The following is a 134,461-nucleotide window of genomic DNA, read 5'->3' on the forward strand; positions in this document are numbered from 1 at the left end:
GCAGAGCTGTGTATGGAGGGAGCCCCGGGCTGGGATAGCAGGGGGGCTGCGGGCCAGGACGGAGGGGGCCGGCAGAGCTGTGTATGGAGGGAGCCCCGGGCTGGGATAGCAGGGGGGCTGCGGGCCAGGACGGAGGGGGCCGGCAGAGCTGTGTATGGAGGGAGCCCCGGGCTGGGATAGCAGGGGGGCTGCGGGCCAGGACGGAGGGGGCCGGCAGAGCTGTGTATGGAGGGAGCCCCGGGCTGGGATAGCAGGGGGGCTGCGGGCCAGGACGGAGGGGCACCGACAGAGCTGTGTATGGAGGGAGCCCCGGGCTGGGATAGCAGGGGGGCTGCGGGCCAGGACGGAGGGGGCCGACAGAGCACATTTGTCTTCACTAAGCAGCAGTTAGCACCCCACCCCCACTTTGGTAACTTCCCTGGGAGGTCCTGGTGGCGCTGTGAGGCCTCCTGGCACCCTGGGCAGGTGTCGCAGTGGTGCCCCATCTCGCTCCTTTCCACGGGGTGGTGGGGGGACTGGCTCTTCCCCAGGCTGATGGGGCGTGGGCAGGTGGTGTTTGGAAGGACTGGGCACGTTAGCCATGCCGTACCCGCAGCCCCGCGAGTCCCACAGCCCGTCCTGGGCTAGTACACGTTCCGTGTCCGCTCCCTGGAGCCAATGGATTTCACAACCCAGCCCAGACGGGATTAAAGGGAAATATACAAGTAAACAAACAGTGGGCCTCGTAAACGCTGCTGTGCGGTCGGTGGAGGGAGCGGAGCCTCTCCCACCGGCCCCAGCTGCCAGGGGCGACACGGGGAGCCGCTGGGGGCTGGCAAAGGCTCGGTGCCCCCAAGGAGCGATGCCCGGCTGGTGGTGCACACACCTAGCAGAGCTGGGCCCGGCAGGCGGGCGGTCCTGACGGGCGTCCCGTGGGGAGGTCTGGTTTAAGGCAGCACTGAGTAATCTCATTTTTCACACGTCTTCTGTAGTCACTACCAGCCCTGTCAGAGGAAAGGAGTTTGCTTCCTGTTATTTCCGTTGAAATAGTCGTCCTGGCCGTTAGCAGGCAGGCTTTGCAGGATGGCACTTTGCAGAGAGGCCGGCTCTGGCAGACTCTGCCCTGGGCTCCTGCTGCTGCTGCTGCTCTGGGGTAAGTGCTGGAGGCAGGCTGGGTTCGCTCCAGCTCCAGGAGTCTGGGGGTGGAGCTGGGGAGTTTGAAGCTTTGGGCCACTTGGCAAAGCAAGACCTGGCTCCAGCTTCCGCAAGCCAGACCCCTCTGGAGCTCCAGGGTACTCTGTGTGTGAGGGGGGCTCCAGAGGGGCTCATAGCTAGCAGTAACCCAGCCCCAAGGTCTAGCTCCGTAATGCACAAGAGGTCCCGGGAAAGGAACTGGCTATTGGGCTCAGAGTTACCCCTCTGCCCTGGACTGTGTGAAAGGGGGGCTTGAAGGGAGCTGTCCGCAGCCCTCACCTCAGGGATCTGAGTGGCATGGGTAATCCCTGTGTGGAGGATAAGGCTTTTGGGACCCTCCCTCCCCTGCTGGGAGCCTGGGCTCCTGGGCTCCATTCCCAGGTCTGGGCCCGGACCTTGCATCCTCGGGCAGGTCCCTGCCCTTTCTGTGGTTCAATATCGCTGTGCATGGGACGGAGGTTGGGGTCGCGGAGGGGCAGGGGGATTGGTAGCTGGGTTTTGTGCAACACTAGTATAATGCATGTGACTGTGCCCAGGACCCTGCTCCTGCCTGGAGGGGCAGGGACATGTCTCAAGGAGACGCGGCTCCCTGGGACCTGCTGGGGCGCCCCTCGCTATTCCGCGCCCATGGGTCTTGTCAGCACTGCCATTGGCACCTGGCGAGCGTTGCGTCGCCGCCAGACGGATCTCTTGGCTCAAGACCTTTGGTTCTTCCCTGCTAATTAGCGGCACAAACCTTCACGGACCTTAACGAAGCTCAGACTGGCAGAGAATTCCCAGTCAAAGCTGGAAAGGCCCCAGGACGGACGAGCCAAAGGGGCTGCGTGAAATGGCTGCCCGTGGCCTGGCCTGAGAGGTGCTGGACACGTCCGTTTGGGCCCCTGCCTCTCACGGGCTGGCTGCCTCGCCCCAGGAGCCCAGAGTTGTCGCTGGGTTGGATTTGCTCCTACACGGACATGCAGACGGGAGCAAGAAGAGCCGATTGCTGTGAGATCCTGCAAATGCAGGAACAGATGGAAAGACAGAAAGGGGACAGCCCCACGGACCAGCCCCCCACCCCACTGAGCCCTGGACTAGCCCCCAGCCCCACTGAGCCACAGAGCAGCCCCTAGCCCCGCTGAACCATGGACCAGCCCCCCAACCCCCCTGAACCCCAGACCAGCCCCACAGCCCAGCCTCCAGCCCTGCTGTGCCATGGCCAGCCTCATTGTGCCACAGAACAGCCCCCACAACCCCAGCAAATCCCAGACCAACCTCCAGCCCCACTGAGCCATCACCCAGCTCCACTGAGCCCCGGGCCAGTCCCCAGTCCTGCCATGCCACAGACCAGAGCCCCTCCTTTTGCTGTCTGTAAACCCCTGGCCAGACTCTCATCTTGCCCTGGGGACGAGCTGGGGTGACTCCAGGTTCTCTGTGGGGGTCACCACGTTCCCAGTCTGGCCCCAAGGGGTGTGGGTGTCATCAGCACCTGGTTTCACAGGCTCCCAGAGCCCCTCTGAGTCACGGTATTTATTGCCCTGCCCAAGGACATGGACCCAGCCCCACAGTCCCTGTCCCAGTCGAGAATGGGTGAGGGAGGGGGAGCAGTTGGGAAATTGAGGGGGGCCCAAGGAGGAGCCGAGCAGGTCGGCCTACAGAGTGAAGTCTCCTGTTCGGGGTCCCAGACCCTTAGCACCCTCAGTGAAGCCCCCTCCCGCAACGCCACAGGGACTCAGAGACCCCCAGCCACAGCCAGCCCTATGGAAGCCGGCTACCAAACTGGTCACTGGGGCCGTCTATAAATCGTCCAAGCTGGGGTGGGGGTGGAACTTCTGGGGCAGTGAGACGGGCTGCACCAGGCCCCGCCCCACTTCCCAACCCCGGACCAAGGGGGAGGCTCATCTGCCTAACGCCACGGCAGCTGGCCCCAGAGGAGGCACTGATGGGGCAATGCGTGGGGAGCTGGCAGCCCGGGCAGAGAGCAGAGGGGCAGGGCGGTCCCCGCCTGGGGAGCTGGGCTAACCCATGTGCAAAGAGGAGAGGCGCTGGCGGGAGGTGCCGTGTGGGGCTGGAGCTTCTCCGCCCTGCCGGTGGCTCCAGCCTGCACCCCCTTTGCTTCCCCTTTCTGCTCCCACGCCCACCCATGCTGCAGCTGCCTGCTTGGGCTGCGGGCGCGTGGCGGGTGCTCAGGGCAGCGCTCTGACAGGGCCTGGGGAGACCTCACGCTGTTCCTTCTGGCCCCGCCTGGCCACGAGTGAGACGCAGGCCCCGGGTGTGCTGGGCTGAGCGATGGAGACGCCGTGGGTGGGAGGGCTTGGAGCCAGGGGGTGACGGGCTCAGGCCTGCCTCTAGCCCACACGAACCATCCCAGCGCTGCCCCTTCTCGGGCGTCTCCTCTAGAATCAAAATCCCCCCCCTCGCGCCCCAGGGACCGGCCAAGGGATGTTACTGCCCCCCATGAGCCCCAGTTCGGGGCAGGGCACCGGGCCGGGCAGCAGCATACCCGCGGGCCGTGTCTCACTGACGTGTCCCCCTCCTCCAGCTGCTCTCGGGAGCGAGCTCCATCCCGCAGGCACCGCCATGTCGGGAGACAACGAGTCTCTGGCTGAGCTCCAGAACCAGACGGCGACCGAGCCTGAGCAGCCGGACAAGAGCCTGCTCCTCAACATGACTGCGGGTGAGTGCCCGGAGCGCCCGGCCGCGGGCAGGGCAGTGAGGACACAGCTTGCCGTGCCAGGACCAAGCCGGGACTCCAGGGATCCCGCCCCTGCCGCTGGCTAGCAAGTCTCCACCCGGCACCCGTCTCCCTTTGTCAACGAATGGGCAGCGCAGCCGGCCCATCGCCCTGGGCGTCTCCCGGCTCCGTCAGGGCTGGCAGGGGCTGGGGAGACCCGGGCACCACTGACCCGTGTCGTCTCCAGCGCTTGTGTGTCCTGCCCCACCCTGCAGGCCTGAGAGCTCCCAGGGAGGAGACTCTAGAAGGGCAGGGCCCTTCCTGAGGAAATTGGTGCCTTGTACGTGGCACCTGGAGACAGCAAGGATGGGCACAGTAACATGCCCTGAGAATGCCAGGTCCCCGGGGCTCACAGGCGCTGCTGATCCCCTCCAGCCCTTGTAGGCCCCCTCCCCAGCCTCAAGGCCTTTGGTTCTTCCCTGCTAATTAGCGGCACAAACCTTTACGGACCTTAACGAAGCTCAGACTGGCAGAGAATTCCCAGTGAAAGCTGGAAAGGCCCCAGGACGGACGAGCCAAAGGGGCTGCGTGAAACGGCTGCCCGTGGCCTGGCCTGAGAGGTGCTGGAGACATGTCCGTTAGGGCCTGTGAGGATGTGACTCAGCAGGGAGGGGGGAGTGTTGACCTGGGAATGTGCCCTGGGGATGGGAGACCTGAGAGCCTGTCACCTGAGCAGTTGTCACGGAGTGTGGGGGAGTCCAGGCCCTGCCCCCCTCTTCCAGGGATCCACTGAGACTCTCAGCCAGCCAGTAAAACAGAAGGTTTATTGCACCACAGGAACACAGTCCACAACAGAGCTTGTGGGTACAAGCAGGACCCCTCAGTCAAGTCCTTCTGGGGGAGCAGGGAGCTTAGACCCCAGCCCTGGGGTTCCCTGTGTTTCTCCACCCAGCCCCAAACTGAAACTAAACCCTCCCAGCAGGTTCCCTGCTGCAGTCTCTGTCCACATTCCCCGGCAGAGGTGTCACCTCCCCGTCCCCCTCCTGGCTCAGGTGACAGGCTCTCAGGTCTCCCCTCCCCAGGGCACATTCCCAGGTCAACACTCCCCCTTCCCTGCTGAGTCACATCCTCACAGGGCCCCTGCCTCTCACGGGCTGGCTGCCTCGCCCCAGGAGCCCAGAGCTGTCCCTGGGTTGGATTTGCTCCTACAGGGACATGCTGACGGGAGCAAGAAGAGCCGATTGCTGTGAGATCCTGCAAATCCAGGAACAGATGGAAAGACAGCAAGGGGCCAGCTCCCAGCCCCACTGAGCCCTGACTAGCCCCCAGCCCCACTGAGCCACAGAGCAGCCCCCAACCCCGCTGAACCATGGATCAGCCCCCAGCCCTGTTGAGCCCCAGACCAGCCCCACAGCCCAGCCCCCAGCCCTGCTGTGCCATGGACCAGCCCCACTGAGCCCTGGACCAGCCCCATTGTGCCACAGAACAGCCCGCCCCGCCCCAGCAAATCCCAGACCAACCTTCAGCCCCACTGAGCCATCGCCCATCCCCACTGAGCCCTGGACCAGTCCCCAGCCCTGCCATGCCACAAACCAGAGGCCCTCCTTTTGCTGTCTGTGAACCCCTGGTCAGACTCTCACCTTGCCCTGGGGACGAGCTGGGGTGACTCCAGGTTCTCTGTGGGGGTCACCACGTTCCCAGTCTGGCCCCAAGGGGTGTGGGTGTCATCAGCACCGGGTGCCACAGGCTCGCAGAGCCCCTCTGAGTCACGGTATTTATTGCCCTGCCCAAGGACATGGACCCAGCCCCACAGTCCCTGTCCCAGTCGAGAACGGCTGAGGGAGGGGGAGCAGTTGGGAAATTGAGGGGGGCCCAAGGAGGAGCCGAGCAGGTCGGCCTACAGAGTGAAGTCTCCTGTTCGGGGTCCCAGACCCTTAGCACCCTCAGTGAAGCCCCCTCCCGCAACGCCACAGGGACTCAGAGACCCCCAGCCACAGCCAGCCCTATGGAAGCCGGCTACCAAACTGGTCACTGGGGCCGTCTATAAATCGTCCAAGCTGGGGTGGGGGTGGAACTTCTGGGGCAGTGAGACGGGCTGCACCAGGCCCCGCCCCACTCCCCAACCCTGGACCAAGGGGGAGGCTCATCTGCCTAACGCCACGGCAGCTGGCCCCAGAGGAGGCACTGATGGGGCAATGCGTGGGGAGCTGGCAGCCCGGGCAGAGAGCAGAGGGGCAGGGCCACTGAGCCCTCTGCAGTGGGGCAGGGGGGTCCCCGCCTGGGGAGCTGGGCTAACCCATGTGCAAAGAGGAGAGGCACTGGCGGGAGGCGCCGTGTGGGGCTGGAGCTTCTCCGCCCTGCCGGTGGCTCCAGCCTGCACCCCCTTTGCTTCCCCTTTCTGCTCCCACACCCACCCCTGCTGCAGCTGCCTGCTTGGGCTGCGGGCGCGTGGCGGGTGCTCAGGGCAGCGCTCTGACAGGGCCTGGGGAGACCTCACGCTGTTCCTTCTGGCCCCGCCGCCCGGCCTGGCCACGAGTGAGACGCAGGCCCCAGGTGTGCTGGGCTGAGCGATGGAGACGCCGTGGGTGGGAGGGCTTGGAGCCAGGGGGTGACGGGCTCAGGCCTGCCTCTAGCCCACACGAACCACCCCAGCGCTGCCCCTTCTCGGGCGTCTCCTCTAGAATCAAAATCCCCCCCTCGCGCCCCAGGGACCGGCCAAGGGATGTCACTGCCCCACATGAGCCCCAGTTCGGGGCAGGGCACCGGGCCGGGCAGCAGCATACCCGCGGGCCGTGTCTCACTGACGTGTCCCCCTCCTCCAGCGGCTCTCGGGAGCGAGCTCCGTCCCGCAGGCACCGCCATGTCGGGAGACAACGAGTCTCTGGCTGAGCTCCAGAACCAGACGGCGACCGAGCCTGAGCAGCCGGACAAGAGCCTGCTCCTCAACATGACTGCGGGTGAGTGCCCGGAGCGCCCGGCCGCGGGCAGGGCAGTGAGGTCACAGCTTGCCGTGCCAGGACCAAGCCGGGACTCCAGGGATCCCGCCCCTGCCGCTGGCTAGCAAGTCTCCACCCGGCACCCGTCTCCCTTTGTCAACGAATGGGCAGCGCAGCCGGGCCATCGCCCCGGGCGTCTCCCAGGTCCGTCAGGGCTGGCAGGGGCTGGGGAGACCCGGGCACCACTGACCCGTGTCGTCTCCATGGCTTGTGTGTCCTGCCCCACCCTGCAGGCCTGAGAGCTCCCAGGGAGGAGACTCTAGAAGGGCAGGGCCCTTCCTGAGGAAATTGGTGCCTTGTACGTGGCACCTGGAGACAGCAAGGATGGGCACAGTAACATGCCCTGAGAATGCCAGGTCCCCGGGGCTCACAGGCGCTGCTGATCCCCTCCAGCCCTTGTAGGCCCCCTCCCCAGCCTCAAGGCCTTTGGTTCTTCCCTGCTAATTAGCGGCACAAACCTTTACGGACCTTAACGAAGCTCAGACTGGCAGAGAATTCCCAGTGAAAGCTGGAAAGGCCCCAGGACTGCATGAAACGGCTGCCCGTGGCCTGGCCTGAGAGGTGCTGGAGACATGTCCGTTAGGGCCTGTGAGGATGTGACGCAGCAGGGAGGGGGGAGTGTTGACCTGGGAATGTGCCCTGGGGAGGGGAGACCTGAGAGCCTGTCACCTGAGCAGTTGTCACGGAGTGTGGGGGAGTCCAGGCCCTGCCCCCCTCTTCCAGGGATCCACTGAGACTCTCAGCCAGCCAGTAAAACAGAAGGTTTATTGCACCACAGGAACACAGTCCAAAACAGAGCTTGTGGGTACCCCCAGGACCCCTCAGTCAAGTCCTTCTGGGGGAGCAGGGAGCTTAGACCCCAGCCCTGGGGTTCCCTGTGTTCCTCCACCCAGCCCCAAACTGAAACTAAACCCTCCCAGCAGGTTCCCTGCTGCAGCCTCTGTTCACATTCCTGGGCAGAGGTGTCACCTCCCCGTCCCCCTCCTGGCTCAGGTGACAGGCTCTCAGGTCTCCCCTCCCCAGGGCACATTCCCAGGTCAACGCTCCCCCCTCCCTGCTGAGTCACATCCTCACAGGGCCCCTGCCTCTCACGGGCTGGCTGCCTCGCCCCAGGAGCCCAGAGCTGTCCCTGGGTTGGATTTGCTCCTACAGGGACATGCTGACGGGAGCAAGAAGAGCCGATTGCTGTGAGATCCTGCAAATCCAGGAACAGATGGAAAGACAGCAAGGGGCCAGCTCCCAGCCCCACTGAGCCCTGACTAGCCCCCAGCCCCACTGAGCCACAGAGCAGCCCCCAACCCCGCTGAACCATGGATCAGCCCCCAGCCCTGTTGAGCCCCAGACCAGCCCCACAGCCCAGCCCCCAGCCCTGCTGTGCCATGGACCAGCCCCACTGAGCCCTGGACCAGCCCCATTGTGCCACAGAACAGCCCGCCCCGCCCCAGCAAATCCCAGACCAACCTTCAGCCCCACTGAGCCATCGCCCAGCCCCACTGAGCCCTGGACCAGTCCCCAGTCCTGCCATGCCACAGACCAGAGCCCCTCCTTTTGCTGTCTGTGAACCCCTGGTCAGACTCTCACCTTGCCCTGGGGACGAGCTGGGGTGACTCCAGGTTCTCTGTGGGGGTCACCACGTTCCCAGTCTGGCCCCAAGGGGTGTGGGTGTCATCAGCACCTGGTTTCACAGGCTCGCAGAGCCCCTCTGAGTCACGGTATTTATTGCCCTGCCCAAGGACATGGACCCAGCCCCACAGTCCCTGTCCCAGTCGAGAACGGCTGAGGGAGGGGGAGCAGTTGGGAGATTGAGGGGGGCCCAAGGAGGAGCCGAGCAGGTCGGCCTACAGAGTGAAGTCTCCTGTTCGGGGTCCCAGACCCTTAGCACCCTCAGTGAAGCCCCCTCCCGCAACGCCACAGGGACTCAGAGACCCCCAGCCACAGCCAGCCCTATGGAAGCCGGCTACCAAACTGGTCACTGGGGCCGTCTATAAATCGTCCAAGCTGGGGTGGGGGTGGAACTTCTGGGGCAGTGAGACGGGCTGCACCAGGCCCCGCCCCACTCCCCAACCCCGGACCAAGGGGGAGGCTCATCTGCCTAACGCCACGGCAGCTGGCCCCAGAGGAGGCACTGATGGGGCAATGCGTGGGGAGCTGGCAGCCCAGGCAGAGAGCAGAGGGGCAGGGCCACTGAGCCCTCTGCAGTGGGGCAGGGGGGTCCCCGCCTGGGGAGCTGGGCTAACCCATGTGCAAAGAGGAGAGGCGCTGGCGGGAGGCGCCGTGTGGGGCTGGAGCTTCTCCGCCCTGCCGGTGGCTCCAGCCTGCACCCCCTTTGCTTCCCCTTTCTGCTCCCACACCCACCCCTGCTGCAGCTGCCTGCTTGGGCTGCGGGCGCGTGGCGGGTGCTCAGGGCAGCGCTCTGACAGGGCCTGGGGAGACCTCACGCTGTTCCTTCTGGCCCCGCCGCCCGGCCTGGCCACGAGTGAGACGCAGGCCCCAGGTGTGCTGGGCTGAGCGATGGAGACGCCGTGGGTGGGAGGGCTTGGAGCCAGGGGGTGACGGGCTCAGGCCTGCCTCTAGCCCACACGAACCACCCCAGCGCTGCCCCTTCTCGGGCGTCTCCTCTAGAATCAAAATCCCCCCCTCACGCCCCAGGGACCGGCCAAGGGATGTCACTGCCCCCCATGAGCCCCAGTTCGGGGCAGGGCACCGGGCCGGGCAGCAGCATACCCGCGGGCCATGTCTCACTGACGTGTCCCCCTCCTCCAGCTGCTCTCGGGAGCGAGCTCCATCCCGCAGGCACCGCCATGTCGGGAGACAACGAGTCTCTGGCTGAGCTCCAGAACCAGATGGCGACCGAGCCTGAGCAGCCGGACAAGAGCCTGCTCCTCAACATGACTGCGGGTGAGTGCCCGGAGCGCCCGGCCGCGGGCAGGGCAGTGAGGACAGAGCTTGCCGTGCCAGGACCAAGCCGGGACTCCAGGGATCCCACCCCTGCCGCTGGCTAGCAAGTCTCCACCCGGCACCCGTCTCCCTTTGTCAACGAATGGGCAGCGCAGCCGGCCCATCGCCCTGGGCGTCTCCCGGCTCCGTCAGGGCTGGCAGGGGCTGGGGAGACCCGGGCACCACTGACCCGTGTCGTCTCCAGCGCTTGTGTGTCCTGCCCCACCCTGCAGGCCTGAGAGCTCCCAGGGAGGAGACTCTAGAAGGGCAGGGCCCTTCCTGAGGAAATTGGTGCCTTGTACGTGGCACCTGGAGACAGCAAGGATGGGCACAGTAACATGCCCTGAGAATGCCAGGTCCCCGGGGCTCACAGGTGCTGCTGAACCCCTCCAGCCCTTGCAGGCCCCCTCCCCAGCCCACCGCCTGGTGCCATCCTGCCAGTCTCTCAGGCTGGGGCTTTGCCACTGGGCAAGGGCCATACTGCAGTCGCCCTGCACCGTGGCCCACCCTCAGCCCTGACTGCATAGAGAGCCTCAAGCTGCCTGCAGTGACTCAGGACTGCGAGCACTAGCCTTGGGGCAGCCTGTTCGGAAGTGGGGCACCAGCCCCGGAGTGGTTGAGCTCCATGCTTCGATCTCCCCAGCCTGCTATCCGGTGTGCATTTCTCCAGCACCATCGCAGCCTTAACGGGGAGTCACAGTCCCTGGGATACCCTTTGTCTGGCCACCCAGGGGAGCCTGGCTGTATGAGAGATGATCCCTTGCACCAAGAATCACAGGAATATTCAGGTTTCAGAGTAGCAGCCGTGTTAGTCTGTATCTGCAAAAATAAAAGGAGAACCTGTGGCACCTTAGAGACTAACCAATTTATTTGAGTATGAGCTTTCGTGAGCTACAGCTCACTTCATCGGATGCATGCCGTGGAAAATGTTCTCTGTGAATATAAAATCTCCCCACTGTATTTTCCACGGCATGCATCCGAGGAAGTGAGCTGTAGCTCACAAAAGCTTATGCTCAAATAAACTTGTTAGTCTCTAAGGTGCCACAAGCAACATTCAGGTCACTTACCACCTCAGATCTCACACCAAGGACGACGCTTGTAGCCAATCCGATAAGAAACTACATAAAGTAGTTCTTATAACTAGGAGAAAGGAAACGAGAGTTATTCACGAGGCTAAAGCAGGTAAACACACATGCACAAGCTTATGTTTCAAAAAGTAATAGAAGCTTCTATAATAAGCAAACTCTGTATGTCCTTTAGGACTAATCCAGGCTAAACAGCTGGGGAAGCCTGTGGTTCTGCCTAGAAAACTTGCCCCCAGAGTCCAAGCAGCATGGAAATCCAGTTCCTTCTTGTAAGGGTCTTTTATTCCCCTCTTCCCCGGTGCTCTGAGCTGCAAACTCAGCTGATGGGAGGAATCCACTTGTACAATTCATCTCCATGGCGGGGCAAGAGCAGAGTCACAAAGTCATCTGTCCTCCTCAACATCCCACAATAGTGTGTCTGGTGTCACTGGGCAGAATGTAACACCCATGCTACACATCAGCACTCTGCACTAGTGAAAGTCTCTCTCCTGACTGGGCATTTACACAGTCAGAGTGGCTCTCCATACAGCCACTCAGCTATTCCCTTACAGACGTATGTGAGATCAGTGCCAGCAGCTGCTCACGAGCATCCAATAAACACAAAACCCATTCTTATAGCTCTGCTACCTACTTTAACACCACGAACACACAGGGGAGCCAGCCTGAGCCCTGCTGTGTATTTGTCAGTGGACAGTTGAGACATGGGAACTTGGCATGAGCTGGCACCTGGCCTGCCAGCGTCACAGAGGGGCCCCTAGAGCCACCCCTGCTGGGAGTTGGTGTGCAAGCAATGGGGAGGGATAGCTGGGAAGGGGACTCCAGGCTTGGGCTGGGGGGAAGCTGCTTGAATCAGTCAGAGACCAGCCTTGCCAGCTTTGTCCTTGTTGCTGCCTGTCCCAAGGGGTGGACCTGTACCCAGCGGGTAGCACTTGGCTCCCAGGCCTGAGCAAGCTGCCAAGAGCTCTGGTTTTCTTCTTTCCAGATGAAAAGTACAATCTGATAGCCTACATGTGCTGGGACAATTTCAGTCACTGGATGATGAACATAACCAGGGCGCAGCTGTGCGAATGGAGAGTCATCAGCAGGTACTGCAGGGGCTGGGGGATTGATCAGCCCCAGGCATGAAGCCACACTGTGGAGTTTGTTCATTGGCTCCCGGCAGAGCCCTTTCCACCATGCACCAGCCTGTGAGCTGCAGAGAGCGACGACCAGCCCAGCAGAGGCGCGGGGGGCAAAGCACACAGGGCTCTCAGACCCAGGAGGCTGGGAACCCAGCAGAGGGCAGTTGCCTCTGGGTGATGCGATGGGGGGTGGCAGGTGTCACGGAGTCCCCGGGCCATGCTCTGGAACTGCTCCCCATGAAGCCACAGGACACACAGCTCACACAGCTTCCACCTTCCTGCGTCTGACCTCGGAGCATTCAGCATCCTCTGCCCCTCCGTGCGCTTCCCACAGTGAGTCCGCTCAAGCGGGGTCCTGGGGCAGCCAGAGGGTCCTGCCCCCCAACTCCGCAGTCAGATGTGGCTCTCAGCCAGCCAGTAAAACAGAAGGTTTATTAGACGATGGGAACATGGTCTAAAACAGACCTTGCAGGTGCGGAGAAGGGGACCCCTCAGCTGGGTCCACTTTGGGGGACAGTGAGCTAGACAACCATGTCTGCCCTTCACTCCATGTCCCAGCCAGCCCCAAATTGAAACTCCCTCCAGCCCCACCTCCTCTGGGCTTTGTTGCTTTCCCGGGCCAGGAGGTCACCTGATTCCTTTGTTCTCCAACCCTTTAGCTCTCACCCTGCAGGGGGGAAGGGCCCAGGCCATCAGGTGCCAGGAAACAGGGTGTTGGCCATTCTCTGTGTCCAGACCACTGCACACACCTGCCCTCTAGGGATCTGCAATGATCATACACCCTTACCCCATCACCTAGAGACTTAAGAACTGCATAGGGGAAACTGAGGCACCCCCACACTATTCAGAAGAAACATTAAGAACAGTCCCACATCGTCACAGCAGGGGTGTGCATCCTACTGGCTGTACCGGGGCCCCACTGAGCCTGACACCCATCTGGGGCTGGGCGGAGCACGGGGATTGTTTTCTGCAGGGAACACTGAATGAAAGGAAAAGGCTTGTTTTGTTCCCAATTTCCGATGCACCGACTCTAACCGAGCGGAACTGTTAGTCTCCAGCCGTATAGCCACCGGGACGTGCCAAAGGGGCATGAGGTGTTTGGGGAACAGGCCCGGCTGGTTTGAATAGCCCAAAATCCCCAGCAGCTCCAGCCGAGCAGCCTGAGGGTCCAAGGTGCTGGAGCCTCTTTCCCCAGGCTGGGGCCAGCTGCCCTGCCTCCTGCCTGGCACCTGTGACCCGCTGGCCGCTTGTACCTGTGAGTTCGCCTAGCCGGGTGTGTTCATGGACACTGATTTCCAGAGCCGTGTGGAGCACCTTGCTCCACAGAGTAGGGGTGAGGAAGGCGGGTGGGATGGGGACCAGGAGGGTTGGGATGGGGATGGAGAGGGTCAGGATGGGAGCGGGGTGGGGAGGGGAGGTTGGGATGGCAAGAAGGGGGACTCCACCTGGCAGGCAAAGCTGAAACACGGGGTGGGTATCCTTGTAGCGAGTTCCCAAGGCGGGCAGAGCTTCTGCTGAGCCTGCCTCCCAACAGGGCCAGCCACAGTGGAGCCCCGAGCAGTCAGTTCTGAGCTGCTCCCCAGGGGCCTGCTGGCCCCCGGCCCGGCCTGCTGAGGAACCCAGCCAACCTGCTACTTCGCTCCGGCCTGGCCTGGTGTCTGCGGGGCCTGTGGGGAGCTGGGCATGGCTGAAGAATGCAGCACTTGCATGTTGCCTGCCTCCTGCTGCCCCCCAGCTCCTCTCCAGCCCCCCGGCACGCTGCCATGGCACAGCCTGAAGGTGCGTGCCTGGCTTTGTGCATCCCCTGTGGCTTGTGAGCAGGGCTGGGGTGGGGTTCTAGTGGGCAAGGAACCACACCGGGACTCAGGGGTCCTGGGTTAACTCCCAGCTCCGCTGCATGACCTTGGGCAAGGCACAGCCCTTCACGTGCCTCCGTTTCCCCATCTGTAAAAGGGGGCTAATGAGGCTGCCTCCTTTAGGCAGCTCAGTGGGCGAGAGGAGACAGGCTCTAGTATTATTAGGCACCCACCCTGCCCAGCCAGCCCCCCGCAGTACGACCCAACAGGCCAGTCAGGGAGCCTCACACATGAGAATGGATGGGCCCAGGTCCCTGCTGCCTGGACCTGGGTTCCCCATTTCCACCCACGCAGAGCACCGGCAAAGAGCCGCCAGAGCACGCAGCAGCGTCCCGCCCATGTTGCCGGGTGCCCACGGCTGTGTGAGGTGAAGGGTAGCGGGCAGTTGGGAATGAGGCAGTTGTAAGCTGGGGGCAGGACTCCTCCAGGGGGAGGTCCCTTTATCCCGCTCCGGAAGGGCAAAGCAGCCAGCATGGCGGAAAGGGACCGTCCTGGCACGGTGAGCCGACCCGGCTCCTCAGCTGCGGTTCTTGCTGGTCCACAGCCAGTTTGCGGCACCAGATAACGCCTCGGTCCCGAAGGAAACTCCCCAGCTTGTCCCCTCTCCCCCCGCAGGCCATACAGCGACCTCCGCCACTGCCTGGAGACCTTCGCAGAAAAACAGAATTACGGCTACCCCAACAGCATCGCGGAGGAATGCATCGTCCAGAGCCACCGCACCTACTTCCTGAACTGCACCCAGGAGCACCCCGTGTTCCTCGACCCCCCGGAGGATGTGCTGCTGGCCCTCATCCTCGCCCCCATCTGCCTCATCCCTTTCCTGGTCACGCTGGTGGTGTGGAGGAGCAAGGACGGCAAGATGCAGTCCTGAGCACCACAGGGCTCGGAGGGTGCTGGAGGCATCCCCAGTGTGTTAGAGAACCAGACCGGGCTCGAACTTCTGACCCAACCTGACCTTGTCCCCCGGGAGCCCGCGCCAGGCCTTTGCCTGCTGGCTGAGCTCCAGCGCCGGAGAGTTGGGAGACCCGAGTGCTCCACCCCTACCCCTGCAGCACTCGCTTCCGGCTGCCACCGGAACCACTGCCCTGCTCCCGCCGCTTCCAACCTGGCCACAAGCAGGAGCTGGCAGAGGCCCCGTCTTACAGGCCCGACTGCCAGGCCAGGCCCAACAGTTCGGAGACATTCGGAGAGCCAGCCCAGAGCGGCCCCCTCCGAGCGCCTGGAGCATCCTCTATCTCTGGCTGAACACCCAGGGTTTGTACCACGCTGGGCCTGCTCAAATGCGGTTACAGCTCTGGGCTTCCAATCCCAGGCCTGCTAGACATCGCCGACGCCGGCGGGGCAGGAGGGGAGAGCCCCGTGGGCGACTCTGCTCTGGATCTCACGCCTGCGTAGCCCCCTGCTGGGGTCCCACTCGCAGCTCCCCACAGCTTAACAAGTGCAAACCCCTTCCAGGACAAGGGCTCTGCTGAGTCCCAGCTGCCCCAGTGCCCTGGGGAGGACGCCCTCCTGTTGGTCCCTGATCTGCACTGAGCAGCTGGCGAGGGAAGCCCCGGGTGGACTGATTTACAGAGTGGCTGCAGTTCCATGCGAAGAGGGGTCAGATGTACCCGGACGCGCCCACATTCTCTGGAGAAACCCCCTCTCCTCACACGGCCGCTTTGCCTTCTAGGCCCCGCCAGCAAGAAAAGGTTGCTGTGCTCGGGCTGGCGTCATGGGTGCATGAAGGGGGCCCCTCGCCTTGCATTGCTGAGAAAGCCTTGTGTTTCGGGACAGGATGTCGTGCCAGAGCAGCGGGTTTCCCCACCCTGTTTATGGGGCTCTGATGCCTGGGGCAGGCTCCCTCGCCATGTGACACCGGAGGCTGCGTGCCTCTTTTACGGGCTTTTTCTGATCCCCTTTGCAAACAGGCTCCCTGGTTAACCAGCTGGAGATTAAAGATCTTCCCTTCCTGAGCCCTGGGCGCGTCCTTTGGCCGTTCGGTTTCTTGCCTTGGCTCCTGCAGACATGTGGGAATTAGAGATAAACCCCAGCCCTTCCCCCCCATACCAGCTGGGCAGTGCCCCCCTTGGCGCACTGCGCCACAGTCCCATTGGGAGTTGGGTGGAACTTGATTCTGTCTCCCCTTCAATTTGTGGTACTGAGCAGGGACTTGGGGCCTGTCATAGGATCCTCCAGGACCAGTTGGTGGCTTACAGGCCTCTTGGCCCATGGCACGTTGCTGGGTGACATGTAGACCCCGCGGTTCCCTCTTTTGGATAATGACACTGAGTCCAGCGACCTGCCCGGTGAGCTGCCAATGACCTCGTCATGCAGGGGGACTGCCTGATTGCCTTGGCCTGGGTCCCTCAAACCAAGCAGCACTGGGAAGCGCTAGGGAACAGGGTCCCCTTCCATCAGGGCTGGAGCGAGGCAGACTCCGGGGTCAGGGTGGGACCAGGTTCCCTTGGAGCAGTGCAGGGAGCAGGGCACTGGGGCGAGGAGAGAATCGGTGCTGGCTGAGGGCTGCACAGGTTACTTGTGGGCAGATCTGTGTTTGGCAAATCTGTGGCAATCACTGTGTGTGTGCTTGTGTGCGCCTGGCGACTGCGAGCCTGCGTGTGTATCTGGGGAGGCCCAGCCTGCCGGTGGCTGCTCTGTAGCTGGCTCTCCCGTCTGGGGATCCGTGCCTGGTAGCCCAGACCCGGCCTCTTCTCTCCTGCCAGCCCTGCTGCTCTTCCTGGTCTAGTCACTGGATGGCCTACGCCCTGAAAAGGCCCCTGGTTTAAATGTCAATACCTCCTCCACGCAGAGCATGGGACGTGTGGCTTAGCAGGCCCCTCCTGTCCGCCCGGGTTGCTGCCAGTCTGGGTGGCACCCGAAGCCGGGGGGGGGGGAGGGCGAGGAGGGAGCCCCTCTGCAGCAGCCCTTCATGCTCAGATCCAGACCGAGAGTCAGTCCCATTCCAGTGCGCAGCCTGGCCCCAGTTTGCCATGGGCCCTCGAACGTGGGGGTGGTGGCTCCAGGCAGGCATGTCACGGAGCCTGGGAAGCACCCACGGGGGTCCTGCCCCAGCTGGGCCCCTTATCTGCCTGCATCCACCCGGTGAGGTGGGGTGTGCCCACAGTCAGCTCCCTCCTGGGTTGGGCCCCACGTCACTCCCTTTGTGGAGCCAGGAGGTAGCTCGTTCTGGCTAGGGTCGGTGTGTAGGGTGGCCTTGACTCCCTGGCTTTGTTCCCTAATGCTCCCAGCCTCACCAGGCTCCCAGCCCTCTCCCCTAGTGTCTGGGCTCGGGCAACCCTTGACCAGGAGTCACTCTCGAGGGCTCTGGGTGGGCACCAGGCCTCCCTCCTGCCCAGCAAGGCAGCAGTGCGTGTGCAGGAGGGAGGTGAGGCTGCCTCTGCCGTTCCCTTTGCTGCCTGGAGAGTCGCGGAACAAAGCCCCTGAGGCCCACTCCGCTGGCTCCTTCCTTCCTCCTCTCGTCCACCGGCCACTCCCTCGCAGTGAACGGAAAACACGACACTGGGAGCTGGCCAGGTCTCTGCAGCTCCCAGGAACGCCCTATGCTGTGACCTTTGGGAGAGCCCCTGCTTAGCTGACAGCTGGGGCCCAACGTGGCCTCAGAATGAGCCCTTGGGCAGGGGAAGGACCCCAGTGGGCATTTCCAGAGGGCCCTCAACAGCTCTGCCGCCCAGCAGTCAGGGCAGAGTCTGCCACAGGGGATGGAGGGTCTTCAGGCTGGGCCCAGCCTGTGGCACCCCATGTCCCACCCAGTTCTGAGAGCAGGGTTCCCTGCTGGCACCTGGCTCCTCCCAGAGCCTCGGGCCAAGGTGATGAGGGGAGTAAATGCTGCTGCTATCAACCCTTGTGCAGGTAGCTTGCTCTGGGGTGTGCAGGCCTGCAGCAATGGCAGGGTGCAGGGGCCCAGAGAGGGCAGAACGGGCCAGGTACTGGTGCTCTGCCCTCCTCATCGGGCACATGGATTCCCCCACCCCGAGGGAACCCGGGGTCCATGCCCGCGTGGCCACTGCACTGAGGACAGGAACAGGCTCCAGCTCCCAGGCAGCTGGTGGCAGCTGCAGCCCAGATGGAACATTTGGGGAGTCGCCGCTCGCCGCAGTGCCTCAGCCCAGCCCAGCCCCGGCCCTCAGACAGTGCCACGCACAGGTCAGTCACCTCACCCCCACCCCGTCTGCCAATGCGCCAGGCTCTGGCTGGGAGGGCAACGCTGCCCCCTAGTGACCAGTGCACCCCAGTGCTACCAGCTGTCCCTGATGGGAGAGAGCAGCTCCCTGGATTCCTGTCCCTGCTGTACTCCCCATCCCAGGGGTGATCTGGAGGCCTGGTGGTGGCAGAAAAGGAGCCAGGTGGCAGGGAGAGGGCTGAGAGGCACCAGAGGCATGGAGCTGTGAGCACCAGAGGCTGTGGGGAAGAAGCAGGGTGACTCTGGAACCACCCAGGGGAATCCTAGGCCTTTGGGGCACCCGGTCGGGGATGAGGCCTCGCTGGGATGGACATGCCCGGTGCAGGGAGCGTGGGGACTCGGCCCATTCCAAGCACCCGGAGGGGCCATCCCTCCCAATGCCAGTCACTGAGAGCAGCAGGTTCCCCTCCCGCAGGGCACCAGGGGACTCTGTGAGAGGGAATGAAGCAGGTGTGGCTTCATGAGAGGAAGGCTAGGAAGGAATGGTGAACAAGCGAGGGGCCCAAAGGCACCTGGATGGGTGTGGGCAGAGCTGGCGGGATCAGTTTGAAAAGTGCCCACCCGTGACCCTGCCATTCCTCCTCCCCATGATGGCAGCTGTCCCGTCACGTGGGATAGGGCAGTTAGACAGAGAGACAGTAAACACCCAATAGAGAACAGTCTGCCAGTGGCCCAAGAATGGAACTGCTGTGCGGCTGGGCACGTAGGCCCCAGCCCTGTTCCTGCAGCCAGGCCTCTGGGATGGGGCTGGGAACTGCTGCAGCTGCATTTCCAGCCTGGCCAGGACGAGAGAAAAAACTGAAATCTGATGAGAAACCCTCTTCCCAGGATATTCACAAGCTGGTTTCTAACCCCAAGATGCTTGTCAGCTCACTGATGTGCCAGGCTCCAGCTGCCTCTCCCAAGTTATGAGACTGATGCTTGGCACAGTCACCCCACATGCCCACAGCCAGGGCCCCACTCCTCGCCTGCAGCTCTGGAGTACCCGGTCTGCGCTGAAGCCTGAGGCACATGTCCAAGCGCCCCACAAGGCTGAGCCGCCTCATGGCCCTTCCAGGGCAGCTTTAGGTGCAGATCTCAATGCTCTGCACAAATACGCATGTATCCTCACGCTGCCCCCGAGCAGTCGATCCCGTCCCCGCTGTGGCCCAGGGAAACTGAGGTAGCAAGAGGGGATGGGACGTGCCCAAGATCGCAGAGCAGGGCACAGACCCCTGACGTCCCGGCTGCCAGGCTGGGGCCCTGCACAGCTCTGTACAGACCGTCCCACCCACCTCCCGCAGCCATAGCTCCCGCTCCCCTCCGCCCCACCAGGCCCAGCGTCCACCCCCCGCAGGGGCCACCCCCCAGTGCCGGGAGCTTTCAGGGAACGCAACTGGGCCCTGAGGCGTTGCCCGCTGGGCTAGGGCCACCCAGCCGGCCCGAGTGACCAGGAGGCCTTGAGTTCCCCCCACCCCCAACCTGGGGCGGAACGGACCCTGCCCGGAACCTTCCTTCGAGGCTGAGGGAGGACCGGGAGCCCATGCGGCGGACCGGAAGTCAATGAAGAGAACCGGAAGTCGGTGGTGCCGCGGTTCCGGGTTCGCGGGGCGGCGGCGATGAGCTTTGAGTGGCCCTGGCAGTACCGGTTCCCCCCGTTCTTCACGTGAGTCCCCGGGACCGGCCGCTGGCCCGGCCCCCCCGGAGCCCCCCGGCCCCTCGGAACCGCCCCCGGGCCCCGCACGAGCCCCCCGGCCCCTCGGAACCGCCCCAGGAGCCCCCCGGAACCGCCCCCCGGAACCTCCTCGGAACGGGCCCCGCAGGAGCCCCCCGGAACCGCCCCCGGGCCCCCAGGAGCCCCCCGGAACCGCCCCCCCGAACCGCCCTCAGGAGCCCCCCCGAACCGCCCCCCGGAACCCCCTCGGACCCCCCCGGCCCCTCGGAAGCACCCCCGTTCCCCTGGGACCGTCCCCCCGGGACCGCCCCCAGGAGCCCCCTCGGAACCGCCCCCGGCCCCCCAGGAGCCCCCCGTGCCCTCAGAACTGCCTATGGGCCCCCCAGGAACCCCCCCGGGCTGACGGGGTCCCCCTGAATGTCCTCTGCCAGCCCTGCACCGGGCAGGCCCCTCCCACCCTTTGAGCCCCCCCCCCCCCCCCGCCCGTGCCAGAATCGGGCGCTGCGCCCGTGGATCTGGCCCCTGCCCGGTGCTGGGGCCCGCGTTACACGTCCCTGTGGCGTGTGCATGGACCCAGGGCTGAATGGCACCCTGGGCGAACTTGCATTTTGGTGGCCATGGTCCCCCATGGGTTCCCCACCGCCCCCTGCCCTGTGCCCCCCGTCACTCCTACCCCTGCACCTCTCTCCTGAGCCGCTCGATCTGTGCGACGGGGGACTGAGTTCCGGCCAGTGGAGCAGATTGTGAACTGGCCACAGCCTGATTCGTGTCCTGCGGAGTGTCCCTGGCCCTCTCCGGCAGTGAGAGCGTAGCACGGGCTGATACAACTCCGCGTACCAGCCAGGTGGTATCTGGAGTGGGGGTAGGTGTCAGGAGCGCTGCTGGAGGCTTGCCTCGGGATTCATCTGTTGATGTAGTTGCTGTTTGTTAACGCTTCAGGTCCCACCAACATTATGGCAAGGGTTGCATGTAGGAGTGGCCTGTCTGGCTGCATTTGTCACCCACTTACACCTCTTTAAGCCCAGATCTTGCTGTGCCTGGAACCAGATGTTGACCTGGAGCACCTCTGGGTTTGTTTCTAGATTGCAGCCCAATGTGGACACCCGGCAGAAGCAGATGACAGCCTGGTGCTCCTTGGTTCTGTTGTACTGTCGCCTCAACAAGCAGTACACAATGACGGTCATGGAGGCCCAAGAAAGCCCACTTTTCAACAACAGGAAGCTGCAACGTATCCTTCACTCCCATGCTGTTTCCTTGCCCAGGTTGCTGTGGTGGCTTTAATGCAAACTAGGGCTGTCAATTAATTGCAGTTAACTCATGCGATTAACTCAAAACAATTAATTGCAATTAAAAAAATTAATCACAATTAATCACAGATTTAACCACACTGTTAAACAATAGAATACCAATTGAAATTTATTAAATATTTTTGCTGTTTTTCTACTTTTTCATATATATTGTATTCTGTGTTGTAATTGAAATCAAAGTGTATATAATTTTTTATTACAAATATTTGCACTTTAAAAATGATAAACAGAAGAAATAGTATTTTTCAATTCACCTCATACAAGTACTGCAGTGCAATCTTTGTCCTGAAAGTGCAGCTTACACATATTTGTTTTTGTTACATAACTGCTCTCAAATATCTTGCAGTGCCGGCTACAACAGTGCCACAAGAATGCCTCTTCTCACTTTCAGGTGACATTGTAAACAATAAGTGGGCAGCATTATCTCCCGCAAATGTAAACAAAGTTGTTTGTCTGAGCAATTGGCTGAACAAGAAGTAGGACTGAGTGGACTTGCAGGCTCTAAAATTTTACATTGTTTTATTTTTGAATGCAGTTTTTTTGTACATAATACTACATTTGTAAGTTCAACTTTCATGATAAAGATATTGCACTACAGTACTTATATTAGGTGAATTGAAAAATACTATTTCTTTTGGTTTTTTTACAGTGCAAATACTTGTAATCAAAATAAAATAAAATAAGGTGAGCACTGCACACTTTGTATTCTGTGTTGTAACTGAAATCAATATATTTGAAAACGTAGAGAACATCCAAAAATATTTAAATAAATGGTATTCTGTTACTGTTTAACAGTGTAATTAATCGTGATTAATTTTTTTAATCGCTTGACAGCCCTAATCTAAAGCAATAGTTTGAGGTGGATTTTACTATCTCTGTAAAGCATGTTAGGTTAAAAAGCAATCGGTAACTGCTGGAGGGGAATCCTGGAGAACAGTTTGGGTTGGGACCAGGGTGTGCTGAGTGGCGCAGTTCCCTGCAGTAGTAGATGGCTGCTCTGTCCAGGACTCCATGAATACAGCGAGGGACTCTCAGTTACTTCTGGTACTTACAGAGCAGAACTGTTTGCAAGATGCACATTCTTCCAGGTCAACAGCTCTGCCCCTTGGCCCCGGACCAGCAGGCTCATTCCTGTTGTTAGCACTGCAGCATTAGGCAGTAAATAACCCTGGCCTGCCAGGGGCTTTCCCTGAACAAGCGGCAGCCCTAGTTTGAGAACCACTGCTCTATGCAGCAGACAGGAGGCAGGCCCTTGATCCAGAGCAGCTTGGCCAGGGGCGGCTACATTTGGGGTGGGATGGAGGGTGCAGGAGCAGCAGAGGCTGCAGATGGCAATGGAGCAGGAGGTGGGAGGAGGGGCTCCCCTGTTGCAGAGGAATCACTTGGCTGGTCCAGCCGCCCCCTTACAGCTCAGGTTGTCAGTCCACCCTCTCTAAATGCTGCCGCTCACCTGCCTGGCTGCCTCCATAAGCCCAGCTGGGTCTCAGCAGGTCAGGTGAGAGATACCACGCAGTGCACCTCTGAGTTGTGCAGGGTGCCCCCGTGAGCATGGCGCTCTGGGTGAGGTTCTCCTTTGCCTACCCCTAAGGCTGACCCTGCCCCCTTCCCTCACTTTCATCCAGCCTGCCCTGTATTTGTCATGTGCTGCCATCCACCCCAGAGATGGCTGCATTTTGATGGGAATGTGGTTTTTGGCTTGTACGCGGTTTGTGAGGCACAGTGGAATCTTCAGTGATGAAAGCTGCCATGGAAATGTTACGTGGACTTATTATTTTAGAGCTTTGCTTATTTCAGTTATTTAGAACTGTGTCAGGGCATGCTTTGCTTTCGGTTCCTTCCCCCAACCAGTTTCTGCTGTGAACAGTGTTAGAGATGGTCACACAGCTGACATCATCCTCTGAGCTTTGTCTGTACTGCTAAATTGCACTAAATGTTTCCTTAACTCAGAACCAGGGAAACTCCCCATGGAATCCATACAAGTTGTACTAGAAGAACTCAGGAAAAAAGGTGGGTGAAAATCTCTGCTGAATTGTCTGTGACTGTTCATGTTGCCTGTGCGGGGTGCGTCAGCAAGACCTGTGTCTAATTTCCCTCCAAGTGCTGAGAGTCTGGCTGTGTGACTGTCCCAAAACACTCTGGGCATGGACTGTACCACTCCTATTGGAATCTCCCTGAGTTCTGGTTGTTTTTCACTGTTGTCTCTGTTTTCAGAGCTCCTTGTCCATTTCCTTATGCAGCATTGCAAGCTGCTGCACAGGGAGAGGGAGAGTCAGGCCCAGAGGCAGGAAAGATTTTTTATTTGAATGTGGGGGTAGGTAGGAAGCCGGTGTGAGTGACAGGATGGGGTAGAGATGGAGCTACATACATACATAGCATCCACCTGTAATGAGGTGTCATTCTTGATTTGGGGCCCTGTGGTAAATACACCCTTTCCATTGCGTTTCAGGGAACCTAGAATGGTTAGACAAGAACAAATCCAGTTTCCTGATCATGTGGCGAAGACCAGAAGAATGGGGAAAGCTCATCTATCAGTGGGTGAGGCCACAGAAGCTTTGATACCATGGCCCAATTTCTGTGTGTGGGGGGCAGCTGTCATTTCAGACTCGCCGCAAAAGGATCTGAACTGAGTTGCTGATTTGACGTCTCACCCGCAACCAACCCTTTCTAACTGCCAGTCCCACAGGCGGATGGACGCTGCCAGACAGTCTGGCTTGTGATTTGTGAAAAATGCAACTGTCAAATGATGGGGCCCTGATTTCCCACTGCCTTTAACTTTGCGGGTCCCATTTCCCTCTGCTGCAGAGGGGTGTAGGGATCGCTGCAGTGGTGCACACCTTACATTGTGTAAAAAGCTGTGATTTGGAAGTGAATACACTGTTCACACCCATCTCCTTGTGAGTGTGGGTGAGAGTTCAGTAGTGAGGACAAAGCTACTGTTGCAGTCCCCTTCATGACACAAGTTCTCATTGTAAAACTCATTGTCAGAGTTGGAGAGAAGGAATAAAGGATGGTGGGACAGCGACAGGGGTTAGACTGCTTTCTCCACAGTCAAATCTCCTTGTTTGAGGAGTTAGTTTGTGTGCCCAGTAAATACTGACTGGGTTCTACTCCATTGAAATGAAGATCCGGCAGAGATCAGTGCTGGGAATATTAACTGTTTGTAAGACACATAAGTGAAATTCTCTACGTTGCTCTTGCTTTTCCAGGTGTCTAAGAATGGCCTGACCAACTCTGTATTCACACTCTACGAGCTGTCTAATGGAGATGACACACAGAATGAAGGTAACTCACATCACATGTGTTCTGGGGCTGCTTTCCAGAGCACATCAGTACTATAAGAATAAATAATTTGTACTGCCAGGTGACAATTTTAATGGTGAAATTCTTTACAATTGCTTGTAGTTGCTGCATGCTATCTCTGTATTTTGGGGCTCACACTGATCACCACTGAGAAGCGGGTCTGTAAGGTTTTTTCGCTACCCACCCCAAGATCTCCGTATCATTAATGTGTTATCCCTGCCTGTCACCGAGCCTCTCTCCCTTCACCATAGCAAAGCTCTGTCCTCGTGTTCCTCTGGCTCCAGGGGGGTTGTTTTTTCTTCCTTGTGAGATCTGCCTGACTCCCTTGCAGCTTTCAGGTCTCTGCTGAAAGCTGCATTATCTGTTCCTTCTCTGTTTAACAGCACCCAGCTTCTCTCTTTCTGACTTGGCAGCAGTGGCTTGAATTAATTGTGCTCTTCGTTACACTCTTGGGTCTGTGAAAGGTGCTCCGTAAGGCACCTCCTAGTTTGCCATCATAAGTTGCAGACTGTGTTGGTTTTGAGGTGTGATTCTTGTGGCTTCTATTGACTGAGAATGTTTCATCCTTCCCTAGAGTTCCATGGCTTGGAAGAGTCCATGTTGCTTCGTGCCCTGCAAGCCTTACAACAAGAGCATAGGGCTGAAATTATCACACTCGACGACGGCCGAGGCGTCAAGTTCTTTTAACAGGCACACCCTCCCTTCCCATCTCCTCTGACTGTTAAAGTGTTTCTAGCTTGAAAGGTTCAGTCTTGAGGCCTGGAATCGAGCAGTGACTGGAAGCAGCTGCATATTCTGGCTTTCTTAAGGCAAGGAGAAGCTGTGAAGCCTTCTGAAGACATGACTTTTTCTTAGAAATCTTCAGAGATCTTCTGTCTTTCTCTTCTTCCTGTTGATTCTGTTTATCTGAGGGGTTAAAGCAGCTCTGGGTAGATTCAAGGGGAACCACTCCAGGACTGATGCAGAACCACTCCAGTTATTGACCCTAGTTCCCTTGAAAGTAGCTGAAGAGCAGGCACTGGCAAGCCAATCGCATGGCTCTTCAGCTGGTGGCTGGTTAGTTGAGTTTGGCTTTCAAAGGGCAGATCTTTCACCCCTGTTCCGGTCACAGAGTCAGGCTCTGCAGCCTGCAGAGTGCGATGAGCAGAACCACTGAACCGGTGACAGCTTTTGAGTTATAAAATATCTCAGCAGAAGAACGAGAGGTGCTCACTGTGAAGCAGGCGGCACCGGGTGTGGTGGGGGTGGGTGCCTGGGAATTAATTTGGCATAATTAAAAGAAGGTGTATTTATAGAGCAGCACTGGGTTGTTTTTTTTTTGCTTCATTGCTAATGAAACTGAGGGTTGCTTTTCTGTCAGGTTAGTGGCCTTACATTGTAATTCTGCGTTGAAAAGGCTGTGAAGATGGCAGCCTTCTGGGGAGAGGGGAAGGATTCCCAGCAAGTCTCTCTCGTGGTCTGTCTTTGTAAGTGAAAAGATGTCTCTTCTAACTGCCAGCCCCACAAACAGTCTGGGCTCTTCCAGCCTGTGTCCTAGGGTGTGCAGCCTGTGGCTAGAGGGATTGAGCGGGTGTGACAGGGCTGCTCTGTAGCAGTGATGGGTAGTGGGAGGGAACAGTTCGGTGTTCAGACCCTCTGCCCTGGTGACGATGGGTGAAACAGCAAGAGCTCAGCTTGATTCTGCTGGACAAGTCTTAGCTGTATTTTCTGGGGCAGCACGGGACAGTTTGTCCTTCCCTGCCCTTGTCTAAGCGGTGTTGGGCACTGATTCAGCTGCAGCCCTCGCTGACACCCATTGTCAACAGCAGGTAATTTTCAGTGCTGAGAAGGTGCTAGAGCCCAGCCTGAGTTTGTGGGGCTGGTGGAGAGAAAACCCTTCTGCCTTGTAATGGGAACTCGTGACTTGGAGTCAGTGGTACACGCACCCTCAGTGCACGTGCTGTCCTCCTCACAGGGGGCTGTGGTGTGACACCCCGGCTCTGGGGCTGTATTTTACTGCTGTCCTGAGTGCTGCTTTGCTGGTAGGAGGTCTGGCTCCTGTAACCTAGGCTCAGAGGAAATAGCTCTGGCCTCATTCCTCTGCACCAAGCCGGGCCGGTTTACACAGGGCTAATGTGGTCTCCAGTCCTGTCTGGAGCTGATCATCTCTCTGCAAGGACTTTACTGGGCTGTGAATAAAGAGCAGGATAACACAGTGCCCTGACGTCCCCCGCCCCCAGCAGCCAGGATGGCTTGTTTTTTTGACAATTAAAGCCTTAAACAATTGGTTTGACGAGCCATAACCGTAACCCTTTGCTTCCCAGTGCTGCCTCGTTGTTCCTTTCTCATGTCGGGGGTTTTGACTGGCTGTTTTGACAAAGTGGATTGTGACTCCTTATTTAAGGCACTGATGTGTGGGCATGGTGCTCTCATGTGACTTGCCACCCACCCCATCACATCTCCCCTGAAACTGACAGAGAGGCAGCTGAGGCTAGGAAACCTCTTGGTCTGTTTCCCTAAGTGCTCACAGTTTCCATCTCCCCGCAGGTGATGCAAATACTGAGCAAAAATAGTTACCCTTCAGCCGGAGCCTGGTAATGAATGGGTAAGAAAAACAGACCTGAGCCCACCCTCGTCTGTGAACCGCACCAAGAGTCACTGTGCTGGGGGCTGGCGCCCTGTGTTGGCGTCTCTGGCTCCCGTCTGGACAGAGCGGCAGTGGGTGGTTGTGCTCTAGAGCATCAATTGAACAAGTCTGGTTTGTTTGTCCCAGCAGAGGGAGCCAGTGCACTCCTTGCGGAGCCTGTATCCCTCAACCAGTGCCTCCAGCCGCGCACTGCCCTAGGACAGTGCCCCAGCTCACTATTCTTTGGTTCAACACGTTTTCTCATTGGCTTCCAGCCCTCTCCCACGCTGTCTGCAGACCAGATGTGTGCCAGTGAAGATCTCTACTTCAGGGTCGGCTTTGGTTCCTCCCTGTTCTCCCCTCACATCCAGGCTCCTACCAGTCTCTGCTGTTTGCCCTCTCTGTCCTCACAGCTCATGCTGTAGCTTCTGTGCCCTTCCCCTCTCCAGCCCCTGTGCCCCCCTCTCTCCGCTCCCTTCCACACACTGCAGCAAAGGTTCTCTTCCTCGGTGGCTCTGTGCATGGACGGCCCCGGCTAACCCACCTGCCTGTCGTGGGGATGGTACCAGCAGTGTTACAACCCTTCCTGCCTGTGACCCTGAGCTGTGAGTCTTTAACAAACAGGCCCAGGGTGTTTGTGTGTCTTTCCTGTTCACGTGGCTCAGACCTGCTCTGGGTCTTGCATTCCTGCTAGAGTTACCTTCCCTATATGTACCCTTGCTCTCCATGACTGAGTATATGTTCTTAATTAAACATGCTGCTGCCTCAGGAAAGAGCTGATGTGGCTTTAGATAACCCTGTAGCCAGCACGCTGTATTACCTTTTGTCCGGAGTGCTCTGACACCCCTTCCCTGCCCGGGTCCAGTCTCCCAGCTAGCTAGTTGCTCTGTGGGAGGAGGAGGAGGAACAACATCCCTTTTTTTCCCTCCCAGGATGACAGAGTAACCAGGCCACCCCACAGCCTTGGGGGAGCGGGAGCTTCCCCTCCATCACATCCAGTCAGCTCTAACCTGGATGGCGAGTTCCTTGGGGCAGGGACTGTCTATATTCTCTCACCAAGGCCCTGCCCAGTGGGGGGCTGTATGGAAATGTCCATATTGCGACCAGCTGCCCGTCCTGTGGAGGAAGGACTGGGCTGTCTGAAGGGGCCAGGTAGAGCAACATTGTGCATGGTGTGGTCTTGTGACTAAAACTGCTGTGGCCAGCTGGGGCCGCCATGTCCACCAGAGCCCAAAGAGCCTTGCTGGCCACTGCCTGTCCTTGCAGGATCCCAATGGTGCGACTGCCAGCCATGGCAATGCAAACGGCGCCGGCATCGGGAGGGGTAATAACCAGGCTTTTTATGGTCATCAGACATTGTTTGGCATCCTTATCTGCGTAGCCATTCTGGGTTGGAAGCCCTGAGGTGCTGTGTGCAGCTGGAGGGGTTCTTGTACAAGTGCCAGGAGGGAAATAGCTGTGATTGCCGGGCCGCTAGCTAGGTGAGAGCCGTGTCTCCGGAGCGCCTCGCAAACAGCAGCTGAGCCACTCAGCCAAGCCAGGGGTGAGACCGGCGTTTGGCTTCCCCGGCTACCTGTTTTCTCCACCTTCTGTGCTGTGTCTGACACCAGACTGCAAGCTGTCTGGGGCAGGAGTGGTCTGTACCACACACACACAATGGGGCCCTGATTCTTGCCTGGGGTTCTCAGGGGATACCACTCCCGCCAGCTGGATTGACGTGGGTTGTTCTCTGGCCTGGGTTACACAGGAGGTGAGACTAGATGGTCCCCTCTAGCCTTCACATCTATGGAAAACATCATTGTCATTTCCAGAGAGGGCCTGGAGAGCAGAGGCTAGCCCATGGTCACACGGGAGGGAACAGAACCCAGGCGTCCTGACACTCTGGACCGGCTCTAACCAAAAGACTCCACTCCCTCCCCTTCATATTTCTTCACAGCCAAGGAAGAACTCCAAAGATCTTCTGTATGTAAAGCAAAGGAATTGGTACACAGGGAAAGTACAACCTCCGCCCCTCAGCTCGGAGGAAGGAGAACTGCCGTGTGTGTGCTGCAGGCCAGGGTTGGGAATAAAGCACAAGTTGGGGGGTGCTGTCAAATGGAGCGGGAAGAAGGAAAGAGCGAAGCTTGAAGAATCACAGCGCTTTCACCTTGGGCTTTGCCAGAAAAGTGTCAGAAAGTTGCCCAAAGAGGCTTCTGCTTCCCTGGGCTAGAAAAGAGAACCAGGAGCGGGCAGATAACAGGCAGCCAGTTCCAACAGCCCTGCTGCGGAAACCTACACTCAGTTGTAGTTGAGACAAGATGGAAAGGAGACCTCCCCGCTGGTCCATGGCAGGAGGGTACTCTGTGTGCACAGGGGTTCAGTGGCTGACACCGAGGCAGGGAGCTGTGTAAAGCCCAGCTGTGCGGAGCCTGCTGGGTGGGTGTGGGGGATGGTTGCCGGGTAGGAGAAGCAGTGGGATCAGGTTTCACCCATTCCCACTGTAGTGACACAGGAGTCTGGACTCCCACTCTGCAGCAGCAGCCACCTGGGATAGGGGCCCCACACTGAGACTCAGCTGTGTGGGGCCTGTTTGGAGCCTCCCTGTTCACACTGTGGGGCACTGTCCCAGCCAGGAGGGTGCACTGCTCCCGCACTGAGCCCTGGCTGGCCCTTTGGACGCTCCCAGGGCAGTGGCTTGTCAGATTCCAGCGGAGGCTCTGCTACTGCGCCAAGGGTTGGGGTTAGGCAGGTCTCTCTGAGCTGATCAGGTGCCCTGCAGATCTGAGATCACAGCTGCAGCTGGTCACACTGATTACAGATTATGTCTTCTGCAGTTTCCACAGTATGCATCCGATGAAGTGAGCTGTAGCTCACGAAAACTCATGCTCAGATAAATTGGTTAGTCTCTAAGGTGCCACAAGTCCTCCTTTTCTTTTTGCGGATACAGACTAACACGGCTGTTACTGTGAAAACTGATTACAGGCTAATTGGCCTGGGGAAGGTGGAGCGTAAGGGGCCCTGGGCTGAGATAAGGGCACTATCAGGCCATGCACACCCAGTTCAGACCTGCTCATGGGGGAGGAAAGAAGCTTGGGGCTTTTTTTTAAATGTCGTCGGTGTCGTTTCAGTTTGATCAATTCTGACCCCTTGTCTCTGGGGAGTCCTGAGTCTGGGTACGTGTGCTTTGGGGGACTGATTGTACATAAGATTAGGACTGGAGCTCCAGGAGGAAAGTGACCTGCATCACACCAGGAGCTGAGAACAGGAAGCTGAGAACTCCCGCAACCAGGTCACTGAAAACACATGGTTCCCTTAAAAAGAAAAGGAGTACTTGTGGCACCTTAGCGACTAACAAGTTACTATCCTTGTCAGGAACTCAGGGCTCTGGGACTCCTCTCAAGCAGGGGGTGGCATCACCATGCCCCTAACGCAGAGCAGGGAGCACGCCCTGCCAGGAAGCAGCAGCATGAGGCAGGCATGACACTGCATGTTGCCTGGGTAGGCGAGTGACTCTGCTGTGGATGTGCTGCGCAGCTGGGACCTTCTTGAATTTTTCTGATCGTGCCCAGTTCTCCTGACATCCTGAGTCTTGTGCTGTTCTGCTCCGTCTGCCTTGTGAAAGGGTTCAGCTGAGCCCTGGGATTTGAGGCCCTTCTCAGCAGTGTGGTTAATTTTGAGTTTTTAATGGGATCTGTCCACCCCAAGATACACACGGCAGGGCCCAAAGCCTTCCCTATATGTGCAGAGGCTGGGGCAAGCCCAGGATGCTACCCTGCCAGCGCCAGTCCAGCCAGATATATGGTTCCCCAGAGCGTGTAGTTGATTGAAACGTGCGACCCAGTCTTGCGCAGGGGAGGCCTAGGGACCATGACCAGATGCTGAGAGGCGCTGAGTTCAGTAGGTGCTCAGTCCTCCTCCCTGCTCAGCCCCTTTGCAGCCCCTCCGTCTCCCTGCCATGAACTCTGAGCTCAGAGGAGGTGGGTTCTGGCAGCACGGGCTGGAGCTAATAAGCGAGAGTGGAGCGCTCAGCAGAGCAGCGTTCCCTTTGATTCGTGACCTCATCCCCTAGGAGAGTGACTGCCCAGCTGGCAGCCGAACACATCGGAAAATAGATTAGGTTGCTTCATTAGAGCGGGCCGTCAAAGAGCAGGGCCGGCACCAGCAGCAGGGGCCACAGAAATGTCACCCTGATAAGACCCTGCGTGGTGTGTACAATCCCTGAGCTCTAGGGACCAGCTCTCCATGAAGGGCTGGGAGTTTGTATTCTCAGCCCACGTCGGACTCCCACATGGTGCCCCAGGGTTAGGTCAAGAGGAGGTGGCTGGAAGGCGCCTGTCTCCGCCGTGCAGCAGCCATGCCCCTTTCAGCTGTGGCGAGTATGGGGCTGGAGTCTGAACTCTTTGCGGCATGATGGGACAATGCCAGGGCAAACTCCCTTTGCCTAGTCCCTCTGCCAGCATGACTCCTCCTCCTTGGGTGGGAGAGGGGTGTTCATCCTCCATGCTCATCAGGGCTTGGCCCCTCTGCTGAGGCTGCTGACAAGAGGCCTGGCCCCAGAAGCGGCTTTTGTGATGGGGACACCTGGCTGCCAGAAGCTGAGCTGAGGTCCCCAGGCGACTCAGTGCATACGGACTCCTGAGCCCCAGCAGCTCCAAATATGGCCCAGTGACCTGGAGGCAAAGAGGTCTGGTGCCCCCATGCCAGCCCTGCCCTCCAGCGTTAACACGGACATCCTGTTAGCTCTGAAGCTGACAACGTATCCCAGGAACTCAAATGCCAGGTGAGCTCCCGGTTTTCCACCTGGTCATCAAGCCCAGGCTCTGTGCAGCCTTCTAGACCCGCGCTGGGTTTGGTCCCATTTCCATGCACTGGGCCAAGCCCCATAGCTTATATAACAAGGCTCTCCGAAGGCTTGGTGGGGGTGTCGGTGCTGAGAAGGGAGAGAGGAGAGGAAATCTGCTTTTCCTCTGCCTGGGGTGTCGGACATCTGTGCCAGAACGGGTGGTGCGGCCGGACGAGCAGCACAAGGGGCCGTGCTGCGCCTGCGCCATTGGGAGGTGGCAGCAGTCCCGGGCGCGCCGGGTTTCTCTCACAGAGGGTGGAGTTCTTTCCCCATGTTATTTTGGAAGCCATTGGCTTGCACCACTTGGTGCCAAGCTCAATATCCCCCAGCCACATGTTCTAGTGTCCCTGTCTCTGAGCTGCAGAAAAAGCCGCACCCTACCTGTGTACGTCAGGCTGAGGATCCCTGGCTTTGCTAAAAGCCTCCGCCAGGACAGGAGAAGAGTGAAAGCAATTACTGGAAACTAAGCCGGGAACTTTACACACCTGACATATGCTGCAGGAGCAGGGAAGCTGCAGCCTCATTCCCGCAGCTTTGCTGGGCCCTAGAGGGGAAGGTAAAGCTTGGATCAGGCATGCTGCTTCCTCTGGCTGCCCTTCACTGCGGGCAAACACCCGACTGGCTTTGTGCCCAAACGGGTATTTGGCAAGTGAATTCACTGGGAAGGGAAGTCGGGCCAATGCCTGTCTGAATGCTCCACCATGGGAGCTGTGTGACCCGCAGGGACAACCTACCCCCTCGGGGTGGATCGCTAGAAAAATGTCATCTCCTGTTCCCTCCTGTGCAGAGAGAGCACACATCATTCTGCAGAGATGAGCACCCAGGTGTGTGGTCTGTCACAACCAGGCCCCCGCTCCGCCATAAGAACATAGCGTTTGCCAGACCGGATCAGCCCATTGGTTCAATGGCTCTGGCTTCAGAACACAGCAACCCCCTCCTCCCCTGACTTGGGCATTGCTGAGCGGGCAGCTATTCCACCCAGCCATGTTTCTGCAAGCTGCCTGTGCCCGTTCTCCCAGCAGCCTGTGCCCCTGGGGAGCAGAGGGGTGGGCTGATTTCTTCTCCCAGCTCACACACCCAAGCTACGTTAGCAATTTTCAAGCAAGGAGAGAGAGTGGGTCTCAACAAAGAGGGTGCTGGGGGGAGAAGTCATGCCCAATCCACTTGTTCGCTGAGCAGGGGGGAGGTGATGCTATCAGGAACCCGCCAGTATTCAGGGGATTTGCAGTTTGATCCCAGACCTATCCAGGGCCTCTGCAGAAACAACATTTCATTAAATGTTTCTTGACACCCCCCCACCCCCCCATCCCCCGCCCCCCAGTTAAGGGGATTTGCAGTGCTGCACATTGACTAGTGCTGGGTTATAAACTTTAGCTGCTGCTCCAAGGATCTGTGTATAATGTCCTGGAAATGTGGGTTTAGTGGCTTTAATCTGAGTGGACGCTGCTGGGCTGAAATAGTTCCTCTTATCGTTTAGTAGAAACAATCTGACTTCAGGGGAAATACATTAATCTGAGCGACAATTGCTTTGTATTTTGTGTCAACAGCTCCACAGAACTGTTAAACAAACGGAGAGCACCTCCCAGTTTAACCGTAAAGGCAACAGGTGCTTGTCCGTATGCGAGATAAAGGCTGCTGGTCCAGGCCCTACACTTGTTAATAGCTCATAACTTAATGTCATTATTACACACTCACTTTGCTATTTTCACCAGTAGCTAAAGCAAAGCTGGCTGCCATGCTGAGGCAGCAGAGACAGACACAAGGGCAGGCCTTGAATCACAGCTGCATGAAGCAGGAGTCGGTTACAGCAACTTGCAAGAGAGAGGCGGCTGCTGCTTTCCAGTAAACATGATGCTCTGAAGCCTTGGGTTAAAAGCGGTAAGTAAATTACTAGATCAAGCACTTTGGTACAGCTCAATTACACCTGCGTCACCCCGCTGGCTGAGTCATTTCACACCGTACTGGAGAATGGATTGCAGGGAGCGAGCCTGGGAAAGCCAGGGGCTAGCTGGGACCCACTCTGACTTTCCCAGCTCTATAAGGAGAGGAGAGGCTGGGGTGGCATAAATTAAGCTCTCTGTAAAGCATCTGGTCTGATCAGGGCTGGCCCTAGACCAAATGGCGCCCTAGGCACGGAGCGTCTTCGGTGCTCCCCCCCACCCCACATTTGTTAAACTTCTGAATGTCTTATTTTTTGCTGCATTTGTAGCCCATTTCATGAGTTTGATGGATGATTTATCCCTGTCACATAAGATGATAAATTTACACACTAGGATCTGTAAATCTATTTATTCATGCCATCTATAAGCCAATACAAATAATTTGTTTCCTCTAAGTTTATAGAAACTTTTTAATTTTAAGAGTAACTGAAATGTACTAACATCAAGAAATTGAACTATGCACCTACATTGGGGGGACATAATAACGTAAGAGCAGCCAGACTGGGTCAGAACAATGGTCCATCTAGCCCAGTATCCTGCCTTCCGACAGTGGCCAATGCCGGGTGCCCCAGAGGGAATGAACAGAACAGGGAATTGTCAAGTGATCCATCCCCTATCGCCCATTCCCAGTATCTGGCAAAACCAGTATTAAGTAGCATTCCAGTAGATGACAGTCTTAGAATGTTAACACTAGTCCTTTAGTTCCAAAGATCACTTTTCTCGCCATTGCCCTCGCAAACTGAAGCAGTGTCAGATCCAAAGACAGGCCAATGGCACTTTCAAGTGCTAAAATAGCAAGCGATGTCAGTCTCTCATTAGCCATCGTCGATCGAAGTTATCTTTTAATGAACCTGAGCTTTGAAAAGCTGCACTCACCACTTACGACTGTGACCGGCAGCATGAGCAGAATCCTCAAAGCTATCCACACATTAGGAAAAGTGTCCTCCAACTCTGCATCATGTATGAACTGAAGAACTTGGAGTGGAATGTGCTCCCCGTGTGGCAAAATGGGATGGCTGTTGTCCAATTCGACAAGAGGTCTTTAGCATTGGTGTCCGAACATTCCCCATGTGTCAGTGTCCGGCGAAGGTCTGGTGAATTGTTCAAGAGTCTTTTCCTGTCCACCGGCAGCTTACTAAGGTCATACAACCCTTCTCCCTGCACCCCAGTCTTTTCCTGGTGCTTCATTTGTCCGAACCTTTCTTCGATGGACACTCAGCAGTGTCAGTGAGTGAGCAAAAAAACCTCCCTCTGGAACTTTTCTTCCAAGCTTCCCAGCACTCATCTCGGCCCTCGTAACCAAACTGTCTCTTCTTCTGATGAATAAGAGTTTCCTTGAATACATGCTCAAATCCTTAGGATTCCACCATTTCTTTGGCACTAGTGATGGCGTCTTCAAATCTGTTGACTGGTGACGCCCCGCCCCTTAAATACCCGCGAGGGCCAGGCTGACAGTGCTCTAGGAGGTTCGAGGAAAATGTAGTTCTCAGAAAGTTTGGAAGATTCCATGAAATTCTACAAAAGTCCAGAACATTCTAGGAGGTTAGTTAAAAATGAATCCACACACAGACTACCTGGAACATTTTACTTCCAACCTTCTATTTTCCCTTTTGTCACTAACAACAAAAACAGCACCCCAAGCCTGGTATCCTCCAAGCCCAGCACCCCATGTGGTCCGGCCCTGGTTCTGATCACTGTGCTGTGACAGTGCATGGCTGGCTCTCCCTACTCCCCTCACTGAGCATGGGAAAGTTACAGCCTCAGCAGAATAACGTGCAGCCAAGTGAGGAAGACGTGACCAGTGTGGACTCACACAGGTGAATTCTGCCGTTTCCCTGCAGCATCAGCATTTTAGGGGTCGCTTCCTTGGTGTGGGGGTGGCTGGGTTTGTGGATCAAGAGTCTCCTCCACCAGGAACGCCCTCCCCAAGTGCGCTGCAGAATAGACAGCAGAGGAAGGAGCCCTGTATAGCAAGTGGCTCTGTGCTGCATACAGGAAGGAACTCGTGCCATAGCAGGACAGACCAGTGGGCCATCTATAAGAATAACAACACTTGTTATCCACAGATCTCAAAACACTTTACGAAGGAGGTCAGCAATATCAACCCCATTGGACAGATAGGGAAACTGAGGCCCAGAGAGACTCAGTGATTTGTCAAAGGTCAGTGGCAGAGTCAAGAACACAATGAGCCCCAGTGCAGTGCCTGGGCTCCCCAATCTAGGCCAGTCTCCTGCCTCTCCCAGACAACAGAGCTGCATGTGTGGGAGGGAAGGACTTGGTCATGAGTTGTGTGCCCTGGTCTGACGTCACCCCGTGATGTGGGTCTGTCCTTTAGCTGGGGGCAGAAGGCAGCTGGCCCACAGGGCTCATTAGCCCACAGTGACCCGAGAGATCTTTGTGCCCAAGTGCTCCTGTCCCAGTGTCGGTCTTTCTGCAAGGAGGATCCATCTCTTTGGGCTTTGCCATCCCAATATTTGGGGCTTTCCTTTCTGTCAGAGCAATGCCCCGCGGTGCTAGGGGCTGTACAAAGAACAAAGGCAGGCCCTGCCCCAGAGCGGGTTTGGATAGAAGGCCAGGCGAGTAAGGGGCAGCCGAGGCGATGCAGAGACAGCACCCGTCGTGTGGCCGCCACAGCCGGCTCAAGTGGCCCCGGAACAGCAGGCTAGGGCGGACTGGAGCGGGGCGCAGGGGGCCAGGCTGGCTAGTTCTGGCAAGGTGGCTCGGTGGCGCTGTTCTTGTAGGGTTGCCCCTGGAGGGTCTGAACTGTCCCAGCCTCACCGACACCTGCGTCCTCCTGATGGCTGGGGGGCGAGTGGGGAGCCCCGGGCTGGCCTTGCCCCCCGCCCCCATCCGGGCTGGCTGCGGGGCAGACGCCGGGGCCGCGGCTGCTCACCCGGCTCTCCGGCCGGCGGGGGCGGGGGCGGGCCGGGGGCGTGCGCTGCGCCCGGGGAGGGGGAGGCGCCAGGCGGGCGGAGCTCGGCTCCGGGCAGCCCAGGGCCGGCGCCTTACAGCGGCTCCCAGTCCGGGCTCGGGGGCTGCTGCGCCTCCAGGTGAGAAGCGGGGAGCCCGCCTGGCCCCGGCGCGGACCCCCCACCCCCATGCTGATGCTCCACGTGGCCGGGCCCCCCGCGGCCGGAGCCATGTCCCAGACCGAGGTGGATCTGTCCGGCTGCGGCATCGCCCTGGAGCCGGCGACCCCCGGCCGGGCAGCCCCGCTCCGCAGCCGGGGGCGCGAGAGCCGCCGCGGCTCCCACAGGTTCAACCGGCGGAGCTCGGCCGAGCTGGAGCGGCTGGGCTACGAGGGGGCCCCGGCGCCGGCGTCCGGCCCGGCCGGGGCGCAGGACGCGCGGGGGGACCCCCGGGCTCTCCAAGGCGCAGAGCCCGCGGCGCGCTCCGGCTCGGGGAGCGAGAGCGGCGGCCCGACGCCCTCGCCGCCGCCGCCCCCCGGCCGGGTCTCCCCGCGCGGCGCCCCCCCGGACGAGAGCCGCCGGGCGCAGGAGGAGAACGAGGAGATCGAGACCCGCGCCGTGGCCACCTCCCCGGACGGCCGGTTCCTCAAGTTCGACATCGAGATCGGCCGCGGCTCCTTCAAGACGGTGTACAAAGGGCTGGACACCGAGACCACCGTGGAGGTGGCCTGGTGCGAGCTGCAGGTGGGTGCGGGCCCCTCAAGGGGGGCGCGGGGGGCTCTCCGGGCCAGGCGCCCTCAGGCAGGGGCGTGGGGGGGTGCTGAGAGCCACTGAACCAAACGGTAAGCCCTGGGTGTGATGGACAGCACCCCTAGTTCCAGCGCCTAAGCCCTCGGGTGGGCCTGGGGGGTCCCTGGGGCCGGCTGCTCCCCAGTGGTCACTTCACCGCGCAGCCTGTAAGTGTGGGAGGTGCTGCAGAGCCGGGAGCCCCCGTCCCTTGGCACCTGGCCGGCCCGCTGCGCTCCGGGCGGGGATAAGGTGCTTGCCTGTGGAGGGGGGTGAGGGAGAATGGGGCCTCCTGAGTTCTTAGTGGGGAAGGCACTTGGCTTGGACTGGGTGCTGTGGCTCCCAGAGGTGGCTGGCTGGGCAAGGCACAGTCCCTTGGGGAGGAGGTCCTGGCTGTCAGCTGGTTGGACCCTGATGTCTGACAAATGTGGGCGATTCTGTTCAGGATCCTTCTCCCATGCTCCAGGGGTTAGTGGAGCAGCTCCCCAGCGCAGGGACACAGTGACTGCAGGGCTGGGGCACCTCACGCCAGCCAGCCAGCCTAGCAGGCCCCTGCTCAGGCCCCAGCATAGGAAGACCCTGCTTGGTTTCCCCACTCTGGGGCTGCCCCCTGCTCCCCCAAGGTTCCCAGATCAATGGGGCGCTACTTCAGGATTAATCAGACGCTGCCCTGGGGCACAAGGCAGCCCCTTGGCACTCAGGCCCCAGGGGGTGGGTCGGAGGTGAGGGCTGTGTGGGAGTTTCTCCAGTCCCTGGCCCTGGATTGCTGAGTTAGGCAGGTTGGAGTGAGGCAGCAGGATGTGCCTGGCCCCTGGCTCAGTGCTTTGGCTCTGCCTGTGGTGTTGGCTGGGCTAGGGCAGGCCGTTCGGCAGGGCCAGCTTTTCTGCAGGTGCCTAGTCAGAGGCTCCTTTCACCAGAGGGATTTAAGAAAGTCTGGGGTTTCTGATTGGCCAGCGCTTGGTCCTGACCCAGTCCCTTTGACAGTCCTGGGACTGAGCCGTGGGTCGGATTGGGCTCTCCTGGACCCCCAAAGCTGAGTTCAAGACACGTCTCTCAGACTTCAGGTGGGGGCATGTGTGGGTCCCTGCACTCTCTATCGGCTTTAGCTTCAGCCTCTTTCTTATTCCCTGGGCTTCCCACTCCCCAGGGATACTTGTGGTTCTGCGTCAGACTGGGGAAGAAGGAGCTCTGAGAAGGTAGGGGGAGGCTTGGGGTCACGTCTGTTCATTTCTCTGTTATCTCTGGCTCCTGCAGCCCCAGGTCTCTCCCTTCCATTAGTAGTGGCCTCCCGTGGCTGGCATGCTGGACCTGTGATTTCTGTTATGTAGGAGAGGGAGCTGGCAGCAGCAGCCACAGATACTGACTTACTGTAATTCATGGCTATTCCCACTGGTGCCATTTCTGCAGATGGACTGCAGCAACCTTATAGATGGACTATAAGGTGGATAGAAAGCTGGCTGGATCATTGGGCTCAACGGGTAGTGATCAATGGCTCCATGTCTAGCTGGCAGCCAGTATCCAGTGGAGTGCCCCAAGGATTGGTCCTGGGGCTGGTTTTGTTCAATATCTTCATTAATGATCTGGAGGATGGCGTGGATTGCACCCTCAGCAAGTTTGCAGATGACACTAAACTGGGAGGAGAGGTAGATCCGCTGGAGGGTAGGGATAGGATACAGAGGGACCTAGACCAATTAGAGGATTGGGCCAAAAGAGATCTGATGAGGTTCAACAAGGACAAGTGCAGAGTCCTGCACTTAGGAGGGAAGAATCCCATGCACCGCTACAGACTAGGGACCGAATGGCTCGGCAGCAGTTCTGCAGAAAAGGACCTAGGGGTGACAGTGGACGAGAAGCTGGATATGAGTCAACAGCGTGCCCTTGTTGCCAAGAAGGCCAATGGCATTTTGGGCTGTATAAGTAGGGGCATTGCCAGCAGATCGAGGGACATGATCGTTCCCCTCTATTCGACATTGGTGGGGCCTCATCTGGAGTACTGTGTCCAGTTTTGGGTCCCACACGACAAGAAGGATGTGGAAAAATTGGAAAGAGTCCAGCGAAGGGCAACAAAAATGATTAGGGGCCTGGAACACATGACTTATGAGGAGAGGCTGAGGGAACTGGGATTGTTTAGTCTGCAGAAGAGAAGAATGAGGGGGGATTTGATAGCTGCTTTCAACTACCTGAAAGGGGTTCCAAAGAGGATGGATCTAGACTGTTCTCAGTGGTAGCTGATGACAGAATGAGAAGTAAAGGTCTCAAGTTGCAGTGGGGGAGGTTTAGGTTGAATATTAGGAAGAACTTTTTCACTAGGAGGGTGGTGAAGCACTGGAATGCGTTACCTGGGGAGGTGGTAGAATCTCCTTCCTTAGAGGATTTTAAGGTCAGGCTTGAGAAAGCCCTGGCTGGGATGATTTAGTTGGTGATTGGTCCTGCTTTGAGCAGGGGGTTGGACGAGATGACCTCTTGAGGTCCCTTCCAACCCTGATATTCTATGAATTGAGCAACGCGCGCCCCTACCCACCCCCCTGCATGGCTCAGATCCGTAGGTGCCCATGTGCTGGCATCTTGGTGCTGTGCTATTTCTGCCATAAGAACGGCCGGCCTGGGTCAGATCCAAGGGTCCATCCAGCCCAGTGTCCTGCCTGCCGACAGTGGCCAGTGCCAGGTGCTCCAGAGGGAATGGACAGAACAGGGAATCACCAAGTGATCCATTCCCTGTCGCCTATTCCCAGCTTCTGGCATGTTGGGTGTGAAATGCTCCCGACATCTCGCTGCCCAGCTGCTCTGGACTCCTCACAGCTCAGTTCTGCGTCAGTTGCAGCTTCCTGCATGGCTCCTTCTCATCACTTGGTGAGCACCCGCGGCATGCTAGTGCCATGCATGGCGATCCCTGGCCCACGGAGCTTGGAGATGTGTATCAGGCCTTCTGTGCCAAGGTTAAGTGCCAGGCTCTGGGCTTCCTTTTCTGCATGCACTGTCCCACCCATCAGAGGGGCTGCTTCAAACACCAGCCTCGCCCCTATTGCCAGCTCTGTGCCAAGTTCTGTGGAACTGGCCCCTTCAGGTTCCGATTTAGGGGCACTGTTGGCAGGTGTTGGAGGTGTCTTTGGAGTGTAGATGGGAGCTACGGTTCCTCTCAGGTTCTCCCTGACAGAGGCTAGTGTGGTGCCTGTGGCTCAATTAACAGAGATTTGTTGTTGGGTGCCCACGGGGGGTTTGTGTGACACGGCCAGAAGCTCTGTGGTGCCCTTGGGTTGGATGCAGAAGCTGCTTTAACACGCTCGGACCTGGTGCTTTCTGGTCTCCTGCCAGCTTTCCCATCCCTTCCTCCTCCAACCCCAGCCTCCCTCTCCTGGGGCTGGGGAGCGTGTGCTGAAGGGGGGCTGGTTTCTCTAGCCCCCACCCTCCTTCCTGCTGTAACCTGTAGCATGGCTATATGGGGACTAACCCTGCTGGAGGACCCCACCTCTCCATACAACCCCTTGGGATGGGCTTTGGCTGCAATCCAAAATCTCTGACCACCGTCTTGTCCTTGGGTCGGCTGGCGCAGCTGCGAGTTCCAAGTCCTTGTTTACACAGAAAAAACTTGTCTTGCGAGTTTGTCTCCTGCCCCTCAAAGCAGCGTGGGGCGTCACTGTGTGCACACCCGATGGCTGCATCTCCGGGTGGGAGGAGGGACTCCTGCATGGCAGCAGGTGGTTCTGTGAGAAGGGACATTGTGCCCTGGGCAGCAGGCTGGCCCTTCGTGTCTGCCCACTGAAGCTTTGTTCTGTGTCCCGGAGCTTCTCCCAAAGCTTTGTACCTTGCATACAAATCAGATGCCCCTTGTATTAGTGGTGACACTTCCCGGGGTCAGGCATTGAGGTCCTTTGCCCAGAGGTCACAGTCGCGCTCTCTGCGGTCAGCCCCATGGTGCCTGGCTTTTCCTGTGTGTGTAATTTTTGTGTCCCTCTGTGGGTTTGTCATGTGCTGTGTCCTGTATTTGGGCCGTGCCAGGCATGTGTGTCCCTGGCCCGCTCTCCGCGCTTGCAGCTAGTGCAGCCTGGGGGCGTCTGGCCACCTTTCTTAGCCCCAGGTTGGCCTTAGTGTTGCTGCTCCAAACCGAGTTGCCAGGCAAATCCCAGTCTCTCTCCACAAACCACAGGCCACATCAGAAGGGCGCCCATCAGGCTGAGAGCATGTGCTGTTTGCGAGGCTGGATCTGAGGTACCCTGGTGGGGCAGGAGGAGGGGGCTGTGTGTGCTGGTCTCTTAGCCTGCCTGGCAGTGTTTGGCATGGCCAGGCCAGCTGTCGTGGGCATGGTGCAGACTGCTTTCTGGTGTGCTTATAAAGTGATGCTGATTGGTGTCTTGGGGGGCCTGTCTGCAGGCATCTGTGCTGAGCAGTCCCAGCCGCTCCATGTGTGTTCTGGCTGCACCTTCCCGGGAGGAGGCAGGGGACAGTTGGATACAAAGTCCCAGGAAAGCACAAGAACGGCCACGCGGGGTCAGAGCAAGGCTCCGTCGAGCCCAGCGGCCTCTCCGCCGCCCGCCGGCAGTGCCAGGTGCTGCAGGGCGAATGACCAGAACAGGCAGACAAGGAGTGATCTGTCGCCCGGTCCGAGCTTGTGTGCCAGCCCTGGCTTAGCTGCCCCCTCCAGCTCTGCTGATACCCCTCGATCCTGATCTGCCCCCCTGAGTCCCGACCCATGGCCCCCCTGCTACCTCACTGCCCCTCCCCCCGAGAGCTCTACCAGTGCCCCTCAACCCTGACCCACGGCCCCCCTGCTACCTCACTGCCCCCCCGAGAGCTCTACCAGTGCCCCTCAGTACTGACCCACGGCCCCCCAGTTACCCCCCCCCGAGAGCTCTACCAGTGCCCCTCAACCCTGACCCACGGCCCCCCTGCTACCTCACTGCCCCCCCGAGAGCTCTACCAGTGCCCCTCAGTACTGACCCACGGCCCCCCAGTTACCCCCCCCCGAGAGCTCTACCAGTGCCCCTCAACCCTGACCCACGGCCCCCCTGCTACCTCACTGCCCCCCCGAGAGCTCTACCAGTGCCCCTCAACCCTGACCCACGGCCCCCCTGCTACCTCACTGCCCCCCCGAGAGCTCTACCAGTGCCCCTCAGTACTGACCCACGGCCCCCCAGTTACCCCCCCCGAGAGCTCTACCAGTGCCCCTCAACCCTGACCCACGGCCCCCCCCGAGAATTCTACTAGTGCCCCTCGGTTAGGATTTCCTCATTTAGCATCTCTGGTCCCAGGCCCCTGTGCCATGCGGAGCCAAGGAGCACGTGAGCAGACTTAACAAGCCTGTTTTTGAGCCCTAATCCTGCAGCGAATCAGCCGCTGTGGGACAAATATAGGAGTTTGCACCACAAATACAAGTGGTTGTGGTTGTGCCTTTTCAGAAATAGCTTTGTCCTGCGTTTGTCACCCGGTTGCCATTTATTGCCTTTAAAATATAAATGGTCACTTAGCCTCCACCCTGACCCGCTACCCCAGCCTGCAAGTCTCCCACAACAGCTCTGCCAGCGCCCCTCTGTCCTGGCCCCCCAGAGCCCCCTGCTAGCCCAGTCCTGGCCCCCCAGAGCCCCCTGCTACCCAGCCCTGGCTCCCACCCCCCTCAGTCCTGGCCTGGAGCCCCCTGCTACCCCAGCCCTGGGCTCCCCATACAGAATAGTCTTGGCCTGACCCATTGCTGGTTTCTGAAGTCAGGTTTAAAGCAGGGTTTTTATTGACAGATGCCTGGGGGATGCTGGGAGGGGCTGGGGAAACCAGAGGCCCAAAGTGGGCCCAGCTGGTAAATATTTGTTTATTGTGAATGGTTTCCTGCAGCTCCCCCCAACCCTTGCCGTGGGCAGTGGCGCAGGGCCAGGAGCTGGAGTTGCCTGAACTGGCCAGGGTGTGTCTGCACGGCGCTCTCCTTATGCCCCGAGTGCTTGTCCCTTCCCCAGAGCCCAGGCTGCTGTGGGTGGAGCAGAGCTGAGGAAGGGGGGCTGGCAAACCCAAACTGGGGCAGGCCCCCCAAGTGGATGTGAGTCCTTCAAGGGGGCAGGGGCATCTGGGGTTGCTGTTTTACAGTGTCCGTTGTCGTGCCCCGTGTGCTGGGTGCATCCCAAACGCTGGCGGGACAGTCCCTGCTCCTGGGGCTTGTGGTCAGAGGCTGGGGGGGTCTGGCCTGGGAAGTCGTGGGAGAGTGTCCGGTGGTGACCCAGAAGCCTTGTCTTGTGCTTACTGGCGCAGCACTGCTGGGGGTCACGTTACACTCCAGGGAGGAGGGCCAGCAGCTCCTGGTGTGTTTCCGGTCCCTGGTCAGGAGGCTTCGGTCCTGGGGGCAGCCTCTCTGTGCTCATGTGCCCAGCTGGGAACGCAGCTCCAGGCTGTCCTAGTGGCCCTTAGGTTCAGGGCAGGTGGCTAACATCTCCGGTTCCTGCTCCACTGGCCCCAGGGCAGCGCCCCGTCCTCTGCGCCCCCCGCAATCATTCTGGGTGTGAGTCTTTGAAGCTTCTGGGTGGCAGAGCTCTGAGCTGGCCTCCCCATGGGTAGCAATACAGTGGGGGAGACCCCTCGGGCTCCCAGCTGTGCGCTGGCTGTCTGGGCAGGGAGGACTGGGACTGTGGCCTGCAGGCTGGGCTCCTGTTTCGCGCCTCAGACTGGCGCATGCTGGGACATGCTGGGGGACGAGGCGGGCTCTGGTCACTGCCTGGCACGAGAGATCCTGTACTCCCTGGTTACGCTGCGTGGTGTGAGCACTGCTGGGGGCCCTTGCAGTTTCTTGCACCTGTTGATCTGTGGGCACAGCCCCATTCCCTGGTCTGGGCAGTACCATTCCCTCTCCCCGGGGACAGACCTCCGCTGAAGTCTTGGCTCTAGCAGGGCTGTCAGTACAGGCTTGCCGGACCCTCAGGGCAGGGCTGGGTGTGCAAGGAGGTGCCAGGCGCTGCTCCTTGGCCGCCTGCTGGCGAAGCAGCCCTGGTGCTGTGCTGGGGGCCCTGTGACGAAGTGGGACTGTTCTTAATGTTTCCTCTGAATAGTGTGGGGGTGCCTCAGTTTCCCCTAGGCAGTTCTTAAGTATCTAGGGGGTGGGGTAAGGGTGTATGATCATTGCAGAGCCCTAGAGGGCAGGTGTGTGCAGGGGTCTGGACACAGAGAATGGCCGACACCCTGTTTCCTGGCCACTGTCCTCCTGGCTTGTTCTGGGAGCCGCTTGTTCCAGGCCTGGTGGTTCCTAGTACATTTTGGGGCTGGTTCCTGGGGGCTGTTGAGGTTCGTGGGACCTAGGAAAACAATCTGCTCCCTGCACCCCACTGGCTCCCTGTGCCCGAGGTGCTCTGACCGTGGGTGCCAGTCAGGAAGTGAATGGAAGAGCTGAGTTGTTTTCAGGCTCCTGTGGGATGCGAGGGGCATGCTGTAGGTACACATGGAGCCTGGGCCTCTGCTCCCAGCCTGGGAGGAGGCAACAGCAAACAGGGAGGCTCCGTAGAGGCTGGTGCTGATCTCTTCTCCAGGCGGCAGTTCTGTGCCAGTATCTCTCTTTACCGGGTTGCTGTTTCTCTGGGGAGCAGCAAGCTGTCTCCAGCAGGAGGGGTCTGTGGGGCTGTCCCAGGCTGGGATTTATGGCCGGGTGCTATTTCAGGGCCAGCCTGCACTCGCTATGGTGACCTGCAGAGGCTTTTAGCTATAAATGCACCATAATTATGTAAATTGGTCCCCTCTCCAGGACTCTGGGCCCTGCACAATGCGGCTTTCAGAGGCTGCTGCTCGGCTGTGCTGCCCTGGGCATCACAGAGCTGGGTCTGTAGCCAGAGCCTCATAAACACCCTTGGAGAGGAAGAAATGTGGAAAAATACCACACCGCCTCCCCCAGCTCCACCTCAGCAGGGGCCAATGAGAGCAGTGGGGCACCCTGGGCTAGCTGCAGCAGGAGTGCACGTGGGCTGGCAGTGAGACCTAGCGGTGAGAGCCCGGCCGGCTCTGGCACTTGGGACTCGGTGGCTCTGGATTGCTGAACTTCTGGGACTCCTCAGCTGGGAGTTGGGGTGGGAGGCAGACGGTGTCTGCAAAGCACTCGGGGAGCTCAGTGATGCTGTCAGGGTGCCCTGGTGCTGCTCCAACGCACAGCGAATGCCCGGCTTTGGGCTTTAATTCCAAGTGCTCATTGCTTGCTCTGGGTCCTCTCCCTCATGTGCAGGACACACAGTTACTGTGCAGGTTTCAGAGTAACAGCCGTGTTAGTCTGTATTCGCAAAAAGAAAAGGAGTCCTTGTGGCACCTTAGAGACTAACCAATTTATTTGAGCATGAGCTTTCGTGAGCTACAGCTGTGCAGCCGTTACTGTGCAGCCGTTCTCCTGGTCCCGGTCCCGGTCCCCCTGCCCACAGTGACTGGCCAGAACTCCCTTGGTTCAGCCTCGCCAGGAGGAGGCCAGGCCTGCCTTGGCAAGCGGGGGGAGGCTGGATGGCTTCCGTTCCAGCTTGTTAACTGGCTCCGGCGGCTGTGACCCAGAGCATCGTGGTGCTGTGCACCAGGCGGCTATTAGCGAGGTTCGTTGTGTCCCTGCCCTCTGGGCTGAGCCCGGCTGCTGGAGCTGGGTGGTGTAGCACCTGTCCCTGCTGAGCGGGCGCCTTCGTGGCCCTTCTCAGTGAGTGCAGCCAGGGAGGAGGGGGGTTGCTGCTGGCATGGCACGGCATCGCCCTCCTGCGCTTGTTCGTTGGGCACAGGCCGTCTTGGCCTGTGTGGAGCTGCTGGGGCACCTGGCCCACAAGGTGAACTTTCACCAAACATAGTGCTGCCGAAAGGGAGCCAGGACCGAACCCAGGCATCCTGGCTCCAAGCCCCTTCCCTCGCCCCCACATCTCAGTGGTAATGTATCAAGAACGCTGAGCAGCATGTGCCAGCCTGGTTATTGCCCTCCTGGTTGGGGGGCACAGGACTGGAGGGCAGGCTGTGCCTCACAGCTCTGGGGGTGGCATGATCCCCCCTTGCACTCTGGCACTCCATCTGGGGGAGCCCGTATGCTCTGTCCAGGCACGGTGAGCCCCTGGGGGTGGGGGATAGCCTTGGGCTCTTCCCTGTTGTCTCAGCAGCAACTCGCAGACTTGGGGAACAGATTCCGGAGTTCCTGAATCTGGTTACTCGTGAGCACCTTGGGAGATGTGTGGCTTCCCGGAGCCCAGCCATGGGCCAGGCCAGCCACCTTTCCTCAGCAGACCCCTCCCCTCCCATCTCTGGGTCTGGAAATTGGGGGTGTGGAGCTGCCTGGGGACTGTCCATGGGCCAGGCCAGCCACCTTTCCTCAGCAGACCCCTCCCCTCCCATCTCTGGGTCTGGAAATTGGGGGTGTGGAGCTGCCTGGGGACTGTCTGGGGCTGGGATGCTCTCAGGCAGCTCCCCAAGTGCTGAAGGACCAAGCGCTTCTGGCTGCTGTTTGTAATTAACCGAGGCTTAGCTGGTCCCTGACGAGTTTGCTGGGGCTCAAGTTGGTGCCACTGGACATATTGGTCGCTGTTGCAGTTTGGGAGCACTTGTTTGAGAGAAGCCAAGGCTGCAATGGGGGGTGGCTGCAGGTCAGGACTGAGGGGCATTGGCAGAGCTGGTGGTCTTCCCGACCTCGGCTGTACTAGCAGGGGCTGCTACGGGTCAGGACTGGCAGAGGAGCGGAGTGGGGCTTGGAGATCAGTTTGCTTGCCCTGGATCTAAAAGGTGCCATTCATTGGTCTCAGCAGATTCCCGGCTGGGTCAGGTCCCCGAACTTGTGTTTGAAAGGAGGGGATTGTGCATGGCCCCATGTAGGGTACTAGGCAGCTGCAACCCAGCCACGGGGCCAGTTATGATGCAACAAAAACATTACGAAAGATCCCCGGCTGATTTATGGCTGCTGTGAGCCGAGGGGCTGAGCGCACGGCTCCCTGGAGCCAGTAGCTTCCAGTGTTTAGGAACGCGGCAGCCGCGAGCCGTTGGTTTCTTTGGCTGTCAGTTCAGGGATGTGGAGAGTCTGTCCCAGCCGGGCAGCTCCAGATCCTGCCTCCGCTCTGCCTCCTTGCTGCCTGGTGCTGGGGCAGGGGGTCAGGCCTCCACAGGCTGCTACTTGTGTCAGTTTCCTATGGGCCCTGCTCTCATCCGGCAGGGGCAGAGGGAGCTGCTTGCTGGAGGATGCTGGTCTGCAGCCCCTCAGGAGCAGTGTTCCCGCTCTCTTGGCCCTGCCCTTCTCACGCCCAGCAGGCAGGGCCCTGCCAAGAAATACCGCCCGTGCGGCACATTCGGCATGCCGAGCAGAGGCCAGGAATCGATCGGGGGCCGTGGATGGAGTCAGCTCTCGCTGCTCCAGCCTCTTGTAATTTCATGCACCTGCCTTAAAGATACGCCAACACAAGCCGGGCTCGCAGCAATTGCTGGCATACCTCGCCTCCACGCCAGGCCCGGCTCCCCAGTGATCATCACTGGCCAGGGCCCAGTTTGCCCGGCCAAGGAGAGAGCCATGGCCACATAGTGCCCTGCGGGTGTGGGAGCAGGAGCTCCGGCCCATGTCTGGGGAGGGACTGCCACAGGCCAGGCAATGTCTGGTCCTGGGGCAGGGGGGTCAGCCCTCCACAGGCTCCTACTTATGCCCGTTTCCCATGGGCCCTGCTCTCATCAGGGAGAGCAGAGGGGGCCCTCCAGTTTCTCCAGACGTTGCTGGGTTCTGAAGGGGAGGGAGCAGGGCAGCGTCTAGTCCCTGGCTGCTCCAGGACCTTGGGCAAAGTTACCAGTGGCCAGGCACAGCTCCTGGGGAGGGTTTGGTTTGTGGAGTGCATGACAGGAATGCAGGGGGACTCCAGGGCCTGGACAGCAAGCAGGGAGAGCCGTGGGGTGGGGGCTGCAGTGGGGAGGCAATGGGGTGGGGAAGGGGCGGCCCCAAATTCAGTTGGCTGTTTTGGAATTGCTGGGCTGCAGTGGATCAGTTTCCTTTGGACAGATGTCCCAGGGGGTGGCTCCTTCCGTGCCCTGAGTCCCCTGGCCCCCCAAGGCAGCCGGCGTTAGCCTGGGCCAGGGATGGGCCTGCCAGGCACCTGCAGGGTTGGCGGGGTTGTCACAGTGGGTGCCTACTAGGCCCCTGGGAGCCTGTCAAGACCCCTGCTGTCTGCCCCACTGCTCCTGGGAAAGTCCCCAGCCCCCCGTGTGTGCTGAATGGGAGTCATGGGGGGCCGCCCCCGCGGGTCCCCAGGGAGTTTGCCCGGCCTGAGCTGTCGCAGCGGAGCCTGTGGGCAGAGGGGAAGCTGTCCTGGCTAGCGTCAGCAGCCCTGGTGAGGGGATGGAGCTGCCAGGCTGAGCCGCGGGAGGCAGGTGCCTGTGCCCTCCCTGCTGACCTTGGGGCTGGGCTCCTAGTCACGGCGCTTTAAGCCTCTGTCAAAGCTCAACTTCTGCTTCCACTTTAATTAACTAGAGCAGGAGGAACATGGAAAAACCAGGTCCAGAGCCTGACGCGCCTGGGCTGCCAACAAAGGTGGCATTGAGGCTCATGTGGGCTCCTTGCCATAAAGGTGCCCTACGTCTGCACTCGCCAGCCGCCCGCCCGCCCTCTTAGGAAGCAGCAGAGGGAGGTTGCAGGAATTGTTATTCCTTGTGTGCGGGTGCAAGGCTGGCCTGAGGGGCTTTGATGGCGGGGGTGAGGGGCACTGGGGGGGCCATGCCAGGTGGAGGGGGCAGCTGTGAGCAGGCTGCCCCTGTGGCATGCAAGTTATCTCTTGGCCAGCGCATTGGCTGGCAGGAGCTGTGCTGGGCGCTCCCTCCTGTCTCTGCCACAAGTTCCCCGGGCTGCAGATTGGGACCCAGCTACCTGGGCCCTGCTGAACTGCCAGGGGGGTTAGCACCTGGGAGTCAGAAGGCCTCGGGCCCCCCCTTGTGCAGGGGCTGGCGACTGATGCCCCGGGACAGATCTGCTGGCACAGAATCCCAGTGGAAATGAGCCCCCGCGCTTCTCCCCCGCTCTCCATGCAAATGCAGGTGCGTGCCCTGAGCTGGGGGCACAGAGGCAGGCTGGGTGGGCTGCTGGGGAGGAGTTGGGTTTGCCCCCCCTTGGATAAAGGTTTTAATACAAAGGTGGCTCCAATCTCCTGCAGCAGGGAGGTGCAGACACCGGTGGCTTTTGCTGTGTCACTCCGAGTCCACGTGGGTGCAAGCCCAGCGCCGTGCGAGCGGGCGGCCTCCTGGCTGGGCCCACTGGGCACAGGAGGGAGAGGGGCCCTGCGCAGCCTCACCAGCCAGTAACCTGCGTCCTTGCTGAAGAATCTCAGAGCCGAGCCGGGCCAGGCCGGGGACAGCTTGTGACACTGTGCCTCCCTCCAGGCCAGCTGCTGAAATGCTGGCCCAGCCCCCTCCCCCCATCCAGAAAGTGGCTTAACTGGGGAGCAGCAAATCCCCAGTAAGTCAAAAAGTCTCACTCCTGCCCTGTCCTTGCCGGGCCCCTCTGCTCCCTGGAAGGGGTGGGCGAGACACGTCCTTCCCCTCTAGGGGCTGGCACACGGGAGGCTTGGTTTGGTCACTGAGCCTGGCTGCCCCCTGCTCTCCGTGTGCAGAGCCCGGCTGTTTGCTGGGCAAAGGGTCTTGCTGTCCCTGCTTGCTCTCTGGGGCTGGGAGGTGAGTCAATTTCCGTGCTTGTGCCCCCGCCACACAGCCCCGGACTCTGCCAGTGCTGTTCTGTCCTCCCCCGGCACTCCATGCCTGCCCTGACCCAGATACGGGCTGTCTCTGGGGCTGATAAGCCGGGCTGGGGCGTTCTGGGGGAGTCGGGCAGCTGGGCTGCACAGTGTGTCCAGCTGGCGCGATTAGCGGCTGCCAGCTCCCCAGCCCTGCGCTGGCTCCAGGGCGCGGGGGCAGCAGCTGGCAGGGGCGTGGGGAGGTCGACGCTCCGTGTGGCCTTTCTGGCGCGCTGGTGCCTGGCTCCGCTCGGCTCAGCTCCATGAGTAATCCTGCTGCCCTGGGCAGCGCCGGCAGGGCTCATGGGGCTGCGTCTGGGACAGGCCACGGCTGCTTTCTGTGTGGGGCACCGGTGCCCACGCAGCCAGTCTGGGCTCTGTACTGGGAGCTAGGCATGGCCTTGCTGCCGTGTCTGTGGCTGGTAAAGGGAGCCGGGAGGATGCAGGCCTGGAGAGGGGAAACACTGGAGGCTCCATCTCTGGGTGGAAGCATGGGGGCTCTCGGCGGCTGGGTTGTTTGGGGGGCTCCGTGGCAGGGGCAGCAAGGGGTGGGCTCTGTGGCAGGGGTACGGGGCTGGCTCAGGCCAGGCCCTGGTCCATTGTGCCACCAGCCCCGGTGCCAGAGGGTGCTCCCCGGTGGCCACTCATGCCTCTCCTGTGGGTTCCTTGCAGACCAGGAAGCTGTCGAAGGCTGAACGGCAACGCTTCAGCGAGGAGGTGGAGATGCTGAAGGGCCTGCAGCACCCCAATATTGTCCGCTTCTACGACTCCTGGAAGTCTGCCATCAAGGGCCAGATCTGCATCGTGCTGGTCACTGAGCTCATGACCTCGGGCACCCTGAAAACGTGAGCGGGGCTGGGCTGGCAGCGGGGAGGGAGCCGGGGGTTCTGGCGGGGGGGGAGGGAGCCGGGGGTTCTGGCGGGGCGGGGGTGTTGTGTGGCAGGCAGAGAGTGGTACGGGGCTGTGGCAGGGGAGGGAGCCGGGGTTCTGGCGGAGGGGTGGGGGTTGTGTGGCAGGCGGAAAGGGGTACGGGGTCCTGGCAGGTGGCAGGGGAGGGAGCCGGGGGTTCTGGCGGGGGGCTTGTGTGGCAGGCGGAGAGTGGTACGGGGTCCTGGCGGGTGGCAGGGGAGGGAGCCGGGGGTTCTGGCGGAGGGGTGGGGGTTGTGTGGCAGGTGGAGAGGGGTACGGGGTCCTGGCGGGTGGCAGGGGAGGGAGCCGGGGGTTCTGGTGGAGGGGGTTGTGTGGCAGGCGGAGAGGGGTACGGGGTCCTGGCGGGTGGGAGGGGAGGGAGCCGGGGGTTCTGGCGGAGGGGTGGGGGTTGTGTGGCAGGCGGAGAGGGGTACGGGGTCCTGGCGGGTGGCAGGGGAGGGAGCCGGGGGTTCTGGTGGAGGGGGTTGTGTGGCAGGCGGAGAGGGGTACGGGGTCCTGGCGGGTGGCAGGGGAGGGAGCCGGGGGTTCTGGCGGAGGGGTGGGGGTTGTGTGGCAGGCGGAGAGGGGTATGGGGTCCTGGCGGGTGGCAGGGGAGGGAGCCGGGGGTTCTGGTGGAGGGGGTTGTGTGGCAGGCGGAGAAGGGTACGGGGTCCTGGCCGGTGGCAGGAGAGGGAGCCGGGGGTTCTGGCGGGGGGGTTGTGTGGTAGGCGGAGAGGGGGCAAGGGTCCTAGCAGGTGGCAGGGGAGCCTGTCTGGCCTGCGTGTGACGGCTGTGGTTGCTTGACCAGCATGTGGGCCAGGTGCGTTCCAAGCCGCCCCTGCCTGGCGCGAAGGGGCTCGGGCAGGGTCCGGGCAGAGCTCGCAGCTCCTCCCAGCCATGCTGGCCTGCAGCCGCCTACCGGGGTGGGCCTGAGAACTGGTGGGGGTGCTGTGGGAAAGCCCGGGCCTGCCAGGCGCTCTGCGGCCCCCAAGCCCCCACTGCACAGCCCGGCGGCTCTGGGATCAGCCGTCAGAGTGTCCCGGACGCCCTTATCTCAACCCCGGCGCTGTGCCGTGTGGCACCAGGCAGCTCCGGCTGCTCGCCGTTGCTAGGCTCCTGCTTGGCCCTTGGCACCCACAGCACCACCCGTTCCTGCGGAGCCCGTTGTGTGCACTGCCTGGGTGAGAAGAGTCTCCACACAGCCCGCGCCGGGACCCTGCTGCCCGGCTCCGTGCAGCTTGGGTGGCGCCTGGCTGGGGGTCTCAGCCGGGCCAGCCCCCTCCTGCCTGGCCCCATGCAGGCGCTGCCGGGTTCCCCTCAGCAGCGAAGGGGTGCGACCAGGCTCTGGTGACAGTAGGGTGCAATGTGCTTGGTGCCAGGGGCTGGGCCTGGTGGCTCACTGGGCTCTGGCCTCTCCCGGGGCATCTCTGTGCTGGGTGGGGAGCAGCTGGAGTTGCCCCCTCATGTCCCCCGTGTCGCCCCTGCAGCTACCTGAAGCGCTTCAAGGAGATGAAGCTGAAGGTCCTGCGGTGCTGGAGCCGGCAGATCCTCAAGGGGCTGCACTTTCTGCACACGCGCTCGCCCCCCATCATCCACCGCGACCTCAAGTGTGACAACATCTTCATCACGGGCCCCACCGGCTCCGTCAAGATCGGGGACCTGGGCCTGGCGACGCTCAAGCGGGCCTCCTTCGCCAAGAGCGTCATAGGTACTGGGGCGCTGGGCATGCGAGCGGCCGGGTTCCCCTGGGTCTCACGGCCAGGCTGAGGGGCCCCTCGCGGTCCGGGGGGCACGCTGCGCCATGGGACCCCTGGGGTGGCCAACGCCAGCTTGGCTCTGCCGAGAGGAGAGTCAGGGAGCGCAGCCTCCCCTGCAGCCAGCCAGCCCCCCCACCCTGGGCTGGCAGGGTGTGGCTATCAGCCCCACTGCCCTCCAGCCCCGGGGGGCAGCTTGGTGCTGAGTCGTGTCCCCTCTGCCCCCAGGCACCCCGGAGTTCATGGCCCCCGAGATGTACGAGGAGAAGTATGACGAGGCGGTGGACGTGTACGCCTTCGGCATGTGCATGCTGGAGATGGCCACCTCGGAGTACCCCTACTCGGAGTGCCAGAACGCCGCCCAGATCTACCGCAAGGTCACCTCGGTGAGTGGCTGCGTGTGCGCCTTGATGCGGGGACCCCCCCGCCGGCACCGCACGGCCAGGGCTACTCCTGCCCCGCTGGAGCCACTCTAGGGGCCCGGGGAGCCCCCCTGGCAGCACCCTTCCCTTCACCGGAGCCACTCTGCGGTCCCGGGGATCCCTCTCCCCCCAGGAGCCACTCAACGCCAGCCTGGGCCTTAGCTAAGACACTTCCCCCTTCCTGAGGCTGCTCTGGGAGCAGCTCCATGCCCAGACACTTGGGTAGCCATGAGCCACTGCTGAGCTCTTGGGTCCCTTGTCCATCCCCTTGGCTGGGGACAGAACGGGGAGCCTGGGTGCCCTTGCAGGCTGGTCCCATTCCCCTGGAGCTGTGCCTCCCAGCTGCCCCTGTCCTGCTCCCCAGGTTTTTGTCTGGTGGAGGCCACGTGGTGGTCCACGTGCAGCTCCCAGGCGTGCCAGGGCCTGGGAGCAACAGCACCAGTGTTAATGGAGCGGAACCAGGAAGCTGTTGGTGAACCTGCTCCGATCTGCTGCCCTGGGCCAGCCTGCAGCCTTTACGACCCTGAGCCAGCCAGATCCAGCGCGGGGCCGGTTTGCTCCATGACCTCCCGTCCCCCAGAACTGCTCTGCCCCCTCGCTCAGGGCAGGGAGGGGCATGGCTCGGGAAGCTGGTTCTGCACTGGGCTCTGCCTGGCCCATGAGGGACTGGTGCTGGGTGGTTCCACTCACTCTGAGCCACTGGCTCTCGCCTGCCTGAATAGGGGTCTCCGTCCCCGGGGTGGGGGGTGTTTCCTCAGGGCCCCTCCCTGTGGGGTCCCTTCCACGCTCAACTTGCGGGTACTGGGAGCTGGGTCCCAGGAGCCAGAGGGCAGCCCCAGATCTCTCTCGCTCGCTCGCAGGGCCAGTCTTGCCTCAGTCCGGCCCCCGGCACGTTCAGGGACGTCTGCTGCCAGAGCTAAAGCACAGAGGGTGTCTCAGCGGCTCGGGCACAGCCTGGCCTGGGACCTGCCTGACGGTTGGGGTGTCTCCCTGCAGGGCATGAAACCCAACAGCTTCTACAAGGTGAAGGTGCCAGAGCTGAAGGAAATCATAGAGGGCTGCATCCGCATGAACAAGGCCGAGAGGTGGGCGCGGCAGGCCGCAGGGCTTGGGGGTCCTTTGAGATCAGGTGGGGTGGGGCAGGGCTCGGGGGGCCCCTGGGGTTGCGGGGGCAAGGCTGAGGGGTTGGAGGTCTCTGGGGTGGAGGGAGCTGGCTGGGTTGGGCTGGCGGCCCGGGTTCCAGATGAGCTAAGGTGCCCCGGTGCGGTTCGGTCCGTGCTGGGCGCTGCCCCTTGGCGCCAGTTATGCTGGGTGGGGTGCTGTTGGTTTGCAGGGAGCCGAGTTGCGCGGGGCTGGGTGGGGTCCCTGTGCCAGGTGGCCCTTTCCCGTACCGGGTTCCCCGTCTGGGCAGCGTCCCCCTGGGGTGCCCAGGCTGCGCCAAGCCCTGCTGACTCTGGCCTGTCCGCCAGGTACACCATCCAGGACCTGCTGGAGCACTCCTTCTTCCAGGAGGACACGGGTGTGCACGTAGAGCTGGCCGAGGAGGACGACGGCGTAAAGTCCGGCCTCAAGCTCTGGCTGCGCATGGACGACACCAAGAAGCTGCATGGCAAGTACAAAGACAACAACGCCATCGAGTTCCTCTTCGAGCTGCACAAGGACGTGGCCGAGGAGGTGGCCCAGGAGATGGTAAGTGCCCACGTGGGGAGGGGGAGCAGCCCTGACCCCACCTTGGACAGGGAGACAATGATCTGCCCCGCAACTCTCCACGTACCCACGGGGGAGCCGCTCACCGCTGGGATCTGTGCTGCTGTCCAGGGCTTTTCCTTCCCTGTCTGTAGTGGGCGCTGCTCCTTGTGCAGGGGGCAGTGGCCATTCCGGGGCAGCAACCATCTTACCCTCTGCCTGGGCTGCCCCCGGCGCAACTGAGCCCCACCCCCTTCGTCCCCCCTGCCCTTGGTGCCCTGACCTCGCCTGTGCCTGGCTCACTGCCTCCCTGGGTGCCCAGATTGCTCTGCCAGGCTGTGCCAGGGCAGGGGCTGACCTGCCCCCCACCCCCACTGCAGGTGACCCTGGGCTTTGTGTGCGAGGCGGACTACAAGCTGGTGGCCAAGGCGGTGCGGGACCGCGTGGTCGCCATCAAGCGCAAGCGGGAGAAGGTGAAGCGGGCGCAGGATGAGCTGCTGCGCCAGGAGCAGGAGAAGCAGCCGGGCATCCTGCCCCTGCTGGAGGAGCTGAAGTGCCCCCCGGTGCCTACCACCCCCCAGCCCTCGCCGCCCACGCCTGGCTCCGGGGACTCTGTCTTTGGGGGCACCTTCCCCCCGGAGCCCGAGGAGCCCGAGGCAGATCAGCATCAGCACTTCTTGTATCGGCACACCAGCTACTCGTCCACCACCTGTACGTAGACCTGGGCGGGCACCCTCGTGCGGGGCGGGGGAGGGGTCTGGCTGGCATTGGCCGGGGGGGGCATGGCTGGCATTGGCCTGCGTCTCCCTGGGGCGCAGCTCCCAGCCTCCTGGTGGTATCTGCGGCTGGCATTGCTGGGAGCCTGGAACCTGGCGCCCTGGCAGTGATTGCTCCTGTTTCTCTCCCGTTCTCCGGGAAGGGGGGCGAGAAACGGCAGCTCCCAGGGGGGAGTGCAAGAGCTGTTGTGGGGAGTTTGCCTTGGCTCCCCGCCATGAACAGCTGGGAGCCAGGGATTGCCGGCTGGGTTGGGCTGGATTTGGTGGGATGGGCACCTGGGCTGGCCACTCACCCTGCTCTCTGCTTCCCAGCTGACTGCGAGACGGATGGGTACCTGAGCTCCTCTGGGTTCGTGGACTCCCCAGACCTGTCCCACTGCCACTCTGGCACCTTCTCCACCGGGGACCCCTTCAGCCCACCAGCTGTCCAGTCAGAGAGCTGCTTCCCCGTGGTGAGTGGGGCCTCGCGCGGCCATAGGGGCACCTGGAGCTCCCCTCTGGGGGGCTGCTGGGGATGCCTTGATGCCCCCTCACTCTGGCTTCTGCCCTGCAGAGCATCGCGGTGAGCTCGCCTACGGAGCGCCTGCCGTCTGCCCCGGCCAGCGAGTTCTCTTCCCCAGTGGACAGGTACGTCTGGGCCCTGCTCTGTCAGCAGGGCGGTGGCAGAGTGGCCATGGCCCCAGCCTTAGTGGGAGGAGTTGTCCCCCCCCGCCCCCCGGGAGGTGGTGGCTGGAAGGGGCTGGGACTGGCCACTGAGATGGGGATTCGGGGTGAGTTACGGGGCGGCTTGGGCTGGGGCAGGGGGAGCTTGGGGCATGATGGGCGCAGGTGGGGTCGGGCCTTAGTAACTCTTGCCCCTGTGTTGTGGTGCTACCTGGCGCTGGGGCTGCCCCCCAGCTACGCGTCTGACGTGGCGTCCGGCCTGAGCGACGGCTGCGACGGGCTCTCGGCCGGCGAGCGGAACGCCAAGCTGCCGGCCAAGCGGGCCGCGGGGAAGCTGCTGCGGCGCCGAGCCAGGTCAAGGCTCCGCATCACCAACGTAAGCGCCACCAGGCGCCTGCCTGTGTCCACGGGCCCCGAGGGGGCGGAAATGCGCTGTGAATGGGGAGTGTGGGGTGGGCGCTGTCGGGGGGAGGTCAGGGTGGCATGCCTGGGGAATAGCTGCTCCTGGGCCCATCTCCCCGGTTCCAAGCGGGTCCCGGCCCCGGCTGGGCACTCGGGGTCCCGCTCGCCTGCCCATGTGGATGTGCAGTTCACAGGGAAGGACGCGGGGGGCAGAAGCGCCGACCGGCTCCTCACGTTTCCATTGCGGGGGCAAAAGGGCCCCCCCCAAACCCGCGGGGCTCGCACAGGCCTGGGACAGCAAGCACTGCCCCCCCCCCCGGTGTGTTACCTGGCTCCCGGCGGGGCAGGGTGGCATGGGGGGGGTCTCCGCAGCTGCCTGAGAGCTGCCCCTGCCCTGCAGATCTCGGACAAGAGCGACCGGGTGGTGGAATGCCAGCTGCAGACCTACAACAACAAGATGGTGACCTTCAAGTTCGACCTGGACGGGGACAACCCGGAGGAGATTGCGGCTGTCATGGTGAGTGTGGGGCCCGGCTGGGCTAGGCAGGGTTTGGGGGGCCCGCGCCCAGCACTGACCCGCCTGCTCGGCCCCGCAGGTAACTAACGAGTTCATCCTCCAGTCGGAGCAGGACAGCTTCATCCATCGAATCCGGGACATCATCCAACGCGTGGAGACCCTGCTGCGCAAGGACGGGCAAGGTGCTGCCAGGGCAGATGGCAGCCCGCAGCCCGAGAGCCTGTCGCCCTCTGCCGCCATCAACGGCCTCCCGGTGAGTGCCCCTCCCTGGCCCCTGTGAGCGCCCCCCGTCCCCTAGTGAGCAGCCCCCTCCCCCCTGCCTCCTGGTGAGTGCCCCTCCTTGGCCCCGGGGAGCAGACCCCTGTCCCCCCACCCCCCTGTGAGCGTGCCCGTTGAACACCTCCCCTCACTCTCCAGCTGCCCAGTGAGCAGCCCTCCCGGCGAGCGCTCCGCCCCCGTCCGTGTTCTAGCTTCCCGGGCTCTGCCGGGGGGTCCCAGTGTGTGGGGCGCGTGCAGGCAAGAGCTTGCCGCAGCCCCAGCCTGGCCCATCACAGGCCCTATCTCTTGTTGGCAGGCGCAGCTGCAGCTACAGGATCTCTCGCGCTCCATCTCGTCCTCGTCCTCGCTCAGCGGTATGTGCCTGCCACCCCCTGCCTCCCTCCAATGGGGTGCCCCTTCCCTGGGCCTGCGACACCCCCTCCCTGGGGGGCTGGGCCACCCTGTGCTGCCCGCTGGCTTGTGATGGAAGCATGTCCGCCTTGAAAGGGCGGTTCCTGTGGCCAGTGGGTGCCCGGGCAGTGGTAGCCAGGTGGCATTGCCCTATGCAGGGAGAGGCCTGTGCCACCCCCTGGCCAGCAGCTGCACAAGTTGGCCCCAGTGGGGGGAGGGCTGCTGCTGCTCGGGAGCATCGGGGCTGCACGGTGCCAGGACTGATGCCCTGCCTCTGCCTCTGTCCCAGACCTGGGCTGCAGCAGCCCTGGCCAGTCGGAGCCGTCTCCGGTCCAGCCCTCGCTCAGCGGCTCCCCCTTCGAAAACGACCTCTTCAGCCTCGCAGGCACCCCGCCAGGGACCCAGCCACTTGGGCTGCAGCCTCTGCTCCCAGCAGAATCGCCAGGTACTGGCTCGGACCCCGGCCTCCCCACCTTCCCCGGGCCCGGCCATGGCCCCACTCGGCCGGAGAGGCTCCTGGCGCCCAGCCGAGCTGGTGGCTGGGCAGGGCTGGAACGCCCAGGCTGCGCCCCACCAAGGGAGCAGCCAGCGACAGGGGGAGTGAGAGGGAGCAAGCGGGTGTTGGAGCAGGGATATGGGGACCCTAGATGGGAGGGAAGGGGAAGCACCCAGCCATGGAGGGGGGACATGGTTAACCCTTCCCCCCCGCCACATGCTCACCCCTTTCTCCCTCACAGGTTCCCCCAGTGCAGCTGCGTGGAGTTGGCCCTCCTTCTTAACGGCGCCCGGCCTGGCCCCGTACCAGCTGCCAACATCCCAGTCTTTCTCACAGACTGCCGTGCCCGGGCCCCAGGCTGTGGGCTCCCTGCTGCCCACCACACCACCCAGGGGAGGCCTGGGCCCCCTGAGCCCCCCCAGGAACAGCACCGCACCCACTGCGCTCCCCTGGTCTCCTGCCACCTCCCCCTTGTTCTCGCTGGCTGAAATGGTCTCCCTGGCAATGATGAGCATGGCCCAGACGCTGCTGCCGTCCATCTCCTTGGCTGTGTCCCCGCCGGGTGGGCCCCTGGCCTCTGCACCGATCCCTCGCCCATCGGCGCTGTACCTGGGGCCGGCGCACTTCACCTCCCCTGGCCCCGCAGGCCTGGTGGAGCCAGCACCACGCTGCAGTGGGACCCAGGAGCCCACCAGCTCCCATGTCACAGGGGGCTGGGGGCCAGCTCTTGCCCCTCAGGGCCTGGAAAGAAGCGGCACCAGGGAGAGTCCGCTGTCATCGGTGAGAGCTCCTGCTGTGGACAGCGGCTCGGTAAGCACCCCCCAGAAGGGCCATGGGCACTGCAGCATGAGGTGGGTCAAATAGCTGCCAGAAGGGGCTAGGCTGGGAAGGCCCCAAGACCGTGGGGGGTACAGCCAGGACATGCCCCCTGGGGAGCCCCTGAGTGGCATGAGACCCTGGCTCTTGGTGTAGGGCTGGTGGGAAGGGACCGGCTGCAGGCCATGCCCTCTGCTGCAGCAGAGCTGGCAGAAGGGCCCCAGGGGGCAGGTCCTGCTGGGACTAGTTAGAGCAGCCCTGGGGCTGGTGTTACTCTGGGGGATGAGCCGCTGCCCCTGGGCTGGGGCAGCGCTGCTGGCTCGGAGCGAGGCCTGGAGCAGCCTGTTAATCCAGAGGCTTGGGCCTGAGCCAAGGAGCCGCAGCTCAATCTCTGGCCCATCTGCTGCTGGGGATTAGGTGGCCCTGGATGCTGCTGTGGACCAGGACCCTGCATGGGGGCGGCTTGGTGCTCCCTGGCCTGGCTCACCGGCTTCTCTCCTAGGTATCGCCCTGCTCCCTGAAACCCAGCAGCCACCTGATCGTCTCAGAGTCGCCCGCCCCCGGCACGGTCAAGGCCCGGCTGTCCCCCATCAACGAAGGTAAAGGCCTGTGCCAAGCAGGGTTCAGGGTGGCAGCTGCTGGTTGAGCTGTGATGCCAGCCCTGGGTGGGGACAGGGCTGGCATCGCAGAGTGTCTGGTGCCAGTTCTCCCACCAGTGCAAGGAGAGCCACGCCCGGCGCTCAGACCTGCCCTGGCCCACCCTGAGCCGGCTCCCTGCTAACCTGCCCTTCCCCTTTCGTTCCCAGAGGCCAAGCCCCAGATTCTGGGCCGGTTCCAGGTGACCACATCCAAGGACCCAGCCAACAGCCCCCTGGGGCAGCCGAGCCAGAGTGACCGTGAGCAGAGCGGCCCGGAGCCCTGGGAGGGGGTGGCTGGCACCTCCTCCCAGCCCTCAGTGCCCAGCTCCTCCGCCCTGGAGGGCAGCACGAGCTCCGACTCAGACTCTGTCCCCGACACCCCGGTGCAGGACCCGGACGAGCTGCTGGCCGAGGAGGGGACGCCGGTGGTGCTGGCGGACAGCGACCAGGAGGGGCCCGCGGAGGGTGGTGCCGAGAGCCCTCAGCAGGCCGTGGTGAGCCCGGTGTGGATGAGCTACGCCCGCAGCATGTCCTACCTGAGCAGCGACGACACGGAGAGCGAGGACGAGGAGATCTGGGAGGAGCTGCAGAGCCTGCGCCAGAAGTGAGTGGGGGACCGGGGCTAGGCCTTACCCATGGCTCCCGCGACTGGCACGTGCTGCACTGCCGGGGGGGAGTGGGAGCAAGCTGAGCCTGCTGCAAGCGCCTCTGGCTCCAGGGAGGGGGCAGGCTCGTCCCCTCTGCCCCAGCAGGGCAGCTCTCAAGGGGGCTCCAGGCCAGTGCTGGGGAGCTGTCACCCCAAGTCCTGCCCGGGGTGGAGTAAGGCAGCTTCCTGCCAGTCTCCTCCCTGTGGGCAGCGGGGCTAGAAACAGGCATCTGCCCCCTGCCCTGCTCTGCCTGACAGCCCTGCTGTCCCCAGGCACCTCTCGGAAGTGCAGACACTGCAGGCTGTGCAGAAGAGGGAGATCGAGGAGCTGTACTTCCGGATGGGGAAGCAGGCCCCCCCGGGCATCGTCTCCCCGGCCGCCATGCTCTCCAGCCGCCAGAGACGCCTCTCCAAGGGCAGCTTCAACCCGTCCCGGCGCAACAGCCTCCAGCGCCTGGAGCTCTCACAGCCCACAGGTACCCGGCCCGCTGCTCCCTGCTGGCCCCTGGCCCCCGCTTGCTCCCTGCTGGCAGCCCCCCCCGCTCTCCTCGCTCTCTCTGCCCGGGGCCCCTCTGCCTCTGCGCTGTGGGGAGCTCTCTGGGGGCCACACCCTGGGCTGCATGGAGGACCCTCAGGTCTCCGCCCTGGGGGAGGTGGCATTAACCTGTGTGTTGCCTGCTGGGGGAGACATCCCCCCACGCCAGGCTGTGCAGCGGGCACCTGGGGGGCTGCTCCGTGGGGGGAGGCAGTGGCCCCCGGCCCCTCACCCCGTCTGACTCCCAGCAGGGATCATGCGCAGGAACTCGCTGAGCGGCAGCAGTACCGGCTCACAGGAGCAGCGGCCGAGCAGAGGGGTGTCGTTCGCCGGAGACCTCAGCCGAATGGTGAGAGCAGGGGGCTGCTGGGGGCCTCCTGGGCCGTAGGGTCCCGTCCCACCGAGCCCCAGGCTGGCACCTCTCCGTGGGACACGCTCCCTCTGGCACAGAAGGGGTTGTGTTGGAGCATGTGCTCTGGTGTCCCCGCACGCCCCAAAGCGACATGGCCCGGGCGCCCCTCTGTGGAGGGGCACGGGGCTCTGAGCCCCCGAGAGCACGCACAGGTGGCTGCTGCCCGTAGGCCCCTCAGGGTGAGTTCCCCTTGCTGGGAGTCAGCGCCCCCTTCTCCTCTCTCTGCAGTGACCAGCCTGCCAGGACTGATTTTCATGGACTACCTCAGCCACGCGCCAGCTGCCATGGAGGGGTGGCGAGAGGCCCTGTTGTGAGCTGACCAGGCAGCGCCCTGCCCCACAGGCTCCTCCGTGTGTGGAGACAACGCTGGCACTGTGGGGCAGGGGTGGCGGCGGCTGCTGCTGCTGGGAATGGAGACGCCTCCTGCCCTTGTGTGCCCCTCCCAGCTTTGTCCCAGCGGAGCAGGGCACTGGGCACATGGTGTCGGCTGTGGGCGCCCGGAGCGTGGCCAGCAGAGACTCCTGGCTTTGTCCCACAGCCCCGGGGAGGATCTGCCCTGCCCGCACTGGGCCCCACGTGCCTGTGTGAAGTCTGATGGTGGCAGCACTAGGGTCCCAGCCAGCCCGGTTCACGCACCCCCAGGTTTGGGGGCTGGGAAGGAGACTGAGTGGGGTAGGACCCGTGACGGGGTAACTCCCCATCACCGAGCCATGGGGAGCCTTGCTGTAGAGCGCCCCCTCGTGGTGTCAGCTGAGACATGCTTCCTGCTGAGCTAAGTCCCAGCCCTTCGCTGAACCCCTCTCCCCGTTCAGCTCCTTGCTCTTCAGGTGCGCTTCCAGAATCCTTCAGGGACAGCACCAGAGCCACCCCCACTCTCAGGGCAAGTGCCACTGTGTGGGCCACCATGGACGCAGGCCCAGGCTGCCTGGGGCATGGCTGGTCTTGCCTCTCCCTGGACTCATGCCCTGGATGGATAGCACTTGGTCCTAGTCCCTGGACACCCTGGGCTAGGCCCCTGGGCTCATGTTTGCCAAAGGCAGGGCCTAGGTTGTAGGAAATGCATGTGCAGACACCATCCCTCCCCTTTATGGCAACTCACCTTTGTGCTTTACTCCTGTCAGGAGCCACCGCCCCACTGCAGTGAGAGGGGTGCTGCCCCCTGCACAGGGGCTGCGTTCTCAGTGCCTCTTTGCCCCAGAACCATAAACGAGCAGCAGCAGGCCAAGTGCATTTACACCCTCGTGCCAAGCCATTCTCCTGGGCAACGGGCATCAGGCTTGTATGTGCAGCAGGGAGCCTCAGAGCTCGGCTTCCGCTGTGGCCCCATGGCTGCAGCGGGAAGCCCTGCCTCTCCATAGGACACAGACTGACCTTGTTGTAAAAGGCTTTTTAGAGACTGTACAGTGGTTGTGAATAAAACAGATCAAATGGCGATCGCTGTCTGCATGGTGCTTGGGGCAGGGGTGTGATTACAGCAGCTGGAGCATCTTGTAACCAAATCAGTTCTTCCTGTAGGATGGATGTGGGTGGGAGGTTTTTCTCAAACTGAGGAAAAACCCTGCTGGGTCCATGGCGGGGTGGGAGTGGGAAGGTGGCCAGTAGGTAATATACCTGCTCTCCCGGCTGTCCACCTGTAAATTCAGGACATAGTACAATGAGCTGGAAAATCTCATTTTCCTGCCCCCCCAACCCACTTTTACTTTTAAGCCTCTTAAGTAAATGTGGGCTGCATGGAACAGTCCCTGAGGCACAGAGCTGGCCTCCTGCCACCACCTCAATAATCAACTTGGAAGCACATTTTCCAGTGGCCTTTATTGGAACATGAAAAAGGCAAAGATAACTGCAGGCACTGGAGCTGCTCCCCTGGGCTCAGGTCTGCTCTTCACGGGGGCAAAGGACCGAGTGTTTCCCCTGCAAGCTGGGCCAGGGGCATTAAGAGCTACCCTTTCCCTAGGAGCCTTTTCTGGCAGTGAGGAGTGTGGTTTGTACCCCTTTTCCCAAGGGCAGCACACCACCTTTGTATCTAATTCAGTGGGCCCTGGAGGCAGCATACAGGCACCTTCCCCCCCGATTACTTCACTAACAGGGTTTTTCCTCTCCCTGGAGTATCTGAGCAGGCGCACAGGAATCATTAGCTGAAGGTCACACAGGCAGCTCACCACAAAGTTGGTTTTATTCATATCCTCAAAGTTGCATCACCTTTTAAGGAATGAGTCACTGACTTCCAGGTCTAGTGCCCACTTCTCCAAGGCCCAGTAAGGTCAATGCCTCAAGCACACTGACCTGTGGCAATGACTGCAGAACAGGGCCCATGGCTTGGGCAATCCAGTGCTTCCCCCATGGGGCCGGGTCCTGGCCCCAATGCAGATTGAACTAAGATTGTTGCTCAGCCAGAGGTTAAGCACAATTCACTCCAGGGAACTCTGCAGCCATGTGCGACCTCCACAATGCACTTAGAAAGGCAGGAGCAAGTACTGTCCCTGCAGGACTTAATCTCTCCCCCAGAGGCCAGCAGGCACATTTCCATGTATCAGCCTCCCCCATGGCTCTACTCTTCCCCCCAACCCCCCACTTCACCAGGGGCTCTTCACAGCCTGGGGCAGAATTACTCCAGTGCTACATCCTCCTCTGCCTGCAGGTGGTAAACAGGGTGTGGCACTCCCAGGCCAGGTACCTCCCCATGCTTAGTCTCAGCACCAGGAAACAAGGAATTCATGATGCAGCCCTATTCAGCCCAAGAATCATAGAATATCAGAGTTGGAAGGGACCTCTGGAGGTCATCTAGTCCAACCCCCTGCCCAGAGCAGGACCCATCCCCAACTAAATCATCCCAGCCAGGGCTTTGTCAAGCCTGACCTTAAAAACTTCTAAGGAAGGAGATTCCACCCCCTCCCTAGGTAACACATTCCAGTGTTTCACCACCCTCCTAGTGAAAAAGTTTTTCCTAATATCCAACCTAAATCTCCCCCACTGCAACTTGAGACCATTACTCCTTGTCCTGTCATCTGCTATCACTGAGAACAGTCTAGATCCATCCTCTTTGGAACCCCCTTTCAAGTAGTTGAAAGCAGCTATCAAATCCCCCCTCATTCTTCTCTTCTGCAGACTAAACAATCCCAGTTCCCTCAGCCTCTCCTCATAAGTCATGTGTTCCAGGCCCCTAATCATTTTTGTTGCCCTCCGCTGGACTCTCTCCAATTTCTCCACATCCTTCTTGTAGTGTGGGGCCCAAAACTGGACACAGTACTCCAGATGAGGCCTCACCAGTGTCGAATAGAGGGGAACGATCACGTCCCTCGATCTGCTGGCAATGCCCCAATTTATACATCCCAAAATGCCATTGGCCGCCTTGGCAACAAGTGCATGCTGCTGACACCGGCAGTGCCGTTGCAGCCAACAAACGTGGTCCTAGACACTTCCTATTTTACCACCTTTCCCCATTTGCTCTTAAATAGCTACAAAGTGCACCAGGGGCTGCTAGGCCAGGCCTCAGAGACCCCATTTAAGCTCCCACCTGTGTATTTCCACCAACAAGAAGATATTACAGGGATGACAGGTTTCAGAGTAACAGCCGTGTTAGTCTATATTCGCAAAAAGAAAAGGAGTACTTGTGGCACCTTAGAGACTAACCAATTTATTTGAGCATGAGCTTTCGTGAGCTACAGCTCACTTCATCAGATGGTGCACCAACCCCCATCCCAAGTGCCCCCCAGCAGGCCCCACTTGGGGAGGCCCAGGGCTAGCATTTCACAAACCCACTCTGGTGAATCATTTAGACAGGTTTATTGAGGCCTTGGCCCACCTGCTGCAGGGGGTGACTAGCAGAGGAGCACGTCAGGGAAGAAACCTGGTGCTGCTGCACCACAATCTGCAACTGCAGCCTGAAGGTTTAACTGGCGTTGGCAGGAGCCTGGTCCGCACAGGGGAGGGAACCCCTCTCCCCCACACACTGCAAGGACCCCCCCCCACCAGAGGGAGCACCAGGCACGTCAAAGGCAGATGCAACCCAGGAGGGGTCAGGCTGCGGCGGGTCCCTGGCACATGCGTCAGTTCCAGCTGGGTCCATCCCAAGTGGGGAGCAGCCCCGGCCGGCTCAGGGTCTCAGTTCACCGGGGTCTTGGCAGCCTGGGCCCGGGCAGCCTCGACCTCCTGCTCCAGCTCGTCCAGGAATCGCTCCTGGGAGATCTTGTAGAAGGTGTAACCATCTGGGGAGGGGCCGCTCAGGAAAACATGGAGGGGGGGGAAATCAAAGAGACACCGCCAGAAAGCCCCCCCCCCCCGGCCCTTCCCTGCTCCATGGGGCTGCTCCCCCCCTGGAGTTCCCCCTCCTCCAGGCGTTCCCCTCCGCCCCCCTCCCTCCCCCGGGGGGGGCACACGCTGCTCCCACCCATCCCCCCTCCCCGGGGGGGGGGACACACGCTGCCCCCACCCATCCCCCCTCCCCGGGGGGGGGGGACACACGCTGCCCCCACCCATCCCCCCTCCCCGGGGGTCCTCCCAACCCCCCCTCCCCCTCCGGGGGGGGGACACACGCTGCCCCCACCCATCCCCCCTCCCCGGGGGGGACGACACACGCTGCTCCCACCCTCCCTCGGGGGGGGCACACGCTGCTCGGGGGGGCCGCGCCCCCCGCCCGGCCGGCCGGATACAGATGCCCAGCACCACCGCGCCGATGCCCAGCCCCGTCAGCAGGTTGCGGCCCCGGAGCCGCCGCTGCAGGGCCCGCTGGCGCAGCGCCCCCTCCGCGCGCTGCACGACGCGCCGCGGCTCCGGCTCCGGCTCCGGCTCCGTCCGCTGCGCGCCCCCGCCCGGCTCCCGCGGCGCCGCCATCTTCCCCGCCGAGCCGCGCCCCCCGCTCGCCCGCCTGACTGACTGACTGACTGAGCGGCACGTCACATCCGCTGCGGGCGCGCGCGCGGCCGTCGGCGTGAGGCGCGTGCCGCCACGTTCGATGAGGGCGCGAGAGCGGCCGAGGTCCGGACCTGTGGCCAATCACCGCCAGGGGCCCAAGTGCGCCCGCCCGATTGGTTACGCGGCCCACGTGACAGCGAGCGCCACGGCGGCGTCTCTTGTGATTGGGGGCGGGGTCAGCGGCTTCAGGGGCTCCTGGCGAGTTTTTAGGCGGGAAGAAGTGACTCACTGGGGCGCCTCGAGCGACCGCCACGTGACCCGACGCAACGGGCAACGGCGTCGTGTGATTGGCTGAGAGGCGGCAGGCGAGGCAGCGAGGCGAGGCGAGGCGAGGCGATGAGGAGGGAGGGAAAAAATGCCCCCGAGCAGGCGAGGCTGCCGCGGCCTCCAGCTCCCACCGTCGGCCTGGGCCCCCCCGACACCTCCCTTCCCACGCCCCCCAGCCCTGCCCAGGCCCAGGCCTGGGCCGCAGGTTCCCCACCTCGCCGCGGCCTTGCACCCGCCCTGGGGGTCGCGGAGGCTCTTGGGAGAGGCCCCGGCTGCCAGGCTGCGGCCTGGGGGAGCCGGCACGGAGCCGCCAGCTGGCTGCCAGGCCGGGCCCTCTCCGGCTCCAGCCTCCTCCGGGGGGACAGGCCACCCTGCCTCCGCCTTGCACCCGCGTGCCCTTGGCGCCCCTGGGGCCGCAGCTCGGTCCTTTTGCCGTCCGCGGCGCCCCAAGCGGCACGAGGGGTGGACGGCGGTCACGGGTGCCCCAGCGCCCCGGGGTCGGGGCGTCGCTGGCCGTTCTGCCAAGGAAGCACCAGGCTGGTTGAAATCCCGTTCTCCGGCCCGCCGCTGTGACGGCCCCCGCCGCACTGACCCAAGGGCGCACGGGGACACGTGTGGACTGTCACTAACTCCGGCACGATTCCGGTCACACGCAGGGCACACATCCAGACTGAGGAGGTGCAGTTTCTCCGTAGCAAAGTTCCTGATTATACCGCCGCCTTATTCCAGGCACTGCCTGGTGCCCTTGCTAATAATTACCGTAGTGGGCACGGCTGCAGTGCTATCCAAATAACGCTGTTATTATTTTATTGTTTGAGAACTGGCCAGAAGTGCTGAGATGAGCTCCGAGGCACAGGCAGTGTCTAGGTTTCGCACCCCGGAGCCAGTCTTTGGAGTTGTTGCTCCTGAGATCATTGAAGATACTTTAATCTGTTTAGCTACAGAAAATGAACAATATCTGAATGAGCTGTCGGATCAGGCAGGATGCTTCAAAGAGACCCAGATAGTGGGTGAGAGACGCAGATCTTTGTCAACCTGTGTATGTTTGTGTGTCTGTGTCCACATGCCGTGAATGCCTGGTTTGTGCATTTGTACACACCGTGTGCTTACAAATCCTTATCCTTCAATGAATATTTTGTAATATTCTACAGAGCACAGTGCAGATCTGTGTTAAATTTACTCTGCTCTAAAGGTTTAGGGTGTGTGTCTGAGATTATGGAAATCAGTACATAGGACTGATTCTCACCTTGTTTTACACTGGAACAGGAGTTTCTGACTCATTTGGTATGAAGGGCCAAATTACATAAGGTATTTTACAGATTATGAAACTACCTTTACAGCATCCTATAAAGAAGGAGCAGAAGGTTCAAAACTAGAGATAAAAGTAAAATACAAATTAATTATGCTGCTGAGCCTCTGCTGCCAGACTGCAGGTGCACCAAGGTGTTTTCTGCGTGCATGTGGTTCATTCTTGAACTTTAAGGCTCCCAGAATACAAGGATTACTAATGTTTTTATATGAAAACTAAGCTGGCTGTAGGCTGGTATTTGCTGTATACTTATGTAGTTATACACCACAGTAGGAAAATTTCTTTATGATCAGCAATAATGTAATCTACAGGGAAATTCATGAATTTACAAAACTATTAGTAAATATACAGACATGAGGGGTTGTAGCAGCTGCTACAAGTGTGAGAACTCTTTAGAGTGGGGTTTCTAAGGTAACCAACATGTCAATTAAAAACATGAATTTGAGCTAACATCTTGTGAGCAAAGTTAGAAACAAATGTTTAAAAAGCATAAAAGCAAATGTGGGATTAAATCAGAAAGTATGAAAATGAGAGAGTTCCTGGTGATATATTCTTGGCTGCACCTTTTACCCCAAATAAAAACATTTGTATGGTATTTGTTCTTGTACACTCCCATCCAAAAATGCTCTGTCCATTCAGGCAGTGACATTAAAGGGGACCTGAGTATGGTGACTGTTGTGTGGGCCAGCAGTGGTTTGGTCTTGCTATGATGGCAGTCTCTGTTGCCTGTAATGAATGGTAACAAGTCAAATGAGGTCTAGTTAATTCCTGGTTTTAGCTAGAGGATGCTGCTTTATTAGCTTAGGTGCCACAAGTACTCCTTTTCTTTTTGCTTTACTAGTAACATCCTCTGTATAAACTCGCATTAGTGGCCTCTCTACAAAGGCTGACTCAGTTATCATGTCTGATTCCTTATCGTCTTGCTTAGTTACTTTTACTTTTTGATAAAGTGTGTCCATCTTATCCATCAGTTCTAGTGATGACTGTTAATTGCACTTTTTTGCAGAATTTGTATTTCTTTTGTGTGAAAAATGGTTCCTGGACCAATCTGCACGATATCAAGCAGTTGAAATATTTGAAAGGTAACTTCCCAAGCAAAGACAACATGCAATTCTTATACGTGTAGTAGTTGTACTGTATGTACTCTGCACTGCTCGGGCAGAAGATATGGAGTATCTTTATATCTGCAGCTTTGCCTTTCCTGTCATTTAATTACAAGTATAATTGGTATGTATATTGAGAGTAAAGTATTCTGAATGCATGTAGAAGGTATTTTTCCTTTTGTTAGCAAAACACAACTTTTCTGAGAGCTGATCTTTACATAAGAATGGTCCTGCTGGGCAACCCCAATAGTCTGTCTAGCCCAATACCCTGTCTCTGACAGTGGCCAATGCCAGATGGTTCAGAGGGAATGAACAGAACAGGGAAATGTTGAATGATCCTTCCCTGTCGTCCAGTTCCAGCTTCTGTCAGTTGGAGGTTTAGGGACACCCAGAGCATGGGGTTGTGTCCCTGACCATCTTGGCAAATGATGAACCTATCCTCTATGAACTTACAAATCCTTTTTTGAACCCAGTTATACTTTTGGCCTTCACAGTATCCCCTGGCAACAAATTCCACAGGTTGACTGTGCATTGTGTGACGAAGTACTTCCTTTTGTTTGTTTTAAACCTGCTGCGTATTAATTTAATCAGGTGACCCCAGTTCTTGTGTTATGTGAAGGGGTAAACAGCACTTCCCTATTCACTTTCTCCACAACATTCATGATTTTTATAGACCTCTGTTGTATCTGTATTCTTCTCTTTTCTAAGCTGAACAGACCCGGTCATTTTAATCTCACTTTGTATGGAAGATGTTTCATACCACTAATTATTTTTGTTGCCCTTTTCTGTTCCTTTTCCAATTCTAATATAGCTTCTTTGAGATGAGGTGACCAGAACTGCATGTAATATTCAAGGTGTGGGTGTACCATGGATTTATATAGTACCATTATATTTACTGTCTTCTTATCTATCCTTTTCCTAATGGTTCCTAACATAGTTAGCTTTTTTGTCTTGCAGGTTTATGATTAAGCATGTAGAAGAGAGCTATAACTCTACCGCAGAGTCAAGGATAAACAATGAACAAGGAGAGGGCAACATCTGGGGCACTTTGAAAGCACAGATGTGTGACACATTTGTGCTGCGGCTTGTGTCTTGCATTCAGCTTGCAAGCAAACTTTCTTTTCACTACAATGTGAGCAAATTAACCACTTTCTTACACTAGATTTTTAGCAGTACAGTATACTCTTACTTACTTAGATTTTGATCTTATCTAAACTCTGAACCAAAGGAGTTACTGTTTCAAAGGACAGCAGTGACTATGTAATCCAGGATAATTTTGGCATGGGAAATCTAGATCCTCTTGCACTGGGGCACAGTAACTGTTATGCCTCTGGAAATTGTACACTGCACCTTCACAATGAAAGAAGTTAACACAATTTTATTATTTAGAGTAACCATGACCTGTACCATTTGGTTCTTAAGTACACCACGATATCAAAACCCAGCATTGTTAATGGAGGGAGTCGCCAGATGATGCCGTTACATAGCTTTACAAGTTCATTTTTTTAGTATGTGTGATGCCCTATTCAGTCTGAAGAAATGCTGTGTTGTTAGTATTGTGATGTATTTTCTTTTTGAGGAAAATATTGCAAGCAAGAGTTTTCTCTCTGCCTTAATCTCTCTAATTAGAGTCGGCCCTTGGGACAAATATACTTCCTGGGAAGTGGGCAATGGTGTTAGGGCTGAGATTGCAGGGGGAGGGCTTTGCCTGTCTGCCATGTGTAACCACTTCTGTTCCAGGACATGTGTATATTGTGTAAATAAAAAAAGTTAAACTGATAAAATACCTAAACTCAGCATCCCTGATTTCTGCTCCAATGGGGCACAGCCCTGCAAAACCCCAAGATGTGCTACTACCTGGCAAAGGGTAATAGTTTCAGCTTGCATTTTCCATTTTTAGCTTAGAAGGCAAGTTAAACACAAATTCTATTAGTTCTCAACTCAAAAAGAAACTATTAACAGCATACCATCATGCAGGTTAACTTCTGAGAGCTTGAGAGAACACATCTTACAGCAGCAGTTTTAGTTTTAAAAATAACCCATCACTGTTTTTTCCAGATAATTAACAATAACACAGTTCTGAAATTTCTACAGTCCTTAGACTATTCATACACAAAACAGAACTTGGTGGAGTCAGAACTTGCCATTCTGAAGGCTCTACGCTTCCAGATCAATGTGCCAACTCCTTTTGCCTATGTTGAGTTGCTTCTGGAGGTGTTAGGTAAGAGTATTAATAAAAGGGAACTGTGTAGAAATTAAAAAAGACTAAATACAGTTACCACTAGACTCTGAAACAATCTCAGATTTAATCGTTTGTAAAATCTGGTAAAATCAAGCATGAAGTGACAGAGAGAAACTTGCCAGTGTGGTGGTTATTAATGGAAAGCCCAAAGCTTCAAAGTGTTCTTCCTACTCTGGGGTGTTTCCTAGGGTGAGTCCTGGGCCTCATTTTACCTGTCAAATGATAGAAATCTGCACAAGAGCCTTCTACCATTGACTGACACAAGCAAGAAACTTTACACATCACAGAGTGAGGAGCCCAGCAGTTAGCATCCAAGAAGAAATACATCTGGGCAACTGGTCTTCTGGCTGTTTGGCAAGATGTTGTTATAAGATTAATATTATTAAAAGCAGTTCTATAAGGCCACAATTTTTCCAAAGTGAATTGTGATTTTTGGGTGTCGTACTTGAGACCCTTCAAAGGGGCCTGATTGATGGAATTTGCTGAGCGAAGTCAGACCCTTTTATGAAGTCTCAAGTTTTGGGTGCCTCACCTTAAAGTGGTCACTACTGAAAATCTTAGCCATAAGCAACTCAGTACACAAGACTGCCTTGGTCATAATGGCTAATATTTTTCATAATCTAGTTTTCTGGATCATAAAATATATAGCTGACCATGTGTAATCTCCACTTTAGGACATAATGGCTGCTTACTTCCTATGAAACAGTTGCATAAGATGTGCATGCACCTATTGGATTTAACTTATCTCATGCGGAACATCATCTATGATACTTTACTGAAAATATCTATTGAGAATTCAACACCAAGTGAACTCCAGATGTAAGTACCACCTATGCCCTAGGACACATTTGAAGTAATAATGATTTTATGCTCAGAGGGGAGGGAAAAAGCATGTGAGGGTCACATATTCTTGTGCATTTACCATCTATCTGCTGCAGTTTCATAGTTTGACACATTATGACGCAGCAGATACAGATTAGAGAAAGTGCTTAGTATACTGAGAAAATATGAGTCACAGTTATTTGCAATACAACTCAACAGACCATTCTTTGTGAACTAAGAATCTGGGACTGAGGTTTCTGGATTTAAGTTGCTAATTCTATTAAATGTCAAGAAGTATACAGTGTGTCCATACATGACTTCCTTTCCATAGTAAGTGGTATTTGGGAATAATCGGTTCTAAGTATGACTAACTTAATTTGCCAAGTTTTGATCCCAGCTCTGACAGTGACTGTTTGTCATCCTGGGTGCACTGCATCTTTCTCCATCTGCAGAACAGTGATATTTACCTGCCTTTTAGGCTGGCATTGATCAATAAGTGTTTTCAAAAGAGCTTTGAAGACAAAGTACTACAGAAGTGCCAACTACAATAAGAGTTATTAGCATACTCCTCAAAACTAATACCAGTTTTTCTAGCCTTTTACAGTTTGTGGTCTCAGTTTTTCCACATGCTTATAAAAGTCAAAATGCTTCAGCAACATTGCTGTAGAATAGGCAGACTGGGAGGATCTCTCTTATCTTTAAGAAAATGCAGCCAAACAAATAAGTAGTGGGAGAGTGGACTTTCAGTTGAAGATATTAGTATCAGCCTGAAGTGGCTTTTAAAAGTGTTAATTTGTATGTGTGTTTTGTAGATTAAAATGCTACTAAAATTGTTTACCTCCAAATACACAATATCAATGCTACAACACTCAGCTGTTGAAATACAGAACAGTTTCAGTTTAAAGCAGCTATTACTACTGTTTTAATTATACAGAGCAAAATTTTTGTCAGTAAAGGAAGATTTCATGCTCTTGGCAGTTGGAGTCATCAGCACAAGCGCTTTCATACTAAATCCTGAATACTGGAATCAGGTACTGCTAGACAAGAAATACACAGTGCAGTTCTTAGGCTTACATGAACTAAAAACGTTTTGCATCTTTTACTGTTTACACAGTACAGGGAGACAGGTGTGTTGCACTGGGAGTATAATAAAGGTGGAGTCCTTTAATATATTAATACTGCAGGGCAAGGGGAGGTTGGGAATTTAACATGTGTGTCTCGTTACTTTTCAAACCTATTCTGAGAAGCCTGCAGCTTTCTTACTCTGAGTCCTAGAACATGCTGTATCCAAAGGCTTCCATTGACAGAAGGGGTGGGGGGAGAGAAGTAATCCCATAAGGCACCAATCTCCCCCCAAACAGCCAGCCTGTGTTTTATAATATAAAAGAGAGGTCCTATTTAAAAGACGTTAGTTGCTTTAAAAAAATAAATTCTTCCCCTTTAAGGGAGAAAGCTTCCACTACCAGGATCCTCAATTGGCAATTGCAGAGGGCTAGTGTTTTTTTTATTTGTATTCCCATAGCAGCTAGATAGCACAGTATTAGAGCCCTAGGGTAGATTATAATTAAGTTTTTGCTTTCCTTTACATATACTCAAAGATTTAAGATCTAGAACTACTGCTCTGTTGCCCAAAATAAGGAAGAATTTTTTTTTTAAGGTTGTGGAACATTTAAATTGCATCACTGGCATTACCACACAAAGCATTTTAGAGTTTTCATATGCAATACTGAAGCACAGTGTTGGCACCACTAATCCAAAGAAGAACAAAGGAACTAGATCTTCAGAGAACTATGTTGTACCTCCTACAAAATAAACTTGGCTTTTCTATTGCAACCTTTGCTACGTATCAGTGTCCCCAAAGCCACGTTCCACCCACTAACTTTTTGTAATAGATGCAGGTGGTTTTGACTTGTAACTCATGTAGGATGAACTTTTGTTTAGTTGTTATGTAGCAGCTGTCAAATATGGCATTTAAAATTGTTAAAAGTGGCCTTTGCAAACTATCCCCTATACTCAATCTGAAGTAGTGACATGGGGAGTAAAATGCTGCGATTGTGAAGTGTTTTGCTTTCGGGAAAATGGTTATAGAAATGGCAGCGATAAGTCTACAAACTGTTCTACTGTGTACAAGTGCTACAAGCTGGGCAAGGCTTTCTTCACACAGTTGCTGTTGTGCAGAAGCAGTGACTGTCTTGAACAGTTTACAATATCAAGATTGTTCCTTCCGCCTCCCAGATCTAGTTACCCCCACAGCCCAAAAAGAAAGTCAGGTAGGTAGTCTGCCAGTGTTGACAGGGGAGGGAAATGCAAGTCAAATCAAGCAGCACCTGTTTTGAAAGCTTGATTTAACTCTCACTTGGATGGAAAGCTATTCAGGATCTACATCCCAGTACACAGGATGCCATGCTATAGTTACAGTCTATGGGGAATGGAAGCACTCCATTTGTCCAGAATACAAGTATTTTATTACAGTGTTATTCAGTGCACCTTTGTGCAGTAACAGGCTGCAGGAAATATTCGTTACAAATAGTTAAATAGCTGGCAATGTTTTAAACAATATCAAACCCCCATAAAGTTCAATGGCACCAAGTGCTCATCAGTTCTGATTTAAAGAGAAGATAACTAAGTTTCAAGCATTAGTCACCATTTAGGGTGATCAGGCAGAGCTTCCATAGGCTTTGCCCCCAACACAGTTCTCACTGTGTCACTAATATTTCATTTTTCTTACTGCATTCTCTGTTAAATTGTAATGAGTTACATCGGATCCTACTGGTGCTGTACAGCAAGTTTCTGACTTGTCTATAAAACTCTCAGACACTTGCGAACTAGCTATTTCATAAAGAGCTGAATTATATTCTGTTCTGCTCAACAGTACATTTTACATATTGTTTTTCTATGCACTACTTATCAAATGAAATTTTAAAGTGTCTTGTGGATTTTTGGTATTGTAAACATGTTGTACTGGTTAATATTAAGTGACAATTTATAACATTCTCAAGAAAAAAAAGCAGATACTCTCTAGCCCTCAGGACAAGTTCTTCACACACACAGCCATGCACACACTCAGTCATTTGTTATAAAATTGGGATGAAACCCAGGCAAGACCCCATTTCAGATTAGTTAACATGAATTTGAGTGCTTTTGTCCATTGCTCTTCAGAGTTAAACTGTGTTTTAATAGAGTAAGAGCCACCACTGCCACCTGTATCTTCGATCTTGCCTTTCTCCACATCCATTCTGTATCATATAAAAAGAGGTTTATTAACACATTTACATTTCAACATAAATCGTCACCTCTGATAAACAGCTAACGCTGTGTAATCTCTTCTGTGTCACTTCATTTAAGTTAGCTTCATTCCACTGATTATGAAGCAGTTATTTCCAGTAGTTGGGTTTGACATTTGAAGTGTCCAAGTACTGTATTTTCAGACCCTTTAATCTCAGGATTATGAATCTTACATAAGTGCTGAATATTTTGTCTAAGACATGGTCTGATCCCCTATATTAACAAAGGTAAAAATCAGCTTCTAAAAAAACTATGCAGTGGCCTTTCATTGCTGAGGAACTAGCTTTAAATCCCATTTAAAAGGGATTTAAAAAGGGACAGAGCCCAGGAAATGGTTCTGTGCTGCTCTCCCCTCAAGCACAGAACCATCAGATGATTTGGCTGAAAATAAGATAGGCCTGGAATAGCACAGAATGCTGTGGGTCAGGATGCAGTGGCACTGGTAGAGCTGCATGGGCTAACATGCACTATGTTACAGAAGCACTTCAGATAGTGACATTTACCTGTAAGGCAAACAAAAGCGAGTTTCGCCTTTCTCCACCTCCTCTTTGAATTGCTGCACGCAGTCCAGGAATGCCACCATCGCATGATCAAATTTATTGTCCCAAAAGAACCTTAAACCCCCAGAACAATACAAGGGCAACTCCTGAAAGAGAGAAGGTAGTTCTAGGCAGCCGAGAGACTCCAGTTTAGAAACACTCACCACAGGCGCAGGAGATGGCCCTAGGGATTCCTCTACCTTCAAGAGCCAAGCCACACTGTGTTCCATTCATCCCAGCCACCATTCACCACCTGGACAGGACTCTTGAGCCCATTGACACACCTCAACTGGCCAGAAGAATGGCTTTTAAATAAAACAGGGCACCTCCTCCGCTTCTTTGCACGCCCATCCCCTAGGGGAGCACGAAGCATAATACGTAGTCCTGCCTTGAGTGCAGGGGACTGGACTAGATGACCTCGAGGTCCCTTCCAGCTCTATGATTATTAGAGGTAAGGCAGTTACAGCAGCAATTGTATTAAGCCTCAGTAACAGCCGTGTTAGTCTGTATTCGCAAAAAGAAAAGGAGTGCTCAAATAAATTGGTTAGTCTCTAAGGTGCCACAAGTACTCCTTTTCTTTTTGTATTAAGCCTGTAATAAGAGCTAATCGTGAATGGCAGGATTTAAATTTTCTGCTCACTCACATTAGTAGGAATAGAGGGAATTTAACTTTCCAGGCAGATTACTTTTGGATTTTCTTACCTTCGATTTGTCTGTGAGGGACTCTAAATATGAATGGTTTCCATAGGGAACGAGACGGTATCTGAAAGAAAAGGCAGGTAAGTCTGTGAGTGCCTTTTCCCATGGCACAATAGCCAGTACGAGGTGTATAAAGTATTGCTCTTACCTTTGAAATTTCAGGCCCATCTTGTTAGCAAGGGCATGAAGCAGTAGCACAGTCTGCCCCCAAGCTGCATTGATCTCATTCCATTCTACAGGGACGCTGGGGAGGCGGCCAAGTCTGAAGTTATTAATTGTGCCAAACTGCCCACTGTGCCTGTGTTAAGAGGAAAAGCTGTAAGAAAGCTCTTTGGGGCAGGGTTTGTCTCTATGGTACCTAGCACAACAAGGCCCTAATCCCCATTGCTGCTGTAATGCAACGTAACCCTGCAAGCCATCAAGTCTCTTTAAGGAGCTCTAAGACAATGGAGCAGCTTATATTATCTTTGTAAAGTTCAGGATTCAACATGGCAAGTGCAAAAGCACAAGCAGAGCTGTTCAGTTATGGCTCAGCACTGGGCTCCACCTGGTCCCAGGTTTGATAGTCTATAGATAGCACCTGCCAGCTGCTCTCATGTTTGCAAATCTCCCCACACAGCCTGGGTAGAGCATGTTTCCTTTCCTGCCCTTTCAGCTGTCACCATGAGGAGATCCGATTGCCTGCTCTCAGCTAAGAAGTAGATTTCAGCCCTGGGTTGCACCTAAGTTGCCAAAAACCAGGTTGCTATCTTGGCAATGATGCTGTAATGCAGATTCATGAAAGCTGGTGCTTCAGCAGCTCTGCCCCTCTAGCTCAGAGCCTATGTTACCAGATATGGAAAGTTGCATTGAACACATTGGTTTTCTTCAGTTTATCCAACTGGATCTGGGCATAGCGCATCTGGTTATCAACACTTTTCAGTTCGTCGTCCAGCTCCAGTTGCTGCCTCTTGAATTCACTGTACTCCTTCTGATACCTTCAAACAGCAACAATGAGAAAGCTACCAACAGCACAGGACAGCAAGAGACCAACTCCTACATGCACCACTACCCCAGACAGACCCTCTCTATGGAGAGAGACCTAAGTCACTCTCATCAAGGTACCAGATCCACAGCTTTGTAATAGAGGAAGCCACTTGTACCCAGTCACAATTCTAATTGTGGGTCATTAGAAGTACAGTACATGTTTACTCACAACCCAGTCTGATACACCCACTTGTCCATATTTGTCACTACTGGCATGAAATAGACTTTGGCTAAGACTCACTGTGCTTCCTCCTGATCCAGTCTCTCTGCTTCTGTCCTGACTTTCTCAAAGTTTTCTGCTACCATCTTGCGGTTCTTCTCTACTTCCTCCAGCTCCTGGATCAATCTCTCCTCTTCCAAAGCAAGTTCTTTCAGTTCCATCTGCAGCTTCTCCTTATCATCCTCATTCATTTGTTCCAAGATCTCCAGACATCGTCTACAGGAGACAGTAGGTGGTTACAAAAGGATACTTAAGGCAATTCTCAAAGGATGAGATTTGGAGAATTGCCAAATGCTTAGTTCAGGAACTTCTTTATATCTATATTCTTTCCCTGCTTTTCAGACTAAGGCTACTGGAAGTGATGATGGAGTGCTCCAACTGTTCAATAATAAATCACTTACTTGTAGTTCTGGCATTCATTCTCTGTGATATTGAGTTGTGTGTCTAACTGGTCTAGAAGGGTATCTGTGCATTCCTCACACAGAGGATGGTCCACATCTGTTTGTCCTGACATAATGTCAAAAAGGTCACCAGTAACCTAGAGAAAGAGTTCACTCTTAGTATAGAAAATTTAGAATCAGCTCCAGGTTCTGCTCGATATTAAATGAAAAAACAAGTGTTAAATGGACAAACATGTGCCCCCTAAGAGAACAGCAAGGTGCCATTTTTCACAGCCCAAGCTTGATAAACTGAACAGATTTTAAGCTTGTTTACCTTTATTCTACGCAAATATTTGAAGGCCAGAAATACGAGTTACAACTCCAACTCGCAAACTGCCCCAAAGAACTTACACTACATTCAAGAGAATATCTAGTTTGTCAGCATGAGACTTGCCTTCAGTCTTCTGCTTAGATTTTCCATGGTGCCCCCATCAGAAGCCTCTCCAATCAGAGTAAAACTGTTGGCACTTTCTGTTGACATCATTCTTGAAGAGAAAGGGATTTTGTTGTTGTGAACTGATGAAGAATGTCAAAACATCACTGAATTTCTCTCACTGGAATACTATGTCCCAAAGCTTCCTCACTGAGACCCCTCCACTGTGCCTTTAATTCTGATGTCTTGTGCAGTCCTTTCCCTTTTGATTTTCATCTGTACACTGAATTTACATAAAGGTCAGTGGGAGACTTACAGTCTTAGGTGGCAGTGCACAGGTATTAGTTCTGTGCCACCCCTTAGCTGGTAAATAATGTCCCAAGAACAACACAAATGCAGGAGTAAGAGCTGCTACAAAGGGGGTGGGGTGGGAATAGCAAGGTCCTGAATGGAATGGATTAAAAAAGGTTTTGGGACCCTACTGGATCCAGCAAATACCCCAAGTGCCCAAGGAAACTGAGGATCTCAGCATAAGCCTAGGTGAGGTTCACCACAGCAAGGGAGAATCTGTACTTAATGCATGATTTCTGTGGTCAACCACCCACACCCAAAACATGCAAGTTACACTTATCCTTCCCTATATAGGAGTTCTTTGGGCTTTCATATACTACAGTGGAGTGCATGATAAATAAAGAATGAGTAAGATTTATTCTGAAATGAAGCCAGCAGCCACAATGTCTTCCATAATGGCAGCTCTTATATAGATAGATCCATGTAGAATCATGAGACCCCCACAATGTTTCAGAAAATTTACTGCAAACACAAGCGATACCTGGCTGGAGGAATGAATCTCCTGGATACACCATCCTGACGGTTTTCTGCGAAGGCTTCCTGAAAATTAAGGCAATACACCATCAGTCAATCAAATGCCACTCATGACATAAAAGAGTAGAATCAGCTTCCTTTTGGGTTCTCTCGCAAAAGGAGGGTTATCATCCTCACTGGACAAATTAATTGATGCTCAGGCTAACCTGTAACCTCCAAGAGACAAACTAGCTTTATCACAGGACCTTGGGTAAAGGAACGAAGAGATATTCAATCCGAGCCTTTTACCTCTGTTACGTTGGTCTCTTCTTCATGAAGGTCTCCTGGTTTTGCTGGAGCTGTGGTAAGTAACGGAGCTGAACAAAGAACAACAATGACAAGAGGACTGAAGAAATTGTGCATGATAAGCAATGAAACGATTTCACAGAGCTGCAGGTTTCTGAACGCAACACGGGCTGTACAGTCAAGGTCCCACCTGTGGGCATCCCAGCCATCTTCTTCCAAGGAGAGCTGGGTGTTGACCCCTCCCCGGCTGCCACCCAGACAGCCCCTCTCCGGTCATTCCTCAACCCACCCTCAACCCACCCCCAGGGCGTGCCAGGTCGACAGGAACCTTCCTAACCGCCTGGTCAGTGGCGTGCTGCGAAAACAGGGGTATAGCTCAGTGGTAGAGCATCTGACTGCAGATCAAGAGGTCCCTGGTTCAAATCCGGGTGCCCCCTGGAAAGATTTCAGGGGGAGGGATAGCTCAGTGGTTTGAGCATTGGCCTGCTAAACGCAGGGTTGTGAGTTCAATCCTCGAGGGGGCCATTTAGGGATCTGGGGCAAAAATGGGGGGGCTTGGACTAGATGAGTCCTGAGGTCCCTTCCCACCCTGAGATTCTAGGAAAACAACGCGCTTACCAGGCCCGCCGCGCTCTCTACTCACCCGCTCTCCTCCCGCCCCGGGCGCTGCCCCCGGTACCTGTCAGCTCCTGGATGGTGACCCGGTCGAGGATCTTGAAGGACGTGTCCAGCTTGAGCGGCTGGCTGCAGCGCTGGCACACGAAGCTGACCTGCATGGTGCATGCCGATGACTTGGAGCCCTCCATGCCCGCGCGCTCCCCCCGCCTCCGAGCGCGGAAACGGGCCCACGCGCCGGGGCCCACGCGCCGCCCGCGTCACCGCCGGGCCGCCCCGCGCAGGCAGGACGTGACGCCATCGGCCCGCCGGCAAGTCGTGTCCCCGACTCCATTTCGCGGCCTGCAGCGCCCCCTAGCGGGAAGGGGGACTAATGGGGGCCGCGGGGTGACGGCATCGGGGCAGGGGAGCAGGCTGGGGAAACCAGCAGCATGGCGGGGGGAGAGCCAGCAGGGGCGGGGGCAGTGGGCGGGGGGAGAGCCAGCAGGGGAGGGGGCAGTGGGGCAGGGGAGAGCCGGCGGGGGCAGTGGGGCAGGGGAGAGCCAGCCGGGGAGGGGGCAGTGGGCGGGGGGAGAGCCAGCAGGGGCGGGGGCAGCGGGGCGGGGGGAGAGCCAGCAGGGGCGGGGGCAGTGGGGCGGGGGGAGAGCCAGCAGGGGAGGGGGCAGAGGGCGGGGGGAGAGCCAGCAGGGGCGGGGGCAGCGGGGCGAGGGGTGAGCCAGCAGGGGCGGGGGCAGTGGGCGGGGGGTGAGCCAGCAGGGGAGGGGGCAGTGGGGCAGAGGAGAGCCGGCGGGGGCAGTGGGCGGGGGGAGAGCCAGCAGGGGCGGGGGCAGTGGGCGGGGTGAGAGCCAGCAGGGGCGGGGGCAGTGGGGCGGGGGGAGAGCCAGCAGGGGCGGGGGCAGCGGGGCGAGGGGTGAGCCAGCAGGGGCGGGGGCAGTGGGCGGGGGGAGAGCCAGCAGGGGCGGGGGCAGAGGGCGGGGTGAGAGCCAGCAGGGGCGGGGGCAGCGGGGCGGGGGGAGAGCCAGCAGGGGAGGGGGCAGAGGGCGGGGGGAGAGCCAGCAGGGGCGGGGGCAGTGGGCGGGGTGAGAGCCAGCAGGGGCGGGGGCAGTGGGGCGGGGGGAGAGCCAGCCGGGGAGGGGGCAGTGGGCGGGGGGAGAGCCAGCCGGGGAGGGGGCAGCGGGGCAGGGGAGAGCCAGCAGGGGCGGGGGCAGAGGGCGGGGTGAGAGCCAGCAGGGGAGGGGGCAGAGGGCGGGGGGAGAGCCAGCAGGGGCGGGGGCAGCGGGGCAGGGGAGAGCCGGCGGGGGCAGTGGGCGGGGGGAGAGCCAGCCGGGGAGGGGGCAGCGGGGCAGGGGAGAGCCGGCGGGGGCAGTGGGCGGGGGGAGAGCCAGCCGGGGAGGGGGCAGCGGGGCAGGGGAGAGCCGGCGGGGGCAGTGGGGCAGGGGAGAGCCAGCAGGGGCGGGGGCAGCGGGGCGGGGGGTGAGCCAGCAGGGGAGGGGGCAGCGGGGCAGAGGAGAGCCGGCGGGGGCAGTGGGCGGGGGGAGAGCCAGCCGGGGAGGGGGCAGCGGGGCAGAGGAGAGCCGGCGGGGGCAGTGGGCGGGGGGAGAGCCAGCCGGGGAGGGGGCAGCGGGGCAGGGGAGAGCCGGCGGGGGCAGTGGGCGGGGGGAGAGCCAGCCGGGGAGGGGGCAGCGGGGCAGGGGAGAGCCAGCAGGGGCGGGGGCAGAGGGCGGGGTGAGAGCCAGCAGGGGAGGGGGCAGAGGGCGGGGGGAGAGCCAGCAGGGGCGGGGGCAGTGGGGCAGGGGAGAGCCAGCAGGGGCGGGGGCAGCGGGGCAGGGGAGAGCCGGCGGGGAGGGGGCAGCGGGGCAGGGGAGAGCCGGCGGGGAGGGGGCAGCGGGGTGGGGCTGGACTGTGTTGTCAGAGCACCACCCTGGGCTCGGGGGCCCCGAAGGGCCGGTGTGCGGCTCCTGGGGGCCGATGGTGCTCTCAGCAGCTCTTCACAGAGCCCGCTCCCCATTACAGCCCTGGGCCCTGGCTCAGACCAAGACGTCAGAGACCGAGCGGTCGGGCGGGGAAACACGCGGGCAGGGCCTGGGCCCTGGGCCGGCCCTGTCCGAAGGTTTCGCACGCTGTGGAGGAGCCAGGGCCGGAGTCGGGATCATTCCGACCGCGCCCACGGGCGAGTCCGCCAACACGGCTCAGCGGCCGGGGCAGAGGCTTGTTCCCTCCCCCGCCCGAGGCGTTGGCAGCCGCTGGAACAAGGGGCCGGGAGCCCCCCCATTGCCATAAGCGCCCCCTCCCCCGAGGCGCCCCTGTCCCCAGAGCGAAGGGACGGGCAGCAGCGGAGCCCGCCCCCCCCCATCCCGCCGGCTCTGGCTCTGGCTCTGGGGGATCTCCGGGCCCGTCTCCCGGCTCTGACGCTCGGCTGGTGATAAAGACCCCCCGCGAGCCGGACCCCCCGCGAGCCGGACCCCCTGGCCCCCCGCGAGCCGGACCCCCCGCGAGCCGGACCCCCTGGCCCCCCGCGAGCCGGACCCCCCGCGAGCCGGACCCCCCGCGAGCCGGACCCCCCCGCGAGCCGGACCCCCTGGCCCCCCGCGAGCCGGACCCCCTGGCCCCCCCCGAGCTGCCTCTCCCGCCCCGGGGGGGGGGGGCTCGGCTTGGCTGCCCCCGGGGTCCGCCTTGCAGGGAGGGTCACCCGCTGGTGGGCGACGCACGAGGCCGGGGGCGCTGCGAGGGGGGGAGCGGGGATGGGGGTGCTCAGCGCCCCCCCCGGGCCCGTCGGGTTGCCAACCCTCCCGGACTGGCCTGGAGTCCCCGGGGAGGGAGGCGAATCTTTAGTGAGGGAGGGTGCCCTGAGCCGCAATCTCCGGGAACGGCTCCCACCGCAACCGGCCACGCTGCGGCCGCCCGGCCCCACGCTGCCGCCCCGGGCCCCACGGGGGTCCCAGGCTCCGGGCGGCTGCGGGTCCTGGAAGGTACAACACAGACTTTCTGAGGGCGAATCAAAGCGCCTGCTCCGCTACCCAACCAGGACCTACGGCTCCCCGTCTCGCGAGCGGCGTCGGCGCCAGGGGCGTGACGTCAGGCGGGGGCCGGAAGCCGGGCGGGCGGGGAAAGGCTGAGGCGGCCATTTCTGTTCGCTCCCCCGCCCTTCTCCGCGGCCGGCGAGGGGGAGGAATTTCCGGTCCGGCCGGGGCCCTGCTCCGCGTGCGGCGCATGCGCGCCGGGAAGAATGGTCACGTGCGGAGGGCGAGCTCAGGGATTGGCGGAGGCTATTGTGAGGTCAGTTCCGGCGGCGGCGAAGCCGGTGGTTCGGGCGGGCGCGAGTGAGGCCCCGAGCGAGAGCGAGAGAAGGGGGCGCCCGGCCCGAGACCCCTCCCCGCGCCCGGCCCGGCCCCGCCATGGCCTCGCTGCTCAAGGTGGACCCGGAAGTGAAGCTAAAGGTAACGATGCCCCAGGGGGCCCGCCCCTCCCCCACAGCCCGTATCCCCCCCCCCACGTGCCCTCACGGCCATGTCCCGCCCCCCCCCCGCTCATGCCCCCCCCCACCCGGCCGCGGACCCCCTCCCCCTCCCGGGGCCGCCCCTCCCCCCACGGGTCCCCTCCCGGGGCCGCCCCTCCCCCACAGCCCGTATCCCCCCCTCCCCACGTGCCCTCACGGCCATGTCCCGCCCCCCCCGCTCATGCCCCCCCCCACCCGGCCGCGGACCCCCTCCCCCTCCCGGGGCCGCCCCTCCCCCCACGGGTCCCCTCCCGGGGCCGCCCCTCCCCCACAGCCCGTACCCCCCCCCCCACGTGCCCTCACGGCCATGTCCCGCCCCCCCCCGCTCATGCCCCCCCCACCCCCGGCCGCGGACCCCCTCCCCCTCCCGGGGCCGCCCCTCCCCCCACGGGTCCCCTCCCGGGGCCGCCCCTCCCCCACAGCCCGTATCCCCCCCCCACGTGCCCTCACGGCCATGTCCCGCCCCCCCCGCTCATGCCCCCCCCCACCCGGCCGCGGACCCCCTCCCCCTCCCGGGGCCGCCCCTCCCCCCACGGGTCCCCTCCTGGGGCCGCCCCTCCCCCCACCGTGCACACGTGCTCTCCCGACAGCCGCGGGGCGGGGCCGGGGCGGGGCCGGGGCGGGGGAGCTGCCGCCCCCGCGGAGCGGTTGAGGTCTCGGGCGCGGCGGTGCGCGTCGTTGACCCTGAAGCCTACCGATGACGCGTCAAACCTGCTGCGTTCCTCGTGGTGGCCCCCCAGTTACCGCCGCGAAAACCCTGCGGTGCCTGCAAATCCCAGCCCGCCTGCTGCGGGGCGAACCTCTCCCGGAGCCCAGTACGTGGCGGTGCCCCTCGCTGCCGCCCCAGCCAGAGCTGGCGCTAAGCATAAGCAGACCGAGCCATTACATTGGGCCCTGAGCTGCTCAAGGGGGCCCCCATTTGCTTTTTTAGCATGGGGGGGGCAAATATTCCTGTTTAGGGTCTCCGGTGGGCTAGCACTGCCTTTGTCCCCAGCAGGGCTGGGTGCAGACAGCCGCACACCTGCAGCACACATGGCCGTAAAATACAGCTTAGTGGGTGGCCAGATGACTGACCCCGGGGGAGGGGCCGATTCACTGGCTGCATCCTTCTTGCTATATCTAATTCAATGCTGACCTTCCTTTTACTTGCCATGTCCCTGCCTGAGAATTTCCAGCCTGCTGCACCTGCCAGAGTCCCACAGAGCTTGGGTCCCGCTTGCCCTGCAGTGTACAGGACCCTGAGGGGGTCTACACTTAAAAATTAGGCTGTGAAAGTTTGTGCATTGAGTGCCGTAGTTAGGTCGATCTAACCCTCAGTGTAGATGCAGCTAGGTCGACAGAAGAAGTCTTCCATCATCAACCTAGCTACTTACCGCCTCTCAGGGAGCTGGATTAACAACATCAACCGAAAAACTCTTTCAGTCAAAGTAGAAAGTGTCTACACCACAATGTTATGGTGGCAGCATAGATAGACCCTGAATATCAGCGACTCAGTGTCTGGGCAGGCTGCCCTGTTGCTCAGGATGGGTGGCCATGTGCCTTCGCTTGCTACTTTTTGTTTTTGCTTGGGAGATAATGGCAGTAGATGTTAAATGTCTTGCTGCTTTGTCCTGGAATTCACTCCTCTGAGGAGCAGCCTTTTAGGTGAGGTGCCTACAGTGTGGGAACGCTTGCCTAAGCCTGGGGATTGGGGGAGAATATTGGAGGGGGATTGTCACTGGGGACACTTTTGTTGTAATTAACAGTCAGGTCTGTGGGGCCAGATCAGCCACACGGTTTTTGTTCATTGCACCTCTCAGATTGTAGATCTGGGCGCTCGTGCTGCATGGTCTGCTCTAGAATAGGTCTGAGTCTGCAAAACCCTTTGTCTGCTCCAAGTCACTCCCTTCTCCATTCACAGAGGCTCTAGATTGTTCTCTGAAATACTTGTAAGGGCACCATCAACTTCAGATTTCACTCTGACTGCAATGTTTTGCACCTTCTATTGTCAGAGCAACACCTCAGATTACAAAATGGAAATATTGGCATTTGTCCTCATTTGTTTCCTTTGCTTGTTTGACTGTGATAGTTGGTAGCACTGTTTCCCTGCTATAGTCAGGTTCTCTGTGTGTGGGTCAGTCACGTGGCAACATGAGAGTAAAATGTTTTTTAAAAAAATAAGAAAAGTGGTCATCATACCCCAAATTGACAAAGGGCTCAAGATCATGCGTAGGACCCCAAACCACTTGTATTTTAAATTGACTAGCCTTCAGGTTGGTGATGCCCCTTTCAATAACTGAACTGCACTTGTCTTCAGATTCTTGCCCTAGCTGTTACTCTGCAGTCCTGTGTTTTTGAGTCAGGGAATGTTGAGTTTCCAGTTCTTTGATGGCAACCAACAAAGCCTCTCACCATTGGGGAGCATGCCCACTTCTCTCCCCAGAGAAAAGGACTGAATTGATGGGACCCTCACGTGGGGTGAGAATAAGGGCAAAACATTTCAGTAACTGGTAGCGTTTACTGCTATGGCAACCATGGGCTTCTTATGCAAATTATCAGTTATGCCCACCCCTCCACCCCCTCAGTGAACAGTGAGAACTCTCACTATCATCCAGACCACAAGAGCAAAGGAAGTATAAAAACCCACTTGGCCTAAAGCTAAGCAAAAGGAATAGATCTTGCAATGTGCATGCATGTGGGGTGGTGCAGTTACTCTGTTCTTCCACTGCCTCAGATAGGCAGTTGTCCCACTGCATTTCTGCTTTATGATAAATCAGGCCAGGCGTTAGGCATTTGACCAAGTCAGCTTAACAGCCAGATAAAGGAGAAGGGTTCGGCAGCCATAACACTTGACAATGAGTATTTAGGGTGGCCCTGAGAAGTTCGGCTGGTGGCAGCCTCTGTTCCAGTCCAGGAGTGCTCTGCAGATGTCACTAGCATAATGTGCATGTTTCTGAGGCTTCATGGGGACCTTCTTGAGTGCACTTCTTGACTTGTCGATCTAACAACTGCAGCTTCAGCCTCTGGTTGTGCTTCACCTGCCACGGCAGCTTGCTGTGTTCTCCATCACCCATGGTAGCAGTGCAGGGATCGGGAATGTTAGACTTGCTGTCCCTGCACTGACAGCATGGGCTCTGTTTACTGAGGTTGCTGAGTCTGACAAACAGGGACTTTCCCTGTCCTGGGGTAACAGCTTCTGCCCGGAATATCGAGTCTGGAGGCCTTTCAGCAGTTGGTAATAATGACATCTTATAAAGCTCTGTCGTCTTTCCCATTAGCCTGGTGGGGAAGGTGTCGGAGAGGCTGCTATGTGGCCACCCGCCCCTCTACAATATCATTCTCACCCTGGGTCTCCATTGTAAAGGGGTCACTTACCCTATGCGGAGGTTCTGTGTGCTTCAGGGCAAACTGGACCTTGATGCAGAATTTAGGTCCCCAAATTCTGGGCATTTAGGAGACTCTTGGGAGCTTCAGATACATTCTGAAAACAGGGTTTCTTATTGGATTCAATATGTCATGGCTAGGATGGTCGGGGGGGTGGCCCCACTGCTTAATTTTAGGATAGAGTACAGTTTTTAATACAGGCTCTGCATTTCCAGTTCTCACACTGTCATCTTCATGCTTCCATGCAAGCCCATGAAGATGAGTAGGTCAGCTCACTCCTCTTTGCTATTGTTTGAGGCTCTCTGCAGACAGGTAAATGGCCCTGGGTCAGTTACCTCTCGTACTAGTTTTCAGGCTTTTCACTGGCCTTCAGGAATGTAACAATGTACACCTCTAAGAGAACTGGAATTTGGGAGCCCAGCTCTGAGGCAGGGGATGAGTTCTGTAGCTGTGGAATGAATATGTAGGGCTTTGCCTCTGGGCCAGTGCCTGGCACACCTGGGCTGTTATATCAGGAAGAACTAAGGCTGGCTGTGAACTGTGTTTTGGATTAGTTATTCTGAGCTGTTGTTTTCCTCTTTTCTAGGTTGACTCTTTCAGGGAGCGGATCACAAGTGAGGTAAGTGTCCACTCCCATCTCCCCAGAATGGCATGTGGGGGCAGAGTGAATGCCATGTTGGGATCTAGCTTTCTGTTGGATTGTGCTATGATCTCTGAGGTGCAACAGAACCTTTCTTTGCAGGCTCCTTGCTAGCACTCAGCCCTTCAGTCACTCACTGAGTGTGGAGAGTCTGTAGCTCTGTTGTTCTCCAGAGCCTTGGCAGAGTGGAGGGCTGCCAAGACTCCTCCACCTTCAGGTGGGAGAGTTTGACTCCCTCTGAGATTTTTTTCCCCCTGGCTTTGAACAGAGCTGTATGCTTGGCCTTTTGCAGTAGCTTTGGTTTCCACAGTGTCCTTGCCTGCTGGCTAAGTGCAGAGGTGAGGGCAGCCTGGGGTGCTGCTCTCATGTAACCATCTGCTGTTCTTTCTCATTTAGGCTGAAGATTTGGTGGCAAATTTTTTCCCAAAGAAGTTGTTAGAACTTGATGGGTTCCTTAAGGTAAGATATGTGCTTTTGCCTGCTTCCCCACTTGCTTCAGAATGCAATCCTGACCCTGGGGAAGAGTTGTCTTTAGTCAGAGCAGAGGGTAAAACAGAGGATAAAACGCTGAAAAGCAGTGTCCCAAACTTGCGTTATACCCATTTGAATGCCATTAGCCCTAGACACTCAGCCCTGTGTATCTTTCAGACTGTGATGGTGTATGGAGTCCATCAGATAGAAACTTAACGAATTCTGTCCCAAACTGACAACCCATTTTCCTAGTCCTCTCAGTCCCATCTTCATACCTGCCTCTGTTCTCTCTTGCCTGGTGGCTGGATGAAACCTGAAGTCTGGAATCTCCCATTTCCTGGCGATTAACATGACGACAAAAGTTGTTAGATTTGTATGTGACTTCTTGTTGTTTTCCAGGAGCCCATCCTGAATATTCATGATCTCACCCAGATCCACTCAGACATGAACCTCCCTGTCCCTGACCCGATCCTTCTCACTAACAGCCACGATGGACTGGACGGGGTAAGATTCCTCCCTTGGCTATATTAATTAAACCTGCATGGCTTGCTGTGCATTCGGTTAGGCTGTTCCCTGATAATGACAGGCTGCAGCCGCCCGTGAGCATGTGAGAACTGGTCTCTTCAGCCCCTGGATCCTGGCTGGAGGCAGTGCTGTGGTTTGCTCTGTAACCCGCCCCCGGTTGGAGGGGGAAGGCTGCTCTGATATCAGAACCCTTGAAGATGTTCTGTAAGGAATTTCCTCGCTGCTGTCACTCTTGGTCCCGGGTAGTTGGGGAGTAAAATGTTCTGTTGTGTGTATTTTAGCCAAATATGAAAAAGAGGAAGCTGGAAGACTGTGAAGAGACCTTCCAGGGTAAGAGTCCCCAAGTCTCTGTGCCGCTGCCTGCCCGCTGAGCCAGCGCTACGTGCCTAGGGGTATGAACCTGCACAAGCTCCACCTGCCCTCTCCCGACTGCCACTGCCCTACCCAGGCCTGTCCGTGCTTCCTCTTAAAAGCTGGGGCGTGTGACTGAGTCATGGAGGAGCCCGATAGTGGTTCTGCTGAGCCGAGCTTGGCCTCTCCCAAGAGACTGGAGTAGTGCTCATCAGAGCCGGCATGCTGATGGAGGGAGCAGGGTAGAGCCACATGGACCCCTTCGTGGAAGGAAGGAGCCGTCAAGCCTCATGCTGCATCGAAACAGAGGCAGCTCCTACGTGTGGCTCAGGGAGCAGCTCCCTTTGCACCCTGTTTCTCCAGTTTGGGTTTCTTCCTGGGTCTTGTCTCTCTTCCCCTTCCTCTGTAATAGTCTGTTAAATATCCCTGTCCCCATGGCAACCCGGCGTGGTTGGAACACGTGCAGAGCTGGCTGTCTCTGACTTGAGATGCTGTGAATAACTGACCTTTCCCCTCTGGTGCTAGGTACTAAAGTGTTTGTGATGCCCAATGGGATGCTGAAGAGTAACCAGCAGCTAGTGGACATCATTGAGAAAGTGAAACCGGAGATCAGGCTGCTGATTGAGAAGTGCAACACGGTGGGTGTGGGCCTGAGCATGGAGCTAGATGGCGATCGGCCCCCAGACACCACTATCCGAATTCTTTCCCCATAGCGTCAGGGCTTCTCACTAACCCACAAAGAGCGAACTGGGCCTCCATCCTACCTATAGAATAAGGAAATGTAGGACACCGCCCCTCCCCCCGGCTTCTCATGGTCTCTGAACAGGATGCTCCTCAAAGGGGCAGGTACCGGCGCTGGCCAATAGAAATGGCATTTCCCTCAAAAGAGCTTGGAGCTGCCCTGACTCCAGCTCCTGGAGCGGGCACTGTCCTAGCTCCCTCCCGCTAGTCCTTTGCTCGGAAGGGCTTTGCATCTCTGTGATGTTGTACGGCACCACCTTGCTGAGTGGGGCTTCAGTAAAATCGAGGGACAGAAGCTTCCCTTAATGCTTGGGTGGATGTCACGGGGTCCCAGGAGAGGTCAAGGTATCAGGCTTAGTCCCCAGTCGCCGCATGAGTCAGGCCCTGAGACAGTCTTGGGATGAGCTGCGCGAGCGAGAGTTTCTGAGGGCTCCCAGTAAGAGGTTCTGGTTTAAAGACAGGTCCCTCCAGTGCTGTCTGCACTCAGTCACAGTGTCACTTTCTGTCCCTCCAGGTCAAAATGTGGGTGCAGCTCCTGATCCCCAGGATAGAAGATGGAAACAACTTTGGCGTTTCTATTCAGGTAAGGCGACCCATGACATCGTGGCTCCTTTATGGGCTAGTGCCCCAGACACCAGGGCATCTTGGGCTCCTGAGGAGCCTTTCATTAGATCCACCTGGCTCTGCTTCCAAACAGCTCTCTTTGATGGATAGATTGGGCTAGTTTTGGTCTTGAAACCTGAATCCTTCCCTGGCATCTGAGAGGCGGGAGGGGCAGAGAGTACCTAAAAGCATCACTTTGCTCAGAGGCCTGGGAGCCACACCATAGTCTTGCAAGACCCAGTAAAGCTGAGCCATGTTTGAGGGAGGCTGTGTGCTACAGGCAGCCTGCCCCACCCAGCACCCCAACCTGGCAGGATCAGGGTGGTTGTGTGAAGCTATTTGCATTGCTTTCTTCCCTGAATCTCCCTGGAACTTGGCTGCTGATCCTCTGAGCAAGGCAAACTAACTTCTTAAGGCTGTGTGGCTGGTGCAGGGAGTCATTGTGGCCAGGAACTTCTGGTTCCTGCTGGCTCCTATGTTCCCGTAACCTTCGCTAACTGACTGAGGCTTGAGACTTGCATCTGATTCTACCCTGATGGGTAGATGGAGCAACTTTAAAGATGGCCAGAGACTGAGCTGCTTGACCCTGGGTGGCTGCACATGTGAGTGGGGTTGGAGGTTCTTGCTTCTGCTGTGAAGCTCACACTGCATCCTTGGCTCCCTTGCAGGAGGAGACAGTGGCTGAGCTGCGGACTGTGGAGAGTGAGGCAGCTTCATATCTGGACCAGATTTCTAGGTAGGTGGAGGTGGGGAAGGGGTGGCTATGAGCTCTTCGATGGGTCCCTCCCTGGGGAGGCTGAGTGCATTTGGGTAAGGACTTGAGCCCCGTGGCTAAGGCAAGGTCTGAGAACACTGCTTTGCTATTTTCTGACTATTAAATCCACCCTCTTCCATTCCCTTCCAGATACTATATCACGAGGGCAAAGCTGGTTTCCAAAATAGCAAAATATCCTCACGTGGTAAGTGGAGCATCTCTTTGCTGAGCGTTTGGTGGGGTTGGAGAGAATTAATTGTCTTTCTGTTTCTGTGGATAGCCCTCTACTGGCTGTTTCTATCACTGACTCCTTTAAGTAGCAGCTGCCAGAGTGCTGTGGGGGCTGGGAGCCTGGAGGGTTGGCGGAGGGGCTCTGTGGTGGCTAGGAGCCCTGGGAGGGGAGCCTGCAGGGCTGGAAGGATCTGGCTTCTCTCAAGGGAAGGGAAAAACTGATAATAATTAATATAAATCAGAAGTTAGGTATTGTAGAAAATCGATAAGGGATGCAAAGGGACACAAGGAGAAATCTATGGCCAGCAGAGTAAAGGATATTAAGGGGGAGTTTTAAAATATATGAGGAACAAAAAGAACCCTCCAATGGTATTTGTCCAATACTAGATGGGGATGGTAGAATTATCAGTAATAATGCAGAAAAGGTGAAAATGGTCAATAAATTCTGTTCTACATTTGGGGGGAAAACAGAAGATACAGTCTCATCCTATGGTGTTAACACTTTCCATTCTAGTAGTATCTCTGGAGGATGTTAAGCAGCAGTTACTAAAGACAGACATTTTGAAAGCAGTAGGTCCAGATAACTTGCATCCAGGAGTTCTAAGAGCTGACTGCGGAGCTCACTGGACTGTTAATGTTGATTTTTTTTTCAATAAGTCTTGGAGCACTGAGGAAGTTCCCGAAGACTGGAAGAAAGCGAATGTTGTGCCAGTATATACAGGGTAAATGGGATTACCCAGGTAATGATAGGACATCAATCCCAGGCAAGACAATAGTGTCTGATATGGGATTTGATTACTAAAGAACTAAGGAATACATCAGTTATATGATCTGTCAGCATGATTTTATGGTAAATAGATCCTTTCAAACTAACTTGGTATACTTTTTATAAGATTACAAGTTTGGTTGATAAAGGGGATAGTGTTGATGTAATATACTTAGACTTCTGTAAGGTGTTTGACTTGGTACCGCACGACATTTTGATTACAAAACTAGAATGATATAAAATTAACATGGCCCACATTAAATGGATTAAAAACTGGCTAACTGATAGGTCTCAAAATGTAACTGTAAATGGGGAATTGCCATTGAGCGAGTCTGTTTCCAGTGGGATCCTGATGGGATCAGTTCTTGGCCCTATGCTATTGAAAATCTTTATCAATGACCTGGAAGAAAACACAAAGTTATCAGTGATAAAGTTTGCAATTGACGAAAATAGGGTGTGGTAAATAATTAAGAGGACAGGTCACTGATTCAGAGCAATTTAGATTGCTTGGTAAACGGGGTGCAAGCAAACAATATCCGTTTTAATACGGATAAATGTACATCTGGGAACAAAGAATGTAGGGAAGCAGTGACTCAGAAAAAGGGGGTCATGGTGGATAATCAGCTAAACATGAGCTCCCGGTGTGATGCTGTGTTCAAAAGACCTAATGCAATCCTAGGATGCATAAGCAAGGAAATTTTGAGTAGGAGCACAGAGGTAATTTTAACTCTATGTTGGCACTGGTGCAACTGTTACCAGAATCCTGTGTCTAGTGGTGGGGTGCCCACAATTCAGGAAGGACGTTGATAAACTGGAGAGGGCTCAGAGAAGAGCCACAAGAATTATTAAAGGATTAGAAAACCTTCCTTATAGTGAGAGACTCGGAGTCCAATCTATTCAGTTTAACAAAGAGCAGGTTAAGGGGTGACTTGATCATAGCCTATACGTACCTACCTGGGAAACAAATATTTGATAATGGGCTCTTCAGTCTAGCAGAGGAAGGTCTAACATGATCCAATGGCTGGAAGCTGAAGCTAGACAAATTCAGACTGGAAATAAGGTGTGTGGTGTTAACTGTGGCAGTAACTAACCAGTGGAACAATTTCCTAGGGTCATGGTGGATTTTCCATCACTGGCAATTTTTAAATCAAGATTGGAGGTTTTTCTAAAATGTCAGCTCTAGGAATTATTTGGGGACAAGTCTCTGGCCTGTGCTATACAGGGTGTCCTACTACATGATCACAATGGTCCCTTCGTGCCCTTGAATGCATAAGGTTGAACAGGAGAGAGCCCCCTTGATGTCTGTAGAGGGAAGGGCAGCCTGGCTTTTAGGCTATTCACAGCCACATTCTCCCTTCTCTGTGTAGGAGGATTATCGCCGCACGGTGACAGAAATTGATGAGAAGGAATACATTAGTCTGCGCTTAATCATCTCTGAGCTGAGGAATCAATATGTGAGTGAGAGTTGGGACCCCAGCTCATGTGTTCCCCTGTGGAGAAGCACCCTTGGATCAATCCCACCTCAGAGCCCTGAGAGGGAGCTGGCCTGGGCCTCTGCTTTCCCGTTGCTCTTAGCAAGCAGAGATCGCGGCAAGTTGCTGCGCTGGAGAGTCTGGTATTTCCCACCTCTGTACTGAGTGCTGGCAAGCCCAGGGGCATGCAGTTCATTGTGCTCTTTGCGGGAACCTTCCGACCCAACCTCTCCAGATGGTGTAGGCCAATCCTGGGCTCTGTTAACTAATTCACTCTCATTGTTGGGGCCAAAACATGCTGGTCTCTTCAGAGTGCAGACAGGCAAGGCCTTGCCTAAGAAGCTTACTGCTTGACATGAGACATGATGCGCTGAGTGAGGGCGATGGCTGGTGAGGCAGGGAAGGGCCAAGGGGCTGTAACTAAGAGCAGCCATTACTCAGGTTAGGCCAGTGCTTATGGTGAGAGTGAAGTTAAGTCAAGTTGTGGACCTCCCCTCCTGATGTACATCCATGGTCTCTCTCCTCTTTCCAGGTCACTTTGCATGATATGATCCTTAAAAACATCGAGAAGATCAAGAGGCCTCGGAGCAGCAACGCCGAGACTCTCTACTAAGTGTCAACGTTTGAACTTGAGAACTGTTCAGTCAACTAAAGACCGTCATTGCCTTGGTTTGTTACGTGACTATCGAGATGGGAAACTGGCTGGAAATAGTATTGCACTCGTAGTTAAACTCTAAAGAAACCCTCGCCTAGTTCTGTGATTGGTTTTGTTCAGGTCTCAGGAACTCTCCCTAATGTAGGAATTGGTATTGAGCAGGCCACTGCCATGGGACATGCAGGCTACCGAGAGTGAGCAGCTGCCAGGTAGGAATGCTCCTCCAAGCCTTTCTTCCTACTTAGGTGGGAATTGGATGAGACACCAAGCCCCGGGGTTCTCCCCTTTCCCCCCCGCCATCTGTCAGCTGCAGGGTTTTCTTGGGGTCCCTGGGAATGGAGGAGATGCAGTGTCTTCAACACTAGACTGAGTCCACAGAGTGTGTGCTGGCTGCGAGAAGCCGGCTGCTTCTCAGTGCCATCTCTGAGTGAGCCCTCTGCTGCCAGTCGTTTTATGCGTGTTAACTGTAAGGCTGGGAGGAGGTGCCCCTTCGGAGCAGGCAGCTCCCCTAGGCCAGGCTGCAGCCACACTCAGCAAAGTGCCATTGAGAGATTTTTAGGTTCGAACAAACCAGGAAAGAGCTATCTTAAGTTAGATCCCACCCCATTTGTCCCTCTCCCTTGTGAAATGCAGCTAGATCAATGCAGAGGGCTATGTGGCACACCTGTCACTAGATCTGGTTGCCACCAGCCACGTCCCACTGGCTGGTGGGTTCAGAGCCCGGGTAGCTTTTGCTCCTATGTAGCTTTCCTCTTGGCTCTAAAAAAGCAGTTGTCCTGGTTAAAATCAATGTTAATCTCCTTCGGCATGAGGCATTTCTGTCCAGAATGAAGTTAGGGAGAGGCCCGAGCTCAAATTTTGAAGTCCTCATAGTCTCCAATAATGCTAAGGAATTAGCAGGTTGTGACGCACAGTCCCCTGCCGAGTGTATTTGGGGGGCAGGGTTTGGCAGGCTGGCTGCGATGGCTGATCTGTTGGGATGAGGATGGCCAAAAGCAGCCACAGCAGATCAGTATCAAAACCCCAGCACCCCATGAAAAGTACCTCGATTCCTTCTCCTGTGCCCAGGAGCTCCTCTAAGGCCATTGGAACGTTTCATGGTCCATTGCAAACCCCATGGGAAACGGTCAGTTGCGTTGTCAGTTTTTGTATGTGTGGGAAATGGGCTCATGATGCTGCAGGCTCCTTCTACATTTTCTTATTTATGGTATTTTTACTTCACACCCTCCTTCAGGGGAATGCTGGGTCAGTTGGTCCTGGACCCCTGAAGCTTCCATGGGTCTCACTGTCACACTTGTAACTTCTTGTGCAGTAGCCTTATAGTAGTTAGTTGTGAGAAATGGAATGAACGTCCTCTCCTTCCCTCTTGCGTTCTGTTGCTTTTGTTTCTTCTTCTATGCTGAAGAGCCACGTTTTCTCTTGCTGGTTTCCCAGGGGTTGCTCTGAGCGTGGAGGGCCCCCTGGCCCTTTCGATAGACTCCTTTGTTGTTGTTTGTAGTAAGTCCAATTTTCGTCTTCCCGTTAATAAATATTCAGTAACAAACCAACTGCGTCTTAGCTGCTGCCTGGGAGCAGCACCTTCACTGTGTGTTTCTTTGTACTGATTCCTTTTTATTTGTTGGACTGTTCAACTTTCCTTGCCAGATGAACGTATGTAAAACTTTTACCATGTCAAGAAATTAAAATACAGGTACTTTGAATTCTTAAGTAGGACCCTTGTGTGATGCTGCGTTGTCAGACATGCTCTGTCGGTGGCTATGCCTCGCCTCTGTCCCAGTCTGGCCATGCCTCTCTCACGTCCACTCGCTCCACCCTTGTGCTGTATCCATCGCCGTGTCCTTCACCATGTGTCCAGACAATCGTCTGCTGCTGTGGGGTTCCAGCAGCATCCAGCAACTTAGTACCAAGGCCCCATGTCCTTACACTGCCCATTACTCACTCCTGCGCGGGGTGAATGGGAGTTGCTAGAATAATTTGGAATAAAATGGGCCGCTGGGGACCAGGGACTGGGATAAGGGAGCCTCCAACTCTAGGCAGCTGGTGCCTGGAGCTTCTTCCTTGGACCCTGGCTGCAGCTCTGTGTAGTGGGTGTCTCCCACATCAGGGTTGTCAGTCTCAGTGGTGAGGGCTGGATGGACTAGGCCTGCATGTGGGAGAAGCTGGCACAGCTGCCTGCCGTTTTAGGGCTAGAGTGCAGGCTCCAGGGCTCTCACCTGGCCCCTTTCACTAGGCTGGAGCTGGAGACCAAAGGAGGAAAGATACAGGCCAATTGCAAAGTTCAGCAGCGGTGCCCAGGCTGGCAGTCTGCCACGCCATGGTTTTCTCATTCCACTTCCTGCTCTGAGTTCAAAGCTACTGTGGTCTCAGAACACTGACCTCATCTTTTCTTTTTCATCTCTTGCCTCATTTCCAGCTAGCAGCTCCATCCTGGGGCTAGAGACCTGCTCCTCCGCATCAGTCTGCACGCGCACTCCCAGCTCCACCACATTTTCCAATGGCAACCGATGGTTTCCAAGCTTCCTCTCCCATGAGCTTGAGCTCTGAGGGAGGATTGAAATCTCCCCCTTAATGCTGTCTCCTTTCTGCCCTAGAGCCAGGCTCTCCCCTGGGTTAATGGAACTTGCCGCATACTCCACTCCAGTGTGGTGTCAGGTATTCGCAGTCCTCTTAACCCCCTGGTCTGGGTGAAGGAGGGACTTAGACAGTTGATGCTGAGGATCTGAGGTAGTTAAGGCTGCTTGATCTGGGTAGGGGTCTGTTCTGTACAGAAGCCATCCTCAAGCACACACTGAGGGGTTCCCTGTCTGGAGCCAACAGCCACTAGATGATGATCTTGCTCCAGCCACCGCCCCATGGTGCTCCCGCCCCGAGCAGCTGGCTCCTGTGAGAGCACGCTGGATCTCATCACAAATCTTAGGAACCACTGAGGAATGTGAGAAACAACTTCTGGATAAGTCTGAGTTTCCTGCTGCCTGTGAGGCCCCCTCCACTCTGCTCCCTGTGGTGTGGGAAATGCCAAAGGCCTACTCAAGCCAGGCCCCCTTCGCAACAGGAGCGAAGGACTGTGGCTTAAAATAAAATTCCTTTGTTTGCTGTGAGGCCGCAGGAGCTGGGGGTCAGCATGGATTGACGTTGAAAGAACCTGATATGGCACTGTGTGAAAAGCACCCGCTCATCACTACCACAGAAATAAGCGTTCGTGGATCTTAGGGGCTGGTCCAGCTGCAGAGCCAGGGGAACCGGCTGCTTGTGTCAAAGCTGGAGCAGCTTCCTGGGCGTTCACCCTCTAGCTGGGAGTAGCTCTTTTGCTGTGCTCACAAGGAAGCTGGTAACATGTTGCTAGGGCCTGAACTCATGGGTATGTGGGGAAACTCACCTAGGTGAGTGTGCCTATTAATGCCTGTCAAAGGGGCAACCAAGCACAGCAGCGATCTGCCCCATCCCTGCAGCCAATATAAGGAGAGTGAAAGAACATCAAGCAAACTTATTTTGACATTTAAAATGATGTAACTAGCTGACAGGAGAAAATGGGAGCAAGGAATTTAAACGTCCCTGCAGCCGGAGTTCTGCCTGGAAGTAGACAAGCCCAGCCAGCTCATGGGGAGTTGAGTAATGGGCTCCCTGCCCTGGTGGCTGGCATTCTGGTGCTGCCGCTGGCTAGCTGGCTTTCGGTTTGGTTCCTGTACATTGCAGAGATGAATTGTGCAGCTGTACCTGTTGTGTGAGCTGCAGTATCTGCTCTCCTCAACACGAAACTTCCCTTCTCACTCCTTCAGGGGGGAGGGAGGGATTTACCAAACCCAGGATGTAGCAATAGGTGGTCCCAAAAAGGAATTACCTGGCTAAAATAAACCTCCGCAGGAAGTGAATTCTCTGGGGCAGGGCTGCAAGAAGTTCTGTATTGTGGCTGGATCGGATGTGTGGAAGGGGATGCATGCTCTGAAACTGGGAGTAAACAGGTTGTGTTACTGCTAGTAAGGAGATTTGATACTTCCTAAGTTCTGAGCTTCTGGAGGTGTTCTGTTTTAGATGAGACCTAAAACCAAGGCCTTCAGCACTTGTGCTTCTTAAAGAACCCAGATCACTTTTCGTAAGCATCAGAGAGTAAGCCCAGGTGTCCTAGCGTGCTGCTGTTCAATTCATTTCATTTGCTTCCTGACATTTCCCTTGCAGTTTTGAAATGGATTCAGATTTGTTCTCCACGGGCTCTGAAAGGGTGGGGCTGCTGTGACTCCGGAGAACTTTATCAAATGCTTTCAGATCCCTCGGCTGGAACCGTGCCGCAGAAGCAGAAGGTGTCAAGTACTGCACGTTTAGACAGTGCGCTGCCCTGGGGTGTCCTCGGGCACATCAACAGGCCAGAAACTCGGGAGAGCAGCAGCACAGAACCACCCATTCCCTCCATGTTGGCCATATCCTTCCCCACAAATAGGCTGCTCGTTAGTGTGGGTAGGTGGGTTTTTACTGTGGTGTAACTAGTGAGCTTAGATCTACATGAAAACACCGAACAAATCCCAAACCTTTGTGTTCAGGCCACCCTGCAGCTCCCTCTGCGCTGGCTCCAGGCAGCTGTAGGGCTTAGCCACCTTTCTTTAAGCACTCCCTGACCCTTAGAAAAACGCTGTGTTTACAGCCTGTGCCTGGCTACAGACAGCTCAGAGGAGATGTAAACTGTCATTGCGTCGCTCTTAGCCAGGGCTCCATTCTCAAGGCCGCTGCTGAATGCACCACTCCTGTAGTGTCTCCTCCCTGGGTTCGTGTTGCTTGTCTGCAGGTGTGATGCTAGTGAGTCCAGCAGAAGGAAAGGGGCATGTTTCTGGGGTAGCCATCTTGTATAATTCGCCTGCCAGCAGGTGAGTGGTGACAGCAGCAGCCCCTGCCCTCGCCACAGCGCTAGACTCCAGCTGCCCAGGAGCCGGAAATGGGTGGACTCAGAAATGACGTGCGGCCGCTTGTGTCTGTCTTCACAGCTGCAGACTAGGCCAGAGAAGGCTGCTGGGGCCGATGATGATGGGACGGTGGTGTGGGTGCTCTGTCAAGAGCAGCCCTGGCTAAATACTTCCCTACAGGGCAGGGAGATGGGTCCAAACCCACGGTGAGGAAGTAGAGGTGGAACTGCCCGAGGAGGAAGCGACCTGCCCCCAGCAGGAAAGAGCAAGTGTTGCCTGCAGGAGACGGTAGGGAGGGGAGGCTGGCAGCAGGAATGGAAACTTGCTCTGATTCTTGGTTTGCTTGTGTGTTCAGCACAGGCTGGAGATCCGGCAGGGATTATGGCTCAAGCTGCAGGACTTTTATTTATTTCATTTAGGAGCCATCTCACTAGCCAACTGTGACACCTGCGCCTTTCTGGAGGTGCAGGGAGACCAAGAAAAACAGTAACTTATGAGTCACGAGAAGTCGTGCTCGCCAGTGGGAATTCCAGCAGGAGGCTGCCAGCGCCATGATCAGTCCAGGGAAAATGTGAAAAGTGGCAGTTCAGAAATGTGTCTTCTCTTTTTCCTGAGCCCGCCCATCCGGTACCAAGCTGGGCTCCAGCGTGTGGCCAGGCAGCCTGGGGAGAGGGAGAAGCACATGGTGGAATCCAGGGACTCCTGTGCGCTAACCCTGGTTCTGCCTCTCTTGGTGCCCTGCAGCCATCTCCTCTCCGCCCCCCCCCACGCCCTCCCTCCCATGAAGCAGGGCTAATAATGACCCTGAGTTGTCTCATGGGAGTGTGGCCAGGATTGGCTAATTACCGGCTGTGCAGTGGCATGATGCTGGTGCTAATTATTCATTGTGATTTGGGTGCTGGGACTAAGGCCCTAAAGTGGACCTGGCTGGGGCTGCCGCATCCCTTTGGCTGTTACATAGCTGGGCATGTTCCTTCATACAGGAACGGCTGCTGGAGGTCAAACTGGGAACCAAAACCACACAGCGAGGGGGGGGGTGTGTGAAAGGAAGGAGCCGGAGAAATCAGGGAAACTCAGTGAACTGCGAAGAGGTGAATTCTGAGCTGTGGCAGTGAAATCTCCACTCTCACAGGCTGGGAATGTGCCTCCCTCCATTCCCCGACCTGATGCTGACAACGCCATCCCAGCTCTCATGGGTAACCTCAGCAAACTGGCCAGACTAAAAAAGCAACATAATCATATGAAATTTGTCTTATGAGTCACTGGTCCTGCGGCTTCAGTAGTTTTCCTAATGCATTGCTCTTGGAGGACCACGGAGCGTGCTGGATGGGCTGGGAGCAAAGACCTGCCCTCTCTGGTCCCCACAAATTTCAGATCTCCTCCCCCAGCCTCTCTCCACCTTTCGTGTTTCCTGTACTAACCATCCAGCCACAGTCCAAACAGGCTCACGGCAGCCTCTCTGGAAGCTGTTGTAAGGCTCCGTAAGTCTCTTCTACCTTTGTGGCTGCAACAACATGAACCTGAAAACTGTCCTTGTCCTCTTGGTTCTGGCGCTAGTCACAATTTTCGCTCTGGTTTGTGTGTTGCTGACGAGAGGAGTGAAACCAACCAGCTGTGAGCCGCAGACCCTGAGCACCCTGCAGGGAAACCACAGTGACCAGAGCCTGGTCTTTGCTGATCTGACGCCAGAAGAAATGGTGCAAGTGGTGACGTATCTTCAGGAAAACCTTGGGGTGCCACTGGTAGATGCCTCTCAAGCAAACCCTTCTGATAACTGCATTTATTACATCGATGTGCAGCTCCCCACCAAGGCAGAGGTGCTGGGGTTCTTGGATCGTGGGGGAAAGCGACCCTCCCGGCAGGCGCTGGCTGTGGTGTATTTTGGAAACCAGCCAGATCCAAATGTCACGGAGTATGTGGTGGGTCCCCTGCCAACACCAACAACTCACCAGGACATCACGGTGCAGAAGTATGGAGGGAAGCTGCCGTACCACCGCAGACCGGTGCTGGATTTTGAGTACAAGCTGGTTGCTGGCTTTTTACGGAGGACAGCATTTCCCACAGCTCTCACCTTCCTGAGTCAAGTATTGGATTATGATGGAACTAATTTAGCAGCTATGACCTCAGCCCCCCGGGGGTTCCAGTCTGGAGACCGCAACACCTGGTTTATTCTGTTCCACAACGTGAGCGGCTTCTTCCTGCACCCGGTGGGGCTGGAGGTGCTGGTTGATCACAGCAGCCTGGACGTTTCCCAGTGGAGGGTGAGCAAAGTGTTCTTTAACGGCCAGTACTACGGGGACTTGGTGCAGCTGGAGAGGGAGTTCAAGCAGGGCCATGTCAAAGTGGACCCAGTTAAGAGAGCCCCACCCGACGGGGGATTCTCTTCCATGCAGCCCCGAGCAGCTCCCAGGGCCCCGTTCCCCCTGCAGTACGAGCCTCATGGGCCCCGCTACAGTGTCCAAAACAACCAAGTTGTCTCCTGGGCCTGGAGCTTTGCCTTTGGGGTGAACGTGAACACGGGGATGCGTCTCTTTGACATCAGATTTAAGGGGGAGAGGATTGTCTATGAAATCAGTGTCCAGGATGCTATATCTGTCTATGGGTCCAACTGTCCTGGAGGGATGTCAACCAGGTACATGGATGGGAGCTTTGGCATCGGGAGATTCACGTACCCATTAGTCCGGGGGGTTGATTGCCCCTATTCAGCTACGTACGTAGACACATGCTACTTAGCTCAATCCCCAAACCCTAGAATTAATAAAAACTCCATCTGCATTTTTGAGGAGAACACTGGGTCTCCTCTGAGGCGCCATTACTCCAACTTGCAGTCCCTGTACTATGGGGGGCTGACCAACTCTGCTCTGGTCCTTCGGTCCATTGCCACTCTGGGCAACTATGACTACGTCTGGGACTTCATCTTCTACGAGAACGGAGCTATCGAGGCCAAAGTCCATGCCACAGGCTACATGACTTCATCCTTTCTCTACGGTGACGGTTTGGACTATGGCAATAGGGTTGGGGATCACACCCTGGGGACGATACACACCCATTCCATCCATTATAAAGTGGACTTGGACGTTGGAGGTAGGTCTCTTTGGTGGTGATTCTCTCTCTCCCTCTCTTAGTGCCTCTCACTTGCTATGTCCTCGGACTTATGACAATTGGTTCCTGAAAATTGTGTCGTAAGTCGAAATGTCGTGACTCGGAACCGCAATGCACTCTATTGCGGGACTGATCATCGTAAAGTCGAAACCAATAGTTGTTAGTCGAATCAGGGTGTCAATTCAGAACGGTCGTAAGTGCCGTTCGTTGTAAGTTGAACGTGGTAAAGTTGAGGCCTGCCTGTATTCTGTAGAACTGCAGGAGTGGGGGCTGTCCCAAGATGCAGAACTCCTGCAGACGGCCAGCGGCATCCTCCTTGTTCACTCTCTTACCCTTAGAGCTCTTTGCAACATTATTTTTTGACTTATTCAAATGAAAAGTCAGGGAAAGTCACAAACCCCAGGAACCATGTGAATCCCAGCGAGAGGCAGCTGGCTCCATGGTCCAGGGGAAACGTGTAAGGCAGCAGTTTGGAAATGTGTGTATTTTTCTTATCCCCGTCAGTGGCCAGGCCTAGGGTGGGAGCCAGAGTCTCACTAGTTCTAACCGCTGCCTCTCCCTATGACCTTGGGAGCATACCAGTGTCCTATCTCATGGGGTGGGGAGGATTAGCTGACTGGCTTGTGCCGTGCTAAGCATTTACTGATCTTCTCTGGGAACCTTTGTGGTTCAGGTCCCAAGACTCGGACCCCAAACTGGCCTCCTTGCGGCTGCTGAATTCCTATTGCTTCGACCCAGCCAGGCATGTTTTCCAGCAGCAGTTCCCGTGGAAGGTTATTTGAGAGTTGTATGACGTCCTACACACCAGGGTTGTTTGGTGCTACTGTGCACGCCATCTGCTGGCTGAAACTATTAGGTGTCGTCTAAGTGTCTGTGCTCGGGGGTCACTGGTGACCCCAGTCATCTCAGAGGGGCTGTCAGTCTGTCTGTCTGCGACTCAGCAAGACGTCAGTTCAGCAGGGACTCTGTGACAGCACTGGGGGGAGGGTCTTTAAATTAAAAATGCTTCTGCAAAAAGGGAACAGTAACGAGGTGGCACTTTGCTTCCCCCCAGAGCCAGACATGGGATCGGGAGGAGATGGATCCCCTGCCTCCTCTCCATCTCACAAGGACCTGCTTCCTGTTAGCAACACAGAGGTGCTGACTCCTGGAATGGCGGGGGTGGGGGGAAATGGAGGCCTTGTCCGGGTTACCCCAGTGCAAACCCCAGCACACGCACTTGCCACCAGCATGCTTCATGTCCCCCGTAGAGGACTGCACCACTCTCCCTACAGCCTTTGTCTTGGCAAGGCCCGAGAGCGCATTAAAATCCAAATCCTCGCCTAGCGCCTTCCGCCACATTTGCTGTGTCCCGCGGCTCTAGTCTTTGTCCCAAACAAGCATTGGTTAAGCCAGAGCCACAGTCAAGATGAACCCTTTTCAGAGATAACAATACAACCACCCTGCTTACCAAGGAAATGCAAGAGCAAATCAGATGGAGAACCAGAAACTAGCAGCAGCGTGGAGAGTTCACGAGAAAGGAGCCCCAGGAGCAGTCCAAGCTTAGTGAGCCAGGAAAGGATGAAATTCTGCACAATAGCAAAAAATCTCCAGCCTTTTGCAGATTTGGTTTCACCTTCCTACTGATGCTGAGTGCTTGGATCACAACTTTTACAGGCAGCCTCTGGAAGTTGGTCTGAACCAACAAGTAATGGGGCCTCCTCTGTAACTGGTCTTCTGTGTATCAGTTACAGTGTAACGCAGAGCGTGCTGGATGGGCTGATAGCAAAGACCTGCCCTTTCTTGTCCCAACAAACTTCAGATCTCCTCCTCCTCCCACCTCGCCTCCACATTTCATGTTTCCTGTACTTAACCCATCTAGCTGCAGCTTAAACAGGCTGCGTGCAGCTGGGATCTCCACTCTGGAAGTGACTCCTGAAGGCTCTCACAGTCTCCTCTGCCTTTGTGGCTGCAGCAACATGAACCTGAAAACTGTCCTCATCCTCTTGGTTCTGGCGCTAGCCACAATTTTTGCTCTGGTTTGTGTGTTGCTGACGAGAGGAGTGAAACCAGCCAGCTGTGAGCCGCAGAACCTGAGCACCCTGCAGGGAAACCACAGTGACCAGAGCCTGGTCTTTGCTGATCTGACGCCAGAAGAAATGGTGCAAGTGGTGACGTACCTGCAGAGCAGCCTTGGAGTGCCACTGGTGGACGCCTATAATGCAAACCCCTCTGATAACTGCATTTATTACATCGATGTGCAGCTCCCCACAAAGGCAGAGGTGCTGGGGTTCTTGGATCGTGGGGGAAAGCGACCCTCCCGGCAGGCGCTGGCTGTGGTGTATTTTGGAAACCAGCCAGATCCAAATGTCACGGAGTATGTGGTGGGTCCCCTGCCAACACCAACAACTCACCAGGACATCACGGTGCAGAAGTATGGAGGGAAGCTGCCGTACCACCGCAGACCGGTGCTGGGGAAGGAGTATGAGCAGATTGAAATCTTCTTACGGAAGGAGGCATTCTCAACAGCCCCTACCTTTCTGAGTCAAGTATTGGATTATGATGGGACCAATTTTGCATCACTAACCTCAGCCCCCCGGGGGTTCCAGTCTGGAGACCGCAACACCTGGTTTATTCTGTTCCACAACGTGAGCGGCTTCTTCCTGCACCCGGTGGGGCTGGAGGTGCTGGTTGATCACAGCAGCCTGGACGTTTCCCAGTGGAGGGTGAGCAAAGTGTTCTTTAACGGCCAGTACTACGGGGACTTGGTGCAGCTGGAGAGGGAGTTCAAGCAGGGCCATGTCAAAGTGGACCCAGTTAAGAGAGCCCCACCCGACGGGGGATTCTCTTCCATGCAGCCCCGAGCAGCTCCCAGGGCCCCGTTCCCCCTGCAGTACGAGCCTCATGGGCCCCGCTACAGTGTCCAAAACAACCAAGTTGTCTCCCGGGCCTGGAGCTTTGCCTTTGGGGTGAACGTGAACACGGGGATGCGTCTCTTTGACATCAGATTTAAGGGGGAGAGGATTGTCTATGAAATCAGTGTCCAGGATGCTATATCTGTCTATGGGTCCAACTGTCCTGGAGGGATGTCAACCAGGTACATGGATGGGAGCTTTGGCATCGGGAGATTCACGTACCCATTAGTCCGGGGGGTTGATTGCCCCTATTCAGCTACGTACGTAGACACATGCTACTTAATTGAAACCCAGACACCTGAAAAGCATAAAAACTCCATCTGCATTTTTGAGGAGAACACTGGGTCTCCTCTGAGGCGCCATTACTCCAACTTGCAGTCCCTGTACTATGGGGGGCTGACCAACTCTGCTCTGGTCCTTCGGTCCATTGCCACTCTGGGCAACTATGACTACGTCTGGGACTTCATCTTCTACGAGAACGGAGCTATCGAGGCCAAAGTCCATGCCACAGGCTACATGACTTCATCCTTTCTCTATGGTGACGGTCTGGACTATGGCAATAAGGTTGGGGATCACACCCTGGGGACGATACACACCCATTCCATCCATTATAAAGTGGACTTGGACGTTGGAGGTAGGTCTCGGTGTAACTTTCCTTTCTAGTTCTGTGCCCATCCTTTTAGTATCTCAGCATCTCCCAGGCACATTTACATTTGCAAAATTAGGTTTCTCATGGACTCTGCTGCTTTTCTCCTTCTGCTGGTATCAGAGGGACCTGCCTGGCATATGCCCCAGCAATAGGGTTTCTCTGTCTCTGCCCCCTCTTGTGTCCTCACTCTGGTTGTGGTGGGGAAGCGTTAACTTGCTCTGCTGCTGGTCAGACTCCTTAATAGCTGTATAACCGCTCTGATCAATAGCGAAGTGAGAGAATGGAGCCCTGAGCGGGCCTGAGAAGCAAAGGCAAGGCGGGGGAATACTGGTCATTTTACAGATTTCCAGGGGTGAAGGAAATGAAGTTAAGGAATCTCTATTCGTCAAAATCTGAAACCCGATAAACAGTGAAGAGTTCTAGAGACCCCCCACTGAACGTGTGTGTTTCATTTGTAAATCAATAAGGGGCATCCCAGAATTGCTCTGGTCTAATTCCTGGTGTTTGTGCATTAGCTTCCTCGATGGAGATGTCTGCTCTCCGCTCTCTAATGCCTTCTGCTTGGGGGATGGGCCACGTAGGCTGACAGGTTGCAGGGACAGGCTCTTTACCTCCCAAGATGTGCCTGCTTGGGACCCATGTGGATAAGACCCACATATTGTGATCTCCTAGCTGTTTTGTTTCCTTTCTGTCCTAGGGCTGGTAACTCTCCCTTCTGGACCAGCTCTCGGCTTTCCCGCTTTGTGTTGTGTTTGACACACAGCGCCCGGGCCCCCGTTCCAATCCTAGGTGATCCCAAACGTAGTGTTAGGAAAGGGAAGACAGGAACAGGGTGTGCGTGTGTATGTGAGAGATTACAGAGGTGTCTCGTCTACCCTCCTCCAGAGTAAAATCTCTCGCTCTGATCTCCTCTTTAGCTCTAGTCTACACTGGGCATTTTGAACATACCCTGGGTGGCACAAGGGCCAAAGCCCCAGTGAAAGATGCCGTAGGCGGTGGATCGACACCGTGGGCTGGGAGGGCAGCAGGGCTGCCGGTCAGAGAGCAAGGCCAGTCCCGTGGGCTGCAAGAAAAGTTGCACAGCTCAAGACTGACCATGGAGTGGGTGGACACAGGTATAAAGGCAACATCCCCTCCCTTTCTGGATGAAATGGGAGGTCACGTCCCTGGATCCTCATCCACTGTGTGTTCCAGCCTGGAGGGTGCATGGGAAATCCAAGAGGCTTTTATGTAAAGAATCCTAATGGCAGGTGCAAGCTAGTCCCAGAGCCTTCGTGAGCGCAGAGCCCCAACAGCTGCAGCGAATGGGTCACGTTAGAATTCTCCTCTTGCCCAGGGGGCTGCCCACGATAGCACAGGCCATTCACCCCCCCAGCCCCCGGCCCCGAGAGCGCTGAAAGAAGGTGCTCAGATCTTTGTCTGCTGTTACAGTACCCCTCTCCCATGTTAGCAGGCTGTGCGGCTCCCTCCCCCAGGTGGCTGTATTCTAATACCCACCATCCCCTAATGCTATGAGAGGGATGCAGATACAGCAGTCTGCCTTCTGCTCTTGGGTACCTGTGGCTGACTCGCTGAAGTCAGGGCAGTGACATGAGTGTCACTGGCCCACTGTCTGGTTCGGTCCCGGCAGCACGTCTCTTAGCCAGCAGAGAGCAGCCTTAGCACAACCAACAAGGTAAATCGTGCAGCAGACGAGATGCTGGCAGATCAGTTTCTAGCAGTCACAAGAACCTAACCCGACGCCCCGGGCTGGAACACTGGTGCTCCCCTTCTAGCAGTGAGGCTGCTCTGTGCAGGCTCGGTGAGAGGCACAGGACATGAACAAACTGGTTTTAAACAACGCCTTACGTTTCGCCCATTTCTCACAAGCCCTCTGGGATTTTGCTGAGGGTTGAAGCAGGCGCGGTGGGTATGGGGCGGGTTGGTTAAGAGGCCTGCATCATGCACAGTTGTCTGTCTATGCTCTGCACGTGACTTGCAAATGTCCATCAGATAAATAGGTTAGAAGTCTGCCCTACCAGCTCCTTTCAGCAATGGGCTGTGGCCTGAATTCTGGTAACAGCAGCCCCTGCACCCGTCCCAGGACCAAATGAACTGGAGTTCTGGGGCTCTGTAGAGAAAAGCTAGCCTGCTGACTACCAGCCACTGGATGGGGCAGAAAGGCTGAGAGCTCCTGGCAGTGGAGACATGAAGAGAAGCTGCAGACGGGAGATACTCTAGGGCAAACTGCCGCAGTGAGCGTGCATAGCACTTACATTAGACCTTCAGTCATAGATCTTGAATCGCTTCACAGAGCTGGGTCAATCGTATCGTTCTCACTTAAATGGGGAAACTGAGGGGACAAGCTCACCAAGTAACTGGAGACAGAATCCAGGGCTCCTGCGTCCTGCCGCAGTGCCCAGGGTGATGACCCATGCTGACTTGCCCTAGACTCCATCAAGGTCCGTTCATTGGTTGCTGTTGGTTCAGCAGGGGACCACTAACCCAACAGCATTTCAATTTGTCCCGTGGGATTTCCAGCTGGAGGAAGTGGGAGCCAACTGTCCTTTCACAAGGAAATGGTCCTTGTCCAACATGGCATGATAAGATTTCTGGTAGGAAACAGGGAGAGGGAGGTTCTCCATTAGGAGTCTGTCTCATGGTTGCTTATTTCTGTTGCATTTCTCAGCCCAGGCTCATCCACATGCCCAGCTCCTGGTTCCTCAGGCCAAACGTGACCTTTTTAAGATTGGTGCCCTCCTGGTGAGATGCCATCTCTGCTGCTTGCCTAGTGGGGTTTTGGTCCATAGGCCAGCTTTCTTCAGGGGCAATAGCCCTGTGAGCCAGAGCGTTGCATGAACCTTTCCTTATTAAAGACAACAAACAAATGTCACCCACCAGGTGCTTGGCCATGCAGGTGTGGGGAGGCAAGGGAAGCACCTCAGGATGGAGGTAAATAATGCACTTCACTGGCTTTATCTTCTCTACCCAGAAAAAAACAACCAATGCAGCGGGGTGGCTGGTCTCAAGAACTGGGATAAATCCCTGGAGCAGCAGTTCACAAACTAGGCAAGTCCTTGTTTCAGTGAAGCTCTTCCAGGAGTCCCAGTTGGGTGGGGGGATTGTAAAACCAACCCTAAGCAGGAGGCATCTGGCTCCTGGGCTGAGACAACCGCAATCTCCCCTGCAAGTGTAACCCAGTGGGGTGTATGTCACACATCTCCCTCCAAGCCTGATCTGCACATGTGTGTCTGTTGGAGCCCCAGCTCCTGAGCCTGGCTCTTCGGCTCACCCTATAGAGGCTCACGTTTTAGCTCTAGAGGTCCTCGGTTCAACGCCTGCTGGGGCGGCCATAAGCGTGCTAGCCATGATGCTGAAGGATCCAGGTCCAGGCTCGCAGGCAGCACTGTAGAATCCAAGGAGCAGGATTTAAAAACAGGATGATCCATATGGGGCAAGACACATTTCTTCCCAAGATGCCAAAAGGAGTGGAAATTTGCTAGGAGCCCTTGGTCAGCTCTAAGGTGGTGACCCACCAGGCCTCCCCCAAATGTAGAGATGGCATTAACTCTTCTCACATCTGCAGAGCCCCCGGAATCCCACTGGCGTGGGGCTGAGGCTGCTGGGGCTCTGCCGGTCACTCTGGATCTCTCCGACAACCCTCAACTCTAGTTTGTTTGAGTTCCTCCCTTGTGCCATTCCGCACGCTCCTTGGAAGCTGGCAGGGCCTTTGCCGAACTGTCCCAGGTCCTGTCTCGGTGCAGTCCTTCAGCAGGGAGAATCATCGTGTCAGAGCCCGAAACAGTGTTTGTGCCTTTCTGCAGGAATTGGGCTCACTCCTCCAGGCTCAGCTGCTGCTTGCTGTAAAGCAGATCCAAGGGTCACAAGAGCAGCTCCTTGGGGGAACAGGGCCCTGTGTGCTAGGCGGTGGACGAACACACAGTGACTAGACAGTCCCTGCCCTGAAGAGCTTACAGATGCAGTGGGGCACGTTCACCCTTAGAATGCCCCCCCTTGCGTCCATGTGTAATGGCTCCAGAACCCTCGGTCCAGCGCTGCCGGCAGGCTGTCTGCTTCTCACCAGGTCTTCCATGGCCAAGACAGAGTTCAAGCCCCGTCCAGGGTAACCGGAAGGGCCAAGTGAAAAGCCAAACAAACCTGAATCATTCACCTGCCCCCTTGCGCTACTGAAGATTTCTGCTCTCACTTACAAAGCCTATCTCAGCCCCGCCACACCCTGGAGCCTACTCAGTTCCCTGGGGGTTTCTCTCCGTGGGAGAATCCTGCTTCCTCTGCAATCTCTCCCTGGATCTTGCCTCCTTTCCAGGGCCTGCCACAGGGCCCAGTTCTGTCCCCACAGCCTTCCTCAGTTTCCTTAGCAGGCCCTTCCCAGAGAGATGCGGGGGGACACACACTCCCTGCCTCCTCTCTCCTGGGCCTGCTCCCGTCAGCCGTGTCCAGCTCTGGTGAAGTAGTTCTCTGTAGCCGTGCTCAGCCGCTCCAACTCCATGACACCCGGCTGGGATCGCGAACTGCCCCTACTAGGCTACGTCGGGGCAAGGCTTGAGGGGTAACTGCTAGATCATGGCCAGGCTGAGCCCCGCTTGCCTTCAAGGGCCAGGTAGCCTGTGACTGTACGTTACATGGGGCATGTTTTTGCATGGATTACCTGTGTGCACCATGGAGCTCCCTGTCCTACCCCGCACAAAGGGCTTCATGTGGATGATGGTTGGGAAACTGCCCACGCAGCAGACGGGAGGGAGGGTAGCAGCTGGTCCCAGGACTGGCTTGGGAGTGTGTTCCAGGGTTTGACTAATCTGTCCCACTGGACCGAGCATCTGTGAAGTCCTCACGGGGGCTGCACGGGCTCCCTTGACGTGAAGCTTGCTGTGTCAGGTTGCCCAGAGGATTCCCTGCCAGTAGCAGCCATGAAGCCGCCATGCCAGGGGCGATAGAGTTCATAGGAATTGCTGGAGAGAGCTACAGGCATAGTCTGTAGTGACTGATACAGTTGGGTCCCGCTGCACTTTCCTCCTGAGGCTGTAGCTGCTCTGAAATTATTTTCAATGAACGTCTCAATTAAACTCGCCTTGCCTAAGCAGAAGAAGCCAGAGCAACTCAAACTGAAAACCAGAGACTATAACCACCTTTTCCCGGCTCACAGAGTTTGGAAAGTTCCTGGGAATCCTTCTCGTGAGCATCTCCCTTATTCCCATGGGCCCTTATGAACGTTGTGTCCATGCACTGAATTTGTTAGTAGACTAGTCTTAGTTACTCCCATACAAATATTGCGGGAGCCTCTTGATTTACTGGCAGTGCAATGGAATCCACCCAGTTACTTGGGAGAGGCCCATGTCTGCCGTCCACCTTTCTTCAGCTGCATCTTGTGCTTCTTGAGCATTTTTTGCCTTGTACAACACTTAATCTATTCTTCACAGTAACTACCAAATGCAGTGTCTGTTCTGTGAAAGTCTGATCCAGTCCTATTTTTACAGATCTGTCTACAAGGTCTCCAAATGTTTTGGCCCCGGAGGGCTTTCCTATGGCTTGTACCAAAGCTTATGCATCTAGCACAAGACAGCTTCTCCCACCAGGGTTAACTGTTGGCAGGCAGTGGACATCAGCTGTCAGTACCTCACCCAATATTGCCTTTGGGCCTGTTCTTAGACTGTCATTTGTCTGGGATAATGCCAAAGGGATAGGCATTAACTCGTGTCGAAATCTGTTGCAAAGTCAGTCCTGCTGGCTTCACAAGGGCTGTGCTTTGTTGCTGAAAAACATGTCAGACTTCAACTATGAAGGCTTTCTTTTGACTTCTTCCCCCACCTCACAGAACCTGGAAAAAGTTCGAGCATTATTTCTTGGCAGTGGATCATGACTCTGTACGTGACCAGGCTCCCTCTCTCGTGTCATAAGCCGTTTCTCAGCAGAGCTGGCCACTTGCACTTTCCCTAGGCTCTCTGCATTCAGCACCATGCCCTGTGTGGCTTCGGCAGCTACATCTTTTGTTGCGATATTTTGCAATAAAGTTGGTGGTTCATCTCCAGAGAACACCTCAAACCTCTGAAGTGTTCGTAAGAATGAATCCTCAACTTCCCCGTCACATTGCTTCCTTGAGCCAGCTGGCCAGCCAAGCCAGCGTGGAACTTGGTTCTGCAGTCTGCTGTGATCTGGGCTCTCTGGTAAGACACTCTCTGCTGAGGACTGAGCAAGTCTTGGTGATGCCTGCAGTCCTTTCTTCCCTACCCCAGTAAGCCACTCCTGGCTCTGATCAGGGTCCACTTGGTTGAACGTCTGACATGATCTCTTGACCACACAGTCTCCTTGCTGGAACTCTTTGACGACTTCAGCTGGTAGTTGATGCATTTCTGCACTGTAGGTCGCACGCCTACCTTGCACAGTTTGCGTGGTCACAGCTCACAAAGAATAGCACTATTCAAATTCACATTTGAAGGTGGAGAGCTGCAGCTCTCAATTTCCTTCTCTCTGTGCATAGTTGAACATGAGCAGTAGGGACACCATTTTCATATACTGACATCAAAACCTGAAGTTCACCCCCTACTTTCACCTTTGCTGGTCAAAAATGTAGAGGTGAAATTTTTTTGAAAGCTTATATGAGTTTACCATAAGAATGTGACCAATCGGCTTTCACAATATGCTCTTCAAGATCTTGATCATGCGTTGCTATAAAGTCCAATAGTTGTGGAAGAAGCAGGCACCACAGTGCTAGAAATGGCAGTCTGTGAGCCAGTATTACCCTGGCATATGTCTTATGATTCACAGCTTGTTCTGTTGCGTTTGGGCCAAGAACTCTTTCAGTCCAAACATCTGCTAGCCCTAAGCCTGTGTATGTCAGACTATACGTTTTTTTGGAAGTTCACTGAGATATGGAGGCCTCCCAGTAGTGGAATAAGCCACTCTTACTTAATTTTTTGTACAGTACATCAGAAGCAGGAACCATGCCAAACAGTCCATGGGGCCACTGAATGAGTGAGGTGCAAAAGGAGAACTCAAGGAAGATAAGGCCACTGTGGAAAAGCTAAATGAAGGCTTTGCAGAGTCTTCACTGCAGAGGATATGGGTAGAGCCCTGTGCAGATACAAAATTTGTATCCGCGTCCGATCTGCAGAAATGGTCTGTGCCTGCGGATATCTGCAGATATAAAGCGGATATCCATGGATAGGCAGGGCTCTAGTTGTGGAGGAGAACCCCACGCCCGAGCCATTCTTTTTAGGTGACAAAGCTGAAGAACTGTTCCAAACTGAGGTGTCAATAGAGATGGATTCTGAACAAATTGATAATACTGTTTAGTTTAAGTCACCAGGACCAGATGGTATTCACCCAAGAGTTCTGGAGAGACTCAAATACAAAATTGTGGAACTACTAACTGGTATGCAACCTATTGCTTAAATCAGCCTCTGTACCAGATGACTGGTGGTGGTGGGGGGGTCACTAATGTAATGCCTACTTTAAAAAAGGCTCCAGAGGAGATCATGGCAATTACAGGGTGGTGAGCCTAACAGCAGTACCAGAAAATTGGTTGAAATTATAGTAAAGAACAGAATTATAAGATGAACATGATTTGTTGGGGAAGAGTCAACACGGCTTTTGTGAAGGGAAATCATGCCTCACCAATCTATTAGAATTCTCTGAGAGAGTCAACAAGCATGTAGCAAGGGTCATCCAGTGGATATAGTGTACTTGGCCTTTCAGAAAGCCTTTGATAAGGTCACTCACCAAAGGCTCTTAAGCAAACTAAGCAGTCATGGGATGAGAGGATCTTCCCTCTTATCCCATGAATCAGTAATTGGTTAAAAGATAGGAAATGAAGGGTAGGAATAAATGGTCAGCTTTTCAGAATGGAGAGGGGTAAATAGTGGTGTCCCCCAGGGATCTGTACTGGGACTTGTGCTGTTCAGCGTATTCATAAATTATCTGGAAAACAGGGTGAACAGTGAGGTGGCAAAATTTGCAGACAATACAAAATTAATCAAGTCCAAAGCTGACTGTGAAGAGTTACAAAGGGATCTCACAAAACTAGACAACTGGGCAACAAAATGGCAGATGAAATACTTTGCACTTAGCAGCATTGAAATGGACACTGGAAAATATGATCCCAGCTATAAATACAAAATGACGGGGTGTAAATTAGCCGTTACCGCTCAAGAAAGAGACCTTGGAGTCATCGTTGATAATGCCCTGAAAACATCTGCTCTATGGACAGCGACAGTCAAAAAAGCGAACAGAAGGTTAGAACCATTAGGAAAGGGACGGATAATACGATAGAAAATATCATAATGTCACTCTGTAAATCCCTGGAATTCACATATGACAAAAGCCGCCCTCCCCTCCCCAACCCTTACCGCTCAGACTCATTCCCTGCAAGGCCCTGAATTATATGGACTCGCCCAGTTCTTGAGAGGAGCTGCTCACTCCCCCGGTCATTTTGCAAGTTCACCTTCTCTTCTAGGAAGCTGCAAAATCGTGAGCAGAAATATTCCACTTGGTCTGTCATGATGGTTTTCACCCTGTGGTGCATGGACACAGACTATGGGATCTGCACCGCCACTGGAAATTGTTTAGGGGTCTGCAAATGAAAAAAGGTTGAAAACCCCTGATCTATTGTACATGTATAGCTGCGTTGTCATCTGGGGAGAATTCACCAATCTGCAGGGGCTAGCACAAGGGTTATGCACCTCTTAGGCTCCACTTAACCCTCTGCACAGGGTGGGAGCCAGATGATGGGGTCAGTCACATCTAATTGCAGCTCAGCCACTCATCACAACTGCAGTCATTGCTGAGAAGGACTTAGCCACTCGTTTGGCATGAGATTGCTTGTTGGGCACAGAGCTGCAGACTTGGAGATAACACCATGCAGAACCCACGCTGTTCAGAGCCTCTGGGACGGGGTGAAGGTGAGGATGCATATGCTGTCTAGGGAGCCCAGTGATTTCTCAGTGGTATTTCCCTTTGCCTTTTAGGGACGTATAATACTCTGGTGGCCCATGACATGGCATTCGAGTCTGTGCAGGCTCCTTGGAGTCCAGAGCACCAGATACAGCGCCCACGACTCACCAAGACAGTCCTGGACACAGAGGACAAGGCCGCATTCCGGCTCCATTCCAACATGCCCAGATACATCTATTTTGCAGCCAACAGTGAAAATAAGTGGGGCCACCAGCGTGGCTACAGGATCCAGATTGTTAGCTTCACCGGGGAACATCTACCAGAAACCAGTTTGATGGAGCGAGCTATCAGCTGGGGGAGGTAAGCAGCTTTCATCTAGATGTTCCCACATAATTTATGATGATGCATAAGTCACCTGTGGATGCCTAGGTGTCCAGTGGCTGCTTGGTTCAGGTACTCATAGAACGGACATGGACAAAGGCTCTTGTACGCCGTAATGAAAGTGTCACATTCCCTCTTACCAATCACTGGGAGTTATGCCGAAAGCTAAGATTCTGTCATGGTTATTTTTAGTAAAAGTCATGGACAGGTCATGGGCAATAAACAAAAATTCACAGAAGCCGTGACCTGTCTGTGACGTTTGTTGCTGCGGCTCCCTGGTTTCCCCCACCACCATGGTGGCTGGGAGCTGTGGGGTTCCCCCTCCACCCACAGCAGCTGGGAAATGCAGGGTGACCATATTTCCCCAAGAGAAAACCGGACACCCCAGCCGCTTGCCTGAGGCGTCCCCCACCTCCGGCATGAGGCTGTTGCCCGTCGCTGGAACCCTGAGGAGGGCCCACTCAGGAGTCTGTCACCTGTCGCTGGAACCCTGCCAGGGCCCCACTGGCTGTCAGCTCCAGAGTCCTGCAGCCCCTGGGGCTGAAGCAGACAATATCAGAAATCTCTGGAAGTCACGTACTTCGTGACATAAACGTAGCCTTAGTTATGCCCTATCAGCTGTTTGCCCACTCCTTGGAGTTTAAAGCCGAACCTCTGTTGCCACCTTGATTGAATTTTCTTCTTCATCAGTTCATTTTGTCCCCTGCTGCCACACACTTCTTCCAGTCCACCTTAACTGTGGCCTGAAGCCCCCGCTCTTTTCCCAGTCCTGCCTCACCCCTTGGCCATAGCTCAGCCAGTGTGTCTCAGTCGTGACCTGCAGAACCCGCTATTCCAGCCCAGGTCACACCCACTCCCCTTCTGCTGATGCACCTTGCGGGCACCCTCTCTGGTGTTTCCTTAGTAGATCCTGACAGCTGGGCTGCATGTTGTGGTAATAGTTTTGTGAGGCGTACATTAGGATCATAGACGCTTGAGATGGAAAAGATCCCTTACATTATTTAGCCCATGCCCCGTCCACCCTGCCAGGTAGGGTCAGGGCAGAGTGTTCCCTGTAGTGTATTTCTCCCAATCTGGTTTTAAATGTCCCTGTCCTGTGAAGCTGCCTTCTTTCCCTCCTCTCTTTAGGTACAAACTGGCTGTCACCAAACGAAAAGAGGAGGAACCAACCAGTAGCAGCATCTACAACCAGAACGACCCCTGGACACCCACTGTGGCTTTTGCTGACTTCATAAACAATGAGAGCATCGTAACCGAGGTGAGTTCGGTTCTCTTTGTGCTGGGGCCACGTATTACAGCGTGCTGAGTATGATCAGTCTTAAAGCTATCCACAGCCCAGGACCCACACAGACAAGCCCCGTTCTTTTGCTCAGGGCTCAGACAGACATTGCTAACAGGATTCTTGGTTTCTGTGGGACAAAAGGAAAACCTTGGGGGAGGAGAATTAACTCACTGCACTCCATGTTTCCCCTCTTCCAAGTTGGCACCTGTTACAAGAAAGCACAAGCCCTTTGCCCTTGTGAAGTCCCTACGACTGAGTCGTGTGTAGAGTGAATGAGCAGAGCTGGTCAGGACAGTCTGAAAAATCTGAAATTGCCCCAAACAAATGGGGAAAAAATGTCAGGAAAATGTTTCCATTGTCCAAGCCGCTCTCCTAGAGAGGGAGCCCGGCAGGTGGCATTTGCTGGCTTTGGCCCAGGTGACGTTACTGGTCTGCCCTGTATGTGCTCCCAAATGGATGTTCTCCTGAAATAACCAAATTATCTGACGTTGTCTCCCTTCCCCAGGACTTGGTTGCCTGGATAACAACTGGTTTCCTTCACATCCCACATGCCGAGGATATTCCAAACACAGTGACGGTGGGAAATGGAGTCAGCATTCTCCTGAGACCCTACAATTATTATGACACAGACCCTTCCATATATTCACCTGATGGCGTCTTTTTCAGCAGTGAGCAGGACTCTAGTGTATGTGAAGTCAATCATATTGCCTGCCTGTCCAAAACTGCCTCATGTTTACCAGTCCTCCCTCCATTCACCTATGACGGCTTCCAAAATCTGACGAGACTGTAAGAGTTATGGGCTGCGGGGTCTCTGTGTGGCAGAAGAAAGGAATATGGTGCCCCAGAATGACTACTCTGCCCAGAAGACCCATTTGCATGACGGAGATCGGTCTTAAAATCCATTTCTAATTACTATGTTTATCTTTTGATAAAGTGACATCACCATTATCACTGTTTACAAGGGCTGTATCTAATAGTTGTGGGCTGCAGGGTCTTTATGTGGTAGGAGAAATGAATCTGATGCACCCGAGTGACCACTCTGCCGGAAAAAATCTATTTTAATAATGGAGCTCTGTCTTCAAGTCCATCTCTTGATGATGTTGCGTAGCTTTTTATATAATAACTTCACTACTGCAAGAGGCTGTATCTTTAAAGGGAAACATAACATTCTCGGTGCACAGCCAGGTTAGAATTTGCATTAGTCTTTTTTAGAATAACTTGTTTAAATCCAGTCTGTCGCATGGAGGGAGGCAGGGAGAAGGAGAGTGAATTCTGTTCCTCCGATAACAGTAATAAATGCTGAGTAGTAACTAGCTCAGGTGAAAATTATGAAGCTTGATGTTGGTCCAAAGTTATCTCAAATGCCTTATTCCTAAACCGTTGCAGCTGTGTGGCACGGCCTGTGTCCATGAAGGCTGAAGGGGCAAAGAGTCTTAGCATAAGCACATGTGACTAGATAGCCGCCCTGGGTCAAACTAATGGTCCATCTCGGTCAGGATCCTGTTTTCTGACAATGGCCATTCAGAGGGAATGAACAGAGCAGGGCAGTCACTGAGTGATCAATCCCCTGTCGTCCAGTCCCAGCTTCTGGCAGTCAAAGGCTAGGGACACCCAGAGCATAGGGTTGCGTCCCTGCCCATCTTGTTTAATAGCCATTGATGGACTGTCCTCCATGAACTTATCTCGTTCTTTTTTTAATCCAGTTATACCTTCGGCCTTCCCCCAGAAATGAATTGCACAGGCTGAGTGTGCGCTGCCTACATTTATATGTCAACTTTAAAAACATGCTCTGGCCTGAAGCTTTGGCTAAAGCACAGCCTTGAGAAAGCACAAGCCGTACAGCATCTGTGAGATCTCACTGAGGTTAGCCAGTCCTCATCATGGGCTAGTGCCTTTCAGGAACATCAGATATATAAAGCCCGATAGCCTGAGGCCTCTCCTGAGGGTCTGATCTGGCTGCAGTGAGAGTCTGGTGCCCTGCAGAAGGCTGTGAGCTAAGTCATTCCTACTCACTTCGCTTTCCAGACCTTTTGGGTAGTTCAACAACAGGAAAGGAATAAGGGATGAAGATTTGACAACTGGCTCCTGAGCATCTGCTCCCTAAGTGAGCAGCCTTGGGGACAGTGATCTCTGGTAAATACTTGATGTAAAAGCAAGATGTCTGAAGATCCGCAGAATAGTAGATGGGGCACAAGGAGCCCCTGAGTCATCACAAGCCACAAAAGGGACAAGTGAGCTGTTCAATATTTAAATGAATGGGATGCTTAGAACTGAAAGGTGCTGGATCGAGCCAGACCATGGGGGTGAGGGGGTTCTACAAGCCACTCACTCACAGGTGTCATGGCTGTGATATTATGGGATGGGACACTGCACACTCTTTCGTATCACATACCAGGGTGCAAAGCAGCTTCCACTGCCTGGAGCACAAAAGAACGTTGGGCTGATGATGCAGAGGCAGGCAAGGAGACCTGAAAGACCTGTTAAATGGCTAAGAATGGTCAATGCAGTGAGTGGACTATCGAGTGGAGGAAACGAAGACCAAGCACTGGCCAGGGCTAGGCCAGAAGCTAATGAGACCATTAGGGCTCATCATTGGAAGGATGTTAGTGACAAGGGGACATTGAAATAAGTTTCGTCCCTCCCTAGTCCCAAGGGAGGAGGCTCCTTCCCAAGATCGGGGGTCTGTTGTCCGAGGAGGAAGCATGGTTTTAGAGCAGCTGGGGAATGATGGGACTGCTGAGGCTCCAGACCCAGATGAATTTGATCCTGCAAAGGAAGCAGACTAAGGGCCTAGGCCAGCTTTTGCTCCGGGAGACCTGGTCATTTGTGGGGGAGGCAATGTGACCTTGGAGGGTACTACGAGAGAATCTGAACTCAAGCTTCCTCTGCTCTTAGCTAGGGCTGTCCCACAAGACTGACACCAAGCCCTATTCATTCCCATAACGCCCATCCTAATGCAGGGCTCGGGGGGTGCAGGGCTGGGGTTGGTGAGCAGGCTGGGGGGTGCTGTGCTGGTCCAGAGGTAGCTTGGGGGTAGCTGGGCTGGTGGTGGGTAGATGGGGTGCTGGGCTGGGGGGGTGCAGGGGTGGGTGCAGGGGTGGGTGCTGGGCTGATAGGGAAGCCAGCAACAGTGATTGTGGGGCTGGTGTTAGGGCCCCCCCTCACCTTGAGTCTCTGCTACTGTGGGCTGGAGCCTGGGGCAGTGAGGCGGGAGGCAGAGGCTGCTTGCTTGGCAGCTGCCACAGCAGCCCGGGACCAGGAGGAGGCGCTGCAGGGCCAGGGCCCGTCGTGGGAGTGCAGCTGAGACACGGCGGGCGCTCCTGGTGCGAGCACCGTGTGGGTGCCAGGGGCTGGGCAGCCCTGCTCCCCACAGACAGGGGATGGCGCTGCCTTACCCATCTCACTCCTAGGGGGCTTCTCCCAGTTTCAGCCTGCCCCAGCCCATCCCTCTGTGCCCTGGGGCCCCCTCTGATACCTGCCTTGCAACAAGCATCCCCAGCCAGGGCCTGTTCCCGCTGCCTGCCAAGGGGACGGGGCTCTGCAGGCAGGTTTGGATCAAGTCACAAGGCAGGGCCATGCCCCTGCGCAGAGGGATGGTCCCTAGGCCAGAATTAGGGACATATTGCCAAAAGGGCCCAGTGCGCCGCTGACCTGGCCGCGAGAGGAGATGGCCATTTTATCTGCTGGGACACTGCCCTGCTCCACTGTGAGAGACCCCTAGGATGAGGAAGCATGGAAGGAGTGAATTTGGAAATGATTCTGGGGTTGGAAACGGGCTCCTGGGAAGGAAAGGGGCAGAGTGGCAGCTCAGACGTCTCCTCCATCACAGGAAGGGTTGGTCTAACCCTCCTCCCTTCCCCGCTCAACGCCCACGGAGACTAAATTCCAAAGTGCCTGAGCTGAGCTTGCAATTTCTGCCAAACTGGTGGGACAGGACAGGACATGGGGCCTTAACCAATCAGGGGTGTAGCCCCCACCCCTGTGCAGAGTCCAGATCCTCACCTGTTCCTGGTATTGAGGGGGCAGCAGCCCTCAGGATGAGGCCAGAGAGTCACCTGGGTCAGCTCTGCGTGGGGGGTGGAGCGTGCAGGGAACACTTTGATTTTGACAACATGCAGGTTTCAGAGACACCATAAATCCTGGAGCCAGCCCTGCCCAGCTGTTACAAAAGCAAAGCCTGGTCACCTCTAGCTACACAGTGAGAGCTGGAGGCTCTCCAAGCATTTGGTGAAAGGAACTTATGACTTTAAAAGAGGAAGGGAGGGGAATGGGAAGAGGGGAAAACACCTAATGTCCTAAACAGCAGGAGAGAAGGCAGCAGAGGTGGGCAGGAAATGTGGGGATGGGAGCAGAGCCTGAGGGAGATGGGGCATTTGCTGAACGTGGGGGTTAGGGATGGAAAAGGACAATTCGCTGACGAGGCAAACTGAGTGACAGTGAGTCGAGTCAGAGCATCCTGGGCTTCACTGCTGCCACCCTATCTTTCTGCGCCAAATCGAGCTCCGAACCGGATGGGAGGGGTATGCCATGGGGAAGGAGATTTTTGAGGGGATGAGACACTGTTGGTCTCTGACCCTGTCTGGCCATCATCAGCAACCCGCCTACAGCACATTTGTGATTGGTACATCCAACCCCCAAAATATGGGGAATGGGAGTGGGATTTGCTTATTTTCTCTGGGCTTATTTCATAGCATCTGTGAGCTCTGTCTCTCCATGTATGTTTGCTCAGTGCCCATCACCAGGCAGCTCCGACCGGCCCCAGAACCTCTGGGTGCTGCTACATAATATAAACACTATTTCTAAAGGCAAACAGGTAATCCGTGAACCCTCCTGCAGCCCCATTCCCCTCCCAGCAGCCCCTGTTACTATGATTTTTATTGCAGATAGCCTCAGCAATGTGCAGGGTGCTTGACAAGCAAAGAAAGAGTCCCTAGCCCCCATGGGCCCAGTTCGGCCTCTCTTATTCCCGCTGGTTTGTACTGCCAGGGAGGAGTTCCGTTCCAGAGGGCTTTTCACAGAGTAAGGTGCCACACACCCAGTGAGGAACTCCCTGCGGTGTTGAGAGAGGAACAGCAGCAGGAGGCTGGAACAGCAACTAGATATAGGGAGTCACCCCTGGCAGAGCCAGGCCCGTTTGCCCTCAAACGCTAAATAAAGGAGTGAGCAGAGCAGGTGCAAGAGATGAGTCCAGCCTGATCAGCCCGAACAACAGCTCTTGGGATATAACCAAGTAAATCGCCCTGCAGGAGAACCGTTAGGAGCAAGACCGAGGGAAGCCCGAAGGGGGAAAGTCTGGGACAGGGCTGCAGAGAAGTGGACTGTAGCCAGGGAGGGATCGAGTTACAGCATCTGGCAAGAAGCCCCTAGCAGACCATCTCTCTTCTTCAACGTCTCTGCTTTGTTGGCCTGAGCATTTTGCTTTCCCTGTTTTTTTGGGTCTATGCTTGTGTTTTCTAAAAGGACTCTAAAGCCATCCCTGCCCCAAGGACCCCGGAGCTGGGAGCAGCATCAGTAACCTGCCTCCTGAAGAGCTGGCCAGGAAGTGAGCTGTGTGGAGGCATAAAGTGCTGCTTAAGAAGCTGAGCCTGTGAATGGTCTGGAGACGGAGAAGAAGCCTTTTATGGTTGCCAGCAAACCTCAAGCGTCTTCTCACCACATCTCCCTCCTCCAGCTCTGCACCTCCCCACAAACAGACACAGCCTGCGTCTCCTGGAATAACGCGTCCAGCAGCAAGGCTGACTGCAGCAGGCCCCCCCTGTGAGGCTTCTGTGAGGCTTCAGGAGCCAGCTCTGCAGCTGCAGCAACATGAACCTGAAAACTGTCCTCATCCTCTTGGTTCTGGCGCTAGCCACAATTTTCGCTCTGGTTTGTGTGTTGCTGACTAGAGGAGTGAAACCAACCAGCTGTGAGCCGCAGACCCTGAGCACCCTGCAGGGAAAGCACGGTGACCAGAGCCTGGTCTTTGCTGATCTGACGCCAGAAGAAATGGTGCAAGTGGTGACGTATCTTCAGGAAAACCTTGGGGTGCCACTGGTAGATGCCTCTCAAGCAAACCCTTCTGATAACTGCATTTATTACATCGATGTGCAGCTCCCCACCAAGGCAGAGGTGCTGGGGTTCTTGGATCATGGGGACAGGCGACCCCCCCGGCAGGCGCTGGCTGTGGTGTATTTTGGAAACCAACCAGACCCGAATGTCACGGAGTACGTGGTGGGTCCCCTGCCAAAGCCGACGACTCACAGGGATCTCACAGTGCAGAAGTATGGAGGGAAGCTGCCGTACCACCGCAGACCAGTGACTGAGAAGGAATACAAGGCTATTGACCACTTTGTCTACCAGGAGTTCTCCAAAGCACCAAGCTTGCTTAGAGAGTGCTGTGATTATGATGGGACCAATTTTGCCACCCTCACCACGGTTCCTCGGGGGTTTCAGTCAGGAGATCGTGCCACCTGGTTTGTTCTGTTCCAGAATGTGAACGGCAGTGGCTACTATCTGCACCCAGTGGGGCTGGAGGTGCTGGTTAATCACAGCAGCCTGGACATCTCCCAATGGAGGATAAGCCAAGTGTTCTATAATGGCCAGTACTATCAAGACATGGAGCAGCTGGAGAGCGAGTTCACAGAAGGCCACATGAAAAGTGTAAAAGTTAAGAAAGTCCGACCTGATGAGGAATTTGGTTCCATGAGGCCCAGAGTAGTCCCCATGGCACCAGGCCCTTTGCAATATGAGCCTCGTGGGCCCCGCTATAGCATCCAAAACAATCAAGTCATCTTCCAGTCCTGGAGTTTCGCCTTTGGGATGGATGTGAATACAGGACCACGTCTCTTTGACATCAAGTTCAAAGGAGAGAGGATTGTCTATGAGCTGAGTCTCCAAGAAGCCCTTGCTGTCTATGGCTCTAATTGTCCTGGAGGGATGGTGACCAGATACATGGATGGGAGCTTTGGCATCGGCAGGTTTGCTTGTGAGCTGGTCAGAGGTGTTGATTGCCCCTACACAGCCACCTATGTGGATAGACACTATCTAGTTGAATCAGAGACCCCTAAAGTTAATAAAAACTCCTTATGTATTTTCGAGCAGGATGCTTCAGTCCCGCTGAGGCGCCATTACTCCAACTTGCAGTCCCTGTACTATGGGGGTCTGGCTAAATACGCTCTTGTTCTTAGAGCCATTTCAACTCTCATAAACTATGACTACGTTTGGGACTTCATATTCTACCAGAATGGAGCTATTGAAGTAAAAATCCACGCCACCGGATATATCAGCTCCTCCTTTTACTATGGCACAGGCACTGACTATGGCAGTCAGGTTGGGGAACACACCCTGGGGACAATACACAACCATCTCATCAGTTATAAAGTGGACTTGGATGTTGGAGGTAGGTCTCTTTGCATGTGCGCTCGCGCGCGCTCTCGCTCACTCTCTCTCTCTCATGCCTGTGCATTGTGAAGGACACCCAGCACTGCAGGGTAATCTTTGTAGAACCACATTCTGGGAAGAGCGGCCCAAGGTGGCGCAAAGGGGGCTTCTGAGTTCTGGGCTTGGCCAGGTCCTGCCCATCCCCCAGTGTAAATTAGAACCTAGTTTAAGGCAGATTCCCACAGCCCAGAACTGCAACTCAAAGGGATCAGGCAGCCGTCTCTTTTCCCACCCCTGGCTCACTCTGCCAGGAGTGGAGTGCGTAGGAGTAGTCCTTACACTAGCCCTGGGTTGCTCTGGGATCTGCCCTGTGCTGAAATGGTGTCAAGAAGCTGGAATGCAGCAAGAATTGGGGCCTCTGGATATAAGCTCTGCATTCTATAGTTTGTACTTCAGGGAGCTGGCAAGGGCTCCTCCCCATAAAGCGAGCTGGAGATCAGTGTAACTAAGTGGCACAGAAACTCACCAGAGCAGCAGATAAAGTGGAGAAGCCAGATTAAATTAGAAAACCTTCTGGATCAACTTCCATAGGAAAAACATAAAACTTTGGCAGGTTTAGGAATTGAGGACACAAACTTTGCTGACTGCGTGCCATAGATCTTGGATGCAACCACCTCCCTGAGGGGAGGAGAAAGGATTCAGCATTGAACATGGAAGAGTATAACTTAACTGCTTGTGGGAATAAGAGACTCGGACAGATTCACTCCAATCCACCTGTGGGGGCATGCATTAATTCTGCACAGGTAAGAGGCCACTGTATGTAACAGACCTACTGAGCCCCAAAGGGGATGCTTGCAGGAATCAAACCCAGCTATTAGAGTAGGATATAGCATGGAAAACAGATTACTCTTGCTGGTGACTTTCTGCATAAACAGCGTCACATGACGAAATACCGACCATACTTAGCCACATGCCAGTAAAGCGTCCAATTAACCACTAAGTGGTGATTCTCAGCATCCCGATAGGTGTGAGCCTAAGTAGTGGAGCATCCGCAGAACAAGTCCCAGGGGCATTCTCAGCACACAGGGGACAGCCGCTACAAGGAGTGTCAGACACACGGGACAGCTGGCAAGAAGCTGAAGCTTCAGTTCTGTCCTGACTGCCATGGCATGACCTGGGGCAGGAAGGGTTCAACAGCAAATACCCCTGTGTCATGTGACTCCTGTGAATGCTTTAACACCCATGGAAGAGTTAACTTGTGAAAAGGCAGCGGCTGTTGGAAGCTTCTAGGAACAGTTTCTCCCTCTGGGCATTATCAGCCAGCAAGTGTCTTCTGATGATACGATGCTTCTAACTTGGGTTGCATTGGCTGAAAGCACTTGGTGTCCTCCTGGAGAGCGGCGGGGCAGAGCTCTAGCTCCTGGCTATATTCCACTCCTAATTTTCTGTCTCCCTTCTGGACTTTTAAACTCTCTTGAGCCAAGCGCAAGGTATTTTACAACTAAAATTAAACATTAATCCTCTCAACAAAGATGGCTGGGCCTCGCCCCTAATCCACCCATGAAATGTCATGAGTCCCATGGGACCAGCACCTCTTGGAAGACTGGACGATAAACTCTTGAAGGTTGCACAATTAGAGGATTGGAGGGTGAACTGTAACACCTTGCCACCCTCGAGGAGTTAGATGGCTGAACGATCTAAATATCGACTGGTGATACCTATGAAAAAATATGTGCCTATTAAAGGACTACCTCTATACTCATGTCACAGACAGAGGGTGGCAGATACATCGTTTAATGGTGGAGCTGCCTGAAGAGACATCATAGATATATAGCAGGTGATTTTGAAACACAGTCACTGTGTAGTAAGCCCTGTGCGATAAATCTCAGGTCCCCATGCTAGCTCTAAGTGTTGAGAGAGGAGAACACCCTTTTTCCCAGGAGTTGTAGGGGGGAATGACCTTCCCCACATGGCTGAAGAATGGAAAGCAGTGGAGCAAGGAGGAGTTTCCAAGAGGACGCAAGTAGTTCGGGTGCACAACAGGGTGGGCTGGGGATCCTCACCCTGATGAGTCGATCCAGGAGAGAACTCTAGAATTTTTCATGTCCCAACATGCTAAGTGAGTAGGAAGTTCCTTGTTCTGCAGTATTGTCAGCTGCTCCTTTGGAGTGGGTGGTGTTTCCTCTATGCAATAGATTGGTTCTGTTCAAGATCTTTCACACAGTTCTTCTTCACTCCTGAGTGATCTGCAGGGCCTGCGTCTGTAGCTTGCAGTTTAGAATGAGCCAAGGCCTGATTCTTACAGCCTATGGGGAAGCCCAGGAGGCCAAAGGTGAAATTTCTCAGAGGTTTTCTCTTTGCTTTGTAGGAACCAAGAATTCTCTGGTGGCTCATGACATGACATTCGATACCATGCAGGCTCCTTGGAGTCCAGAGCACCAGATACAGAGGCCACGGCTCACCAAGACAGTCCTGGACACAGAGGACAAGGCCGTGTTCCCACTTCACTCCAAGATCCCCAGATACATCCACTTTGCCACCAACCATAAAAATAAGTGGGGTAACCAGCGTGGCTACAGGATCCAGATAGTCAGCTTTGCTGGTGACCCTCTGCCAGAAGCCAGTTCCATGGAGCGGTCCATCAGCTGGGGGAGGTAGGTGTTTACATTTAGAAATTAAGCAATTCCTGCTTGTGCTTAGAGAATTGCCATCCCTCTCTGGGTTGGTGAGATGCTGGGACCAGTGGCTGCAAAACCGGGGCTGTGGGGAGCAGCCCCCAATGGTGCAGCAATGGGCCTGCAGCCTCCTGCTTCAGGGCCTGAGCCAAGCACTGCTTGCCTGGCAGTAAGGGGAACCAGTTATTCCACAAGTCCCGCTATGAGGTTTCTTGCACCTTCCTCTGAAGCATCTGGTGCTGGCTGCTTTCAGAAATGGGACACTGGATTGGATGGACTCTCCAGTCTGACGCCAAGATAAAGGAGGGTATTCAGTGCTGGCCCGTTTCCATCCAGCCTTACTTGGGCGCAACAGGAATGCTGTGGTCTGATTGATATACCAGCTGGGCCTCTGACTCCGGCTCTCCCACCCTGTCCTGCTGGGGTCACACGGGAGTCACTCTGGGGCAGCAGGGATACGAGACCCCGAGAGATGTATCCAAAGCAGAAAGTGACTTGGTGCAAGTTCTGCCGACGGTGTTTCCCTCTCTGCCATTGCTCAGCCTCTGGACGGGGCAAGCCCCACACAAGGAGGGAATACGGCTACAGGGAAACGATAAAATCCCTGCGCTGAAATAGCATCCAGGGCTGGGACAAAGTGGAGGGAAAGAGGCCAGGAGTACGGAGGCGCTCGCTCCCCCTGCCCAGCTGCTGGAGCCTGGGGAGCTGTGAGTGAAGATAAAAATAGACTTTAAAAGGATCCAGGCACAGCTCCCATGATCACCGGGGGCTCAGCCCCAGAGATGGAGGCCCCTGTCTGGGGGTGGGGGGGCTCACTGTGGGCTCAGCCCCAGAGATGGAGGCCCCTGTCTGGGGGTGGGGGGACTCACCATGGGCTCAATCCCAGAGATGGAGGCCCCCGTCTTGGGGGTGGGGGTTCACCGTGGGCTCAGCCCCAGAGATGGAGGCCCCCATCTGAGGGGGGCCTCACTGTGGGCTCAGCCCTAGAGATGGAGGTCCCTGTATGGGGGGGGGGCTCACCGTGGGCTCAGACCCAGAGATGGAGGCCCCCGGTCTAGGGGGGACTCACCGTGGGCTCAGCCCCAGAGATACTCCAGGCTATTTTGCTATTTTGCTGATGACACAAATCCCAAAGTATTTCGAACCCCAATTTCCTTTCCCCTGTGCCATGGCTCTTTGCTAACTTTGTCCTTGCTCTGTTTGGAAATGGAAATCAACGGGCCATGCCATAGCCCTGGGCAGTGGGGCTGGGGCTACCTGCCCTACAGGGGAAAGGTTAAACAATTAAAATAAATATTCTTGGCCTTTAAAATACAAGAGAAAAGTGGCAGAATTGCTTCTCTTCATAGTCGTTCATTGACTAGAAGCTGGTGCCAGACAAAATTCAAGTTAGAAATTAGGCCTCAGTTTTCTGTAGTGCGGGTGATTAATCATTAGAATAAATTCCCAGGGTAAGTGTTGGTTCTCTGTCTCATGATGTCTTCTGAAGTTCTGGGGCTCAATGCAAGAGTAACACGGTGAAATGTAATAGGCTACCTACCATATACAGGAGGGATATGATAGATCTTATGGTCCCTTCTGGCCTTAAGTGCTGTGAATCTTGATTGTTGTATGCAGTATCGCTGTAGCTGTATTAGGGAGACAAGGTGGGTGAGGTCCAATAAAAGATATTATGCCCCCCCCCACATCTTTATGTGAATCTAGGCTGTTATTTAACACCTACATGTCGAGTCTTGTCATCTTGAGCAGTGTCCCTTTAACTTCAGTGTGATGCCCACTGGGAGGCAGCAATCTGGGGCTCACAAGGTCCATGTAGCCAGAGCTCTAGGGTAATCTCTCCAGTGCTTGCTGTCATGCCCCAGACTGTACCCCTCCACCACACAGCCTGTGCCAGATCCTGTCCTTCGTTACTCCTCTGTCTGACCGTGTGGTGCTGATGGTTTCATGGCCCTTCCATTTCACATCCTCTCCCCTAGTATTCCTGCCACTCGTCAGCAAGTGTGGGGTGGGTCCTCTCCCGGCCTGGGGTGCTCTCCACTGACGGATGCCATGCAAGTGGGACCACTACACTGCTGATTTGCAGAGAGGGTGTCTCACTAACACTCCGCCCAGACAAACACACAGGGCCCTTTACAAGCACTGTCTTAATTGTCACACACCCGTGGAGGCAGGGACCATTATTGCCATTCTGCCGCTGGGGAAACAGGGACAGAGAGGAAAAGTAACTCGCCCAGGCTCATTCAGCACGGAAGAGAATCCAGGAGTCCAGGCTCCCAGCACGGATGTCATCGCTCAGTCTGCATGGGGAGAGCAAATCAATCTCTTCTCTCTGTTCATTAGATACAAACTTGCTGTCACCAAACGGAAAGAGAAGGAGCCAACCAGCACCAGCATCTACAACCAGAACGACCCCTGGACGCCCACTGTGGCCTTCGCTGACTTCATAGACAATGAGACCATCGTAAACGAGGTGTGCGGGGTTCTCCTTCCACTGGGGGCTGCAGCACCTTCCAGGGGAGTGTGCAGGACAGACAGACAGACATACACACACAGCAAGCAGATGGGGAGCCCAGTCCACGGGTGGGCAGACACAGTGCTGGCTAGAGCAGTTCATGTCACAGCCATCAGGGTATTCCCTCATTCCCTGTGTGTGTTGAAGTCTCTGCTGGACCAATGGTCGTTGCTCAGTGGTGTTTACAGAGGGTCTGCCCCAAGTGTGTTCTCCTAACTAGCAGTTCTCCTGAAATAGCCCAGTGATGCGTCTCTTCCTCTTCCAGGACCTGGTTGCCTGGATTTCTGTTGGTTTCCTGCATGTCCCGCACACGGAGGATATTCCTAACACGGTGACTGTGGGGAACGGGGTCGGCTTTTTCCTGAGACCCTACAACTATTTCGATGAAGACCCCTCTGTTCACTCACCTGACGGCATCTATTTCAGAAGTGACCAGGACCCCAGCAAGTGTGAAGTTAACCATGTTGCCTGCCTGTCAAAGACTGCCTCGTGCTCACCAGCCCTCCCCTCATTCACCTACAACGGTTTCCAGAACCAGACAGGTCCCTGAGCCGCTGACTGCAGGGCCTTGCCAGTGTGCTGGTGATCTACTGTTCCTTGGGCTATGTGCTCAGGCTTCCATCGGAAGCAGCAGTCACCTCTGGCTCACTCACACCCATAGATCTGTAGATGGTTTATATGTAGCTGAATAGTCAAACTGCTTACAAAAACGTCAGTGAAAGAGGATGCTCTCTCTCTCTGATCAAACATAATTGCCTTACTCTGCTGCTGGACTGACATCAATAAAAATGCACAAGTCCTAGACAAAGCACTGAGAACAGACAAGGAGAAATCTTGCACTACCCAGAGCTAGACCAGATGAGACCCCTGCAGCAAGTCTTATTTAGCTTCACTTTTTTTCTGTGATTCCCTGTTCGCTGTGTACATTTAGGGCTGGATTTTCAAAGGAGCTCAGCTCCCATTTAGGCACTTAAATAGACCAGTCAGAAGTTTCCTAGGTGGGAGCTGAATTCCTCTGACAATCTGGCCCTTCAAGTGGAGTTCTGCAAAGTGATTCTATCTAGATGGCAGCGTGGGATTTCTCAGCATGCAGGTGACTGAGGCTGCTGCATATCCTGTATAATGCAGCCCACAGAATTGTGCAGGGCAGCACGTGGCTGGCCTCATCCCTAAGGCCACAGGGATTGAGATGGAGCGTTGCATGCTGGAATCTCTTGCACCTCTGTATTAAAGAGGAGAGGTGGCTGCAGTCTACTCCATTGAATGCCAAGTAGGTGAAGCAGTCAGGTTCCTGACATGTTGCCAACAGGGCCCTCAATTGGGCAAAGTTTGAAATACCTCATGTCTAATTAAAGTTTTCCCAGGTCCCTTTTGATTCTACAGATACCTAGTGACCCGCTGCAGAGCTGCAGTTTATCTAAGAGTGTATATAAGAAAGTTAGACACAGAAGCTGGTTCTAGAGACTAGACATGGTCTGACGTAGCCGCAAGCAAAACATTCACTTGTAAGCATCTGTCATCTTCTCACAGGCCTACCACGGAGCTCAGGGTGGATGTGCATTCAAGACCAAATTTTATTTCCTGTAACATTTCTATATTGCTACAAGCTCTGTATCTTCATTGGCTTAGATGTATGTCAAAATATTACAGATGTCAGTACATTCACCTATATTCAATAGTTAGACATATGTCCACATTACAAAACACAGGAAAAGATATGCTATTAATACTGAACCTAACAAAAGGTCAGTTACAGCAGTGTCCTTCAGAAAAGGTTTTAAAAAGTGCTAATGGCTTTAGAAATGTCCTGCTTTTGTCTCCCATTTTGTGGTGTTGTAAGGCACTGGCTCTCACTGGCTTTCCAGACTACTGTACCCCATTCAGGAGTCTGATTTGTCCTATGTACCCTAAGTTTCACCTCATTTAAAAACTACCTGCTTACAAAATCAGACATAAAAATACAAGTGTCACAGCGCACAATTACTGAAAAATGGCTGACTTTATCATTTTTACCCTATAATTATAAAACAGATCAACTGAAATTAAAATATTGTACTTAGACATTTCAGTGTATAGTATACAGAGCAGTATAAACAAGTCATGGGCTGATGAAATTTGAGTTTGTACTGACTTTGCTAGTGCTCGTTATGTAGCCTGTTGTAAAATTAGGCAAATCTCTAGATGAGTTGATGTGCCCCCTGGAAGACCTGTGCGTATCCCCAGGAGTGCGTGTACCCCTGGCTGAGAACCACTGCTGTAAGGGAGCAAAGGCACCTTTGGGTGGAAGTGTGGTCCAGCGTGCCGGACGCTGGGTGGGAGGCAGAAGGTATGGGTTCTGTTCCCAACTCTGCTTATGACTCAGTGTGGGTAACCTGGGAGGTGTCACTTGACCTCCTGGTGCCATGGTTTTCTCTGCTGTAAAAGGGGCATGAATCGATAATGCTGACCCTGTATTGTAAAATGTTTTGAGCTCAATGGATGAAGGTGATGAGTGTTCCCACTGGAAGAAGGCAGGACTGAAACAGACCCGGCAGGATTTTTGCAGAGACCCAACAGGAGGGTGTAGGACAGCGATGACTTACTGTGTCCTGGGAAAGGAAGGGGCAGGAGGGAGGAATGCACCAGGCAGACTGTCAGAAAGCTCAGGCTCTGTTGCAGCAGACTGCAGATGGCAGACGGATGTTCAAGACGGGCCTCAATGGCTGGTGCAGTTCGGGGACTGCCAGTTCCATGGGGAGGTGTTAGGGCTCTGGCTGGCATGCTCATTTGCATGGAATTGCCCAGAATGCCCCTTGTTATTTCACTGCCCAGCTAGCGGGAGAACAGCCTGGGTGGTTTGAGTGCTAGGTGGATCCATGCAATAAGGGTTGATAACAGTCCCTTATTTTTTCATCTTGGTACAACAAGAGTGGGAGTTGCTGAGTGCGTGATGGTGAATAGAGGTGAGTCCTGTTAATAATTAATTATAATAATAATATCAGAGGAGAGGAAGGGCAGGGGCGCTAAGAAAACAGTCCCTTGTTTTTAAAATATAAAGTTGGCAACCCTTTCTCCAGGCTTTTCGGGTTGGTTTTGCATCTGTCTGCTAGCTGGTCAGGAGTCATTTGCTGAGGGGTCTGGGGGATTTGCAGGCTCTGTTGGGTCAAGGCAGCTGGTGCTCAGAATGGCATTCCTTGCCTAGTACGCTAGCACTCAAGTGCTTTTCAAACCCAGACCTGTGTAGGATCCATTTCCTAAAGATGGGCTGGAACCAGAACCCCAGCTCCAAACACTCTCTGCGAAAGTTCGGATTCAGGCCTAAACTTTACTCCCTGACTCCAACTCCTAACACATGGGGATTGCGCTGCCTGTTTGCTATGAACAGGACGAGATGATCTGGGGGGCAGTGGGAAGAGGTGCTCCCTTAAATTGTCCTTCATTTCTCCTTCCCCAGGCCCTGGCCGTCAGTCCTGACTCTGGAGCCTGTCAGCGGTGCTGCAGAGCTGGCTGGTTGTGGGAGATGGGGGCTCAGAGACACTGATTGTCATTACAAGTGCATTGCAACACACTGGAAAGCTCAGAGGTGAAGGAAAGACCTGCCCTGGCCTGGCTTGCTGTGAGGTGGTTGCAAGATTCTCTTTGCAGCATTCAGCGCAGTGACAGGAAATAAATGCTAGGTTCTGCTCTTGGTCCTCAGATCCCCTCTGTCTGCAATGAGGAAGTTTCACTCCCTTAGGACACTGGTGGGCCGCTTAATTGTCTCTCTAGCACAAACAGTCAGGGCAAGAGGGGTCAAAGGCTGAGCACCAGGGCCGAGCTCTCGGCAAATCCCAGAGCAACGGTCCAGCGAGCTGGAACATGCTCCCCAGCCACTTCCAGTAAGTAGGCCCAGGCAGAGTAGCTGGCTCGGGACAGGCAGTGCTGCGGCCCGGGGGCTGGGGCGTATTCCACGCTGGAGCAGGCTGCTGGGAGTTGTGCTGCAGGATTGTGGAGTGGCCCCAGCCCCACTAAGCTGGGCACTGCACAAAGCAACAGGCCCCTGCGCTCCGGAGCTGAGGAGCGAAGTGCCCGCTATTCCCTGTTGTTATGATGATGGGTTTTCTCGCCAGGCTGGGGGGAGGAGGCCTTGGCGCAGGCCCAAGGAAGCGTGGTGCCTTCCCTTTAATGAAGGGGACTCTCCGTGTTCCTCCGCCCGACTCTGCAGGGTTCTGGGGTCAGGGAGAGGGTTGGCCTGAGAACAGGTCATCAGCCACCTTCGAAATTCCCTTGCTCCGGCTGCTTCCTCCGGGCTCGATTTGCTTGGGACATCACAGCGATCACCACAGTAGCCAGTCGTGCCGTCACTATCAGAGGGGGAAGCGGCCATGGTGCAAGATCGCTGAAGACGGCCCCACCATCCAGGCGCGGGAGAACCTCGCATGCGTGGGGGAGGAGACTCACAGCTGGCAGAGAAGTGGAGCTGGCTTAGCTCCCAGCATGAGGATGCCACCTCTGCTCTCCTCCTTTCCCCCCTTCCCCGGCAGGCGGCAACCCAGCTGCTTCCGAGCTCTGTGGCGCAGGGCAAGAGCGCAGTGGGGCTGTCTGTGGCCCAGCGTGTGGGAGGCTCAGCTCCCCCTCCCTTGGATTGCCTGTTGTTCCCTGAGGACTATTTGTTCAATAGTTGATTGTGATTTGTAAGGAGCCCGGTGGGTCGGAGGTACACAGAGCAAGGGGCAGGTTAAAGGGCTCTGGGAGCAGCACATCCAGGGCCCCAGAGGCATGAGTTCTCCAGCTGTTCCATATCTGTGCAATAATTTTGCTACTGTTCCACGCACCGGACTTGTGCTGGGACTGCTCTATGGACCCAGTCCATTGACAGCAAAGCACTAGCTGGAAAGTAAGGGACAAACAAGTGAGTTAATGTATAACAATTGTACTAAGCAGGGATTAATCAGCCCTGGCCTTGGCTTTTGTGGAGAGCAATCCTCCTAGCTCTGAATCAGAGACACGGACCCTTGTCCAATGGCCCCACAACCCTGCCAGACATCTGCAGGGCCTCGGAGCTTGCGCAGCCCAGTGCCGTGGGCACAGAACATCTGAGCAAGTCCCATGTGCCCTAGCACTCACTTCTTCGTAGCGGGGTTTGTCCCAGGGAACATACGCCAAACTGGAAGGCGAGGCCCCGGAGTCCGGTGGGTTTGTGTGTCTGAGGGTGGGGGAGGCCCATGTCTGCCCCAAGGCACAGATGCTTGACCACGGTCAGGGTTTGGCCTTGCTTTCGAGACATTGGTCAAACCACACATGCGCCCTAGCCTGGGCAGCCCCATGGGAGAAGCAGGGGAGTCTGTCTCATGCAGCACCTGCCTTGACCTCTCAGGGGCTGGGACACTCGCTGGGGCAGCAGGCCCGGCCTGAGAGCCTGGTGGGCTGCATAAGGATCTGCAATGCTTTCCCCATCTCTCAAACGGCAGCACTCCTCAGGCCCCGTGAGGAGCTCTGGGAGGCTGGTGTGAAGGGC

The 134,461-nt window shown here is 56.1% G+C and overlaps 9 protein-coding genes, 1 long non-coding RNA gene and 1 other non-coding gene across 24 annotated transcripts; 8 read left to right on the forward strand and 3 right to left on the reverse strand.

The window, feature by feature from the left end:
• Nucleotides 1-734: 734 nt before the first annotated feature.
• Nucleotides 735-15,776, forward strand: RAMP2 (receptor activity modifying protein 2). 4 transcript variants are annotated; one of them, XM_073325560.1, is made up of 6 exons: nt 735-1,132; nt 3,695-3,829; nt 6,649-6,783; nt 9,586-9,720; nt 11,827-11,929; nt 14,437-15,776. In XM_073325560.1, exons 1-6 carry the CDS (start codon nt 1,063-1,065, stop codon nt 14,690-14,692), a joined length of 834 nt encoding a protein of 277 aa, XP_073181661.1. In that variant the 5' UTR covers nt 735-1,062; the 3' UTR covers nt 14,693-15,776. The 4 variants fall into 4 exon arrangements, with proteins under 4 accessions (XP_073181661.1, XP_073181660.1, XP_073181662.1 ...); XM_073325559.1 differs by having other exon boundaries at nt 1,047-1,132; nt 1,900-3,829; XM_073325558.1 differs by lacking the exon at nt 735-1,132 and having other exon boundaries at nt 1,145-3,829.
• A 3,757-nt stretch (nt 15,777-19,533) lies between these two features.
• Nucleotides 19,534-26,530, forward strand: VPS25 (vacuolar protein sorting 25 homolog). Its single transcript, XM_073325562.2, has 6 exons — nt 19,534-19,649; nt 20,741-20,886; nt 22,919-22,972; nt 23,412-23,500; nt 24,172-24,247; nt 24,840-26,530. The coding sequence occupies exons 1-6, from the start codon at nt 19,603-19,605 to the stop codon at nt 24,950-24,952; spliced, it is 525 nt and encodes a 174-aa protein (XP_073181663.1). The 5' UTR covers nt 19,534-19,602; the 3' UTR covers nt 24,953-26,530.
• A 7,437-nt stretch (nt 26,531-33,967) lies between these two features.
• On the reverse strand, nt 33,968-36,939 carry LOC140903981 (uncharacterized). The gene is made up of 2 exons (XR_012156401.1): nt 36,411-36,939; nt 33,968-35,667 (listed from the first exon to the last, which is right to left on the reverse strand). It is a non-coding gene; the product is annotated as an uncharacterized LOC140903981 (long non-coding RNA).
• On the forward strand, nt 36,452-62,759 carry WNK4 (WNK lysine deficient protein kinase 4). Of its 5 annotated transcripts, none has more exons than XM_073326051.2 (20): nt 36,452-37,285; nt 50,659-50,831; nt 52,383-52,603; nt 52,878-53,035; nt 54,068-54,156; nt 54,541-54,760; nt 55,138-55,468; nt 55,846-55,985; nt 56,087-56,160; nt 56,431-56,572; nt 56,999-57,115; nt 57,195-57,368; nt 57,690-57,747; nt 58,074-58,229; nt 58,522-59,090; nt 59,599-59,695; nt 59,903-60,338; nt 60,654-60,856; nt 61,164-61,264; nt 61,556-61,647. In XM_073326051.2, the coding sequence occupies exons 1-20, from the start codon at nt 36,731-36,733 to the stop codon at nt 61,556-61,558; spliced, it is 4,017 nt and encodes a 1,338-aa protein (XP_073182152.1). In that variant the 5' UTR covers nt 36,452-36,730; the 3' UTR covers nt 61,559-61,647. The 5 variants fall into 5 exon arrangements, with proteins under 5 accessions (XP_073182152.1, XP_073182148.1, XP_073182150.1 ...); XM_073326047.2 differs by having other exon boundaries at nt 36,609-37,285; nt 61,167-61,264; XM_073326049.2 differs by having other exon boundaries at nt 36,609-37,285; nt 58,522-59,060.
• A 2,186-nt stretch (nt 62,760-64,945) lies between these two features.
• Nucleotides 64,946-66,206, reverse strand: COA3 (cytochrome c oxidase assembly factor 3). The gene is made up of 2 exons (XM_073326055.2): nt 65,977-66,206; nt 64,946-65,532 (listed from the first exon to the last, which is right to left on the reverse strand). Exons 1-2 carry the CDS (start codon nt 66,155-66,157, stop codon nt 65,429-65,431), a joined length of 285 nt encoding a protein of 94 aa, XP_073182156.1. The 5' UTR covers nt 66,158-66,206; the 3' UTR covers nt 64,946-65,428.
• Nucleotides 66,207-66,280: 74 nt separating this feature from the next.
• CNTD1 (cyclin N-terminal domain containing 1) lies at nt 66,281-74,277 on the forward strand. The gene is made up of 7 exons (XM_073326056.2): nt 66,281-67,515; nt 68,821-68,896; nt 69,875-70,049; nt 70,976-71,138; nt 71,834-71,978; nt 72,916-73,012; nt 73,639-74,277. The coding sequence occupies exons 1-7, from the start codon at nt 67,344-67,346 to the stop codon at nt 73,792-73,794; spliced, it is 984 nt and encodes a 327-aa protein (XP_073182157.1). The 5' UTR covers nt 66,281-67,343; the 3' UTR covers nt 73,795-74,277.
• A 146-nt stretch (nt 74,278-74,423) lies between these two features.
• On the reverse strand, nt 74,424-80,736 carry BECN1 (beclin 1). 3 transcript variants are annotated; one of them, XM_073326052.2, is made up of 11 exons: nt 80,317-80,736; nt 79,677-79,744; nt 79,396-79,454; nt 78,585-78,675; nt 78,152-78,288; nt 77,772-77,966; nt 77,335-77,481; nt 76,653-76,802; nt 76,508-76,568; nt 75,770-75,912; nt 74,424-75,217 (listed from the first exon to the last, which is right to left on the reverse strand). In XM_073326052.2, exons 1-11 carry the CDS (start codon nt 80,477-80,479, stop codon nt 75,049-75,051), a joined length of 1,383 nt encoding a protein of 460 aa, XP_073182153.1. In that variant the 5' UTR covers nt 80,480-80,736; the 3' UTR covers nt 74,424-75,048. The 3 variants fall into 3 exon arrangements, with proteins under 3 accessions (XP_073182153.1, XP_073182154.1, XP_073182155.1); XM_073326053.2 differs by having other exon boundaries at nt 80,353-80,733; XM_073326054.2 differs by lacking the exon at nt 77,335-77,481.
• Nucleotides 80,039-80,110, forward strand: TRNAC-GCA (transfer RNA cysteine (anticodon GCA)). The gene has a single exon. It is a non-coding gene; the product is annotated as a tRNA-Cys (tRNA).
• A 2,286-nt stretch (nt 80,737-83,022) lies between the features above and the next one.
• On the forward strand, nt 83,023-96,063 carry PSME3 (proteasome activator subunit 3). Of its 3 annotated transcripts, none has more exons than XM_078850686.1 (11): nt 83,023-83,564; nt 87,734-87,766; nt 88,184-88,246; nt 88,658-88,762; nt 89,065-89,113; nt 89,660-89,772; nt 90,390-90,458; nt 91,147-91,214; nt 91,383-91,437; nt 93,597-93,683; nt 94,234-96,063. In XM_078850686.1, the coding sequence occupies exons 1-11, from the start codon at nt 83,499-83,501 to the stop codon at nt 94,312-94,314; spliced, it is 789 nt and encodes a 262-aa protein (XP_078706812.1). In that variant the 5' UTR covers nt 83,023-83,498; the 3' UTR covers nt 94,315-96,063. The 3 variants fall into 3 exon arrangements, with proteins under 3 accessions (XP_078706812.1, XP_073181665.1, XP_073181664.2); XM_073325564.2 differs by lacking the exon at nt 83,023-83,564 and adding an exon at nt 83,588-83,725; XM_073325563.2 differs by lacking the exon at nt 83,023-83,564 and adding an exon at nt 84,418-86,241.
• Nucleotides 96,064-100,525: 4,462 nt separating this feature from the next.
• On the forward strand, nt 100,526-117,768 carry AOC3 (amine oxidase copper containing 3). 3 transcript variants are annotated; one of them, XM_073325881.1, is made up of 4 exons: nt 100,526-102,329; nt 114,851-115,136; nt 116,286-116,415; nt 116,945-117,768. In XM_073325881.1, exons 1-4 carry the CDS (start codon nt 100,760-100,762, stop codon nt 117,227-117,229), a joined length of 2,271 nt encoding a protein of 756 aa, XP_073181982.1. In that variant the 5' UTR covers nt 100,526-100,759; the 3' UTR covers nt 117,230-117,768. The 3 variants fall into 3 exon arrangements, with proteins under 3 accessions (XP_073181982.1, XP_073181981.1, XP_073181983.1); XM_073325880.2 differs by lacking the exon at nt 100,526-102,329 and adding an exon at nt 104,137-105,875; XM_073325882.1 differs by lacking the exon at nt 100,526-102,329 and adding an exon at nt 104,973-105,052.
• Nucleotides 117,769-121,865: 4,097 nt separating this feature from the next.
• On the forward strand, nt 121,866-131,109 carry LOC140903933 (amine oxidase [copper-containing] 3). Its single transcript, XM_073325916.2, has 4 exons — nt 121,866-123,817; nt 126,167-126,452; nt 128,814-128,943; nt 129,251-131,109. Exons 1-4 carry the CDS (start codon nt 122,245-122,247, stop codon nt 129,533-129,535), a joined length of 2,274 nt encoding a protein of 757 aa, XP_073182017.1. The 5' UTR covers nt 121,866-122,244; the 3' UTR covers nt 129,536-131,109.
• The last annotated feature ends 3,352 nt before the right edge of the window (nt 131,110-134,461 follow it).

The sequence above is a fragment of the Lepidochelys kempii genome, chromosome 27 (assembly GCF_965140285.1).
Source record: "Lepidochelys kempii isolate rLepKem1 chromosome 27, rLepKem1.hap1, whole genome shotgun sequence".
NCBI lineage: Eukaryota > Metazoa > Chordata > Testudines > Cheloniidae > Lepidochelys > Lepidochelys kempii.

What these genes read in the sequence shown, in the direction of transcription:
- RAMP2 (XM_073325559.1), top strand. Translation starts at nt 3,595, where the DNA reads ATGTTACTGCCCCCCATGAGCCCCAGTTCGGGGCAGGGCACCGGGCCG. An exon ending in GCTCCTCAACATGACTGCGG is followed by an intron (nt 3,830 to 6,648) that starts GTGAGTGCCCGG and finishes CCCCTCCTCCAG; the next exon opens with CGGCTCTCGGGAGCGAGCTC. An exon ending in GAATGGAGAGTCATCAGCAG is followed by an intron (nt 11,930 to 14,436) that starts GTACTGCAGGGG and finishes CTCCCCCCGCAG; the next exon opens with GCCATACAGCGACCTCCGCC.
- VPS25 (XM_073325562.2), top strand. Translation starts at nt 19,603, where the DNA reads ATGAGCTTTGAGTGGCCCTGGCAGTACCGGTTCCCCCCGTTCTTCAC. An exon ending in CAACAACAGGAAGCTGCAAC is followed by an intron (nt 20,887 to 22,918) that starts GTATCCTTCACT and finishes ACTCAGAACCAG; the next exon opens with GGAAACTCCCCATGGAATCC. An exon ending in AGATGACACACAGAATGAAG is followed by an intron (nt 24,248 to 24,839) that starts GTAACTCACATC and finishes ATCCTTCCCTAG; the next exon opens with AGTTCCATGGCTTGGAAGAG.
- WNK4 (XM_073326051.2), top strand. Translation starts at nt 36,731, where the DNA reads ATGCTGATGCTCCACGTGGCCGGGCCCCCCGCGGCCGGAGCCATGTCC. An exon ending in CAAGGCTCCGCATCACCAAC is followed by an intron (nt 56,573 to 56,998) that starts GTAAGCGCCACC and finishes CCTGCCCTGCAG; the next exon opens with ATCTCGGACAAGAGCGACCG. An exon ending in CTGCAGAGCCTGCGCCAGAA is followed by an intron (nt 60,339 to 60,653) that starts GTGAGTGGGGGA and finishes TGCTGTCCCCAG; the next exon opens with GCACCTCTCGGAAGTGCAGA.
- COA3 (XM_073326055.2), bottom strand. Translation starts at nt 66,157, where the DNA reads ATGGCGGCGCCGCGGGAGCCGGGCGGGGGCGCGCAGCGGACGGAGCCG. An exon ending in CGCGGTGGTGCTGGGCATCT is followed by an intron (nt 65,533 to 65,976) that starts GTATCCGGCCGG and finishes GCCCCTCCCCAG; the next exon opens with ATGGTTACACCTTCTACAAG.
- CNTD1 (XM_073326056.2), top strand. Translation starts at nt 67,344, where the DNA reads ATGAGCTCCGAGGCACAGGCAGTGTCTAGGTTTCGCACCCCGGAGCCA. An exon ending in CAAAGAGACCCAGATAGTGG is followed by an intron (nt 67,516 to 68,820) that starts GTGAGAGACGCA and finishes ACTTTTTTGCAG; the next exon opens with AATTTGTATTTCTTTTGTGT. An exon ending in GCAGTTGAAATATTTGAAAG is followed by an intron (nt 68,897 to 69,874) that starts GTAACTTCCCAA and finishes TTTGTCTTGCAG; the next exon opens with GTTTATGATTAAGCATGTAG.
- BECN1 (XM_073326052.2), bottom strand. Translation starts at nt 80,479, where the DNA reads ATGGAGGGCTCCAAGTCATCGGCATGCACCATGCAGGTCAGCTTCGTG. An exon ending in ATCTAAGCAGAAGACTGAAG is followed by an intron (nt 78,289 to 78,584) that starts GCAAGTCTCATG and finishes CTCTTTCTCTAG; the next exon opens with GTTACTGGTGACCTTTTTGA. An exon ending in CGCTTTTGTTTGCCTTACAG is followed by an intron (nt 75,218 to 75,769) that starts GTAAATGTCACT and finishes TATATGATACAG; the next exon opens with AATGGATGTGGAGAAAGGCA.
- PSME3 (XM_073325563.2), top strand. Translation starts at nt 86,152, where the DNA reads ATGGCAACCAACAAAGCCTCTCACCATTGGGGAGCATGCCCACTTCTC. An exon ending in AACTTGATGGGTTCCTTAAG is followed by an intron (nt 88,247 to 88,657) that starts GTAAGATATGTG and finishes GTTGTTTTCCAG; the next exon opens with GAGCCCATCCTGAATATTCA. An exon ending in TATCTGGACCAGATTTCTAG is followed by an intron (nt 91,215 to 91,382) that starts GTAGGTGGAGGT and finishes ATTCCCTTCCAG; the next exon opens with ATACTATATCACGAGGGCAA.
- AOC3 (XM_073325880.2), top strand. Translation starts at nt 104,183, where the DNA reads ATGTTTCCTGTACTTAACCCATCTAGCTGCAGCTTAAACAGGCTGCGT. An exon ending in AGTGGACTTGGACGTTGGAG is followed by an intron (nt 105,876 to 114,850) that starts GTAGGTCTCGGT and finishes TTTGCCTTTTAG; the next exon opens with GGACGTATAATACTCTGGTG. An exon ending in CGAGCTATCAGCTGGGGGAG is followed by an intron (nt 115,137 to 116,285) that starts GTAAGCAGCTTT and finishes TCCTCTCTTTAG; the next exon opens with GTACAAACTGGCTGTCACCA.
- LOC140903933 (XM_073325916.2), top strand. Translation starts at nt 122,245, where the DNA reads ATGAACCTGAAAACTGTCCTCATCCTCTTGGTTCTGGCGCTAGCCACA. An exon ending in AGTGGACTTGGATGTTGGAG is followed by an intron (nt 123,818 to 126,166) that starts GTAGGTCTCTTT and finishes TTTGCTTTGTAG; the next exon opens with GAACCAAGAATTCTCTGGTG. An exon ending in CGGTCCATCAGCTGGGGGAG is followed by an intron (nt 126,453 to 128,813) that starts GTAGGTGTTTAC and finishes TCTGTTCATTAG; the next exon opens with ATACAAACTTGCTGTCACCA.